General features: G+C 43.1%; 2 protein-coding genes across 5 annotated transcripts; both read right to left on the reverse strand.

The window, feature by feature from the left end:
- Positions 1 to 622: 622 nt before the first annotated feature.
- Positions 623 to 67,924, reverse strand: LOC111979921 (nipped-B-like protein B). 4 transcript variants are annotated; one of them, XM_024010609.2, is made up of 47 exons: positions 67,557 to 67,924; positions 61,621 to 61,770; positions 57,245 to 57,410; positions 57,023 to 57,123; positions 34,377 to 34,488; positions 34,098 to 34,252; positions 33,741 to 33,830; positions 33,201 to 33,346; positions 31,549 to 31,639; positions 30,860 to 31,384; positions 29,432 to 30,718; positions 28,894 to 29,022; positions 28,570 to 28,725; positions 25,221 to 25,292; positions 25,037 to 25,126; positions 24,727 to 24,827; positions 24,557 to 24,643; positions 24,212 to 24,443; positions 23,725 to 23,876; positions 23,554 to 23,634; positions 21,907 to 22,007; positions 17,864 to 17,993; positions 17,686 to 17,768; positions 17,409 to 17,541; positions 17,109 to 17,252; positions 16,913 to 16,999; positions 14,602 to 14,825; positions 14,397 to 14,499; positions 14,195 to 14,293; positions 13,941 to 14,087; positions 13,049 to 13,183; positions 12,826 to 12,924; positions 12,633 to 12,686; positions 12,221 to 12,329; positions 11,919 to 12,055; positions 11,406 to 11,546; positions 11,039 to 11,287; positions 10,823 to 10,913; positions 10,477 to 10,650; positions 8,450 to 8,640; positions 7,764 to 7,871; positions 7,425 to 7,625; positions 7,144 to 7,290; positions 6,554 to 6,918; positions 2,361 to 2,535; positions 1,906 to 2,121; positions 623 to 1,724 (listed from the first exon to the last, which is right to left on the reverse strand). In XM_024010609.2, exons 2-47 carry the CDS (start codon positions 61,682 to 61,684, stop codon positions 1,362 to 1,364), a joined length of 8,043 nt encoding a protein of 2,680 aa, XP_023866377.1. In that variant the 5' UTR covers positions 61,685 to 61,770; positions 67,557 to 67,924; the 3' UTR covers positions 623 to 1,361. The 4 variants fall into 4 exon arrangements, with proteins under 4 accessions (XP_023866377.1, XP_023866376.1, XP_023866379.1 ...); XM_024010608.2 differs by having other exon boundaries at positions 30,860 to 31,387; XM_024010611.2 differs by lacking the exon at positions 33,741 to 33,830.
- Positions 67,925 to 72,972: 5,048 nt separating this feature from the next.
- On the reverse strand, positions 72,973 to 95,496 carry LOC111980291 (excitatory amino acid transporter 1). The gene is made up of 10 exons (XM_024011012.2): positions 95,278 to 95,496; positions 94,120 to 94,259; positions 93,733 to 93,870; positions 85,788 to 85,992; positions 85,623 to 85,665; positions 77,031 to 77,302; positions 75,940 to 76,173; positions 75,471 to 75,665; positions 75,201 to 75,335; positions 72,973 to 74,410 (listed from the first exon to the last, which is right to left on the reverse strand). Exons 2-10 carry the CDS (start codon positions 94,256 to 94,258, stop codon positions 74,206 to 74,208), a joined length of 1,566 nt encoding a protein of 521 aa, XP_023866780.1. The 5' UTR covers position 94,259; positions 95,278 to 95,496; the 3' UTR covers positions 72,973 to 74,205.
- Positions 95,497 to 102,879: the final 7,383 nt, after the last annotated feature.

Consider the following 102,879-nt stretch of genomic DNA (forward strand, 5'->3'; position numbering starts at 1 on the left):
GTATCTCTGGTGCAGCTCATATGCCAAATGTTAGAAAGCCTCTCCTTTCCTGGTACTGAGTTAGTCCCAGGACCTTGTTTAAGCCTGAAACCAAATGGGCAGCTAGCCATATTGGCCTTTAGCATCTGACAGATGCAGCATAAACCGTTTATTTACGGAACAGTGGGGCTAGAGCCATATATTTACATTTTTCGGAATATTTTTTCCCGTGTGGATCCTTCATCAAGTTCATACAGTACATGGTTTTTATCTTAATCCAGTTCATGACAGAAACTGGCAGTGGCATACAGAAACAAGATACCAGAGGGATTCATCCCTGCATTTTGCAAGGCCCTCTCTGAAACGGAGTTGATGAGTCATGGATTTACAAATTTTCTGAGTTGCAGACACCTAGGTAATCAAACATGGTGCACAACTAAACCACCACATTCAACCTAAGACAAAATTGACCATATTGCAATTCTACTACTAGGGATTCAAAATACTGTCGCCTTTTACCATCATCTTGGACCTTCCACGTATTACATCTAAAAATAAAACAAAAATTACAAGTTGACAGGAGATACTGCATGGTGGCGCACCATCCCCATGAAAAAATAAAGTCAATTGCAAACGAGACAAGTAACAAAGAGAAGTAAAAAATATTTATTGCAATATTTGCTCCGCCAGAAGTGCTGGGGATCCCTTTTCTCTCTCGGGTGACCTTTGACCTAATACATCAAATTCTACATTTACAAAAAACTCCCCTGCATGTAGGCCACAGATACTGCACGCTTCGCTTTCAACAGAATAAATTATATCCAAGAGACTCCATTGTACAGCATGGGTAAACAAATAAAGGGAATAAAACATAAAAGAAAAGGTAAAGGTTTTAAAAGTAGCTTCCCTGGAAACTGAGCTAAGCTAAAGAAATCCAACCGGTGCTAGGTTAAACTCCAAGAACACTTTATTTAGAACATTAACAGACTAATTTCCAACATTCACTTTGTTTATTAATTTTTTTAAACAGAATTTGTCAGAGATAAACATTGTTTTTTTTGTGTGTTAAACTTTGATACAGTGGGAAAATCAAACAACCGAGTTGCTGTACAACAGCGAAGGAGCTTCCACGCAATGTTATCCAAACATTTCCTTCTTGTGTTTTTTCTGTTTAACTTAAACATATCCTGGATCCAGATTAAAATGTTCATCACAGACCAAAAGTTCACAATACCTGCTCTCCTCTCTCTCTGCTATCTCGTGCTTACATTTATGTTTTGCATGTCTGTAGTATATTTGTCTTTTCTGTATTAGAAAAACGTTGTATCCTCATAGTAGAGTTTGGCTGCAAAGAGTTTGTCTGAGAATAACCGTATAGTCGATTAGGAAGTTCCCTCCTTCGCTGAGTACAGTGACCGTAAAGTCTGCACCACTCTGTTCGTCAGCTTGTGTGCACTCGTCAAGGCGATTTTCTTGTAAATAATGTCAGACTCCTTGATAGTGTCCACCCAAGGCACCGTTTTGCGTCCGTCACGTTTCTTAGCCTCGCCCCAGACTCCAGAGTAGGAGCCAGCCATCCATTGCACTCTGTAGCCCGTGTTGGTCTTCTGGATGATGCGGGCGATCTGCGGCCGGTCCTTGTACTTGGGGCAGCAGAGGGCGATGACGTCCCTGGCGGCCAATGTCTCATTCATGTGACCTGAAGCCTCTGCAGAGTCGCCGTGCTTCCTCGACCGCCGCGATGACTGGGGAGAGAAACAGCAGCGTTACACCTCACATAGCATTCCTTTACTACAACATCCAACTAACTGGAGAGAGCACATAGGTTTAAGAAGCCAACATGGCAGTTATCAGTCTTCTAATAAATCCTTAACAGGGACAATAACAGCTGTATGACAGTGCAATAACAGGCTGCTTAGGGCTCACCACTGGGGTTTTCTCATCTCCGTCGCTCTCGTCGTCGTCCGTCTCTATAGGAGCCTGGTGGTGGTTCTTGTGGTCCTGGTGGTGGTTCTTGTGGTCCTGGTGGCTGGGCCCTCCCAGCAATGAAGTGATGGCTTTGTTTCTGGCGTTAGCGCTGGCTGACGCCTCACCTTCCTCATCCTCCTCATCAGGGTCCAAATGCTCCATCAGTAACTTGAACTGAGAGAGACCAGAATGTTAACCAGTCTGCTGTGCTCAGACATGGCTAGTTTAATTTACTGCACACCTTTAACAAAGTACAAAAAGGAACTCCATCTGGTTCAACTCTGTTTAAATTCAGTAAATTCAATAAGTAAATTGGAATTCCAATCCCTATTTTCCTTAACTCCATTACAGGACCCTAAACTAAACGACTCAAGACTTTAAAAAAAGGAAATGCGGTCAGAGTGAGCTCTTACATCTAGGTACTGTTTGACGATCCTCCTCTTGATGTCGTAGGTGAGTTCTACGTTGGCCAGGTCAGAGGTCAAGAAGTCCAGTGTCTGGTGAGGGCTGAAGTGCACGTGACCCTTCCTGTTCACCGCCTTCTCATATACCTTGGCCGATTCCGTCGGAGAGTACTTTTGGATTTTACTACAGTGGGCAGAGGAAGAAGTTGAGTTTAGGTTAATTCCTCATTACATTTACATTTTTACATTTTAGTCATTTAGCAGACGCTCTTATCCAGAGCGACTTACAGTAGAGTGCATACATTTTATTACATTTTTTACATACTGAGACAAGGATATCCCTACCGGCCAAGAGCAGACGCTCTTATCCAGAGCGACTTACAGTAGAGTGCATACATTTTATTACATTTTTTACATACTGAGACAAGGATATCCCTACCGGCCAAACCCTCCCTACCGGCCAAACCCTCCCTAACCCGGACGACGCTATGTCAATTGTGCGTCACCCCACGGATCTCCCGGTTGCGGCCGGCTGCGACAGAGCCTGGGCGCGAACCCAGCCCAGCCTGGGCGTGAACCCAGAGACTCTGGTGGCGCAGCTAGCACTGCGATGCAGTGCCCTAGACCACTGCGCCACCCGGGAGATATTAAAGTGGCATTAAAGTGGCAATATGTAACCTTTTGGGCAACCTGACCAAATTTACATAGAAATGTCAGTTATAGATCGATCATTCTAATTGAAAGCAAGTAAAGAGGCTGTAGACCTGCTCTGTGCTCGCTATTTTTATGCTTCCCGTTCTCAAGTTTTGTTTTTGCGTCTTTTACTTTCGATATTGTACATTAGCTTCAAAAAGATGAAACAACAATATTTTTGGTTATGGAAAAGTTATTTCAGAGCGGTTTAGATGGTACAATGATTCTCTACACTATACTAGCTTATTTTGTCACAAACTGAAATTAGGCAAACTAAACTCAGCAAAAAAAGAAACGTCCCTTTTTCAGGACCCTGTCTTTCAAAGATAATACGTAAAAATGTAAATAACTTCACAGATCTTCATTGTAAAGGGTTTAAACGCTGTTTCCCATGCTTGTTCAATGAACCATAAACAATTAATGAACATGCACCTGTGGAACGGTCGTTAAGACACTAACAGCTTACAGACGGTAGGCAATTAAGGTCACAGTTATGAAAACTTAGGACACTAAAGAGGCCTTTCTACTGACTCTGAAAAACACCAAAAGAAAGATGCCCAGGGTCCTTGCTCATCTGAGTGAACGTGCCTTAGGCATGCTGTAAAGGGGGCATGATGACTGCAGATGTGGCCAGGGCAAGAAATTGCAATATCCGTACTGTGACACGCCTAAGACAGCGCTACAGGGAAACAGGACTATTTTCACGTTCGGATGAAAAGCGTGCCCAGAGTAAACTGCCTGCTACTCAGGCCAGGAAAGCTAATATATGCATATTATTAGTAGATTTGTATAGAAAACACTCTGAAGTTTCTAAAACTGTTTGAATGATGTCTGTGAGTATAACAGAACTCATATGGCAGGCAAAAACCTGAGAAAAATCCAACCAGGAAGTGGGAAATCTGAGGTTTGCAGTTTTTCAACTCATTGCCTTTCCAAGATACAGTGTAAATGGGGTCATATTGCACTTCCTAAGGCTTCCACTAGATGTGAACAGTCGTTAGAACCTTGTTTCAGACTTCTACTGTAAAGGGGGAGTGAAAAAGAGCTGTTTGACTAAGGGGTCTGGCAGAAGGCCATGAGCTAAATCATGCGCGCGACCGTGAGAGCGAGCTCTGTTCCTTTACATTTCTAAAGACAAAGGAATTGTCCGGTTGAAACATTATTGAAGATTTATGATAAAAACATCCTAAAGATTAATTCTATACATCGTTTGACATGTTTCTACAAACTGTAATATAACTTTTTGGACTTTTCGTCTGAACATTCGCCTGGACTTGCCCGCGCCTCTTGAATTTGGATTTGTGAACTAAATGCGCGGACAAAAAGGCGGTATTTGGACATAAATGATGGACATTATCGAACAAAACAAACATTTATTGTGGAACTGGGATTCCTGGGAATGCATTCTGATGAAGATCATCAAAGGTAAGTGAATATTTATAACGCTATTTCTGACTTTTACTGACTCCACAACATGGCAGGTATCTGTATGGCTTGTTTTTGTGTCTGAGCACTGTACTCAAGATTATTGCATGGTGTGCTTTTTCCGTAAAGCTTTTTTGAAATCTGACACAGCGGTTACATTAAGGAGAAGTATATCTTTAATTCTGTGCATAACACTTGTATCTTTAATCAAAGTTTATGATGAGTATTTCTGTAAATTGATGTGGCTCTGCAAATTCGCAGGATATTTTCGAGGCACAACATTACTGAACATAACGCGCGATTTCTGGATATAAATATGAACTTTATCGAACAAAACATACATGTATTTTGTAACATGAAGTCCTATGAGTGCCARCTGATGAAGATCATCAAAGGTTAGTGATTCATTTTATCTCTATTTCTGCTTTTTGTGACTCCTCTCTTTGGCTGGAAAATGGCTGTATGTTTTTTTGTGACTCTGACCTAACATAATCATATGGTGTGCTTTCGCTGTAAAGCCTTTTTGAAATCAGACACGATGGGTAGATTAACTTCTTGACGCTTAATTTTTTTTTTTTTTTTATAACGTTCCCAACGTAAACAGACTATTTCTCAGGCCCAGATCGTAGAATATGCATATAATTTACAGATTAGGATAGAAAACACTCCAAAGTTTCCAAAACGGTCAAAATATTGTCTGTGAGTATAACAAAACTGATTCTGCAGGCAAAAACCTGAGGAAATCCAACCCGGAAGTGCCTTAAAAAAAATCCCTGTTCTGTTGCCTGCCCCTCCATTTAAAGGCGTATCAACCAGATTCCTTTTCCAATGGCTTCCTCAGGCTGTGACCAGGCTTTAGACATAGTTTCAGGCTTTTATTTTGAAAAATTAGCGAGATTTTTCAAAACAAGTCAGGTGTCCTTTGATTAGTTCCTGCGCGCGAGAGGGGTAGCTCGACATTTTCTTTCTCTCTTTTATTGAGTAGGTTATCGTCCGGTTGAAATATTATCGATTATGTATGTTAAAAACAACCTGAGGATTGATTATTTAAAAAAAAATTGACATGTTTCTACGAACATTACGGATACTTTTTGGAATTGGTCTGCCTTTCAGGAATGGAACGAGGCTGTGGTTTTCAGAACATAACGCGCAACCCAAATGGCGTTTTTTTGTTTGTTATAAAACTAATATTTATCGAACGAAAATAACATTTATTGTGTAACTGGGAGTCTCGTGAGTACAAACATCCGAAGATTATCAAAGGTAAGCAATTAATTTGATTGCTTTTCTGACTTTCGTGACCAAGCTAATTTAAGGCTAACTGTTCTAGCATTGACTGATACACTCACAAACGCTTGGATTGCTTTCGCTGTAAAGCATATTTTCAAAATCTGACACGATAGGTGGATTAACAACAACCTAAGCTGTGTTTTGGTATATTTCACTTGTGATTCCATGATTATAAATATTTTTAGGATTATTTTTTGAATTTGGCGCTCTGCAATTCAGTGGTTGTTTAGGAAATTGATCCCGGTAACGGGATCCGTAGTGCCAAGAAGTTTTTAAGCTTTAATTTGGTGTATTGCACTTGTTAATGTATTAAAGTTAAATATTTAAAAAATATATTTTTGAATTTCGCGCTCTGCCTTTTCAGCGGATGTTGTCGAGGGGTTACCCTAGCCTTGCAGCTGGTGGCTACACCAATTACTGACTGTTACTTTTGATTTTGACCCCCCCTTTGTTCAGGGACACATTATTCAATTTCTGTTAGTCACATGTCTGTGGTACTTGTTCAGTTTGCCTCAGTTGTTGAAACTTATGTTCATACAAATATTTACACATGTTAAGTTTGCTAAAAATAAACACAGCTGACGTTTCTTTTTTTGATGAGTTCATTAGAGTTTTAGCAACCAGGAAATGGCGGAGCGATTTCTGCATAGTGCAACTAACTGAGAAATTGTCATGGCAACATAAAAAGACAAGACATATCAGTATATTGTGATCTTCCTAGCTCTGTCTTTCATGTCCAGTGAGGCGGTAAGGTGAGATGTTATGTGGTTGTGTTCCTCCTGGCATTGACGTACCTGTCTGAGAAGCCGTAGAGGTTCTTGAGATGCTGCTTTAGAACCAATAGTAGTAGTATTCCCTGTGAGGCGTTGGCAAAGTCCAACAGGGGAATGGGGTTGTCAGGCAGACGCTGCATCACCTTGTCCAAGTCCTCCATTTCCAGGTCAGAGTCAGAGTCTGACTTAACAGGGGCCCGGGCCCGGTGTTTGGGCTTTTTGGGCCTGTGGACCACCTCGTTGTCCTCGTCACTACTGTTGGAGCTGATGCTGTGACGGTTATGTTCCTCCTCCGATGACGATGATGATGACGAGTTCTCCTCCTCTGACTGGTACTTCCTCTCTTTCGACTTCTTCTCCCGCTGCCGTGGCTCTTTGAGAAGGGACTGCAGAGATGACAAAGGAGTGAGTCAGTCATTCACAACCAAACAAAGGCTATCGTTAGGGATTGTTATAGGATATAAAACCCACGACAGCTTGTAAAAGTCTATAAAAGTCACATTATAGTTAGTGCTTTCACAAGCCTGTGCACTTGTGGCTACGTGAGTTCTTGTAAGTACTTATGGCAAGGCTGTTGACAGACACTACATAGTGACGTGTGTATCACCTACCTCCTTGAAGGACTGCAGCAGGTTGCTGCCGGACACAGACAGTGTGATGTCAATGTGGTGCATGATGAAGAGAGGCTCCTCCTGGATCTGGTAGGGGAAACAGGCTAGGTTGTCTGCCATGTACAGGAGCATATTGACCTCAATCTTCTGCAGGGGGAAAGTCACAATACCAAACATTACTTCACAAAACTGTTCATTTTGTCTATAAAAATAAGGATTGTATATGAATGTTTACTGCTATAATATTCTTAGTGTGTGTCTAGGGGGAAGGAGGAACTCACCGAGCTGTCATCAAACAAGTTGAGCAGTGAGATGAGGAAGGCTCGGCGGTGCTGCCGGTTGGATCGGACCATGGAGAAGAGGTGGGCGCAGAGGGCGGAGGTGGTCTCGTCCTGCCGGTAACCCCGGATCACCGTACCCTTAGCTGACCAGATAGCCTGCTGCACCTGGTAGGACATCTTCATCCCCGCCACGGCCTTCATCTGAACACACACACACACAACCAAACACGTTCTATACATCGATAACATACTGTACAATAGATGATCACATTACCAGCCTGTTGAGAGGCCAGTCTACTCTTCCTACCCTGAGACCAGTCTACAGACAGAAACACTCACATGGATGAAGCCGCTGTATTTCTTATCAATCTCCACCAGCTGCTGGTCTGCCTTATTCCTCATGGTGGGCTCTGGGTCCGTTCCCATGGCAATCAGGTAGGGCACACACTGAAACAAAACAGGATGTTGGGTCAACAGGGATTACAAAGCTGTGGAAACACGTGGTTGTATACTGGTACTTCACCCATAATAACACCTATTTATTCCAGTCCAAAATTAAGTAAAAACTCTGTGCACAGCATTATGTCCAGTTACACCTATTAAAGGTCCAATGCAACTGTTTTTTTTTTTTTTATTATTTAAAAAAAAATCTCAATATCAAATAATTTCTGAGGTAACAATTTAGTACCGTCCTGTCATGGTTTTCAATTCAAATGGTCAAAAATAAACAAAAATAGCTTCTTGGCAAAGAGTCATTTTTCAAGCAATAATTTAGCTAGGACTGTCTGGGAGTGGTCTGAGTAGACAGTTAAAACTAACTGTTATTGGCAGAGAGGTTTGGAACTCTTTCTTATTGGTCTATTAACTAATTTACCGCCTGGTGATGTGCACCAGAGGCAGCGGCCTAGACCGCTACACCACCCTAGGCCAGAGCCTTTTCTAATTCTTTAACTGACCAGAGTTTGTGCATGCCTTGTTTGAGAAGAGTAGCCCAGTGGTGTGTACTGTCTGAGGTGGAAGCGTACCTGTACAGGATGGATGAGGCCCTGGTTGAGTGTCAGGGCAATGACGTTGAGGGCAAAATGTCGTACGGTGGACTGTGTGTGGAAGAAGGCCTCCAGCACCTGCTTCAGGTACAGCTGCATGATGGAGCTGCTCATACCTGACGAGATGTCACCCATCTCCTTCAGGTCCTCCTGCTTCGACAGCTTCTTCCCTGTAGACGTACAAAGACAAGAGCCATTTAGGAAACTAGCCACTAGACAACAACATCATGGAGGCATGCCCTAACTAACACATCCAATATCCTTAGCTCCATTCTATCAACTTGAAGATATTGCTATGCTTGTGTGGACTTATTTTCAACCTGTATTGATATGAATGAATGAGCTAGGGCCACCAATACAAAAATGTATGCACTTCATTTTGTAAGTCATTTTGGAGTAAATAGCATATATACACTGCTCAAAAAAATAAAGGGAACACTTAAACAACACAATGTAACTCCAAGTCAATCACACTTCTATGAAATCAAACTGTCCACTTAGGAAGCAACACTGATTGACAATAAATTTCACATGCTGTTGTGCAAATGGAATAGACAAAAGGTGGAAATTATAGGCAATTAGCAAGACACCCCCAAAAAAGGAGTGATTCTGCAGGTGGTGACCACAGACCACTTCTCAGTTCCTATGCTTCCTGGCTGATGTTTTGGTCACTTTTGAATGCTGGCGGTGCTCTCACTCTAGTGGTAGCATGAGACGGAGTCTACAACCCACACAAGTGGCTCAGGTAGTGCAGTTCATCCAGGATGGCACATCAATGCGAGCTGTGGCAAAAAGGTTTGCTGTGTCTGTCAGCGTAGTGTCCAGAGCATGGAGGCGCTACCAGGAGACAGGCCAGTACATCAGGAGACGTGGAGGAGGCCGTAGGAGGGCAACAACCCAGCAGCAGGACCGCTACCTGTGCAAGGAGGTGCACTGCCAGAGCCCTGCAAAATGACCTCCAGCAGGCCACAAATGTGCATGTGTCAGCATATGGTCTCACAAGGGGTCTGAGGATCTCATCTCGGTACCTAATGGCAGTCAGGCTACCTCTGGCGAGCATATGGAGGGCTGTGCGGCCCCACAAAGAAATGCCACCCCACACCATGACTGACCCACCGCCAAACCGGTCATGCTGGAGGATGTTGCAGGCAGCAGAATATTCTCCACGGCGTCTCCAGACTCTGTCACGTCTGTCACATGTGCTCATGTGCTCAGTGTGAACCTGCTTTCATCTGTGAAGAGCACAGGGCGCCAGTGGCGAATTTGCCAATCTTGGTGTTCTCTGGCAAATGCCAAACGTCCTGCACGGTGCTGGGCTGTAAGCACAACCCCCACCTGTGGACGTCGGGCCCTCATACCACCCTCATGGAGTCTGTTTCTGACCGTTTGAGCAGACACATGCACATTTGTGGCCTGCTGGAGGTCATTTTGCAGGGCTCTGGCAGTGCACCTCCTTGCACAAAGGCGGAGGTAGCGGTCCTGCTGCTGGGTTGTTGCCCTCCTACGGCCTCCTCCACGTCTCCTGATGTACTGGCCTGTCTCCTGGTAGCGCCTCCATGCTCTGGACACTACGCTGACAGACACAGCAAACCTTTTTGCCACAGCTCGCATTGATGTGCCATCCTGGATGAACTGCACTACCTGAGCCACTTGTGTGGGTTGTAGACTCCGTCTCATGCTACCACTAGAGTGAGAGCACCGCCAGCATTCAAAAGTGACCAAAACATCAGCCAGGAAGCATAGGAACTGAGAAGTTGTCTGTGGTCACCACCTGCAGAATCACTCCTTTTTTTGCGGGTGTCTTGCTAATTGCCTATTTCCACCTTTTGTCTATTCCATTTGCACAACAGCATGTGAAATTTATTGTCAATCAGTGTTGCTTCCTAAGTGGACAGTTTGATTTCACAGAAGTGTGATTGACTTGGAGTTACATTGTGTTGTTTAAGTGTTCCCTTTATTTTTTTGAGCAGTGTATTATATTTAATGGACACAGAGGTGAGACTCACACTGTTGGTCGGCCTCCTGCATGCGCGAGTCTTCCTCCTGCAGGTATGTCTGCAGGTTCTTCAGCACCTGGATCTTTAGGTTGACAGAGCTCTTCCTGTCTGACAGGATGCCATTGTACAGACTCATCACATCCTGCATGAACATCAGCCCTGGGTACTGGATGAACTGGAAGCCTGGACAATGGAGAAAGGGGGATAGGGAGAAAGAGGAATATCAATAATGAGGAACCAGGGAAACAAGCCATTGGTGATGAATGACAGAAGTTTGAAAGGTGCTGCAATACCAATACAGAAGGGTCATTGTTAGAGCAACACATGGTCTGTGGTAGGGTGAGGTGAGCTTTACCTAGACCAATGATGGCCTTGGTCTGAACTTCCTCATCTTCATGCTTAGTGAAGTACAGCAAAAGCTCCATAACTTTTTCCTTTATCACAACCTACAACACACAAAGGGAAAAGCAACATCAAGTTCTTATTCCCGTCTTTCATAAAATGTTTTTTTTTTTTTTTTTAAACAGTTGGTCACAACAATGTTAAGAAAAATCTGTTTTCTTGGACCGACCTTTGTGGGGCCCTTGAATTCCTCCTCGTCAAAGTCAAAGTGGCGACAGAGTGCCCCCACAGTGAACAGCGAGCGCAGCAAGGCCGGTTTGTTAGCAGCCAGAACAGGGTTGTTGGAGTCCTCAGAGTGCTGGGTCTTCAGCTTGGTCAGGGCACCATAGTAACGGTTGAAACAAGCCCAAACAAACTTGTAGTTGCGAGTGACCCTGTTCACCACAGCTCCAAGACAGCTCACACAGTGTTGTACAACCTGAGAAACAAGATTACCGAATAACTAAAAACAGCATTTTAACACCTTTTATTTGTTCCTTCACGGTTATTTTAGTATTGAACCTGGGTACAAGCTGTAGCCTTTATAAGAGACATACCGTCATGCCGTATTTGATGATGAGCTTCATCAGGTCTTCCTCTATGGTGGTGAGGAAGGTCTCAGAGGGGTGCTCCATCAGAGGAATCACCAGCTCAAGGATCTTGGCCACGTTACAGATCACCATGAAGTCACTCTGGGTCTGGAAACACAAGAGAAATCCATATTGATAGGGTTTGGCCGGCGTAGGCCGTCATTGTAAAATAGTAATTTGTTCTTAACTGACTTGCCTAGTTAAATAAAGGTTAAAGAAATAAAATAAATTGATACAGCCAGAGAGATTTTTATGTTGTGAGTCACAGCTTGACCCCCGTTGGTCACGTTGTTGTATAAAACTTGTACTGACAATGATCAACCACTAGATGGCCCTAGAGCTCTATGTAAAAATCAAGTGGAATTTTTTTTCCTTGAACTTTTACACCTGGCACAATATTCAATTACTTATTTCAGAAAAAAATAACATCACAATAACTACAGTAAATTTCTACAAATTGAGGAGAGAAAGTGACCTTACGTTGCACTTGGTGGTGAGATAAGGCTGGATGGTCATGGCATGTTTGACCATCAGCTGGGATCGGATTTTACTGAACAGAAAGAGGGTGGTGATGCAGGACACCAGACGGTTGGAATTCACCCCCTTGTTCTCAATGTCTGAAACACAAACACAGATCCTTTCTTCAGACTCAACTGGACTTTCTCACAGTCCATGAGAGTTTATCATATCATAATCAACAGTACATTCATGTGTCAGTATAAATGGCAATTTGAAATCAAAACCGTGAGTACACCAAAGATAGCTGTGAGTGAGCTCCATACCAGTGAGAGACTCTTCATATTTTAGGATGTGTTCCACTAGATTGTCCACCAGCTGAACGCAGGCCTTTCTGGCTGGCTTATAGGCGGCATCTTCCTCGGTCTTCAGCAGCTAAACAGGGATAGAGTAGGGGGAGGTTGTGAGATGAGGCACACAACCATCACAAGTCTGTCTTGAACTCATTTGCAACAGCTCTCATTAGAGAAAACTGATAAACAAGTCACAGTACATACGTTTCAAGGATGGCCTGAAGTAAACAGCATTACTTCCTGTGCTTGATACTCTCCATAACCATAAATAGGCCTACATGTGATAATCAATAAACCTGAGCCAATGATAAAAAAGTTATGAACAAAACTCCAGGCCAACTATTACCATGTAATACACAGCACAGACACAATTCAAAATACTCACGTTTTGAAGCAGCTGCTCAAACCAGTCATAGCCTGTATCTTTGCATGCAGACACCTAGGAAAGATGGATGTCATCAGGTCAAGACATGTTGAACAGTCACGCCTAAAATACAGTAACACAGATCGATATGTACATTGGAAAGTTATTTGTCTGTTTGGTAGTTCTGTGCTCAGCTTTGAGCCCTGGAACTCACCACGTCTGTGATGTTGAGGATCTTGCGGGTCATGGCGTCTTTATCGTGATTGGGTGTAGGGGTGAACCAGAGTTTCTGGAAGGTCTCGTTCACAAGTTTCTGAAGAAGAATGTGGTGCAACATTTTGAAATATGCAAACAAAGACAGGTAACTTTCTGAAGCCCTGCGACGTATCCATTCACACATGAAACACAGACATTTAAAGATGCAGACAGATACATACCTTGATGCCCTCCTCGTCGTTGACCCTGCGGATCATCTTGACACACATCTCAGTGATCTTGTTGAAGGTGGGTTGCTCCAGACAGATGTCTCTAAGGATCTTAATCACCCTCTTCCTCACACTGATACCCGTATCCTGGAAAAAGAGGGGCAGAATTAATACATTTACATTTTAGTAATTTAGCAGGTCTTATCCATAGCGACTTACAGTAATGAGTGCATATATTTTATGTACTTTTTCATACTGATCCCCCATGGGAATCAAAACCACAACTGTGGCGTTGTCAGCGCCATGCTCTACCAACTGAGCCACACAGGACCCAGATGCTGATGCTAAGGCAACTTCCACCATATTTACAAAATGTCACTCCAGGGTTACTTACCCCTGCATTTTCTAAATTATATTACAAGCGATCATAATATATATTATCCAAAATAAGTTAAACATGAAATATATGTCATATTAACAAAATGACAAATCGGAGTAACTTGTTGGGTAGAGCAGAAATGATAGGTTCTCATCGGCACTTCATTTACGTTTGAGAAGCCTGCAGTTCTCCAGCAGAGCCATAGGTGGCAGTGTAGAGAAAAGGATATTACCTTAAGTGAACTTTTACACTTAGAATGAACCCTCAGCTAGAGGTGGCAAGCGTCATCGGCCCAGTTCCATTTCTCACTGCTCTGTGTGAGCTGATGCCTTCTCATCCTCCTACAGCCCACAGAAAGGGCTCTGAGCCATGTTATCCTATCTGACAGCTTGTTTGAGTATTGCTCAAAGAGTTGCACTTCACATCTGTGTTTAGGGTGAATGTCCCGCTGTGACTCGGTCTCTGTGTATAAAGATGTGCGTTACCCTGCTTGTTGAGGTGTGTATTATGGTGTGTGTTCGTTACCAGTATCCTCTCGATCAGCATGTCGTAGTACTGCTCTGTGAGCTGGGGTCTGCTCAACACAAAACGCCCCAGCAGCTCCACAGCAGCCTCGCGTACACTGGTGGAGTTGTCCATCAGACGACCATGGACCCCGCGCTGCATGTCCAACTGATGAGAGAAGGAGAGGATGAGGACTGAGGAAACACTTATGCACAGACAAAAAGGCTCTGAGCATATTTAGGTGCATCAGGTTTAGTGTTGGGTAGAGCACTCACCCTGGCCAGAATACTGGGGTCTACAGCCACCACCTCAGACAAACACTTCATGGCTTTAGTTCTGACAGCTATGGCACTCTCCCCCAGCACTCTCAGGATCTGTTGAAGAGGAGCGAGAGGGATTATTTACAAACCATACACACAGAGCACCAAATTAACACACATGAAGGAACTTAATCAAATCACTCTCGCATACTCTTACCTGTGTTAAATAAATATCGAAGCTCTGAGCGAATGGCCTCATAGAGGCCAAATATCTGACAATCAGGCAGGAGTCATCATAGTCCACAGTGTCAGAGTTCATCCTGTGGGGGAAGAGAGGAAGAGAAGAATGCATTTGAAAAAAAGACACAGGCAAACACTGAGGTTGAAGCACTGACAGTGGGACAGTGAGGGTTGAGTCCTACCTCAGTGTGCTGAACTGCGAGGGCGCGGTCTTGATAATGTTGCGGAGGTACTTCTTGCGTGCCTCGGCTCTCTGCATGATCTCTCCGGTGGTCTCGATGTCCTTGGCGTGGTGCTGGCCTTCAGAAGAGTCCTCGTCCCCTCGCTGGTTCTGAGACTTCATGGCCTTCTCCATCTCTGTCAAAGTGTCCCTGAACCACTGGGCGATGTAGAACTTCCTGGCAAACTGAAGGCAGCAGCAAAAATCAACAGTTACATCTCAAACCTGATATGTGAACAACGGCAATGGTGGAAAAAGTACCCAATTGTCATACTTGAGTAACAGTAAAGATACCTTAATAGAAAACAACTCAAGTAAAAGTTAGTCACCCAGTAAAATACTACTTGATTAAAAGTCTAAAAGTATTTGGTTTTAAATATACTTATCAAAAAGAAAACGTAATTGCTAAAATATACTTAGATATTAAAAGTAAAAGTGAAAGTATAAATAATTTAAAATTCCTAATATTTAAGCAAACCAGACGGCACAATTTTCACGTTTTTTTAAATTTAATTTACGGATAGCCAGGGGCATGATCCAACACTTGGACATCATTTACAAACAAAGCATGTGTGTTTAGTGAGTCTGCCAGATCAGAGGCAGTAGGGATGACCAGGGATCTCTTGATAAGTGTGTGAATGGACCCTTTTTCTGTACTTTTGGGTGTCAGAGTAGATGTATGGAATAAAAAGTACATTATTTTCTTTAAGAATGTAGTGAAGTAAAAGTAGTCAAAAATATAAATAGTAAATTACAGATACCCCAAAAAACTACTTAACTTCTTTATGATAGGGGGCAGCATTTTCACTTTTGGATGAATTGCGTGCCCATAGTGAACTGCCTCCTACTCTGTCCCAGATGCTAATATATGCATATCATTATCACTATTGGATATAAAACACTCTGAAGTTTCTAAAACTGTTTGAATGATGTCTGTGAGTAAATCAGAACTCATATGGCAGGCAAAACCCAGAGAAAAAATCCAAACAGGAAGTGAGAATTCTGAGACTGGTCAATGTTCAACTCATCGCCGATTAAATTCTCTGTAAGATATGGATCTGTTTGCACTTCCTACGCCTTCCACTAGATGTCAACAGTCTGTAGAACGTGGAATGAAGCTTATGCTGTGTTGTGGGGCCGGATGGGAGGGGAATGAGTCAGTGGTCTGGCAGATTGCCAGTTCCTGATCATGCGCATTCCTCATGATATCGCCTTGCGTTCCATAACTTCTACAGACATGAAGGAATGCTCCGGTTGGAACGTTATTGGATATATATGATAACAACATCCTGAAGATTGATTCTCTACTTAGTTTGACCAGTTTATTCGACCTGTTATATAACTTTTTGAAGTTTTCGTCCGAGTTTGCCTGCATTTGCGCGAGCGTTTGGACATGTGCACTAAACATGCATAAGTAATGGACATTATCGAACAAAACAACGATTTATTGTGGAACTAGGATTCCTGGGAGTGCATTCTGATGAAGATGATCAAAGGTAAGGGAATATTTATGATGTAATTTCGTATTTCTGTTGACTCCAACATGGCGGAGAAATGTTATGTTTGAGCGCCATCTCAGATTATTGCATGGTGTGCTTTTTACGTAAAGTTTTTTTGAAATCTGACACAGCGGTTGCATTAAGAACATGTGTATCTTTAATTATATGTAAAACATGTATCTTTCATCAAAGTTTATGATGAGTATTTCTGTTATTTGACGTGGCTCTCTGCAATTTCTCCGGATATTTTGGAGGCATTTCTGAACATGGCGCCAATGTAAACCGAGATTTGTGGATATAAATATGCACATTATCGAACAAAACATAAATGTATTGTGTAACATGATGTCCTATGAGTGTCATCTGATGAAGATCACCAAAGGTTAGTGATTCATTTTATCTCTATTTATGCTTTTTGTGACTACTATCTTTTGCTGGGAAAATGGCTTTGTTTTTCTGTGGCTATGTACTGAGCTAACATAATCGTTTGGTGTGCTTTCGCCGTAAATCCTTTATGAAATCAGACATGTTGGCTGGATTCACAACATGTGTAGCTTTAATTTGGTGTGATTTCATGAAAGATTGATTTTTATAGTAATATATTTGAATTTGGCGCACTACATTTTTTCTAGCTTTTGGCCAAGTGGGACGCTACCGTCCCACATATCCCAGAGAAGTTAAGTAGTACATTCAAGTATTTTTCCTTGGCTAAGTACTTTACACCACTGAATATAGTGTAGCTATAACTACAGTATGTTCAGAAAATACACTCACAACTAGAGATGGATCCGTCTCTGCGTTCTCATCCATGTAGTCCAACAGGGCCTTCTGCAGCTGCTGGGTCTCATCATTGCCTTGTGTCTAGGTTGATAACAAAACAGCAACAACATTGTGTTACCATTTTGCTGTGTATATCTTGAATGACAGTTGACTTTGAGGATTGTTATGGTCAGACTGAACGCCTAGCTACCTCTCTGAGGATGCGGTCGATGGAGCGCTGGTCCATCTTGCTGGTGACGCCGTCTTTGCGCAGGCGGGCAGCGACGGTGCCCAGGTAGTCTAGCGATGCCACCCTCAGAGCCATCTCTGTCTGCTTATTGCTAAACTGATGCACCTGGAACAGAGGATAGGGAGAAGAGTGTCATTCAGGCTGCTTTTTCTTTCCACAACAGCAAATAACCCCACTCACCAGAGGAGTCCCATGTGCTTTTATCAATAGCTCTACTGCTGACCAATAACTGATTAGTTTAGCTATGACGGATGGACTCACCAGTAGACGACCCAGCAGACTGAGGAGAAGCTCAGCAGCTGGCCACTCTGGTTTGTTCACCGTAGACAGCAGGTCCTGGACAAAATTTTCAAACAGTGGGCGATAGTCCTCCTCTCCCTGCTTACTGCCACACCTGAAACACAGACAGAGGAACACAGAGGCTTGGTCAAAGAGCTAACAGTATCATAAAGAGATATCTTACACCATTTTCTATTAACAGTTCTAATCTAGTTTGATTGTGAAAATCATGAAAGGCTGTTAAGAGAGATCATCTTACTTCTTTAGGAAGACGGACAGGAAGTTCTGAGCTGCTCGCATTGCCGTCTCATAAGAGTTTGTGATCAGGACATCTTGGTCCACCTGGGAAAAGAGCAAGCAATTGTGAATAAAAGTATTTGGTCAAGATGTCCATCAGATGATTCCTAGCCCAGTCGGCATGGCCATCCCTAACATACCTTCTTATCATACTCGTCGTGGCTGTCCCTGTTGTTCGGGAGGTGCACCACACATTGGATAAGCTGAAGCACCAGAGCTGTGACCATCTGGATGTACATGGGCTCCCCATCCTTATCACTGCTGTTCAGCCTAGGGACGCACATATAGACAAATACACATACAGACAACCTCAATTGCACTCCACACTGCACCCCCACCTAGATAAGAGGAATACCTATGTGAGAATGCTGTTCAGCTAAGCGTTCAACTCCATTGTCTCCTCTCAGCTCATCACCAAGTTTAGGACCCTAGGACTGAACACCTCCCTATGCAACCACACTGCACACTGCCCTAACCCATCTGGACAAGAGGAATACCTATGTGAGAATGCTGTTCATCGACTACAGCTCAGCATTTAACACCATAGTACCCTCCAAACTCGTCATCAAGCTCGAGACCCTGGGTCTCAACCCCGCCCTGTGCAACTGGGTACTGGACTTCCTGACGTGCCGCCCCCAGGTGGTGAGGGTAGGTAACAACATCTCCACCCCGCTGATCCTCAACACTGGGGCCCCACAAGGGTGCGTTCTGAGCCCTCTCCTGTACTCCCTGTTCACCCACGACTGCGTGGCCATGCACGCCTCCAACTCAATCATCAAGTTTGCAGACGACACTACAGTGGTAGGCTTGACTCCCAACAACGACGAGACGGCCTACAGGGAGGAGGTGAGGGCCCTCGGAGTGTGGTGTCAGGAAAATAACCTCACACTCAATGTCAACAAAACAAAGGAGATGATTGTGGACTTCAGGAAACAGCAGAGGGAGCAGCCCCCTATCCACATCGACGGAACAGTAGTGGAGAGGGTAGTAAGTTTTAAGTTCCTAGGTGTACACATCACGGACAAACTGAATTGGTCCACCCACCCAGACAGCATGGTGAAGAAGGCGCAGCAGCACCTCTTCAACCTCAGGAGGCTGAAGAAATTCGGCTTGTCACCAAAAGCACTCACAAACTTTTACAGATGCACAATCGAGAGCATCCTGTCGGGCTGTATCACCGCCTGGTACGGCAACTGCTCCGCCTCCACTAACCGTTAAGGCTCTCCAGGGTAGTGAGTTGCACATACGCATCATCAGGGCAAACAACCTGCCCTCCAGACACCTTCACACCCGATTGCCACAGAGGCCATAAGATCACAAGAACAACAACCACCGACCACTGCCTGTTACCCGCTATCATCAAGAAGGCCAAAGGTCAGTCAGGTGATCAAATGCAGGACAAGAGGCCGAAAAAGCTTCTATCTTCAACCATCAGACTGATTAACCAGTCACCACACACATTGAGCTGCTGCTCAACTTATACTGACTCATAATCTCAGTCACTTTAATAATGTAAAAATTATTATAAAATGTTCATCACTACATCTTTAATACATGCGATCTTATAAGTTACAAACTCATCATTACTCATCTCATAAGTACTATACTTGTACACGATTAAATCTACTGCATCTTGCTATTGCCGTTTTTTACATCACCTGTCATAATTTTTATTTGTACATATTCTTTTATTCTTTTGTGTGTATAAGGTAGTTGTGTAAATTGTAGTTAGATTACTCGTTGTTTCTTACTGCATTGTCGCTAGAACCAAGCATTTCGCTACACTCGCATTACAACTCTGCTAACATGTGTATGTGAAAATAAATTTGATTTACAGCTGATCTGGACTTCCTGATGGCGCCCCAGTGGTGGGAAGCCACGCTGTCTTCACACAGGGGCCCACATGGGTGAGTGCTTAGTCAATCAACGTATTTGTCAATGTGTTCCGAATACAACAGTGAAATGTACTATACACCCTCTATACCAACAATGCGGTTTAAGAGAGAGTTAAGAAAATAGTTTACTAAATAAACTAATAGTAAACATTAATGACATTTTAAAAAGTACCTAATAAATAACAATAATGAGCTATATTACGGGGTACCAGTGTCGAGTCAATGTGCGGGGTACAGTTAGTCGATGGGTGGGTGGGGTTTAATTTAAAAAAACATGTTGTAAGGTATCTTGGGAGCGGAATAATAAACCAGGGATAGCACCAGTGAAAACAAGTGGGGGGGATTCCATGCCAAAGGTCCGGTTTTGCTTCCCTTAGGCACTTTTTCCGAGCAACCATAACCTCTTCCTATAGGTTGAGAGTGTTGGTATCTTTAGCTGGCAGTTGATAATTGTTCAGCAGTCTTATGGTTTGGGGGTAGAAGCTGTTAAGGATCCTTTTGGACCTAGATTTGGCGCTCCGGTACTGCTTGCCATGCGATAGCAGAGAGAATAGTCTATGACTATGGTTGACTGGAGTCTTTGACAATCCTTTGGGCCTTCCTCTGACACCGCCTAGTATAGGTCCTGGATGGCAGGAAGCTTGGCCCCAGTGATGTACTGGGCCGTACGCACTACCCTCTGCAGCAACTTACGGTTGGAGGCCGAGCAGTTGCCATACCAGGCGGTGATGCAACCGGTCAGGATGCCCTCGATGGTGCAGCTATAGAACTTTTAGAGGATCTGGGGACCCATGCCAAATCTTTTCAGTCTCCTGAGGGGGAAAAGGAGTTGTCGTGCTCTCTTCACAACTTTCTTGGTGTGTTCGGAACATGATAGTTTGTTGGTGATGTGGACACAAAGGAACTTGAAACTCTCGACCCGCTCCACTACAGCACCGTCGTCCATGTGAATGGGGGCGTGTTCGGCCCTCCTTTTCCTGTCGTCCACATGGTGGCATAGTGGTGGCTGCATCATATTATGGGTGTGTTATCATTAAGTAGTGGGGAGTTTTTCAAAAAATAAATAAAAATAGAATGGAGCTAAGAACAGCTTTCCACACGACACTGGGAGATGAAGTCACTTTTCAGCAGGAAAATAACCTAAAACACGAGGCCAAATCTACATAGAAGTCGCTTACCAAGAAGACTGTGAATGTTCCAGAGTGGCCGAGTTACAGTTTTGACTTAAATCTACTTTAACATCTATGCCAAGACCTGAAAATGGCTGTCTAGCAATGATTAACAACCAATTTGACAGAGCTTGAAGAATTTTGAAAAGAATAATGGGCAAATGTTGCACAATCCAGGTGTGGAAAGCTATTAGAGACATACCCAGAAAAACTCACAGATGTAATTGCTGCCAAAGGTGCTTCTACAAAGTACTGTGTCAGGGGTGTGAATACTTATGTAAATGAGATATTTCTGTATTTCATTAATTTATTTTTTTCTTACCCCCTTTTCTCCCCAATTTTTGTGGTATCCAATCGCTAGTAATTACTATCTTGTCTCATCGCTACAACTCCCGTACGGGCTCGGGAGAGACGAAGGTCGAAAGCCTCCGAAGCACAACCCAACCAAGCCGCACTGCTTCTTAACACAACGCGCCTCCAACCCGGAAGCCAGCCGCACCAATGTGTCGGACGAAACACCGTGCACCCGTGGCCCTCTTGGTTAGCGCGCACTGCGCCCGGCCCGCCACAGGAGTCGCTGGAGCGCGATGAGACAAGGATATCCCTACCGGCCAAACCCTCCCTAACCCGGACGACGCTAGGCCAATTGTGCGTCGCCCCACGGACCTCCCGGTCGCGGCCGGCTGCGACAGAGCCTGGGCGCGAACCCAGAGGCTCTGGTGGCTAGGCTAGCGCTGCGATGCAGTGCCCTAGACCACTGCGCCACCCAGGAGGCCTGTATTTCATTTTCAATAAATTTGCACCAATTCTTTTTATTTCACTTTGTCATTATGGGGTATTGTGTGTAGATGAGTGAGACAAAGCGCGTTCTTGTTCTACCGTTCTACCGTTATTTTTAGTGCTACATCGATATTGATTACGGCATTGTTCGGTTTAGAGATAGCAAGAAAGGCATTTCACTCTCCTTGGGCAGGTGACATTAAAACCTGAAACTAGATAAACATTCTGAAAAGAACAAGAAAATGGTTTCATAACATTATTAGCATTTCTGAAATTCTCCTTGAGAACTACTGATTTGTGTGGTCTCTCGTGGCACATGTTCTCTGTCGGTGCAGTTACCTGAAGTTCCTGAGGCTGCGTTTGCTGGTGGGTAGTCTGGCCAGAGAGGTGAAGATCTCTTCCAGGATGAGTTGCCTGTGTTTTTCATAGCGAGAGAACACCTGAGGGGGGGCCCGAAGGAAAGGCTCATCATTAGAGTGACGCTGACATTGCAATACATACAGTCGTGGCCAAAAGTTTTGAGAATGACACAAATATAAATTTCCACAAAGTTTGCTGCTTCAGTGTCTTTAGATATTTTTGTCAGATGTTACTATGGAATACTGAAGTATAATTACAAGCATTTCATAAGTGTCAAAGGCTTTTATTGACAATTACATGAAGTTGATGCAAAGAGTCAATATTTTGCGAGTGACCCTTCTTTTTCAAGACCTCTGCATTCCCTGGTATGCGTGTCAATTAACTTCTGGCACATCCTGACTGATGAGCCCATTCTTGCATAATCAATGCGTTGGAGTTGTCAGAATTTGTGGGGTTTGTTTGTCACCCGCCTCTTGAGGATTGCCACACGTTCTCAATGGATTAAGTTCTGGGAGTTTCCTGGCCATGGACCAAAATATTGATTTTGTTCCCCGAGCACTTAGTTATCACGTTTGCCTTATGGCAAGGTGCTTCATCATGCTGGAAAAGGCATTGTCCGTCACCAAACTGTTCCTGGATGGTTGGGAGAACTTGCTCTCAGAGGATGTTTGTACCATTCTTTATTCATGGCTGTGTTCTTAGGCAAAATGTGAGTGAGCCACTCCCTTGGCTGAGAAAAGACCCCACACATGAATGGTCTCAGGATGCTTTACTGTTGGCATGAAACAGGACTGATGGTAGCGCTCACCTTGTCTCTCCGGACAAGCTTTTTTCCGGATGCCCAAACAATCAGAAAGGGAATTCATCAGAGAAAATTACTTTACCCCAGTCCTCAGCAGTCCAATCCTGTACCTTTTGCGAAATATTAGTCTGTCCCTGATTTTTTCCTGGAGAGAAGTGGCTTCTTTGCTGCCTCTTGACACCAGGCCATCCTCCAAAAGTCTCGCCTCACTGTGCGTGCAGATGCACTCACACCTGCCTGCTACCATTCCTGAGCAGCTCTGTACTGGTGGTGCCCGACCCGCAGCTGAATCAACTTAAAGAGACGGTCCTGGTGCTTGCTGGACTTTCTTGGGCCTCTGAAGCCTTCTTCACAACAATTGCACTGCTCTCCTTGAAGTTCTTGACGATCCGATAATGGTTGATTTAGGTGCAATCTTACTGGCAGCATATCCTTGCCTGTGAAGCCCTTTTTGTGCAAAGCAATGATGACGGCACGTGTTTCTTTGCAGGTAACCATGATTGACAGAAGGAAGAAAATGATTCCAAGCACCACCCTCCTTTTGAAGCTTCCAGTCTGTTATCGAACTCAATCAGCATGACAGAGTAATCTCCAGCCCTGTCCTCGTCAACATCACACCTGTGTAACGAGAGAATCCCGACATGATGTCAGCTGGTCCTTTTGTGCAGGCTGAAATGCAGTGGAAATGTTTTGGGGATTCAGTTCATTTGCATGGCAAAGAGGTACTTTGCAATTAATTGCAATTCATCTGATCACTCTTCATAACATTCTGGAGTATATGCAAAAAGGCAGAACTCCGTGGAAACCCTGGTTTGGATTCTTACCGCAGTCACTAGTTTGATGGCACACAGCTGTAGCTCACTGACACTCTCCACAAAGAATGGAGTGATGCCCATGGAGGAGACCTGAGGGAAGGAGAGAGAGATGAGTTATAAGGTAAGCAAGCAGGTCAGAAATCATGACCCCCAGGGATAGCACTAGGAGCGGAGTCTCACCTGCAGGATGGTGGTGTCAGTCAACAGCTGTATCTCCAGGAGCTCAGAGATGTTGCTGACGATGTCACACACCTTGTTGTAGAGCATGATGATCACCCTCTGCTTGTGTGTGGAGCTTTTAGCTCTCTTAGCCCTGGAGCTCAGCAAGCCACCTGGGTGAGAGAGGGGAGGAGAAGAGAGACAATGAATAAAAGTTCATTAAAAAAAGCAAAGCAGAGACCCTTTCCTCAGTTAGTCATGGCATGGATATGCATAACAGTGGCCCAGGTAGTTCCGAGTGGACCACACTGTCTTGTATGTACTTCACATGAACCGTCTTTCAAATGTTCTGGGTGCTCTGGTCTTGAACAAACCACCGTCAAACTCAAAGTTTAACAGAGTGTATGAAGACTGTGACTGGACATTTATGTAGCCAGTTCTCACCACATTATGTTATATGGGTTTGTTCCAATTGCTTTTGATAGTAAGGTGGGGTTAGGGTGCTGACCTCCGTGAGGGTCCACTCTGTAGACAGGGTCATACTGAGGGTAGAGGGTGTTTTGCAGGTGAAACTTGGTGTACTGCAGCACCCTCTCAATCACGTCCTCGATGTACACCGCCTTGGGCATGCGGGCCGACGTCATGATGTTGAGGGCAGTCAGACAGGCGTCAGCTGACTTTGTCACGCGCTCCATGATGAGGTCACGCCACAGTCGCTCCTCGTCTTCTGCGTCTGCGTCCTGTTGGAGAGAGAGAGAAGACGTTCAGACAAGTAGAACTTCTCTATGGAACATGTTTCTTAGGCCAGAAGACTAAATCTGGGTCTGGGAAACCATATGTGGGGACAACTTACATGGTTCATCAGTGTGGAGAGTTTGGACCCGTCCTGAATGTTTTTCTCCAGGATGTTCAGGACCTTCACCAACTTACCAGATGAAAGCTACGGATGAGACAGATGAGAAAAATATAACAGAATGCCAAAAAGATTGACATAAACCTGCATCCAGTGTTCCCCTTTCTTACCCTGAAGGTGATGCCCATGGCCTTGATCTTAGCAGATTCGCTGGCCAGTTCACTCAGCTGGTGTTTCCCCAGCAGAAGCTCCTGTGGGATCTCATCGTCATCTGTTGACGAGAGTTGTGGAGTTACAGTTGGCAGTTCTGTCACCGTCATTTATAACTGAGCATTACTATGGCTGATATCAAATTACATTTGAAAAGAAATCCAACAATCACAATGTTATCTTTCCCATTCTTGGTAGAAATGTCATTCAAACCTCTGAAGAAAATTGAAAATAAATAAATATGTAAAGTAGATCATGAATAATGCATACCCATAGCATTGAAGTCAATGTCCTCCAAGCTCTCCAGAATGTTGTCCACACTGGCTGAGAACCTCTTGAACGTGGAGGAGTCCATCAGTTCTGTTGAGTAAACAACACAGAGAAAGTGAATAACCTGCGCTTATGAGACCAAAGACATACAACAAAGACATTACTGAATTTAGAGTGAAATTACCTTCTGCTGTCAGCTTGGGCTCGTATGCCTTTCTTTTCTTCTGTTTCTCCTTCTTCTTCATCTTTCTGGCAACTGGACAGGATTGATACATGTTAGGACAATGACATTGGACAGCAACACTTATCTAGTGAAATATTACTACTACTCATCCTCAGCATTTTACCCTGTATCTAATGCACAGGTATATCATGCTGGTGTATGCTCTATTTAGTGCCTTCAGAAAGTATTGAGTTATTCCAAATGTTGCTGTGTTACAGCCTGAACTCAAAACGGATTAAATATATATTTTTTCTAACCAAATACCTTTTTGCAAATGTAGAGAAAAAATGAAATACAGAAATAACTAATTTACATAGGTATTAACACACCTGAGTCAATAATTGTTTTATTTATCCGTTATTTTACCAGGTAAGTTGACTGAGAACACGTTCTCATTTACAGCAACGACCTGGGGAATAGTTACAGGGGAGAGGAGGGGGATGAAAGAGCCAATTGTAAACTGGGGATTATTAGGTGACCGTGACGGTTTGAGGGCCAGATTGGGAATTTAGTCAGGACACCGGGGTTAACAACCCTACTCTTACGATAAGTGCCATGGGATCTTTAATGACCTCAGAGAGTCAGGACACCCGTTTAACGTCCCATCCGAAAGACGGCACCCTACACAGGGCAGTGTCCCCAGTCACTGCCCTGGGGCATTGGGATATTTTTTAGACCAGAGGAAAGAGTGCCTACTACTGGCCCTCCAACACCACTTCCAGCAGCATCTGGTCTCCCATCCAGGGACTGACCAGGACCAACCCTGCTTAGCTTCAGAAACAAGCCAGCAGTGGTATGCTGCTGGCAATGCATGTTAGAAGCACCTTTGGCAGTGATTACAGCTGTGAGTCTTTCTGGGTAAGTGTCTAAGAGCATTGCACACCTGGATTGTACAAGATTTGCACATTATTCTCTCCAAAATTCTACCAGCTCTGTCAAGTTGGTTGTTGATAATTGCTAGACAGCCATTTTCAAGTCTTGTCATAGATTTTCAAACCGATTTAAGTCAAAACTGTAACTAGGCCACTCAGGAACATTCAATGTTGTCGTGCTAAGCAACCATTGTATATTTGGCCTTGTGTTTTAGGTTATTGTCCTGCTGAAAGGAACATTTGTCTCCCAGTGTCTGTTGGAAAGCTGACTTAACCAGGTTTCCCTCTAGATTTTGCCTGTGCTCTATGTCGTTTCTTTTTATCACAAAAATAAAAACTCCCTAGTCCTTGGTGATGACAAGCATATCCATAACATAATGCAGCCACCACCATGCTTGAAAATATGAAGAGTGATACTTTGTGATGTTGTGTTGGATTTGCCACAAACATAACGCTTTGTTTTCAGGACATAAATGTAATTTATTTTCCACATTTTGCAGCTTTACTTTAGTGCCTTTTTTCAAACAGGATGCATGTTTTGGAATATTTTTATTCTGTATTACCTTACAGATAATTGTATATATGTGTGGGGTACAGAGATGAGGTAGGCATTCAAATCATGTTAAACACCATTATATCCTATGCAACTTATTGTGATGTGTTAAGCAACATTTTTACTCCTGAACTTATTTAGGCATTCCATCAATAACAAAGGGGTTGAATACATAATTGACTCAAGACATTTCAGCTTTCCATTTTTTATGAATTTGTAAAATATTCTTAAAAACAGAATTCTACTTTGACATGGGGTATTATGTGTAGGCCAGTGACACACAATCTCAACTCAATCCATTTTAAATTCAGGCTGTAACACAATTAAATTATAATACTTTAAGGCACTGTATGTATGTATTGCTACATTACAGCCTTATTCTAAAATGAATTAAATGAAATGTTTTCCTCACCAATCTACACACAATACCCCATAACGACAAAGCTATTATTTTGATATTTTTGGGGAAAATGTATATATAATCAAAAACAGAAATACATTATTTACATAAGTATTCAGACACTTTGCTATGAAACTCGAAATTGAACGCAGGTGCATCATGTTTTCATTGTTTTTAAAACTTGGGAGTCCACCTGCGATAAATTCAATTAATTGGACATGATTTGAAAAAGGCACACACCTGCCTATATAAGATCCCACAGTTGACAGTGCATGTCAGAGCAAGAACCAATGAATTGTCTGTAGAGCTCCAAGACACGATTGTGTCAAGGCACAAATCTGTGGAAAGGGACCAAAACATTTCTGCAGCATTGAAGGTCCCCAAGAACACAGTGGCCTCCATCATTCTTAAATGGAAAAAGTTTGGAACCATCAAGACTCTTGTTAGAGCTGGCCGCCGGGCCAAACTGAGCAATCGGGGGAGAAGGGCATTGGTCAGGGAGGGGACCAAGAACCCGATGATCACTCTGACAGAGCTCAAGAGTTCCCTCTGTGGAGATGGGAGACCTTCCAGAAGAACAACCATCTCTGCAGCACTCCACCAATCAGGCCTTTATGGTAGTGGCAATATGGAAGCCACTCCTCAGTAAAAGGCACAGCCCGCTTGGAGTTTGCCAAAAGGCACCTAAAGGACTCTCAGACCATGAGAAACAAGATTCTCTGGTCTGATGAAACTAACATTGAACTCTTTGGCCTGAATGCCAAGTGTCACGTCTGGAGAAAACCTGGCACCATTCCTATGGTGAAACATGGTGGTGGCAGCATTCCGGCTGTGGGGATATTTTTCAGCGGCAGGGTCGGGGAGACAAGTCAGGATCGAGGGAAAGACGAACGGAGCAAAGTACAGAAAGATCCTTGATGAACCTGCTCCAGAGCGCTCAGGACATCAGACTGGGGCGAAGGTTCACCTTCTAACGGGACATTGACCCTAAGCACACAGCCAACCTGACAGAGCTTGAGAGGATCTGCAGAGAAGAATCGGAAAAACTCCCCAAATACAGGTGTGCCAAACTCGAAGCTGTAATCTCTGCCAAAGGTGTTTCAACAAAGTACTGAGTAAAGGGTCTGATTACTTACGGAAATGTGAAATCAGTTTTTTTATATTATATAAATTTGCAAGAATGTCTAAACCTGTTTTTGCTTTGTCATTATGGGGTATTGTGTCTAGATTGAAGCGGGGGAAAAATCGATTTAATCAATTTCAGAAGAAGGCTGTAACGTAACAAAATGTGGAAAAAGTCAAGGGGTCTGAATACTTTCCGAATGCACTGTATATTTATATATATGAGTGAGTGAGTGAGTGAGTGAGTGAGTGAGTGAGTGAGTGAGTGAGTGAGTGAGTGAGTGAGTGAGTGAGAGAGTGAGAGAGAGAGATAACCATCGATGCTCATGATGGATGTTCAGTCAAAGACAGTGCCAGACTTACGGTCACTCATGCTGGGCGGTGGGGACTCATCGTATGAATCCTCTGGGCTGCGTTCACGGTGGCGGCTGCTGGACCCCCTGCGCCCTGAGCCTCTCCTCTCTCGCTCATCAGGCTCCCATGTCTTTTCCCGCTCCTTCTTGTGACGCTTCCGCGTAGCTGCAGGAAGAGAGAGAGAAGGAGCAACAAGTTAAAGGATGAAGCTTTGATCATAAACACCAGGGGGTTTTTTATCAACCATTAGCCCACCCCCAACTACTGGGATTGGAATGAACATCGTTTTGGATATGACTGTACAAAAAAAAAAGCAATATGTTTGGTACTTACACTCCGTCACAGAGTCGTCGTCGTCATCGTCATCATCTGAGTTGACCTCGGCGTACTTGGGCTTCTCCTTGATGGTGCTGCGCTTGCGTTTGTTCATCTTCACCCTCTCACACAGTGGCATGGTGGACTCTATCTCAGCAATCAGATGAGGCAGTTCTTTCAACACTGATTCATCAAGACCTCACAGAGCGAGGTCACCCAGTCATCCTTGTACGAAAGGGCTAATTACACTAACAATGACACATTTGTGCCACAACTAAAACCAATAGTGCCTTGTATTCAGGATCATTAGCAAGGCCTCATAACCATATCAAATAAACCCCACCATATATCGGAATCCTTTCAAGGAGAGTAAAATACAGAACGTTATTCTGTGCTGCTAGTGGATCAATGTGCAAAGTAATTAGAACTCTCAAAGTTCTCAAAGCAATAAGTCAAAAACACATGTCAACACAGGTTACCATAGTTAAACCGTAAGTTCACCTAAACAACAAGCTGACCCAGTCTGTCATGCAGACAGCAGGATGTCTCCTCTTACCTTTCTCAGAAATCCAATGAGAGGGTCTGCTCTTGGAGGACTTGGAGCTGCGTGCGCTTCTATCTTTCCTCTCCCTGATGATTTTCTGCACCTCGTCGATACTGAGTTTCTGCAGCACCACAACCGGTTTGGCTGCTGTCTTCATCTTCTCTACCAGCCCCAGTCGCTCCAGCTTGACCCGGGGCTCCTTCCAGCCCTCCACTACTGAACCCAGACCAGGCTTCCTTATCTCAGCTGCCAACACATGCCCATCCTTATCCCGCTTCACTTTGGGAATCACAAAGTTCTTAAAGCCTCCAGACTTTACGCCCCCCAGCAGGTAAGCAGGGAACTCCTGCTTGTTTTCAGCAGGTTGCTGCTTAGAGTCCTGTCGGTTCCTGCTGCCGTCCCCACTCCTCCTCTCCTCCCCGCTCCTCCTCTCCTCTTTATTGGGGGATTTGAGGTTGGGGCCTGGCCGGTCAGTCCTCTGGCGCCCACTGTGGTCCACCCCCCCTCGGCCTTCCTGCTTAACCCGCGGGCTCTCTGGCCTGGAGCGCTGCTCTGGAGATCGTCGGTCCCGTGGATCCCCTGCCTCTGTCCTGTGTTTCCTCTCCCTGTCCTTATCCCCCCGCTCCCTGTCTCTGTCCCGTCCATGTTTGGAGTCATGTTCCCCCCTGCTGGACTTGCTGGGGGTCTCTGGCCTGCGGATGCGGGATGGGTCACTGTCCCGGGACCTGTCCTCCCTGTGACCAGAGTCTGAGCGACCCTCGTGCCGTTGTCGTGGCTTGTCAGGCATCCTGGCATCAGGGCGGGCCTTGCTGTTGTCAGGTTTGCCATCGTGTCGATGTTTGGAAGAGTCTCGTCTGTTTTCGTGCTTGTGTTTGGGGGTCTCCGGTCGAACGTCGGGGCCCAGCTTCTTGGGGGTGTCGGCACGCTGCTTGATGACCTCTGGCCGTACGTCTGCAGTCTGTAGTGTGTCTCCTTCTGTCTTGGAGTTTAACCGCAGGACTCCAGTGGAGTCGGGGCCGTCCCCAGGACACAGGCGTTCCTCAGGCCAGCTCCTCAGGGCAGGGGTGTGGGTGCCTATGTTTACCTCTGGCTGCCCGTCAGCTCTACCTGCTTGCTGCAGGTCGATGCTGACCATTAGGGCAGGCCGGCTCGCACCATTACTGGCAGCACTAGCCTCCTGGGGTGCCAGCTTGCTGCCAGCATTGCCCCCTCCCACGCCAGGTTGAGTTGCCCCCGCTGTACCTCCAGCTCCAGGCTCTTGAGGATACGAGTCCTGCTTCCGCTTCTTCAGTGGCTTGTCTGCAGTGAGGAAACCATTGCTCAGAAAAGATCCTGACATATTACTTATTTTTATCAGCAAGTTATTTCTCCTATTTCTCAGCACACAAAAAAATATTTTTTAGGATAGATTTTTAAGTGCAACATTGAATGTAAACTCACCTTTATCCTGAACCTCTTTGGAGCAGCGCTCCCTTTCTATGAGCGTCTCCCGTTCTATCCTCTCGATCTCAGCAAGCGCGTCCATCTCAGCATCGTCGTAAACAGCTCCACTGATCACCCCTCCAGCCTGCTTAGTGTTCTGGAGCACAGGGACCTGTTGGTAGCCTGACTGCTCCCCCTGGCCTGGCCCTAACCTGTGGGCAGGGTCCTGCTGCGTCCGGGAGAACTGCAGGCTGTTGTAGGCCAGGTCAGTGTCCTGGTCCTCTGCCCCAGGTAGGAGCTCTCCGGACTGGTCCATTTCAGTGGACTTCACCCGGGACAGTTTGAGGGTCAGCTTGGTAGAGTCTTTAGAGGGAGAGCTGACGATATCGTACATAGCAGCTTTATCCAACTGCTCCTTCTCCTCTTTAGTTAGCTTCTTCTGCTTCTTCTTGCAGTCAGGAGAGTCCAGGAGGAGGTCGGGAGCGCTGTCACGGGGGGAAGCGTAAGGGTGTGGGGAGTGAAGGATGAGGCTAGGTCGTAACCCTGCTGAAACCAAAAAAATAAATACAAATACATTGTGTGTGATTTTTTACAAATATGAACACTGATCGATTCAGGCATGAACACTTGACAAAGAATAAGTAGATTGACTCATGATTTCCAGACCACAGTATGATTATGCATATTAGCGGTCTCGGTTGGTATACCTTTTGGGGTCCCTTCGCTGCTAGCAGGGGAACAAACAGACTGGGGCGAACGGAGTGGGAAGGAGGCATTTCTCATGGAAGGATCACTCTCCTGGGAAAAATATGAATCAGATATTCATTACCAGTCAAAAGTTTGGACACACCTACTCATTCAAGAGTTTTTCTTTATTTTGAATATGTTCAACATCGTAGAATAATGGTGAAGACATCAAAACTATTAAATAACACATGTGGAATGAAGTAGTAACCAAAAAAAGTGTTAAACAAATCAAAATATATTTTATTTCAAATTCTTTAAAGTAGCCACCCTTTGCCTTGACAGCTTTGCACACTCCTGGCCTTCTCTCAACCAGCTTCATGAGGTAGTCACCTGGAATGCATTTCAATTAACAGGTGTGCCTTGTTAATTTGTGGAATTTCTTTCCTTCTTAATTGCGTTTGAGCCAATCAGTTGTGGTGTGACAAGGTAGGGGTGGTATACAGAAGATAGCCCTATTTGGTTTAATACCAAGTCCATATTATGGCAAGAACAGCTCAAATAAGCAAAGAGAAACGACAGTCCATCATTACTTTAAGACATGAAGGTCAGTCAATCCGAAACATTTCAAGAACATTGACATTTTCTTCAAGTGCAGTCGCAAAAACCATCCGGCGCTATGATGAAACTGTCTCTCATGAGGACCGCCACAGGAATGGAAGACCCAGAGTTATCTCTGCTGCAGAGGACAAGTTCATTAGAGTTAACTGCACATCAGACTGCAGCCCAAATAAATGCTTCACAGAGTTCAAGTAACAGACACATCTCAACATCAACTGTACAGAGGAGACTGCGTGAATCAGGCCTTCATGGTCGAATTGCTGAAGAAAAAAAAAACACTACTAAAGGACACTAATAACAAGAGACTTGCTTGGGCCAAGAAACACGAGCAATGGACATGAGACCGGTGGAAATCTGTACTTTGGTCAGATGAGACAAAAGTCGAAACTTTTGGTTCTAAACGCCGTGTCTTCGTAAGACGCAGAGTAGGTGAACGGATGATCTCCACGTGTGGTTCCCACTGTGAAGCATGGCTGTTTAAAGGCTATTTGACCAAGAAGGAGCGTGATGGAGTGCTGCATCAGATGACCTGGCCTCCACAATCACCCGGCCTCAACCCAATTGAGATGGTTTGGGTTGGACCACAGAGTGAAGAAAAAGCAGCCAACAAGTGCTCAGCATATGTAGGAACTCCTTCAAGACTGCTGGAAAAGCATTCCTCATTTAGCTGGTTGAGAGAATGCCAAGAGTTTGTAAAGCTGTCATCAAGGCAAAGGGTGGCTACTTTGAAGAATCTCAAATATAAAATATATTTTGATTTGTTTAACACTTTTTTGGCTACTACATGATTCCATATGTGTTATTTCATAGTTTTGATGTCTTCACTATTATTCTACAATGTCGAAAATAGTAAAAATAAATAAGTAGGTGAGTCCAAACTTTTGACTGGTACGGTATATAACTAAAACAGCAAGGGTGGATACAACTCCACACAACAAATACATTCATGCAGTGTACCAGCAATGAGGATCCATGAGAGGAAATTATATTTAATGTCAAAATGGTATCTTTGCTCGGTATTTTCATCTTGGTATGAATCATTTCTCATGTTTACCTCATTCCCTAGTCTGTGGACTATGTTCATGTAGTCTTCGTTGGAGCCATGTCTGGCATTGTGATTGGCTGAGTTGCTTGAAATTTGCCCGGAGACCTTGTTGTCGTGGATGTTCCGCATGCCGCCAGGAACCATGGGGCTGGCAACTGAACAGACAACAAAATAAATCCCAGATACAATCAATCAATCTTTATTCAATTACCTTGCAGCTACGCAAAACCCATACTAAACACTGGTTCACCTGTTAATCATCTTATTCAACAGGTAGAATGAATGCAGATAAACAAGAAATATAACAACACCAAAGAAAGGAGACCTGAAAAATTATGCCTATCTACAGGAATCTTGCAGCGAGCAAGTGTACATCGCTAACCAACACTCCATCCTCTATTGTTATAAATACAGTTTGTAATTGGATAGACAGAGCATGGATATTTTGTGATGCAAATAATGCGTCACAGAGACACAAGCCGATGGGTCACAGCTTGATGGGGCCGGACTGTGGATGTTTGATATGATGTCCCCAGGGTTTTCCCATACCTAAGGTTGGGGTGGAGGGGTTCTGGTGGGGGGAGGCCTGCGGCTGCGTCTGCACCTCTAGGCAGGGCTGCACAGGCCTCTGGGGGCTTCCTGAATAAGAGGGTGCAAGTGAAAGGAGAGGGGAAGAATGAAGCTCAACGCCCACAGAACATCAACACAACACAGCAGGGTAAACTGTGTTGGTTTATAATGCATGGAGCACTTCTGTCCATATGTACAAATTCTACAGGGTCTTCAGCAAAGAATCAACATCATGACATGCATAATAGTTAGTTACAGTATGGTTATTTGAGAATTAGTTGGTAGGTTCCCCATCATGCATTATGCTCCTATACAAAAGCAGAAGTGCAGCCCCACCTTGCTGGATCTGTTGGTGCTGAGAGTAGCTAGGTGGGTGAGGGTACTGCTGCATGTAAGTAGCAGGGCTTTGGGGAGCATAGGGGCTGGGCACAGGGCTGTTCTGCTGGGGCGTGAACCTGGCATCCGACCCCATCTGTGGAGGGGCAAAGCGACTGTAGAGAAAGAGGATGAGAAGAACATGTCAATTCCAAGGGAATCTGAGAGAAGTATTGAATGAACTAGCAGAGGACTCACTGTAACATTACAGAAAATTGAACGAGCAATTTATTGTCAAACCTAGAAGGGCTGTGTGAGATAGTGGTTTGCTGGTAGTTTGTCGACGCCGGACTCCCATGCATGGAATTCTGGGACATCTTGTACTGCGGCATCATTGGCTGCTGCATTATATCTATCAGATGAAAATAAGAGATGTGGTTAAAGAGGAGTAGAGAAGACCAGTGCACAGCACCAATACTGCGGGGCAATTCCACGGTAACAGAGGGACACAGACTCAGATTCTTCACACAAAATGTATGTCAAATAAAAAACAATTATTGCAAAATTAAACACTCCGTGGGAGTCTAGCACAAACTGTCAATTGTTACCAAACTTTGCATTTGCACTGTTCAAGTAAATGTTTGTGGAAATTGTTAAAAGTAGTCCTTGTTGGGGCCGGGCGGTAAACCATATTTAATGCACGGACCGGTTTGGATTTTTACTTTACCTTACATAACGGTATTTCAATGTTTGGTTTGCTAAATGTAATAATTGAGTGATGAAACTCGAACAATGATGGCAATCATCCGTTCTTACCGCCAGTAAGAGACTGCTAACAGCGGAGAACTGTTAACTTTCCCAGCAAGAGCTTCTGGAGCGCATATTAGGTATTTTTTTTGCCATGAATCATGCTTGTGGGGCAGTGCAGGAGCCGAAATAGTGCACATGTACTTTTTTGCCGTGAAACTTGCCTTTGAGGCAATGTGGGTGCTAAAAAGAACCCTAGAAATCTGCACACTGCTACTTGTGGCGAAAGTAAGAACTGCCATTAAATGCATTGAAAATACATGGTCATAAACCAGGTTTCCATCCAACCATTTCATGCGGATGAATTACCGGACACATGAAAAAAGTCATGACTGGGCTGATGGAAACAGGATATGCCGGTACAATTTTATAAATGCCGACAGACAATTACTTTGTTTGACATGGTGGGATCTTTTTATGTCTGTAAAATTAATAATGTGAAAAATAGTGGTGGAAACGCCTTTCTGCAGAAAATATTTATAAAATAACCATAATATCGAAGTAAACTTGGTCCTTCCACTACAACTCGGTAAACCATGCAGTTTATTAGGCTACAGATGAAATAAGTTGTGATGAACTTCACAGGGTGGTGAAAGTGCACATGAGCTTGATGCTCCCTTCCAATAAATATCTTATTCTGGTGACATGATATTTGGCTGCCATTTGACAAATAAAAAAATTATTGCTCTTATCCATAATAATCTCATAATGCAGGTAGCCTACCCGCACTGTATGCGCGAATCGTTGGCTAGAGCGCATGTGCCAAGAACAGAGTGGGCATGTTTGCTATATAGTGCAACAGTTTGTGACAAAACAATCACTAGAGATTAAAATGCAATGGAAACCCATTTAACTTGTATTTTTCCAATCGGCACATATGAATTTAACCTCAACCGTTATTTTTATGTGCACTACGTCATCATGCACAGAAATTGCGCATATTGTTTTATGCAGATTTTAGAATATTCACATGGAAATCTATGGCTAATTGGATGGAAACCTAGTTATAGAGAAGAATAGTTATTCTGATAAATGAAGAAAAAAACATTGAAAAAAGGAATACATAAACAAAACAGGAAATTATAACAATTGAGTGCAGAAAACGCAGTAATTTATAAAAATGCTGAAAATTATTTTCGGTTGAAGTTTGATTGAACAGTATAAACAGAAGAGAATTAATCCCACTTAATACAAAATATATATGTTCCACCCTATGGTCATGTACTACTCATGAAGCATATTTATAACTTATATTATTCAAAAACACAAAATACATTAACATTTGACGAATATTGTGATATATTTTGGCCATATCGCCCAACCCCAGCCCTTGTGCTTAGAGTAGTATGGTTTGTTTAACTTTGCAATCATTGGTTTTTGTTTGACATATATTTTAAAGCAAAACATCTGACTATCAGCGTCACACCGCTAGCATGGAATTGCCCTAAGGAAACCTCCAGAACAAGACAGAGGGGTGTCCTATTTATATCAGTGGGCGATAGAAGACCTCACTCAAAACTATTAGGTAGGGATGTACATATTTCCTTTTCAAGACGATTTGATACGTACAGTTGAAGTCGGAAGTTTACATATACCTTAGCCAAATAGATTTAAACTCAGTTTTTCACAATTCCTGACATTTAATCCTAGTAAAAATTCCCTGTCTTGGGTCAGTTAGGATCACCACTTTATTTTAAGAATGTGAAATGTCAGAATAGTTGTAGAGAGAATGATATATTTCAGATTTTATTTCTTTCATCACATTCTCAGTGGGTCAGAAGTTTACATACACTCAATTAGTATTTGGTAGCATTGCCTTTAAATTGTTAACTTGGGTCAAACGTTTCAGGTAGCCTTCCACAAGCTTCCCACAATAAGTTGGGTGAATTTAGGACCATTCCTCCTGACAGAGCTGGTGTAACTGAGTCAGGTTTGTAGGCTACTTTGCTCCCACACGCTTTTTCAGTTATGCCCAAATATGTTCTATAGGATTAAGGTCAGGGCTTTGTGATGGCCACTCCAATACCTTGACTTTGTTGTCCTTAAGCCATTTTGCCACAACTTTGGAAGTATGCTTGGGGTCATTGTCCATTTGGAAGACACATTTGCGACCAAGCTTTAACTTCCTGACTGACGTCTTGAGATGTTGCTTCAATATATCCACATCATTTTCATCCCTCATGACGCCATCTATTTTGTGAAGTGCACCAGTCCCTCCTGGAGCAAAGCACTCCCACAACATGATGCTGCCACTCCTGTGCTTCACGGTTGGGATGGTGTTCTTCAGCTTGCAAGCCTCCCCCTTTTTCCTCCAAACATAACGATGGTCATTACGGCCAAACAGTTCTATTTTTGTTTCATCAGACCAGAGGACATTTCTCCAAAAAGTATGATCTTTGTCCCCATGTGCAGTTGCAAACTGTAGTCTGGCTTTTTTAATGGTGATTTTGGAGCAGTGGCTTCTTCCTTGCTGAGCGGCCTTTCAGGTTATGTCGATACAGGACTCGTTTTACTGTGGATATAGAGACTTTTGTACCGGTGCCTCCAGCATCTTCACAAGGTCCTTTGCTGTTGTTCTGGGATTGATTTGCACTTTTCGACCCAAAGTACGTTCATCTCTAGAAGACAGAATGCGTCTCCTTCCTGAGCGCTATGATGGCTGCGTGGTCCCATGGTGGTTATACTTGCATACTATTGTTTGTACAGATGAACGTGGTACCTTCAGGCGTTTGGAAATTGCTCCCAAGGATGAACCAGACTTGTGGAGGTCTACAAATTTTTCTCTGAGGTCTTGGCTGGTTTCTTTTGATTTTCCCATGATCTCAAGCAAAGAGGCACTGAGTTTGAAGGTGGGCCTTGAAATACATCCACAGGTACACCTCCAACTGACTCAAATTATGTCAATTAGCCTATCAGAAGCTTCTAAAGCCATAACATTGTTTTGTGGAATTTTCCAAGCTGTTTAAAGGCACAGACAACTTAGTGTATGTAAACTTCTGACCCACTGGAATTGTGATACAGTGAATTATAAGTGAAATAATCTGTCTGTAAACAATTGTTGGAAAAATTGCTTGTGTCATGCAGAAAGTAAATGTCCTAACCGACTTGCCAAAACTATAGTTTGTTAAAAAGAAATTTGTGGAGTGCTTGAAAAACGAGTTTTAATGACTCCAACCTAAGTGTATGTAAACTTCCGACTTCAACTGTATCTAAATACATTACATCCCGACTAACATGTTATTCCAGCAGCGACACTGCATGAGATCCTTTCTGATCCTCACTCAATTATCTGAGTGGTTTGTGCCCAAAGACTTCCAGTCTTTGCATTATATAAATGCTAGTTAGCATTGGCTCACGAAACAACCTCTAACTTCCTTCGTACGGGAGGCAGAGACATAAAAATGGTCTCCACGAGTTCATCCGGCTCTGGGGAAGTATACCTTGAAGAGTTCAGCGGAATGCAGGAGGTTATAGTAACATAACAGTTTACAGTGAGCTTGATTCATTGTTGAGTACAACTGCACAGCATCAGCTGCACAGCATCAGCAGCACAGCGTCAGGCCATAGTTTGTGAGACATTTCACTAGAGAAGATGCAAATGGCCTGGGTCATTCAGAAGGAAGAGATGACAAAGGAGCGGCACCAAGTCTGTCATCATCATAACACAATTACCTTGCCTAATCAAGGTCCTTAACCAAAAATCACACATACATAAAAAATAACCGTTAAGAAAAACAGATCATGACCGAGACAGTGATAAGCTATTTAAATTATCCCGATGATGACGAATGCAACAGAAGCTCGGGAACAGAGGTTATAAAACTAATATGCATGACTGTGGATGACAAACCATCTCAGACATGAGGTTCCAAGAACCAGTAATGCCTTCAGAGGATTCAGTCTGGCTCTGTATCCCAATCTCAGCACAGTACAGTACAGAGTGGATCCCTACCGGCACAGTGTTTTCCGTAAGTACATGGAGTAGCCATCCAAATCGAAAAAGTAGCCAGCCAGGGAGTTCCAAGCTGGGTAATTTGGGTGAATTATCCCTTTAACAATTTGGCCTGTCAATCAATCACTGTGGGTGGGATTGTCAGGGGAGGGGCAGGATGTCTGTGAGTCACAGAGTCAATAGGGTTTCAGATCTGTCAATCAATCACTGTGGGAGGGACTTTGAGGTTAGGCTGTAGATAAGTAATCTAGTCAGAAAAACTAGTAGTCTACTCTTTCGATTTACTGTATTGTGGCAAAAACGAAATCTAGTCCACTCTGTTTTATTATCACCTGAAACAATATATTTATCCTGTCTTGAATGAAAAGGTCATTTTTCGCAATCTCCCCCCAAAAATGTGATCTGACGAGAGACAGGGTCTCCTCCATCTTGCGTTACAAACACTACACCTATCCTGGAAGGATACTGACCTCATCCCGTCAGTAAAGGATGCCTGGTTGTTCTTTAAAAGTGCTTTCCTCACCATCTTAAATAAGCATGCCCCATTCAAATAATGTAGAACTAAGAACAGATATAGCCCTTTGTTCGCTCCAGAATTGACTGCCCTTGACCAGCACAAAAACATCCTGTGGCGTACTACATTAGCATCGAATAGCCCCCGCGATATGCAACTTTTCAGGGAAGTCAGGAGCCAATATACACAGTCAGTTAGGAAAGCTAAGGATAGCTTTTTGAAACAGAAATTTGCATCCTGGAGCATCAATTCCAAAAAGTTTTGGGACACCGTAAAATCCATGGAGAATAAGAGCACCTCCTCCCAAATGCCCACTGCACTGAGGCTAGGAAACACTGTCACCTCCGATAAAACCACAATAATTGAGAATTTCAATAAGCATTTTTCTATGGCTGGCCATGCTTTCCACCTGGCTACCCCTACTAGAGGTCGACCGATTATGATTTTTCAACGCCGATACCGATTATTGGAGGACAAAAAAAGACGATGCCAATTAATAATTAGTTACATTGCACAACCTTCAATGTTATGTCATAATTATGTAAAATTCTGGCAAATTAATTACGATCTTTGTTAGGAAGAAATGGTCATCACACAGTTCGCAACGAGCCAGATGGCCAAAACTGCCGCAAATACCCTGACAAGAATGCGCTTTTGTTAAATCATCACCCGTTTGGCGAAGTAGGCTGTGATTCGATGATAAATTAACAGGCTACGCATTGATTATATGCAATGCAGGACAAGCTAGTTAACTAGTAATACCATCAACCATGTGTAGTTAACTAGTGATCATGTTAAGATTGATTGTTTTTTATAAGTGTAATGCTATCAAGCAACTTACCGTGGCTCCTTGCTGCACTCGGGTAACAGGTGGTCAGCCTGCCACGCAGTCTCCTCGTGGATTGCAATGTAATTGGCCGTTATCGGCATCTAAAAATGCTGATTACCGATTGTTATGAAAACTTGAAATCGGCCCTAATTAATCGGTCGACCTCTAACCCCTACCAACAGCTCTGCAACCCCCGCAGCAACATGCCCAAGCCCCCCCCCCCGCTTCTCCTTCACCCAAATCCAGATAGCTGATGTTCTGAAAGAGCTGCAAAACCTGGATCCTTACAAATCAGCAGGGCTGGACAATCAGGACCCTCTCTTTCTAAAATTATCCGCCAAAATTGTTGCAACCCCTAATACTAGCCTGTTCAACCTCTCTTTCGTATCGTCTGAGATCCCTAAAGATTAGAACATTTCCGCGGTCATCACCCTCTTCAAAGGGGGAGACACTAGACCCAAACTGTTGTAGAACTATATCAAATCTAGTTTCCGAGCTGGTCACGGGTGCACCTCAGCCACGCTCAAAGTCCTAAACGATATTATAACCTCCATTGATAAAAGACAGTACTGTGCAGCCGTTTTCATTGACCAGGCCAAGGCTTTTGACTCTGTCAATCATTACATTCTTATCGGTAGACTCAATAGCCTTGGCTTCTCAAATGACAGCCTCGCCTGGTTCACCAACTACTTCTCAGATAGAGTTCAGTGTGTCAAACCGGAGGGCATGTTGTCCGGACCTCTGGCAGTCTCTATAGGGGTGCCACAGGGTTCAATTCTCGGGCCGGCTCTTTTCTCTGTATACATTAATGATGTCGCTCTTGCTGCTGGTGATTCTCTGATCCACCTCTGTGCAGACGACACCATTATGTATACATCTGGCCCTTCCTTGGACACTGCGTTAACAAATCTCCAAATGAGCTTCAATGCCATACCACACTCCTTCCATGGCCTCCAAGTGCTCTTAAATGCTAGTAAAACTGCCCGTACCCGCCAGCCCGACTAGCATCCCTACTTTGGACGGTTCTGACTTAGAATATGTGGACAACTACAAATACCTAGGTGTCTGGTTAGACTGTAAACTCTCCTTCCAGACTCACATTAAGCATCTCCAATCCAAAACTAAATCTAGAATCGGCTTCCTATTTCCACAACAAAGCCTGCTTCACTCATGCTGCCAAACATAGCCCCGTAAAACTGACCAACCAACCGATCCGTGACTTCGGCGATGTCATTTACAAAATAGCCTCCAACACTCTACTCAGCAAATTGGTTGTAGTCTATCATAGTGCCATCCGTGTTGTCACCAAAGCCCCATATACTACCCACCCCTGCATGCTCTTGTTGGCTGGCCCTCGCTACATATTTGTCACCAAACCCACTGGCTCCAGGTCATCTATAAGTCTTTGCTAGGTAAAGCTCCGCCATATCTCAGCTCACTGGTCACCATAGCAACACCAACCCGTAGCACGCGGTCCAGCAGGTACAGTTGAAGTCGAAAGTTTACATACACTTAGGTTGGAGTCATTCAAACTCGTTCTCCAACCACTCCACAAATTTCTTGTTAACAAACTATAGTTTTGGTAAGTCGATTAGGACATCTACCTTGTGCATGACACAAGCAATTTTTCCAACAATTGTTTACAGACAGATTATTTCACTTATAATTCACTGTATCACAATTCCAGTGGGTCAGAAGATTACATACGCTAAGTTGACTGTGCCTTTACACAGCTTGGAAAATTCCAGAAAATGATGTCATGGCTTTAGAAGCTTCTGATAAATGATGTCAATTAGCCTGAGTCAATTGGAGGTGTACCTGTGGATGTATTTCAAGGCCCACCTTCAAACTCAGTGCCTCTTTGCTTGACATCATGGGAAAATGAAAAGAAAATCAGCCAAGATTTGTTGACCTCCACAAGTCTGGTTCATCCTTGGGAGCAATTTCCAAACGCCTGAAGGTACCACATTCATCTGTACAAACAATAGCACGCAAGTATAAACACCATGGGGCCACGAAGCCGTTCATACCGCCTCAGGAAGGAGACGCTTTGGTCTCCTAGAGATGAACGTTCGTGTGCGAAAAGTGCAAATCAATCCAGAACAACAGCAAAGGAACCTTGTGAGATGCTGGAGGAAACGGTACAAAAGTATCTATATCCACAGTAGAACAAGTCCTATATCGACATAACCTGGAAGGCTGCTCAGTAAGGAAGAAGCCACTGCTCCAAACCGCCATAAAAAAGCCAGACTACAGTTTGCAACTGCACATGGGGACAAAGATGCATACTTTTTGGAGAAATGTCCTCTGGTCGATGAAACAAAAATAACTGTTAGTGCCACATAAATGACCTTGTGTATGATTGAGAGAAAAAGAGGATGAGTTTGCAAAGTAGTGTGTGAAAACATACCACAACGTGAAGCAAACGGGTAGTGGCAGCATCAGTGTTTGGAGTGCTTTGCTGTCGAAGAGGAGACATGTGTGCACTTCACAAATAGATGGCTTCATGAGGAAGGGAATTATGTGGATATATGAAGCAACATCTCAAGACATCAGTCAGGAAGTTAAAGCTTGGTCGCAAATGTGTCTTCAAATGACAATGACCCCAAGCATACTTCCAAAGAATTGTGGCCAAATGATTGGCTTCAACGACAACAAAAGTCAATATGGAGTGGCCATACACAAAAGCCCTGACCTCAATCCCATAGAACATTTGTGGGCAGCAGAACTAAAAAGCGTGTCGAGCAAGGAGGCCTACAAACCTGACTCAGTTACACCAGCTCTGTCAGGAGGAATGGGCCAAAATTCACCCAACTTATTGTGGGAAGCTTGTGGATGCTACCTGAAACGTTTGACCCAAGTTTAAACAATTTAATGGCAATGCTACCAAATACATAATTGAGTGTTTGTAAACTTTGACCCACTGGGAATGCGATGAAAGAAATAAAAGCTGAAATAAATCACCTCTCTCTACTATCATTCTGACATTTCACATTCTTAAATAAAGCGGTGATCCTAACTGACCTAAGACAGGGAGAATTTTAACTCGGATAAATGTCAGGAATTGTGAAGCTGAGTTTAAATGTATTTGGCTAGGTTATGTAAACTTCCGACTTCAACTGTATATTCACTGGTCATCCCCAAAGCCACACACCCCCCTTTGGCCGCATTCCTTCCAGTTCTCTGCTACCAACGACTGGAATGAATTGCAAAAATCACTTAAGCTGGAGACTTATATCTCCCTCACTAACTTTAAGCATCAGCCGTCAGAGCAAGCCTACCGATCACTGTACCTGTACATAGCCCGTCTGTAAATAGCACACCCAACTAACTCCACCCAATATTGTTATTTATTTTTTTGTTGTTCTTTTGCACCCCAGTATCTCTCCACTTGACATCATCATCTGCCACATCTATCACTCCAGTGTGTAATTGTTAAATTGACATTAATTGTCGCCACATAATGGCCTATTTAGCATGCGTTACCGACCCTCCTATCTTACTACATTTGCACACACTGTACATAGATCTTTTCTATTGTGTTATTGACTGTTACATTTGCTTATCCCATGTGTAACTCTGTGTTGTTTTTTGTCGCACTGCCGTGCTTTATCTTGGCCATGCGCAGTTGTAAATAAAAACTTGTTTAATCTTGCCGACCTGTTTAAATAAGGTGAAATAAAAAATAAATAATAAATAACACTTGTCCGTTCTGTAGCTGGCAAGCCTCTCTGTGAAAATGAGGTTTATCTTGCGTAATAGAAATGCGTCACGATGTGTACAGGGCATTAACGCACGTGAGAGATCAATGACAGCACTGCCGATTTTAGCTAAACTTGGTGTGAATGTGAGTCTTGCCATAGAGATCTAGCATTACAAAAGTACAGCGATGGCAAAATGTGGCCGTATACACAAGACATTGAAAATGCAAACTTTTGAAAGGTCACGCACTCCACACCCCGTTTACCTAAAGTCATGAAATTCAGTACATACAGATGATTCAGAAAGTATTCAGACCCCTTCCCACATTTTTATTCTAAAATGGATTTTAAAATTCTTCATAATGCAAATGGTATAAAAATAAAAAAACAGAAAATACCGTATTTCCATAAGTATTCAGACTCATAGCTATGAGACTCAAACTTGAGTTCAGGTGCATCTGGTTCCATTGATCATCCTTTGAACTTGGAGTCCACTGTGGTAAATTCAATTGATGAACGTGAATTTGGAAAGGCACACACCTGTTCTAATATAGAGTCCCATCAGTTCACTGTGCTTCTGAGCACGCAAACCAAAACACAATTACATTTAAATGTGAAAGTAGATCCTCCTAGTCCTCTCCCCCTTCTTTTCTTATTCTTCTGTTATTTCAGGTCAAAAAATATTTGAGAACAGACTGCAGCGAGAGGCATCTTGCCGCCTGCATGCAGCTCTCCATCAATGTGCCCCCCCCCCCCTCTCCCTCCGCCCCCTCAAAGGAGCTTCAACTTACCGGAGGGCGTTGGAAATCTTTTTCCAAAAGCCCAGAAGAATAAAGTGCTCTGACAAAGGCTGAAAACTATGTCAGAACTAGGTTTTTGTCAAAACCTGGAGAGATTTCCAACGCCCTCCTTTTGTGATAAACATAAATTAGTTGGCTCTAATTCAAATCAAATCAACTCATGCTCAGTCAAATTGTCCTCTGTTAATTTTGTCAAGATAAACTTTTATATTTCAGAAAGAAGGTCTCTGTTGTGTTTCTTTATATAGCTGCAGCACTCAACCTTAAATTGCATCCTGTATACTATAATAATTTTACCAATACGTTATTGAGCTAATTTATGGGAATGAAAATTATATTTCAGAGGGTTTCTTTTTTATTAAGTCACTAGAACCAATATTTTCAGTACTTATATATATTTTGTTTTGAGGGGGGACCTCCCCGACCCCCGCTAAGTTTCCCCACACAGCTAACACATTTTCCAGAGGAAACACTGGTTTGGAGGAAAGATGAACGGCGCAAAGCACAGAGAGATCCTTGATGAAAACCTGCTCCAGAGTGCTCAAGACCTCAGAATGGGGCGAAGGTTCACTTTCCAACAGGACAATGACCCTAAGCACACAGCCACGACAACACAGGAGTGACTTTGGGACAAGTCTCTGTATGTCCTTGAGTGGTCCAGCCAGAGCCAAGACTTGAACCCAATCGAACATCTTGGAGAGACCTGAAAATAGCTGTGCAGCGATGCTCCCCATCCAACCTGACAGAGCTTGAGAGGATCTGCAGAGAAGAATGGGAGAAACTCCCCAAATACAGGTGTGCCAAGCTTATAGCGTCATACCCAAGAAGATTCAAGGATTTAATCACTGCCAAATGTGCTTCAACAAAGTACTGAGTAAAGGGTCTGAATAATTATGTAAATGTGATATTTCGGTTTTCTTTTATTTAATACATTTGCTAAAATTTCTAAAAATGTGTTTTTGCTTTGCCATTATGGGGTATTGTGCGTAGATTGATGATGGAAAAAATGTTTTTAATCCATTTTAGAATAAGGCTGTAACGTAACAAAATGTGGAAAGGGTCAAGGGGTCTGAATACTTTCCGAATGCACTGTAGGTCCCTCTCCTCACAAGGAACACATTTGCATCTGGCACCCATCATTTAGAATTTTATGAAAAACACTTAAAAGGCTACACTTCTGGCACTGAATGACCGATCTGCATGAAACTTGATATGTGGCATCTATGGCCAAAGGTCTCGCACTCTGTCAACGCAATATTTTCTAAAACAATATGGCTGCTATTGACCAATAAACATTCACGTGGTCTAGCACATAAATCAGTCAAGGACATTTGTATTGTAACCAACCATTGGTACACAAGTTGCAAACACTGTCAAGACCCAACATATGCAAGAACAATCATTTCGTCCACATGGTGGCGATATAATGGTACATGTTTATATCTCTTGATCTGTTTAACTCAGAGTGATTACATTTGGCACACATACTCAGGGATGAGTGTAGCTAACCCACACAATATCTCAGACAACACTGGCTCGATTTTGACAACATTTGGGTAAACGATGAGTCTTGCCAAAGAGATCCTGCATTAAAAAAATTCCGCTAAATGGCCCAAGGGGGCGGGCTTCATAATTTGTGGGGCACAACATGTTTACTGTTGCCTTGTTAATTTATGAAGTGGAAAAAGTGTCTGGCTGACAATGAGTCTTATTGACAGCCGGCGCTTATAGAAAACACTGCTAGCACCAGCCTCAACTGTCTGTGCATACACAATTCCCCCCAACCACCAGTGCAGACAACACTATTCTCCCATAGCACCAGCAACAAGACACCAGTTTGTCACCAGATTCTCTCTAGCTCTCAGGACCGCTGGTATCGCTGTCTGAAATCGCTTCTTGCACTGTCCAATAGTGTTGGGCAATATTACAACAGAATCGTAAATCAACGATGCTCGAGTCATCGTCGATGGTGACGACATTGTGATGTGACAGATGATAGTTTAGCCTATTTGATCTTGACTGATACCGTGCAGTAAAGCTAGCACGTTAGGGCATCGCAGAGCCAGACGACATACCATATGGCCTATTTCTATTTGCCATAGCCTATTTCAATAAATATGTGGTAGGTAGACTATTAACATAATGCAAGAGAACAATGTAGATTGTAGACAGAGCGGAGAGCACCAAAGCTGAATGTCAGATAGGAGGACAAAAGTTTATGGTCAATTCCACGATAACGGAATTACGATTTGACTCCGTTTTTTTTCACTTTAAAATGTATGCCAAACAAAAAAGATTGATTTCAAAGTTCAACAAACCATACAACTCTATGCACAAGGACTACTTTAAACAATTTCCACAGACACATTTACAAAAACGAATTTAGTGGAAGAACTGTGCAGATGCAAACTTCGGTAACAGAATTACAGTAAAACCACATTTCCCAAAAACTCTTTAAATATCTGCTCCGAATTAGGGCAGGACGATATGTCCAAAATATCATATCATGGTATTTTTCAAACTGTTGACAGTATTTTATGTTTTTGATTAATAAAAGTTCTAAATTTGCTTTATGAGTAGTGCGTGACCCTAGGGTGGCAATACCTATATTCTAAATGATTTGAAATGGGTATTTCTCCATTCGGATTGTTTTATACTGTTCAATTCAACTTAAATAATTTCCTGCATTTCCATCAATTTCTGCATTTCCTGCACTCATTTGAGATAATTTCCACACTGCCATGATATGGGCAAAAATACTAGGCCTTATTTTAACCAAATATTGCGATTTAGATCAAAACACTTGGGTGAACTTTTGGAATCATGGAAATAGAATGTTTATTATAATTCTATAGTTAAAATAGAAATAATAGTGGGCACTTTGAATACAGTGTTGTTTGACATGACAACGAATGAAAATGCCATGGACAAGTTATTGTGACCGGGTAGGAACCAAAGTGATGTTCTAGGGGACCCTATAATCTTTGGCTACATTAAATATTTATTCATATAGCCAACATATTCATGCTTTGCCTTTCCTCTTTGATTTAGAAGATACTGTTGCACAAACAACATGCTGATTTAAGCCTCCACCAGTACTGGTATCAAAGGCTGTATTAGCTAGCTACGTTTGACTCAGTACTTTTAGCCAGCTAACTAGCGACTAGCATTAGTGGCTAACACGATTTGGCTTAACTTGCTAAGAAATTTCAAACTAGCTGTTTGCAGATGTGAGAAACACAAACTAATATTGTAATTATAGAACGCTTGTGGATTTATGTTAAGATCAAAGTGGAAACAACATCGTTGTCATCAACATTGTTGCATGTGCTGCATTGACCATGTAGACTGAACGAAAGTGTCTCGTAGTCAAGCAACAACAAATGCAATCCTTGATTGGGGTGGGACTAGGTCTGTGTGGAAAGCGGCATGGAGAGAGAGAAAGAGGGGAGGGATGACTCAAGTAGCGGAGTAAACTACAAAAATGGACGTTACACACGGCGTATCACATTTAACAAACCAAACAGTCAAATACTGTTATAGAAGGTAAAGTAAAAACTCAAACCGGTCCGTGCATAAATACCGGTATATGGTAAAATACTGTATACCGCCCAGCCCTACTCCGAATTAAGATTCAAAGATGTCTGCAGAAAGAATGGGGTCAGCTATGACATGACACCTTGAGGTAAAAAATATATTTTTGTTATTCAACTACAGTAAGTGAAGTGGATTTACACCCAGTAACGGAATAACAGTACATCATGGGTCTAAACACTAAACAGAAATGTAATAATTATACATATCAATGCTACTCATGTTCCACAAGTTTGGACATCAGAGCTCAATAGAGCAGCGATTCTCAACTGGTGGGTCGCAACCGAGGTCTTGAATGGATCGAGGGTGTCCGAGTAAAGAAATATATAAATATACATACATACATACAGTGGGGAGAACAAGTATTTGATACACTGCCGATTTTGCAGGTTTTCCTACTTACAAAGCATGTAGAGGTCTGTCATTTTTATCATAGGATACACTTCAACTGTGAGAGACGGAATCTAAAACAAAAATCCAGAAAATCACATTGTATGATTTTTAAGTAATTCATTTGCATTTTATTGCATGACATAAGTATTGATCACCTACCAACAGTAGAATTCCGGCTCTCACAGACCTGTTAGTTTTCTTTAAAGCCCTCCTGTTCTCCACTCATTACCTGTATTAACTGCACCTGTTTGAACTCGTTACCTGTATAAAAGACACCTGTCCACACACTCAATCAAACAGACTCCAACCTCTCCACAATGGCCAAGACCAAGAGCTGGTGTAGAGGACATCAAGGATAAAATTGTAGACCTGCACAAGGCTTGGATGGGCTACAGGACAATAGGCAAGCAGCTTGGTGAGAGCAACAACTGTTGGCGCAATTATTAGAAAATAGAAGAAAATAGAAGAAGTTCAAGATGATGGTCAATCACCCTCGGTCTGGGCTCCATGCAAGATCTCACCTCGTGGGGCATCAATGATCATGAGGAAGGTGAGGATCAGCCCAGAACTACACGGCAGGACCTGGTCAATGACCTGAAGAGAGCTGGGACCACAGTCTCAAAGAAACCATTAGTAACACACTACGCCGTCATGGATTAAAATCCTGCAGCGCACGCAAGGTCCCCCTGCTCAAGCAGGCGCATGTCCAGGCCCGTCTGAAGTTTGCCAATGACCATCTGGATGATCCAGAGGAGGAATGGGAGAGGTCATGTGGTCTGATGATTCAAAAATAGAGCTTTTTGGTCTAAACTCCACTTGCCGTGTTTGAGGAAGAAGAAGGATGAGTACAACCCCAAGAACACCATCCCAACCGTGAAGCATGGAGGTGGAAACATCATTCTTTGGGGATGCTTTTCTGCAAAGGGGACAGGACGACTGCACCGTATTGAGGGGAGGATGGATGGGCCATGTATTGCGAGATCTTAGCCAACAACCTCCTTCCCTCAGTAAGAGCATTGATGATGGGTCGTGGCTGGGTCTTCCAGCATGACAACGACCCGAAACACACAGCCAGGGCAACTAAGGAGTGGCTCCGTAAGAAGTATCTCACGGTCCTGGAGTGGCCTAGCCAGTCTCCAGACCTGAACCCAATAGAAATCTTTGGAGGAGCTGAAAGTCCATATTGCCCAGCGACAGCACCGAAACCTGAAGGATCTGAGAAGGTCTGTATGGAGGAGTGGGCCAAAATCCCTGCTGCAGTGTGTGCAAACCTGGTCAAGAACTACAGGAAACGTATGATCTCTGTAATTGCAAACAAAGGAATTCAGTACCAAATAGTAAGTTCTGCTTTTCTGATGTATCAAATACTTATGTCTTGCAATAAAATGCTAATTAATTACTTAAAAATCATACAATGTGATTTTCGGGATTTTTGTTTTAGATTCCGTCTCTCACAGTTGAAGTGTACCTATGATAAAAATTACAGACCTCTACATGCTTTGTAAGTAGGAAAACCTGCAAAATCGGCAGTGTATCAAATACTTGTTCTCCCCACTGTACATATATATATTTGATTTTTCATTTATTACAATGAATAAATTCTCCAGTCCGAACTTAAACAACTTATGGTAGAAAGTGTGTATAAATGATAATCAATTTAGATTTTCAAATCATTAAAAAACTTCAATCACAGTATTTTCAATATTGAGCTATTAGCAACGCTATTTTTGTGGTCTCAAACCAGTGAGCTTACTAACATTCTTCATCAAGAATATGGGCAAAATGTTATTATTGACAATGAAAGAGGTGGGAATGTTCCCTTGTCATTTAATTGCTACATTTACTATCAATATAGCATTAAAAATTGTTTTACAGATTGTATTTTCTGATAATTTTTCGTGAGGCAAAACAAGTTGAGAACCACTGCAGTAGAGTATAGTTCAGTAAAATATACTATACTCTACTGTATTGTATTGTACTCTACACACTGTACAGTACTGTGTTGTACTGTGCTCTACTATTCACTGTGCTATCCAAATATGTGAAACATAAGTCTATGATAGGTTCAGATTTGGTCCATTCCTGTCCGTCTGTGGACTGTAACATCAAGACCAGGGTGGACTGACCAAATTTAAACTACTTTTCAAAGTCTATGGACGTCCGGTTTCGGTCAGTGTTCAGTGGGTGAGGATACCGGTTAGAGTAAATGGAAAGAGAGGGGGCTCATGGGTAGGTGTCAGTCAGTAAGAGCTGGGAGAGGTGACATTAACTTGAAAGTGAGAGGCATAGAGAGAGCGGGGGAGGGGTTGTCCAGACTCAGACGGTTTTAACACACTTGGTTTGACCACCAGACAACAGAAAGAAAGAAAACAGTTATGAGCTGAACAAAACAGTATGCCAGCGGAAGGGAGGACAGTAGCAGATGACCCAACTGTGATTAGTGACTATTGTGATTTCCCATTGTAGCCAATTCAGTGGCAGTAATTCCTATAAAGATTGGTAACGGACTTCCAAGTTTGAATCACTTAATAATTCATCAACAAAATTTATATCAGTAATTGGTAGGTCTACCATTACTTGTTACTTCATTGTCCTCTATCCTCATCAGGGAGAGAAAATACCTTAAAGATATATGAATTTGGTCAGGTCGCCCAAAAAGTTACATATTGCAGCGTTAAACTTACAGATGGTAAACAATTTCTCCAAAACTAAATATGTGTTAAATATTAGTTGGCAGGGGTCTTTACGTCAACATCATTGTGTTTTGATGTATTTGTGATACCTTTTAATACATTTTCCGGTAGATGTTTTCTAAGACCCCTTTTCCATCTGTTTATCCAGAAATCAAAGCCTTTACTTAAACCTAATTTTTAAGATGGAAAATTGTTAAAAAATGCATCTATGCCTTCATTTTCCAAAATATACACTCTTAGCTTTCATTTGACATGCTCCTATTAACTTCACATGCTCATGGGTCCTTTTACATGGAAATACCCTATTTTTTCTCTCGCTCTCACCTCTCCAATGTCGGATGATGATGGGCCTTTTGCAGTGGACAGTCTGTTCTCCGGCTTGTTATTTTAAAAGCTTAATTTCCCTTTTTGTCCCAATCCCCATTTGATTTGAATTGGCCAAGGAATATAGCCTACTCTTTCATGTCTAGTAGACAGAGCAGAGAATTCCAACAAAGCAGCACAAAATGTTCAGTCAGAAAATATTGTTTATTTTTTACAGACACTCAACTATCTTGTGTCTAGCTGTTTAAAAACTTAGGCTGATAACCTATCCTCCTACCACAGGAGGTTGGTGGCACCTTAATTGGGGAGGACGGGCTTGTGGTAATGGCTGGAGCAGAATTGGTGGTATCCATGTGTTTGATGCCATTCCATTGTACTCCGTTCCGGCCATTATTATGAACCGTCCTCTCCTCAGCAACCTCCGACTAGGCCTATCATAAAAGCTTTAGGACAAATGAAAGTTATGAACATTAGCCTATTTCCCGAAAACTGTACTGTTGTCCTAAAGTTGCCACTTTCAAAAAGAACAATGACAAATCTATAGGCCTAAGGTATTTTCAATCACAACTTTATGAGAAGTAGAACAAACAATAGCACACAGTGTGGTCAAAGACGTGGTAACTTAGTTGTAGTCATAATGTGATTACCTTAATGTGAGAAAGACAAAGGAGCTGATCGTGGACTACAGGAAAAGGAGGGCCGAACAGGCCCCCACTAACATTGTCGGCGGTATAGTGGAGCGGGTCGAGAGTTTCAAGTTCCTTGGTGTCCACATCACCAACAAACTATCATGGTCCAAACACACCAAGAAAGTCATGAAGAGGGCACGACAACACCTTTTCCCTCTCAGGAGACTGAAAAGATTTGGCATGGGTCTCCAGATCCTCAAAAAGTTCTACAACTAAACCATCGCGAGCATCCTGACCGGTTGCATCACAGCCTGGTATGGCAACTGCTCGGGATCTGACCGTAAGGCGCTACAGAGGATAGTGCGTTCAGCCAAGCTTCCTGCCATCCAGGACCTATATACTAGGCGGTATCAGAGGAAGGCCCAAAAAATTGACAAAGACTCCAGTCACCCAAGTCATAGACTGTTCTCTCTGCTACCGCACGGCAAGCAGTACCGGAGCACCAAGTCTAGGTCCAAAAGGCTCCTTAACAGCTTCTACCACCAAGCCATAAGACTGCTGAACAGGTAATCAAATGGCCACCCGGACTATTTACCTTGACCCCCTTTGTTTTTACACTGCTGCTACTCGCTGTTTATTATCTCTGCATGTACAAATTACCTCGACTAACCTGTACTCCCGCATATTGACCCGGTACCCCCTGTATATAGCCTCGTTATTGTTATTTTATTGTGTTACTTTTATTATATTTTACTTAAGTGGTACAAGCATTTCGCTAGACCCGCAATAACATCAGCTAAATATGTGTATGTAACCAATAAAAGTTGATTTAGTAAATATTTTCTTAACTCTATTACTTGAACTGCATTGTTGGTTAAGGGCTTGTAAGTAAGCATTTCACGGTAAGATCTACACATGTTGTAATCAGCGCATGTAACAAATACAATTTGATTGGATTTGATATAACTACAAACATAGTTATGTTTTTTGGTTATTTATCAACTTATTTCCAGATATCTTTCCGGATATCTTCTGAACTAAACTACCCACAATGTGCTATTTCTCAACGTCATATGTTAGTTCATATGCTAGCTCGGTAACTAGCTCAAGCTGGCTAACGTTAGCACTCTCATGCTCTTCAGACTTTGAACCTGTTAGCACGGCAGGCTCTGGTGTCTTCTTGCCATGGGCTCAAAACGAAAGAAAATCATAGCTACTTGCTCTAATTGTGTATGTAGTACCTTGTCTGTTCTTTTTGTTTTGTCAACTTTGACATGTTCTCTGTGAAGTAGGCTATGCAAGTTTTGTAACATTTTCAACCTTGGCTTAGTGCTAGCGCACTAGATGACTGACATCAAATCTACTTTGGATTTTTCTCATTATAGTTATTTGATTTCCCTCACTAACTCTCCCTCGGCCCGGTGAAGCGCCAGCCTCCCCCTCGCTTTGGTAGCCAACTCAGCCTGCACTCTTTTAAATGTTTTTACCTTCGATTGGGCCCCAGACATCAATCTCTAAGTCTCTGCTCTCTCTTTGCTTTTGATCTGCCGTTTAGTTTGTGTTTGTTAGTTGTGTTCTATCTGGTCTTCAGTTGTTAGCAGGCTTGGTGGTTGGATAGGCTAATAGCTAGTTAGCTAAGTGGCTAACGTTACCTGGCTGGCTAGATAGCTATATGCACTTATCTTAGCCGGCTAACAATCTTTGATAACATTCTTTGATAACTGGTTAGATGACGTTATGTTTTTACAAAACACTAGTTTACTTTAATGTAGCTGTAAACTAGGTGTTGATAGCAACTGGCTGACTCATGCTGTGATAACTTAACGTTAGCAGGCTAGTAGGGCTAACGTTAGCAGGCTAGTTGGCTAGCAAACTTGCAAGTTGATTTGTTACAATAAATTCAAGTATTTGATGGTAACTTGGCTGAAAATTGGTTTAATTTGAAGTTATGCATTTGAAGTTATTGCTGTTGGAGTTTACGTTATAGGGAATAGGGTGGCTTGTCGGGTCCTCCATATTAAACCAGACCTCTGAAAAACATTTTCCAACATGTCTTCAGAATTCTGATCAGTTTTATGTCATAACTCGAAAAGTGAGGTGTAACTTTACATTGGGACTTTTGATTCATATACTAATGCAAATCCATACGTTACATTTGATTACATTTATGCTACCTACCCTTAAGGAGGATGAGGCAAATAAAGCCATTATTATCTAGATCTGAAGGTAGATATAAAACCTAACTCACTACTGTACTGTTGACTGTCACTTTGCTCCATCATGCCTAGGCTTTCAACAACATTATCTTTCATCATGATTCTTCCAGTTGTTGTAGTGATAGGGGTAAAAAATATTATATTGATACTAAAGGGGGAAAAGTATGTATATATATATATATATATATATATAATTTGTTTTACTTGGTAACATTAGCTAGTGCTAGTTGGCTGTAACTGCACTGAAACTCCAGTATTTTTCATCCTATAGATTTTTCTCCATCTTCTTTCTAAATAGTGAGCCAACATGTTTTCAGGACTTTCAATTCAATGATTGATCAAAACTAATTTTCTCATGCTCTCTCGTCTCTCTGCAGCAGACATATCGTTAGCAATGTTTGGAACATCAAATTACTATAAAACCGCAATACATATAAACTCAGCAAAAAAATAAACGTCCTTTCACTGTCAACTACGTTTATTTTCAGCAAACTTAACATGTGTAAATATCTGTATGAACAGAACAAGATTCAACAACTGAGACATAAACTGAACAAGTTCCACAGACATGTGACTAACAGAAATTGAGTGGTGTCCCTGAACAAAAGGGGGGTTCAAACTCAAAAGTAAGTCAGTATCTGGTGTGGCCACCAGCTGCATTAAGTACTGCAGTGCATCTCCTCCTCATGGACTGCACCAGATTTGCCAGTTCTTGCTGTGAGATGTTACCCCACACTTCCACCAAGGCACCTGCAAGTTCCCGGACATTTCTGGGGGGAATGGCCCTAGCCCTCACCCTCCGATCCAACAGGTCCCAGACGTCCAGGCTCTTCGCTGGCCATGGCAGAACACTGACATTCCTGTCTTGCAGGGAATTACTCACAGAATGAGCAGTATGGCATCGTCATGCTGGAGGGTCATGTCAGGATGAGCCTACAGGAAGGGTACCACATGAGGGAGGAGGATGTCTTCCCTGTAACGCACAGTGTTGAGATTGCCTGCAATGACAACAAGCTCAGTCCGATGATGCTGTGACACATCGCCCCAGACCATGATGGACCCTCCACCTCCAAATCGATCCCGCTCCAGAGTACAGGCCTCGGTGTAACGCTCATTCCTTCGACGATAAACGTGAATCCGACCATCACTCCTGGTGAGACAAAACCGTGACTCATCAGTGAGAGAACTTTTTGCCAGTCCTGTCTGGTCCAGCGACGGTGGGTTTATGTCCATAGGTGACGTTGTTGCCAGTGATGTCTGGTGAGGACCTGCCTTACAAACAGGCCTACAAGCCCTCAGTCCAGCCTCTCTCAGCCTATTGCGGACAGTCTGAGCACTGATGGACGGATTGTGCGTTGCTGGTGTAACTCGGGTAGTTGTTGTTGCCATCCTGTATCTGTCCCGCAGGTGTGATGTTCGGATGTACCGATCCTGCACAGGTGTTGTTACACGTGGTCTGCCACTGCGAGGGCGATCAGCTGTCCGTCCTGCCTCCCTGTCTTAGGCATCTCACTGTACGGATATGGCAATTTCTTGCCCTGGCCACATCTGCAGTCCTCATGCCTCCTTGCAGCATGCCTAAGGCACATTCATGCAAATGAGCAGGGACCCTGGGCATCTTTCTTTTGGTGTTTTTCAGTCAGTAGAGTAGAAAGGCCTCTTTAGTGTCCTAAGCTTTCATAACTGTGACCTTAATTGCCTACCGTCTGTAAACTGTTAGTGTCTTAACAACCGTTCCACAGGTGCATGTTCACTAATTGTTTATGGTTCATTGAACAAGCATGGGCAACAGTGTTTAAACCCTTTACAATGAAGATCTGTGAAGTTCTTTGGATTTTTACGAATTATCTTTGAAAGACAGGGTCCTGAAAAGGGGATGTTTCTTTTTTTGCTGAGTTTAGAATCGTGACAATTGCAATACATATCGGCACCTAAGTATCATGGCAAAATCGTATAGTGAGGTCCCTGGCCATTCCCAGCCCTAAATAGTAGCATCCGATTTCGTGCTATTAGCCCAATGGTGGTTTTAGCAGATGTTTCTTTTATATTTTATATACATTTTGGTTGGCCAATAAGGGGCCATACCACCGTATATCACAATGCTTTGTGAGTACATAATCACGATAGGTTAAAGGTTGACATCGTCCAACCCTACTGCCCAACAGTGCTATATATCACTAAGCAATTAAATGTCTATCAAGTATACTCAAGGCAATCAAGATGCCAACTAAATCCACCACAAACTCTTTTCAAGCTACAAGTACGGCGCAAACTCTAAAAATTATAGACAGCAAAGCTTGCCTTGCAACGCCTCAAGAAGCGGTTTTGACTCACAAAACACATTAGACCCAGAAAATGTTACTGAGGACAACAAATCAAGGCCCTAAGAGGCAGAGACACAGTCAGCGCTGTGTTAGGCCATACACTGTGCTCCAGTGCAGAGTCAGAGGCACTCTCTCCTTACCACCCTGAACCCAGTATTGGGCTAACTTACTTTTCTCCCTGAAGATGTTGGGGTTCCTAGACAGCACTGTCTGCAGCAGCACAGGCACGTCTCCCTCCGGGTCATCACTGCCCAGGTTATCCTTCAGCTCTCTGCAATGGAAGGGGGGAATCAACTAATGCAACTGTGGCTCATAATAAGAGACAACTGCTCACTCTTATCAGCGGTTGTGACCCCTAGCGTTGAAAGGTGTGCGGTGATGAGGGTACTCACATGTGCTCTGTGGAAACCTGGTTGAGGCTGTGAGCCAGCTGGGACACCAGGTTCTCATCCCGGCAGGCCAGCAGACAGTTGACCTCCTCCGCGATCCTCCCATTGAACAGCAGACTCTTAGTGGTGGTGGCGGGGAGAGGGGATGGCAGGGGCAGCTGGTTTAACACTGCAAAGAGGAAGAGCAGACCGGTTACGCATAATTCAGAGGCCGGAGCTGCGATGGTACAGCACCACATTGTGATATAGCTACGCAGCTTAGAGACCACCATCCACGTACAGCCCCCGAGCAATTGCTTGAGCTACACTGAGAATTCGAAAAGTATGAACGCCAATGGTCCAATATTCTAGAAAACTGCTGTGCGGACGCATAGATGTTTTGGACTCTGATATGCGCTTTAGCCTGATAGGTGTCTGGGTGACTAATAAAACACCTGAGATGGGAAAAATAGTGCATGGATGGATCAACATCCCAGCTACTCCCCGATATTGGTTACGCTAAAGTATTAGGTTAGGGGTAAATCCAACACTACACATCACTGCATAAACCATCCATATGTTTTAAGCATGAAAAATAGAGGAAATCCTGCTTCCGTCTGCTAAAGACCTTACACCTGGAGAGAAATGCACCTTTTGGCAAAACAATAACCTACAAGCAGGGGTTGCGTTAATGCAGAATTCTACGTTTTTCCATGCATGTTTTTTTATAAAAACACCTAAGAAATATATTGCTGCTTTTTGTAAACGCAGATCTAAAATGCTTCTTATTGTAATTTCTGCTCGGCATTATACTAATTTTGTGATTCAGTTGCACTTCACACGGATGAGAATTCACAAATGGGCATTTTATAGTTTTTTTCAGGGCGGTCAGCGTTTTGAAAATGCAGATTTCTGAACTCTAACGCGACCCCTGTAAAACTGAAATGCACTTCTTGGGATTGCTTAGCAGGTGGATAGGAAACATCAAAGAATAATTAAAAGAAAAGATGTTCTCACACACTGTACTTGCAAAGTCACTTGTTTATTTTGTGCCAATGTTTCAGCCTCATGGCTCTTTGTCAGAGATCATATTTGTATTCAAGCTACCTAAGCTATTGGATAACTAGCACAGAACGTTTGCCTGGAATTGTAGTCAAGAGAAATTGCCATCCAGACTTTGACACTTAGCCACGGTGTAATTTATTGCATTGAAAGTCCAGGGACTAAGACAACAAAATGTGCACAGGTGGATACTATCTATCGGCACTATACATCACATTACCCATGTCACTCTAAAGCAAAGGCTATTGAAAAGTACCATCAATAATAGTGTGTCCTAAATATCAAGACTGCAATATTCATGTAGAGAACATTCATGTTTTATTACAACAGGAAACAAAAGAGCAATAAAAACAAGCTAAATTCAATCTTGCCAACTTGGTAAATTAATTATCTAAATACCAAGAAATGAACTTTGCGGCTGGCAGCACTGACCATAAAGCAAGCAAAATGGTCCAGACTTTTTTTAGAGGATTGTATACATTTTAAGAACAGCTTTGTATACTATAACTTTGCAAACTAAACAGGGCGGTACAAGTAAAAAAAATGTCAGACAAAAAATATATATCTTTAGGTTGTTCGAATGGACAAGTAAAAAAAACACACAAAAAAACACAGAAAGCCAAGCCGCGCGTCCACATATTGATATTTTGTGACAGTAAGGGAGTTATTTTCCCAGTTCTAGCTTATTTTTGGTCTGCAAACAGAGTTCGTACGATCATGAAAACCCCAGAAAAGTTGTGAATCTGCGTACGTGCCCAGGCCTAGGAGAGAGAGAGATATTGTAGAAACAGGTAGCCTAGCCTATTAAACAATGATAGACAGACTAACTACAATAGATAGCCAACGCAAAACATATCATGTAGCATGACTAGTTTTCTTGGTAGGCCTATTTAACAATTATTCTTTATTTAACTAGGCAAGTCAGTTAAGAACAAATTCTTGTTTACAATGACAGCCTACCGTTTAGCATCTATTAATGTCATTGTCATGTCAGATGTCCTAAAAAAACGTTTTGTGAATTGAAGAATGGATGCGTTAATTAACCACTGATAAAAACATTTGTAAAACCTCCTCTCAAATGCTCAATATTGGTAGATGAGAAAAATCTGACTGTTGGAAAACTGGGATTCCCCTCTATTCATCATTGGCCATGTAATTCTGACAACATTATAAATATTCCTAGAATGGTCGAATTGACTCCCATGCTGTCAATAGATCTCCCCTGAAACCTGACTATGTTAAGCCTCATAAGGTTGTAGATAAATATGTCTTAGTTACCTTTGAAGTAGTGTAAGCCATGCTATACAATAAGGGCCGAGATGTGGTATATGGCCAATATACCACAGCTAAGAGCTGTTCTTAGGCATGACGCAACGCTGAGAGTCTGGACACAGCCCTTAGCCATGGTATATTGGCCATATGTCACAAACCCCAGAGGAGTCTTATTGCTATGATAAACTGGATACGAACGTAATTAGAGCAGTAAAAATAAATATTTTGTCATGCCCGTGGTATAGTCTGATACCACGGCCAATGTACTTTGCCAGTGTACCATCAAAGCTTGCAGCTGGTCTAAATGTCAGTAGACGCAGTCCTGAAAAATAGCCTGGCCCTGCTAACATCTTTTCACTTGCTTTCCAGGTACCCGTAAGTATCGCCTTTGTTAAAAATGTAGCTGCATTGCATTTGGAAAATATTCAGACCCGTTCCCCTTTTCCAAATGTTGTTACGTTGCAGCCTTATTCTAAAATTGATTAAATATTTTTTTCCCCTCATCAATCTACACAAAATAACCCATAATGACAAAGCGAAAACAGGTTTAGAAATGTTTGCAAATATGAGATTCGAAATTGAGAACAGGTACATCCTGTTTCCATTGATCATCTGCGAGATGTTTCTACAACTTCATTGATGTCCAATTCAATTGATTGGACATCATTTGGAGAGGCACACACCGGTCTATAAGGTCCCACAGTTGACAGTGCATGTCATTGTAAAAACCAAGCCATGAGGTTGAAGGAATTGTCCGTAGAGCTCCAAGACAGGATTGTCGAGGCACAGATCTGAGAAAGGGTACCAAAAAATGTCTGCAGCATTGAAGATCCCCAAGAATACAGTGGCCTCCATCATTCTTAAATGGAAAAAGTTTGGAACCACCAAGACTCTTCCTAGAGCTGGCCACCTGGCCAAACTGAGCAATCGGGGGAGAAGGGCCTTGGTCAGGGAGGTGACCAACAACCCGGTGGTCACTTTGACAGAGCTCCAGAGTTCCTCTGTGGAGATGGGAGAACCTTCCAGAAGGACCACCATCTTTGCAGCACTCCACCAATCAGGCCTTTATGGTAGAGTGGCAAGACGGAAGTCACTCCTCAGTAAAAGGCACATGACACCCCGCTTGGAGTTTGCCAAAAGGCACCTCAAGGACTCTCAGACCATGAGAAACAAGATTCTCTAGTCTGATGAAACCAAGATTGAATTCTTTGTCCTGAATGCCAAGCGTCACGTCTGGAGGAAACCTGGCACCATCCCTACAGTGAAGTATGGTGGTGGCAGCATCATGCTGTGGGGAAGTTTTTCAGCGGCAGGGACTGGGAGACTGACTAGTCAAGGTCGAGGGGAAAGATGAACGGAGCAAAGTACAGAGAGATCCTTGATGAAAACCTGCTCCAGAGTGCTCCCAACCTCAGACTGGGGCGAAGGTTCACTTTCCAACAGGAAAACAACCCTGAGCACACAGCCAAGATAACACAGGAGTGACTTTGGGACAAGTCTCTGTATGTCCTTGAGTGGCCCAGCCAGAGCACGGACTTGAACCCAATCAAACATCTCTGGAGTGACCTGAAAATAGCTGTGCAGCGACACTCCCCATCCAACTTGACAGAGCTTGAGAGGATCTGCAAAAAATAATGGGAGAAACTCCCCAAATACAGCATGTAGCGTCAAACACAAAAAGACTCAAGGCTGTAATCACTACCAAAGGTGCTTCAACAAAGTACTGAGTAAAGGGTCTGAATACTTATGTGATATTTCAGTTTATTTTCTATACATTTGCAAAGATTTCTGAAGACCTGTTTTTGCTTTGTCATTATGGGGTATTGTGTGTAGATTGATGAGGGGGGGGAAAACATGTAATCCATTTCAGGATAAGGCTGTAACGTAACAAAATGTGGAAGTCTGAATTCTTTCCGAATGCACTGTACCTTTCATAATATACCGAACAAAAATAAACACAACATGCAACAATTTCCAAGATTTTACTGAGTTCATATAAGGAAATCAGTTAACTTTCCAGATGCACTGTGTATCAGTTAATGTGTGAGTGGCAGTGTAATACTTACAGTCAGTAAGGCTAGCGATCCCAGCAAGAGTAGTGATGGGAACATGAGGCATATCCCCATTCATGCTGAAGATAGGGGTGTGGGGGTCGTGTCGATGCACAGGTTGCTCAATGTCGTCGCCCTCCAACTGTTCCTCACATCTCCCGACCGCTGCAGAACAGAGAGGACTTCATTAGAACAGCCAGCGGCAATGCCTTATTCACAATATGACACAACGCTCCTCAATATGCAACTGTCCTCAGAGGTGATAGATCATGTTAAAGGGATAGTTAGCATTGGCACACTAAACTACCTCTTAACTTCCTTCATACTGCACACAGATACATATAAATGGTATCCACGAGTTTGTCTGACTCTGTGGAAGTAGCTCAAGGACTTCATTGCTAAAATCCAGAACTACCCCTTTAAACCAAAGCCTTGGCAAAAACAGAATCAAGGGTGAGCAAGAATCATCAAGAATCATCAGTAGACAGAGATGAACTAATGGGTTTACATTAATTAGACACTATAATTCAGCCAGGGCTGAGGGGATTTCAGAGAGTAGAGTAGTGAAACTTAGTAAAAAAAGGCTACTTGTTGTACACATGGGGAAAGTGGTCGATGAATGGCAGAACAAACACACTATTAGTACAACACTTTTGCAGACATGCATGTGCATAGTACTGGTGGTACTTGCCCTGAAAAGTTTCAGTGGTGTCATCAAAGCAACCCATTCAAAATACAGTCAGCTTCTTTCCTACTAATAATGCAATGACTTTCGGACAGTTCCGAATTTATAAGCTAAATTTAACTGAAGCATGCAGATGTATGTTTTTTTCATCAGGACTGAACTGCAGTGCATTTAAAGAATTTTCCCTAACCTTTTGCATTTGGACGGAACCTCATTATCTTTCACTACTATTTTCTTTGGAGCCACTTTCAGAGAAGACAACCAGAGGAGTAATTATCCCACTATAGCATGATCAACACGAGATTGACAGTAGAGATAAGGATCGGCAACACATAGCAATAGGCCTAGATGACATGACATGGTACAGCTCCGTTATCAGTGGTTACTGGGGTAGTTCCTTGACAATCCTAGAAAGTGTGCCCCCATGCGTGCTTAAATGAAAACTGCCACCCCTTTCTGGACCCAAATGCTTATGGTCACTCTGGGGCTGTGCTGGTTGGGTAAGAGGGTGGGCGAGCAAGCAGCACAAAGGATTATCTGGTTGAAAGAAAGAAGGCAATTCCTCTGGAGCAGCAGGGTCTTCTTGAAAACACTTGCCTTGAATTGCTCCCTAACTGTGCATTTGCAGGTAACTACTATAGCTATAGTTGTACTATTACTTTAATGTGTTTCTTTCTGGTCAATAACCATCATTCAAGCAGTAACATTCAGGCATTGCCATTGTACTTTGATAGATATGTTAATACAAGTACATTTCCAATGAATATAGCAGACCTGCAGCTTGTATGTGTAGGCTAAAATGTGTTGGTCAATGACAATCCAACACAGTAAACTAATTCAGTCATATGGGATAGCCACGACATTTTCCACAGATAATGGGCCATTTAGCTTAGTCATGCAAGAAGCTAATGTACTAGCTGAATTCAATAACATTGAAAAAGTAGCTACACTGGCTATTTAACTAGCAAAGGCAAGTCAAACTAGTCCTCTTCCCTGTAAATACGTGGCAGCGTAACAGACGGGTGAACGTTGCCATCATTTGCATACGCTACTTAATAAACATGGTTAATAATGAGGTTGTTAATTTAGCTAACATGTGCATGCAACCTTTATTAGCCAACTAGCACTAGCTACAGAACTATTTGGTATTTCTTTCATGCCTAGCATGAGATAGTGGCTCAATCCCAATAGCCCCCTTTAGCATGAGCCTGCGAGTCGTAGTGGTATTCCAATTCAACTTTCAGCGAGGTGTGCCTTTTCAGCCCACTAGTTGGTCCTCCAAGCGAAGCGAATCGAGATGCAGGCTTTCTATTGAGCGATTCCCAAAACTCCATTGAACTCTGCGACCCAACCCTGGAGAGTTGCTGGGTCGTTCCATTTAATTTCAGCATGCAATGACACCAACCATCTCAGATTGTTCTGAAATTATTTCTGTTAGAAACAGATAAGATAAGCATTCCGGAAGCATTACCAAACTTGTTTTAAACAATGAGCAATACATGAGGAATCCAAAGATGTGGTCAAAAGTCATCCACGGACCCCCCACTGCAACAACGAGTATCTGGTCACTAAATGGTGCAGTTCTTGCTATTAGGTGATTTTAACCCCCCCGGGTTGGTTGTTTTTGTGGCACAAATCCAATTCAAGTCAATGGTACCCAGGTTAGCATTTCTGCAATTCATTGCATTCCACAATCAATTTTCAGATACTTTAAGATGATTTGGACATGAAGAGTGACCATTTTAATATAGACTTGCATTTGATTTGTGACACAAATGCTAAAAAGTTAGCACTTGAAACAGTGGCCAGGTAAACTAAACTAAAGTATGGGTTGCTGTCATACCAGAGGGGTATCCTACAAAGCAAGCTAGATCTACTCCGGGTTTTCTAAAGCTAACCAGCTTCAGTTAGCTTCACATTCCAGCTCAGGCTTCAACCGTACTACGATGGTGGATATATGCCTGTAACTGTGCGTGCATGTGGCACATGGCTTGTCGAACGCCGAACTCTTCATTGAGACAATGGTGAAACATCAATGGGCGAGTCAGTGTCACATTTGAATTTTTTCCAAAATCAAAAAGAAAGAAAAGTTATTTTGAAAATTCAGCAGGCTATATGGTGTGAAATAGGCTTTTAGAAGTGCCGTCTTCATTTTATTACTTATCATTAATTCCAACTTTGGTGTGCTTATCAATGCACAACCACCTTTTCCCCCACTCCTATCGATAAAATAATTGTATTACGTCATACAAAAGTGTTACTGTGCGAAGGTTAAAATGCATTGTCATTACAAAATTTGTAATGTGATATATTTTAACATTACAATTTTTGAACACACAAAAAAAACACTTGATTAATTAAATATTTATTCAGTTTTACTCCTCAAATTAACAGGATGATGACACAAGCGGGATCTGATTTCATTGGTCCTCAACTCGTGGCTCAGTCATTTAATTCAGGGTAAGTGGAGTTAGCATGCCCCGGAGCAGGTTAGTTCTGATGGATTCGTTACTAGAGTGAAATGCTTACTTACAAGCCCTTAACCAACAATGCGGTTAAGAAAAATAAGTGTTAAGCAAAAAATAAAAGTAAATTTCCATTTCTTGCTATTTAAAAAGATTGTCAAGGAACTACCCCAGTAACCACTGATAACGGAGCTGTACCATGTCATGTCATCTAGGCCTATTGCTATGTGTTGCCGATCCTTATCTCTACTGTCAATCTCACCAACTAACATTAGCCAGCTAGTTATACATTTAGCTTGCTATATGGGCATTTGCCATTTGTATGAACTGTAATTCGCGTTGATTAATGCTTTAGGGACTCCTGCGCAAACCAGCCTGTAATCTTGTGAAAACCAGTGGATGTAAAGAATCTAGCTAAAGCATTGAACTTTACTGCAAATTTAATAAACCATTTTGTAAGCTTGCCTTACAAAAATGTAAAATCTGACGTGTCATTGTTCTTTATTGTAGTAGTAACGTTAGATTGAAGTTATTTTTCATGCAATTACAGCTGAAGTAACGAAGCTAGTTAACTCAACATTAATTGCCAAGATTTTGCAGAAAATGACTGAGTGAAGGAAATTTGACCGTTACATGTCAAACTGCTATTATGGAAAGGAGCGTTAGGTAGCCTAAAGGTTAGAGAGGCGTGCCAGCAATTGGAGGTTTGCCTGTTCAAATCCCGGGTCCAACTGGAAGAATTGGGTAGGAAGTGAGCTGGTAACCAGAGGGTAGCTGGTATCAAATCCAAGACACCATTGTCAGCTGTTGTGCCCTTGAGCAAGGCACTTAACCCCCCACAAGAACAAGTGCCCAGTGTGGCCGTCCCCCGCACCACTACAAAAAAAAACTGTATATGTATGCATGTGTGCCTTTCCAAGGGGTTGTGTTAAAAGCAGAAGTAACATTTTGGTTGGACCTTGTGTGACCAATTGACCAATAAAGTGTCCTTAATCTTAAATCCTGCTGCTTCAGTACTATTCCACATTGAACTACAGCGAGAGCATGGGTACATTACGGGCACATTGTTGTTTTGCAGTTCTCATATGTTAAGTACGTATTTTCTGCATGAGAAATATAAATTAAGCTATTACTGCCGCCAGTACAGGCATTGTGAAAAACACAAGGCTTCTCGTCAATGAACTGCGTGGTAGGCTATCCTTCGGTGGCTTCTGCTGTTGGTGAGTGATGTCCCATGCCATAGGGTTATTTATCTCTCCCTACCACTAGTTGCTCTATTTAAGGGACACTCCCCTAACAAGGGGCACTCAAACGAGGGGGAGGGCTAAGGGGGGTATTGGGATTGATCCAGTGAGGGCCTTCTAAGCACAATTTGCTAGCCAGGAGGCTAACCATTGTTAGCAACTGAGACTCACTCCTTGAGTAACATTAGCTAGGTACATAGTTATAGTTAGCTCATCTAGCTATACCTGGATGACATGATCAATACGACATGCCTTTGATCACCCAGATGGATGAGAACAGTTTGACGGCAAGCAGGATTCATGATTACGGATTCTTGATTTTACTCTCTGCTGCTCGGGTTGACAACATAGCAGCACATCTGTCTCTCTCCCTCTCTGGCAACACAGTAACGTTAATCAATCGGATACAGTAGCCAGTAGGTTACTAATTGCACAGCCCAAAACCAATTAGAGTCCAACGTATTTCAGCAACTTTCTTATCATCTACTATCATCAAACTTAGTGTTTTACAAGAACCCAGTGTTGCACATCCCTTTTCCTGAAGATCGTTCAAGATTTGCAAGCAACGTACCTATATGTATATACTTTATCAAGTTAGATTAATATCTACATTGATATGTTGCTAATTTCCCTGGAAACAAATGAATCAACTTTGTTTGAAGTAACCAATCCAGTGCAGAGGGAATGGCTATATGTATATTTAACATGTCATCAACTAGACAAGACATGTTAAATATCTGTGGTGAATGTGATGATTCAATTTGATAAATTGTAATTAGATAACTTGGTAAATAAAGCTGCATCTATAATTGTATAAGTGAACGTAAATTATGCTGAATGTGTACAATTTGGTAGCCTCTAAACTGAAAAGGAAGCTTGCCCAGCTTGTTAGGCAAACGTTTTAACCAGTTTAGTTGCCATCGTTGCAAAAATCTCCTAGCACTAGCTAGTGTGTAGCATTAGTCATTAGATAACTAGCTAAAGCCTATTTCTCAGCACATCTAGCTCCACCATAAACGTCAGAAAACATTAAACTAATGACAAAATCGTGTAGTTGCATTTGTTAGTTTTGTCTAAATAGCGAACAACTAGCTCGTTAGGTTACGCACCTAGCTAGCTATAATATTCCAAACCTCGCTAGATAGCTAACAAAAGTTAGCTGTGGCTAGCTAACGTTAGCTAACTACCGAGACTACAACCGAAACCATGCTTGCGTTGACTCGCCCACATAGTCGTTCCTTAGCCACGGTAAGGCCATCCCTTTTGGTTTGTTATCATGATTGTTCGTGCAGATAAGGATTTTATTTTCACCGTCTCAATGGCCTACGTCGGCCTATTAGCTTGCTAACTGAACCTCGGACTTGCCTGAGGAAGCGTAACCCCGACCCGACGCCTATGAGCGGATACAAGGCAATAAGCAAAATAAAGGGAGAAATGACCTATCCGTGCATTCCATAGCATCTAACCAGGTTCACTGAATATTAGCAACACCCGTGTAGCCGATAGGAATTGTTTTGTGATGGTGCTCCTAAATCTATCTTGTACAATCATATTTACCTCTGGATGTGTTGATAAAAAGAAATGGTTGCAAAGTGGTTCGAACCGTGTCTCTAGCTCCCTCTCCGTTCTATCGCTCTAACAGCTCCTCCGAGTACCAGTAATAATATAACAACAATAATCCGGGTCGGGAGGGTTCGTTCGTCTTCCTTCTCACTGCAAACATCTATGCTTAAAGGGGGCAAACGTTCCCATAACCGGTACTTGCACCGGTTTCTCCCCAACCCCAGCAGAAAGTGAGTGCAAATTCCGACTGTTTTCGGAAAACAATCCAATGTGAAAAACAGGAACGCTATTGACGCGGTGATAAAAGGGATCCACAGACTATCCCCCTTCTCTCGCAGAACAAAATGCCGACCGGAAGAACTGCTGCAGGAATAACTCCCTCCACCGGCGCCAAACCAACTAGCAGCAGCAACCATAGCCAGTAACAGTTACTTCCGCCGCTTTCTGCATTGCTACCCTTTGCTAGAATTTCTACTGTACACTGATAACATCCACACAACTACAGTAAATGTTTTGGAGAGGTCGAGGTCACCCGTGAGTATGCAACGAGTAAAACCAATGTAAGTAGTTGTTGCTAGTTAATAAAATAAGATAACTAACGTTAGCATAATGATAATTCCAATACATACATCGTTTCCAAAGTAGTCATGTGAAAACGTATGTACACCCTTTGGAAAGTATTTATATATATATATATATATATATTATTTTTATTTTTTTTACATATTTGGACACATGGATATTTTAGCAAAATTTCAACCACATTCATTGATAAAGGTAACCCAATTTAACAAATCACACAAAAAAATGTTACTTTGAAAATGTTATGCAATTAAAATAAACAAAAATGCAATTTCCTTATGCAGAAAAAAATGTGTACACCCCTACCTTTTACCATCACCTAAAATGGCTAAAACCAGGATCAGGTGCACCAAAACAGGTGCAAATGATTATGAAATCATTGGAGAGTATCTTGGGAAGGTCCAGCCTTCCATAAAGATTATAAACTTGGTCTGGTTTGGTCTTAACCATATGGGTGTGTGGTAACATGTCATGCAAAGATCAAAAGACCTCAGAGGCTCTCAGAAGAAAGATTATTGATGCCCGTGAGGGGTTACAAATCCATTTCAAAGCAATTCAAAGTACATTGTTCCACTGTCCCGACGGATCATCTACAAATGAAGAAAATTCCAGACCACCAATCTACCTAGGACAGGTCATTCTACCAGATTCAGCCCAAGAGCTGACCGAAAGATGCTCATAGAAGTCTCTAAGAACCCCAAGGTAACATCAAGGGATCTACAGACCTCTCGTGCCACAATCAATATCGAAGTACATGAGTCAACTGTCAGAAAGAGACTGCACAAAGTTGGCCTACATGGGCGGTCAGGAAGGAAGAAAAATAATATCAAGACAAGACCAAAACTGCTGGAACAATGTGCTCTGGACAGATGAGTCAAAGGTGGAGTTGTTTGGCTGCAATGCCAGACACCATCTTTGGCGAAAACAAAACACTGCCTTTGAACAGAAGTACTATAAAGCATGGAGGCGGTGGCATTATGGTTTGGGGCTGCTTTGCTGTCTGAGGGCCTGGCGAACTTACCATCATTTAGTCAGCCATGAATTCCATATTGTATCAGAGAATTCTTGAGGAGAATGTGAGGCCATCTGTCAAAAAGCTAAAGCTGAACCGAACATGGATCTTGCAACGGGACAATGATCCAAAACACACAAGCTAAGCTACAACAGAATGGCTCAAACAATAAGCAATGGAGGGTTATAGAATGGCTGAGTCAAAGCCAAGATCTCAATCCTGTCCAAATGTTGTGGGGGGACTTGAAGCGGGCCGTGCATGCAAGAAATCCCTCGAACTTGACACAGTCGAGGCAGTACTGTAAAGAAGACTGGGGAAAAATCTCGATATAAGAGACTGATAGACAGTTAAACTTAATGTAGACATTTCTTGTTTCTGCCAAAGGGGGCAACACCATCTATTGAAGCTAGGGGTGTATTTATTTTCCCCGCACTATGGAATTGCATTTCTGTTGATTTTTGATGAATAAATGATTGAAAAGTATAATCTTTCAGTTTAATTTGTTAAATTAGGTTACCTTTATCTGTCAATAGTGTTGAAGTTAAGATTACATATCCATTTGTCCAAATATTTACAAAAAAATTACTTTCTAGGGGGGTGTACTTACTTTTTCACATGACTGTACATGCATAGTAGTTGTGTATTCTATTATTTACTCTACAAGAACATTTGGAATTTGGACTGGCATGAAATAAACAACCATCAACAGGCACTCTCTCTCACACACACTTTACAAAACAGTTACTTTATGGAGGTTCTTAGAAATAAAGATATGATGACCACCATGATAGCAAAGAATTCCAGATATGTTGGTGTTAACTCCTGTCGCATGCACCCACAAGCACACGCTTTCACACTTGACTTTTGATTGACAGGTAATGTTAGTTTAAGTCAGACCTAACATTGCATTCTGCCTATGATAAAGAATCAACCATACCTGAGTTAATCAAAGATGTAATCAGCATAACACTAATAGAAAAGGAGTAATATGTATATAAACTCTGGATTTCTGATGCTATGTGTTGGCCATTGAGAGGCTTTGAAGCCACCGGTCATCCATATTTGCACTCCCCAGTAGGAGTAGTCCTCCATAGGAATGAATGGAATTTTACAGTATTTCAATTAAATGTTTAAAGGACAAAATTGCATGTGTTTAAGTATGTGTTGTAGAGGGGACAGTGACATTAGTAATCTCTAAAAATTATACTTTTAGGAATTCTAAGTTAAGGAAAAAGTTATATATTTTGTAATTTTAAATGTTAATGTTTAGCTCACATAATATAATTTTAAAGTATGCATTAAGGTATCTGTAATGTAATACATGTGGCAAAAACAAATTTAGATATTAATATACTGAACAAAAAAATAAACACAACATGTAAAGTGTTGGTCCCTTGTTTCATAAAAGATTCCAGAAATGTACCATATGCACAAAAAGCTTATTTCTCTCCAATTTTGTACACAAATTTGTTAACATCTCTGTTAGTGAGCATTTCTCCTTTGCCAAGATAATCCATCCACCTAACAGGTGTGACATGAAGAAGCTGATTAAACAGCATGATCATTACACAGGTGCCCCTTGTGCTGGGGACAATAAAGGCAACTCTAAAATGTGCAGTTTTGTCACACAACACAATGCCACAGATGTCTCAAGTTCTTAGGGAGCATGCAATTGGCATGCTGAACATAGGAATGTCCACCAGAGCTGTTGCAAGAGAATTGAATGTTAATTTCTCTACCATAAGTCACTTCCAACATCGTTTTAGAGAATTAGGCAGTACGTCCAACCGGCCTCACAACCACAGACCTTGTGTAACCACGCCAGCCCAGGACCCCCACATCTGGCTTCTTCACCTGCGGGATCGTCTGAGACCAGTCACCTGGACAGCTGATGAACTGAGGAGTATTTCTGCCTGTAATAAAGCCCTTTTGTGGGGGAAAAACTCATTCTGATTGGCTGGGCCTGGCTCCCCAGTAGGTGGGCCTGGCTCCCAAGTAGGTGGGCCTGGCTCCCAAGTGGGCAGGCCTATGCCCTCCCAGGTCCACCCATGACTGCGCCACTGCCCAGTCATGTGAAATCCATAGATTAGTGGCTAATGAATATATTTCAATTGACTGAATTCCTTATATGAACTGTAACTCAGTAAAATCGTTGAAATTGTTGCATGTTGTGTTTATATTTTTGTTCAGTATAAATGCATTTTTATAGCTTCCAAAATATTTTTTACAACGGTGGGGAGTGCCAAGGTGGAGGCACGGTGTCGTCAACACAGCGCCCCAATGGTCATCTAGTGTATATATAAATAATTGTGCCAGGTCATAAATGTAGCCCAAACAACATTACGACAGCTCTCGGTCTCCCTCTTGTGGAAGGACTTGAAAGTGCGCGAACTGACGTCATTGACCGAACAGGTCTGAGTTCAGAAAATCTATAAACAGTAGAAAAACACACTTTTTTTCTGTCTTACCTTTTTTGTGTTTCTTCCTCTTGCTTGGCATCCCATCAACATGGATGCTCCTGTGTATACAAGTAATTCGCGAGCTGGCAAGTCGAGGTAGCTAGCAAACTAAATTTCCCCTCAGTTTGTAAAGTACGTTACCGTGTGGTAACCGCTGAGCGCTAACGTTAGCTAGCAAGCAGAGAACGGGCTTTTCTTTTTAACACCATCTAACAAATTGACATTGTAAATACCATCTGAGAGCAAGTAATTTACACCCCAAAATATTTGCAAGCAGATAGCTAGGTAGCTTGCCAATGTTTGTTTGTTTTCCTCACGATAACGTCTCACAGGATGCTAAAAAACAGAAATATATTAATTCTATTTCGCGCGCTAGGATCGTCAAGTCACATGACATCACTTTCCCAGACTACCTAAGTTTCAAGTGTAGGGTCGGTCAGTGAAGAGTTAAAAATAAAACGGCAACGGCGCATGGTAAATATGGATGTTTCATGTAAGTATGGATGGTTTTACCTGATTTTAGCTTCTGCAGGTGCTTGTCAACTAGAGTATCAACCAGAGTTGGGTCAACATTTTAATAAAATACTGTTGATAAAGCCCACATGCCGGTAGATACTGTATCTTTATCAGCTCACATATAGTGCTGCTCAAGTCTTACCACAAGATGGCAGCAAATGTCCACAAACGATTTAATTGCAAACTGCTGTTCCCAGAACAGCTTGATAGTGAGAATAGAGGGGACTACTGTAGCTTCTTTCTCTTCCAAACGTAATATTTAACTAGGAAGTCACATTTAGATAAATAATCAACTTTTTCTCTAACATCCATCAAAGATCTTCGCACATAAGTACACGATTGTAGATTATTCAGTGTATGAAATCATTACATTACTATACATAAGATATTACATTTGCCTTTTAAAGCCACAGTCTATACGTTTCCAGTAATTTCAACTAAGTAAATATACCCCTTGATTTAGAAGAATGTGACTCGTAGCTCATACTATAATGAGATGAATAGTACAACTGTCTTTATTACCTTATAATAACTAGATAATAAAATAAAGACCTAGGCATATTGCTTCATTGTTATGGTTGTGTTGTCATATGAGACAACAGAGTGTGTCTTTAAGGCACATTTTGAGATATTTGTTAAATTGGGTTACCTTTATCACATTTTGTCCTATTGCACATGTATTACTTTTCATTGTGTGCTGTGTAGGGTAATACCTACTCTATTATAATTGCCATAACACATGTTATGTAACAGTTTATTACTGTATGTGTGTCATGGAATACAAATCACCAAAATCAAACATTGCTTCCTTTTTACATTTTATTCAAAATGTTATTCACCAAAGACAAATCTACCAGTCCATTTATTTCCTTTTCACCACAAATGTTGCCTTTACAGAAAGTGAACCATAATATCTCAAAACTTAAAGAAAAAAAGAAAGAAAATAACATATTTTCTAAATCCATTTGAGTTAGTTCACACATACTGTAATTATCACAAACTATGTTCCTTGATTTCACTAACCAAGGCATTGGAGTGGCATTTCGGCCCTGAAAACAAATATCTTTCTGCATTGAGATTAAAGAAGACATATTCACGTAAACAACTATCCATATTATATAGTTCATTTACACATATATCGACATACAATCACTCTACAAAGCCTTAAAAATATTAAACACCTGCTATGTTAAAATAATGATGTACTAAATAGTGAAGGATATTTCAAAGACTCATTTGTCTTAGGGCTGGCTACAAAATAGGGAATATATAGTGATAACAATTGTTGGATACATATATAGTGATGACGATTGTTGGATACATCTCGTTTTAACCATATTGTCAGCATCACAGCACCACCTTCAAGAATTTGATCAATCAAAATAAAATAAAAATACAATTGAAGTTGTCATATGCAACAGGAATATTGACAGCATGATAAAAGTTAATCAAATTTAAAAAAAAATACACACCACTTGAGGATTGTTATTTAAATTACTGCTTATTTAACCCATGATAGGAAGTTGGTTGTTTTTCACCAGAAACAGCTCATAGGGCCTCATTTCATTAGTTGTAGCAAATAAAATGTAATTGTATTTGTATTTATTGGCAGCAGCTTCTCTTCCTGGGGTCCACCAAAATTAAGGTAGTTATATACAAATGTGTTTTCTGTTGCTTTTTTTGAAGAATGAAGCTTGCCCAGTCATTCAAACATAGGTTGTCCTTTCATAATTTTACAAAATTCCTTTTGGACATCAACACCCATATCACTTTCCTCATTACTTATACCATTATACCATATACATATTCTAGGCCATGACTTAACTCAACACAAAAATACCCAGACAAACCATAAAACAGGTGGCCTATCTATCTCGTAGAGAGGCGGCAGATGTAAGCAATTTGATTGGGCAACTTTATGAATGACAAAATAACAAAGGAAAGGAAATATGGTAGAGTGACAATAACTGGACAAATATGACAGATTGAAAACAAGAATGAACCAAAACATTACGTGTTTGTGTGTGCGTGTGCTTGTGCGTGCGTGTGCTTGTGTGCACTATTGAGCGTTGATCTACATCTTGCTTTCAGTTTTCGGACGTTTGGCGTTTTCGTGGTCGTTTTCCTGAGAGATGAGCTGGTATGGTTTTTTCCTCTCCTCCAGCACAATGTTCCCCATCTCCACATCCTTGGCCTGTAGCTCCTGTCGAGATAGGAATTCCACAATGCCAGCCCCAATGGAGTCACCCAAGACGTTGGTTGTGGTACGCAGCCGGTCACTACAATCCAGGAATAACGTAAGAAGAAAAAGCTTAACCAGGGTGAAGGAGTCATATACAGTGGGAGGAGAGACAGAGGTCGAGAGGGGTGGCGGGACATACAGTTTTTAAAAGAAAACCCTAGCCTATGTCCGCTGGGACGTTTGGTCATGTTATATTGAACAGGTAAAAACATTTACCTATTTCCTGCTTTTTATTAAAGGTAAACTAACGTTTTTAGATTACTCATAGTCAAAAGAATGCAGAGGGGAAATAGTCCACAGCATTATCAGCAGAGACAATTCCAATCTACTGTTAAAGAGTAGTCAGAACACTCCCTATAGGCTATCTCATATTCTAATCACTGTGAGAAACATCCATGTTTTCATTAAATGAAGCTTTGACTCTGTCTGCACATTCCATCCCTCCTAGTTTATGGAGAGTGGGATTTTTTCTCACTACCCAATTAGCTGTGTAATTTCTGGGAAGGGAATTCTAATTGAAATCATTAATTTGGGCAACCTAATTATGTTTCTATGTTAAAACTTTTAAAAAATGCAATTCCAAAAAGTGGAGCAAGACCCGAGGGATAGTACAAGTGTGTCACTAGGGTTGTAGTTGATAAAAAAGGATGTTCGACCTTTAAAATGAAAGATAAATGGTTTGCGTTTCAGTTCCAGTCATTATACAATTTGTATACTATAGACAATAAGTAGTGTGTGTATATTTGCACCATAATAGCTTTATCATTATTCAAATATAATTTATCTATTCTCATGTCTCAATCTGAAAATGGGAAAAAATTACTCACAGGAACCAATCAACTGCAATGATGAGGGTGATGTCATCAGTGGGAAGTCCGACAGAGGTCAACACAATCACCATGGTGACCAGTCCAGCCTGTGGTATCCCAGCAGCTCCAATACTTGCTGCAGTGGCTGTGATGCTATTTTATAGCACAAAATGATATATTTTAAACTCTTATCTTGATAAATCATGTAATGTAGTTGTAAACATATCAACATCTTTTGATTCTGTAAACATAAACTTTAGCTTATTAACCTTAGATACTAATTCTTACCTGATTGTAATGATCTGACCTAAGTTCATGTCCATGTTGTTAACCTGAGCTATGAAGATAGCTGCCAGAGCCTCGTAAAGTGCTGTTCCATCCATGTTAATGGTTGCGCCGACCGGCAACACAAACCGCGTGATGCGCTTATCCACCTTGTTGTTCACCTCCAGACACTTGAAGGTAATGGGAAGGGTTGCTGAGCTGAGATAGAGACGGAGAGAGAAACAGATGGTGTTTGAGTGGTTGTTGTTTTAGTTTTTTTGTATTAGATCTATTCATCATATTCTCCAGGGGTAAGCTTTAGTAACACTACTAACGAGGATGGTGATGTCTTATAGGTACAATCTGATCAAGAACACTCCTGGCCCTACTATAATAGGCTTTGATTTGACATGAGTCAGGGCCAAGTCAGGCAAGGCCACAGTGTGGGGTAGTCCGAGCAGGCCAGGGAGGAGATTAATGTAAGGGGACCAACCTGGAGGAGGTTCCCAGGGCTGTGATGAGGGCCTCCACCAGCCCCATGATGAAGATGAAGGGGTTCAGCCGTGTGACGGCGAAGTACAGGCCGGGGAGGATGATGAAAGCATGGATGGACAGGCCTATGATCACCGTGATGGTGTACATGGCCAGCTGACCACCCATCTCAGTGATGTCATCCATCTCCACGATCTTCCCTGATATGAGGAACATGATGCCGATTGGTGCATACCTGTAGAGCAGAGGACGGAGAAGAGGTTATGCTGGGGAAGGATATGGTCACAAAGTTAAAAGGGATTTATTTTTTTGTGTAATACTGTAGGCCTGAAAAAGTAAAATTTTTAGTCTCTCACGGACAGACATTTGAGAAATCATCAGTGCATTCTGAGAGTGCAAAGCACAGGCTATGAAATTACCTTTATTCATAAACAAAACTTGGTTTAAATCTGTCAAATATCTGACTGGGAATATTTTGGATTTAATTGAGTGAACATGTCACTGGTCTTGGTTACAAAGCCTTGTAATTCATCTGTGGAATCATTTAGCATCAGGAAGCTACATGCCCCGAGACGGTTCTATGTTGGCCAATTATGAGATTGTGGTCCTGCAATTATCTCAGTAACCCTAAAGACCTATATCAGATCATGCCTGTCTATAGTTACCAGATAATTCATAGCAATACCTCAGGCAAGAGGCTAAATAAAGCCATTTGATTGAATTGAGAGGGAGAGATACACATAGTAACTCCCAAATCTGCAGGCACTCTATAGGTAGACTTAGCATTTCAAAGCATAGATGTGGAGATTTCTCTGTGCCTGATCTAATCATGAACCACGTGCAATGCAGGGGGTTCACATAAACACACACACACACACTCACCTAATGAATGATTATTGGACCATCATCATAACACACACACACACACACACACAACATCACACACACACACACACACACACACACACACACACACACACACACACACACACACACACACACACACACACACACACACACACACACACACACACACACACACACACACACACACCATCCTTATAAACACCTATACACACACCAACTACTCACCACATGATAATTGCTACCAGTCTCATGATAGCCTCATTGAGGCTGTCGAAGAAATCCCTGAGGGGCTGGCCCTGCTCCTTCATGTTGCCGATGATGAGGCCAAAGCACATGGAGAAGACCACCAGCCCCAGGGCGTTGACTCCGTTCACCGTGCCCGGGATAGGGATCACCTCCTCCCGGGTAATCTGCTCAGTCAGGTTGGTCAGGTTGAAGACCGAGTCGTTCACTGTCACCGTTACATGGACAATTCGCTTCCCGTATTTGGTTTTGAACTGGAGGGAAAGAGCCGGTTACGTGAGTGATGGGTTATCATTGTCTTGTTAAAGTGATGATAGCATGTCATTTCCTTTAGTGAAAGTGTTACTGAAATAGTATTTTTTAAGTAATGTTACTGAATATTAACTCAGCCTCTTCATTTTGGCCTGTGCTCCAGTCTTCAAGTGGGATTTTGATGTGCATCTACTGAACATAGATAAGGTATCTAGGGAAGATTGTCAGACTTGTGCCCTTTCGATAGACTAGAGAGCAAAAACTAAAGGCACCTGCTCCACTCATCGCAGCCTTGTGAATTAAACAATGGGCCTCCTCTGTATGGCTGGAGCAGTATTCTGTAAGGTTCAGCTGGATCTATGATGACCCTGTATGGGGAGAGGGTCCAGACCACCAAGTGTTGAGCTCCCCATGGACATGGTCCTCCCCAAAAGCCATGGAAGAAAGGTTTAGAATGACAGGAAATGAGCTCAGACCTTGCCCGGGGCCCTGCGAAACTGCGGTACGCCACGGACCCCACAATGCTACTGTTGCAACCCTGCCAATGCTTCATTGCAGTTCAAACCCCACTGTGTCCATCAACTATACCACAACAACTCCAAAACATTCAGATGAATAATGGAAGTGGGTTCTTTCTTATCTCCTGCTGGTGATCATTTTTTATTTACACATGGCAGCAGAAGTCCAGGCTGTATCACAACCGGCCGTGATTGGGAGTCCCATAGGGCGGCGCACAATTGGCCCAGCGTCGCCCGGGTTAGGGTTTGGCCGGGATAGGCCGTCATTGTAAATAAGAATTTGTTCTTAACTGACTTGCCTAGTTAAATAAAGGTTAAATAAAATAAATAAAAAATGTCAGATTTTGTCATTTGTTCCTAGTGGTCCGAATTTTTCTTCCAGTGTAAATAAAAGTCCCCCTCAGTTTTGGGTTTTTATGTCTCTTATGTAATGATTTATCTCTGCTCAGAAATTCCAAAACCAGCAAGCTTCCTCTGAAAATGTCAATAATGTATCCATTCACAAAAAGTATTTCGCAAAACGTATCCTTTTTCATTACCATCATTATTTCAATAGAACCATTTCCTGTGGCAAACTTTTACTGAGGGAAAATCTGCTTATTGAATGAGGAAGGCTGTTTTACTTTATACGTTTCAGACTGTCAGTACAGTTGAAAGTGTGGATTATAACTCTCGTGCTCCACGCAGGTCAGGTAATAATAAAAACAGTCACGCTGTTGATGTGACAGATTGAGAAGACGTGCCCGCAGTTCATAACAAACCATACGTCAGACCACGCACGGTCTCTTATTTCTTCTCGCAAGTTATTTTAGCCATATTGCTCAAATTGACTGCTTCGCTGCTCCCATTTTTCAAATTGCATTTTCCCATGTCCCGCTAAGGCAGGGGTTCCCAAACTTTTTTTGGACCACGACCCCATTTTGATATCTGAAAATTCTTACGAGCCAAACCATGTGAAAAAAATGATTTAATTAACAGCAAATGTTTACTTTTTTATTTGGGGTTTTGGCAGAATTGAAAAACATTCTAACAGTATTTCTGATTGGCTTCTCAACTCACCATCACATACTTTTAATGTGGGGCTATGAGAGTCAATTCCAAATTAGTCTGACATAATGTCTCTTATCTCACCACCACTAATAAAATGGGTGTGCTTGATGCATGTCACGTCAGAGATTCTCAAAGTCATGGGGTGTGGTCGACAGTGCGCACCTCATCTCTGCTGTCACATCCAACCTGGATCTATATTTGGTTTTAATGCAGACGATAGCACTGAATCCAGCTTCACACAGATGCTGGTGAAGGGTAGCATGAGGTTTATAGTGCTTTCAAAACAACTGGGAACTCTGGAAAAATACGAGCTCAAATCATGGCTTCAGTGATCTTCATGTCGGAAAGAAACGATTTTTCAAAACAATTTTTCCCAGTCGGCGCTTGTTTTTTTCAGAGTTCCCAGTTGTCTTGAATGCACTGAAGTCTGAGATTTCCGAGTTCCCACTTACAAGTTCTCAGTTGTTTTGAATGTGGCATTAATGCTTAGAGGGAGATGGCAGGGTATTCCCTTTGAGTCAGGAACAAAACCTCCTCCGTAGTGACCCGTGAATGCATTCGGTCACATGACCGCTCGATTAGCTGTTAGATTTCACTTACCGGTATGTCAACTGAGCCAGGATCACAGTCAAACAGATTGGGAAGTAGGTCCCAAAGTGCTCTTCCAAGCATTGGAGGTGAGCAGTCATCACTCATGTTGGACACTTACAGATGCTGTTTTCTGTCAGTAACATGCACAGGCGAGGGAAGGGGGCATGGCTTTTGGAAGACTCTCTCCAATAAGAATTCTTTCCTCTGAATGCACTGATTCGGTCACTCATCGGTAGAATGTTTTAAAAAATAATGTTTTTTAGTACTTTCCAATTCCAGTGAGTCTTGTTCCATCACTGCAACTCCCATATAGACTAGGGAGAGGCAAAGGTCGAGAGCCATGCATCCTCCAAAACACAACCCGCACTGCTTGCTTACCCCGGAAGCCAGCCACACCAATGTGTCGGAGGAAATACCGTACAGCTGGCGAGCAAAGTCAGCATGCATGCGCACAGCCTGCCACAAGGAGTCACTAGAGCGCAATGGGACAAGGACATCCCGGCCGGCCAAACCCTCCCCTAACCTGTCCGGGCCTCTGGCATTCTCTATGGGGGTGCCACAGGGTTCAATTCTTGGGCCGACTCTCTTCTCTGTGTACATCAATGATGTCGCTCTTGCTGCTGGTGAGTCTCTGATCCACCTCTACGCAGACGACACCATTCTGTATACTTCTGGCCCTTCTTTGGACACTGTGTTAACAATCCTCCAGACGAGCTTCAATGCCATACAACTCTCCTTCCGTGGCCTCCAACTGCTCTTAAATACAAGTAAAACTAAATGCATGCTCTTCAACCGATCGCTGCCTGCACCTGCCCGCCCGTCCAGCATCACTACTCTGGACGGTTCTGACTTAGAATATGTGGACAACTACAAATACCTAGGTGTCTGGTTAGACTGTAAACTCTCCTTCCAGACTCACATCAAACATCTCCAATCCAAAGTTAAATCTAGAATTGGCTTCCTATTTCGRAACAAYGCATCCTTCACTCATGCTGCCAAACATACCCTCGTAAAACTGACCATCCTACCGATCCTCGACTTCGGCGATGTCATTTACAAAATAGCCTCCAARACCCTACTCAATAAATTGGATGCAGTCTATCACAGTGCCATCCGTTTTGTCACCAAAGCCCCAWATACTACCCACCACTGCGACCTGTACGCTCTCGTTGGCTGGCCCTCGCTTCATACTCGTCGCCAAACCCACTGGCTCCAGGTCATCTACAAGACCCTGCTAGGTAAAGTCCCCCCTTATCTCAGCTCGATATACCAGCAGGTATATCTCTCTGGTCACCCCCAAAGCCAATTCCTCCTTTGGCCGCCTCTCCTTCCAGTTCTCTGCTGCCAATGACTGGAACAAACTACAAAAATCTCTGAAACTGGAAATACTTATCTCCCTCACTAGCTTTAAGCACCAGCTGTCAGAGCAGCTCACAGCACTAACAGAGCAGCTCACAGCACTAGCAGCACTAACAACTACCTCTTCCCCTACTGTATTTATTTAGCTCCTTTGCACCCCATTATTTCTATTTCTACTTCGCACATTCTTCCACTGCAAATCTACCTTTCCAGTGTTTTACTTGCTATATTGTATTTACTTCGCCACCATGGCCTTTTTTGCCTTTACCTCCCTTCTCACCTCATTTGCTCACATTGTATATAGACTTATTTTTCCTGTATTATTGACTGTATGTGTAACTCTGTGTTGTTGTATGTGTCGAACTGCTTTGCTTTATCTTGGCCAGGTCGCAATTGTAAATGAGAACTTGTTCTCAACTTGCCTACCTGGTTAAATAAAGGTGAAGTAAATAAATAAATAAAACCTGAACGACGCTGGGCCGATCACGTGCCGCCTCATGGGTCTCCTGGTCGCGGCCAGCTGCAACACAGCCTAGGATCGAACCCGGGTCTGTAGTGACGCCTTTAGCACTGCCTTAGACTGCTGCGCCATTCGGGAGGCCACCCATAGAATGTTTTTGTATTTCCCCTGCATGCTTGTGTTCAGTTCGTTCAGTTTCCCAAATATGTCTGTTACATAGTCAGGGAGACACATTTTCCTTTCATTACACAGAAAGTCAACTAAGTCAGTTTCTTTTACATACATTGTGAATGACAACAGTACCTCTGCCAATGAGATTTTTTTTTCTAACACTCGATTACCACCAAGCCTCAGTATGAAATAGAACATTGTCATGCCTCCACATAGTTTTGCGAACAGGCGTGCGCGCAGTGGATGTGGTTTGATATAGTTTACAATCGAAGTTACCTGCTGCAGTATATCTCCGAGTTCTGTGCTCAGCTCTTTTGTCGCCAATTGCTCTCGGTGTATCGTGCAATGCGTGTATATAACAGAGGGAGACACAAGCCTGCCAGCCATAGATGGAGCCCCATCTGTGCAAAGCCCACCATTCGATTCCATGGAATGTGTTTTTTGTCAATATAGCCACACAGCACAATGAACATCCCCTGTACCATTTCAGGTAGCCTAGTGGTTAGATTGTTGGGCCAGTAACCAGAAGGTTGCTGGATCAAATCCCAAGCTGACAAGGTAAAAATCTGTTGTCTTGAGCAAGGCAGTTAAACCACTGTTCCCCGGGCGCCGTGGATGTCAAGGCATCCACATAAGGCAGCCTCCTGCACCTCTCTGATTCAGAGGGGTTGGGTTAAATGCAAAAGACACATTTCAGTTGAATACATTCAGTTGGACAATTGACAAGGTATCCCCCTTTCCTTCATGCTCGGGAATTGTGAGACAGAACAATATGTCCTTGTGAATAGCATCCCCTGAAATGTATAGTGAACAAAAGTCAATGCATGGACATCTTTCCCCTCACAGTTAATGTCCATTTGGAGAGTATAAGCTGGGGAGTTGAGTCTTTCAATCAGTTTCCTCTTGATTGCTAACAATAGCAAAAACTGTTCGTTTAACAGTGTTATCTCACAAAGGTATTGATTTGAGTCTCGGTGCCTCTGGCTCCCCACACATTGTTTTTTCACCATATCAATTGTGGCTAGTAATATCAAAGTCTCTGCAATAGTGTGTGCTTTCATAGCGTAGCGGGCCTAGTCTTTCACTGTGGGAATGATTCAAATGCAACGGTCAACTGTGGCCTTTTCCCATGATCTAAGGGCGTTCTCTGGTTGAATTTGAACTTTTAGATTAGAATAATTTTCATTTAGATTTTTAAGGTTAATCACATTACAATGATTTTGAGATACAAAGACAATATTATAATATACCTGCAAAACACCAGTCTCAATGTCAACAGTGAAGAGGTGACTCCAGGATGCTGGCCTTCGAGGCAGAGTTGCAAAGAAAAAGCCAATCCCAGACTTGCCAATAAAAAGAAAAGATTAAGATGGGCAAAACACAGACACTGGACAGAGGAACTCTGCCTAGAAGACAAGCATCCCTGAGTCGCCTCTTCACTGTTGATGTTAAGACTGGTGTTTCACGGGCACTATTTAATGAAGCTGCCAGTTGATGACTTGTGAGGCATCTGTTTCTCAAACTAGACACTAATGTACTTGTCCTCTTGCTCAGTTGTGCACCGGGGCCTCCCACTCCTCTTTCTATTTTGGTTAGAGCCAGTTTGCGCAGTTCTGTGAAGGGAGTAGTACACAGAGTTGTACGGGATCTTCAGGTTCTTGGCAATTTCTCGCATGGAATAGCTTTCATTTCTCAGAACAAGAATAGATAGTTCTTTGTCTCTGGCCATTTTGAGCCTGTAATCGAACCCACAAATGCTGATGCTCCAGATACTCAACTAGTCTAAAGAAGGCCAGTTTTATTGCTTCTTTAATCAGAACAACAGTTTTCAGCTGTGATAACATAATTGCAAAAGGGTTTTCTAATGATCAATTAGCCTTTTAAAATGATAAACTTGGATTAGCTAACACAACGTGCCATTGGAACACAGGAGTGATGGTTGCTGATAATGGGCCTCTGTATGCCTATGTAGATATTCCATAAAAAATCATCAATTTCCAGCTACAATAGTCATTTACAACATGAACAATGTCTACACTGTATTTCTGTACAATTTAATGTTATTTTAATGGACAAAAAATTTGCTTTTCTTTCAAAAACAAGGACATTTTTAAGTGACCCCAAACTTTTGAACGGTAGTGTGTGTGTGTATGTATGTGTCTATATATATATATATATATATATAGACAAATAAAAAAATGGATTTTGGACATTCTCCCGCAAACCCATTTTCATATCAGGCGACTCTTCGCTTGGGAACCGCTGCAGTAGGGTAAGCTAAACTCTGTGTGAGTTGTGTGTACTGACAGTCTGTCATCAACAGCCTGTGACCTGTGGGTCGAAGCGCGAAATTCGCCCTCCAAGGCTGTGTGACAGCTCTCTCCTACCTATCTCTTTTATATCGGTGGATATTGGGCTTCCTTGTCTTGTGCTAACTTTAATAGCTTACCAGCTAGTGTGTATGTTGGCCACCGTACTCCGGTGCTAACCTTGTCAAGATATCCTCCACTGCCATGCTTGTTATCGAGACCACGGGGCACTAGTCATCCTTCGTCTGTTTAAATCTCAAAACGGGTCCCTTTCCCTAGATAACCACGTCTCATAGCGTGCACGCCGTCTAGGAAGATTGTTAGCCTAGCGAGCTATACGAAGTGAGATTCGAACTGCCTCCCCCAGGCATCCCTCTCCTCTGGTATTACTAGGACACTACAAGCTAGCTAGCTAACCAACTCAACCTACTGTAGCTGCCACTGTGTGTCCTCAGCTAGCTAACCAACTCAACCTAGCTGCCACTGTGTGTCGTCAGCTAGCTAAACACTCAACCTAGCTGCCACTGTGTGTCGTCAGCTTGACTTACCAAACGACAGCCGTTCGTGAGTGTTTTTCATAAATTATGCCTACATTTAAACATGGTATCTCTCCTGCTCCAGCCCTACGGTCATAGCTTGGCTCACAATAAATGATTTTGAGGTTGCTGTACAACTCTTGCCAGATTATTGTAGCCCTCTACCTTTACTGTGTATTGTGGTATTAATAAGTATATTTGCATGAGAATATATATTTAGATTTTTTTTCTTCACATTCTTAGCTGAGAGACTACCACATCACCATTGCTGGGCATGCATGGCTGCTCCTCATTTGGAGTTGAACTACAAGTGGAAGATGGCCATGACCTGTTCCCCGCCTGCCTAGGCATTGGCCACCTGCGAGATGCACTCTCTGACCCCTGCATTAACTGCACCATCATGCCTGTGAAGGTGAGGGAAGCGCAGCTAGCCAGAGTTGAGGGCCTGGTTTTCACAGATAATTTGAGTCTCTGTGCCTCTGCCTCCTCACACATCGTTTTTTCACCATATCAATTGTGGCTAGTAATATCAAAGTCTCTGCAATAGTGTGTGGTTTCATAGCGTTGTTCGCCAGGACCCACCCAGGGCCACCAAGAGAGGGAAAGCCCACAAAACTCTATATGCAAGCCTCGGAGCACTACAGGAAGTCAGACCAGCTGTTCCTGTGTCAAACGGCCTTGCATTGTCCAAGCAGAGGCTTTCACACTGGGTTGTGGATGTCATCGGTCAGGCCTATAATGGTGTAGGGCTCCCTGTTCCAGAGCATGTGATATGTCACTCTACCAGAAGTGTCACCACATCCTGTGCTCCGCTAAAAGGCGTCCCCATGAGTGAGATATGTGCAGCTGTTACCTGGTCGTCACCCTGCACGTTCTTAAGATTTTACAAGGTCAACGTCTCATCCTGCCACACCATGGGACCTGCCATTCTCCCAGTGACATTGTCGCATTAATCAGAGGTTAATAGTGCTATAACTGTACTGACGTTCTGAAAGGTATGAAGTAGAACAGAAGTTACGATTGTAACTATGGTTCTACGAATACATGTAAGACCGTCAGTACTTTCCTGTCACTCTGAATCTTTGGGCAAGAAGATTTTCTGAGACAGTGCGTGGTCTGATGTACGGTTTTATATGAACTGCGGGGGCACGTCCTACCACGCTGTCACATCACCAACGTGACTTTGTTGTTGTTATAACTCGACCTGTGGGGAGTGCGAGGGATATCATCCACAATTTAAACCGTACTGACGGTCTTCAAGGAATTCGTAGAACCATAGTTAAATTTGTAGCATCCGTTTGTAGTGACAAAGTCATTAAATGCTTTACCTGCTGTGTGCAGGCCTGGACCATGTTTGGTGGAAACATGTTTCTGAAATGAAAGAGCATGATCATCACAATGAATGAACACAGGGGTACAATGGCACAAAAACAGTTCATATTTCCTCCACTTAACCCCTGACCCTCCTCCTACTCTAGTATGCAGCTAGCTACCTGATGAGATCCAGGAAGGCGTCGGCAGGGCTGATGTCCTCTATCTTCGACTGTTTCATGAACTCATCCTTAGATCCTTTCCCAGGGTGGATAATGAGCACCACGATGATGCCTATGATGACAGCGATAATGGTGGTGGTCATGTAATACACCACAGCGCGCATACCCATCTTTCCTGAAGCCTTACTGTCCAGTGCTGCCATGCCTGGTTGGGAGAGACAGGGGAGATGTTGTTTAGAAGAACAGTATTATCCCATTGTGCAACATTTCTAACATTTCTTCATAGCAGTGGCATGAAAACACTTGAAATAGCAATTGCCTGTAGCCATATTAGCCTGCATTCTGGATAGCTCCTGAAGCTATGCTGATGTGTTGGATGGTGTTGGAGCCAGAGAGACAGAAGGGTGAGTCCTTGCTCTGGTCAAGGAAAGGCAGAGGCAGAGACAGGAACACTGTGAGAACTGAGGGGCCACAGAATTGTTGAGAAGTGTCTATGCCATAACAGGCAATTGTTGGCTGGTATTGGAACAGCAGGGTTCTCAGATATCTCATCATCAGACAATGGGTGAAAATGAGGTTGAACTCAGTGAACTGGGGCTATCAGGTGTAACATCAAGAGACCAGTGGCGACCCGTCATTCTGTTTTGAGCCCCATATTTTTAGCAAATAAATTATAAAATATATTTTCTTTTTGGGGGGGCTTGCCTGTTTTGCATGTTATTTTGGCATTAATACGTGTCACATATCAGTTCGCAAACAATGTCAAAAAAAATATATATGATTGAGTTAATAAAGATGCATACAAACATGGTCTCGTTTTTGTTTTCTTGAGTAAGGCAGCTCCAAAATGCAGGTGTTTCAGCCTAGCTCAGTGCTTTCTGTGGTGGTGAGGCAAGCCAGCAGAAAATACGGAGCCCTGCTCCGTGATTGGGTCAGTGTTCTGTCACTCATGGGGACACTACATCACCGCCAAGTCTAAGGGTAGACCTCGAAAATTCTAGCCATTTGGGTGTTGCCATAGAGTTACATTAGAAGTGCCCATCCAAGAAGGCTCAAGGTCATTGGCCACAGATATAATTACGTCAAATCACGTTATACAGTTGAAGTCAGAAGTTTACATACACCTCAGCCAAATACAATTAAAGTCAGTTTTTCACAATTCCTGACATTTAATCCAAGTAAAAATTCCCTGTCTTAGGACAGTTAGGATCACCACTTTATTTTAAGAATGTGAAATGTCATAATAATAGTAGAGAGTGATTTAATTCAGCTTTTATTTATTTTCTTCACATTCCCAGTGGGTCAGAAGTTTACATACACTCAATTAGTATTTGGTAGCAATGCCTTTAAATTGTTTAACATGGGTCAAACGTTTCGGGTAGCCTTCCACAAGCTTCCCACAATAAGTTGGGGGAATTTTGGCCCATTCCTCCTGACAGAGCTGGTGTATCTGAGTCAGGTTTGTAGGCCTCCTTGCTCGCACACGCTTTTTCAGGTCTGCCCACAAATTTTTTATAGGATTGAGGTCAGGGCTTTGTGATGGCTACTCCAATACCTAGACTTTGTTGTCCTTAAGCCATTGGCAACAACTTTGGAAGTATGCTTGGGGTCATTGTCCATTTGGAAAACCCATTTGCGACCAAGCTTTAACTTCCTGACTGATGTCTTGAGATGTTGCTTCAATATATCCACATCATTTTACTTCCTCATGATGCCATCTATTTTGTGAAGTGCACCAGTCCCTCCTGCAGCAAAGCACCCCCACAACATGATGCTGCAACCCCCGTGCTTCACGGTTGGGATGGTGTTCTTCTGCTTGCAAGCCTCCCCCTTTTTCCTCCAAACAACGATGGTCATTATGACCAAACAGTTATATGTTTGTTTCATCAGACCAGAGGACATTTCTCCAAAAAGTACGATCTTTGTCCCCATGTGCAATTGCAAACCGTAGTCTGGATTTTTTATGGTGGTTTTGGAGCAGTGGCTTCTTCCTTGCTGAGCGGCCTTTTAGGTTATGTCGATATAGGACTCATTTTACTGTGGATATAGATACTTTTGTACCTGTTTCCTCCAGCATCTTCACAAGGTCCTTTGCTGTTGTTCTGGGATTGATTTGCACTTTTCGCACCAAAGAACGTTCATCTCTAGGAGACAGAACGCCTCTCCTTCCTGAGCGGTATGACGGCTGCGTGGTCCCATGGTGTTTCTACTTTTGTACTATTGTTTGTACAGATGAACATGGTACCTTCAGGCATTTGGAAATTGCTCCCAAGGATGAACCAGACTTGTGGAGGTCTACAACTTTTTTTCTGAGGTCTTGGCTGATTTCTTTTGATTTTCCCATGATGTCAAGCAAAGAGGCACTGAGTTTGAAGGTATGCCTTGAAAAACATCCACAGGTACACCACCAATGATGTCAATTAGCCTATCAGAAGCTTCTAAAGCCATGACAATATTTTCTGGAATTTTCCAAGCTGTTTAAAGGCACGGTCAACTTAGTGTATGTAAACTTCTGACCCACTGGAATTGTGATACAGTGAATTATAAGTGAAATAATCTGTCTGTAAACAATTGTTGGAAAAATTACTTGTGTCATGCACAAAGTAGATGTCCTAACCAACTTGCGAAAACTATAGTTTGTTAACAAGAAATTTGTGGAGTGGTTGAAAAACGAGTTTTAATGACTCCAACCTAAGTGGATGTAAACTTATGACTTCAACTGTATGTACAGTAGCTTTGATTGGACCGATCATGTCAACATCATACTTTCAAAATCCTAGCTAGCATTCATCATGAATCAAGTCAACAATCTACTGGCAAATCCTTTTTAATCCTTGTCATATGAAGAGAAATAATGAAGAGATTATAGATCAAATATATCGGTGCTCATTGTCCATTGGACATAAACATTACACAACAAGTTGGAAATCGCAAATTCAACAATGAGTGGTTTGGAAGGAATCAGTGACAGGGGCTGTGTGGTCCAAAATCTGCGGTTAAGGGGCTCTTTTCCAAGTTTAAAATGATAAACATTCAATATAGGCCATGCTGCCAATGAAGCTGTCACGTCTGCTCCCGCTCTTCCCGCTGCCCTGTATCACGCACTCCTTCTATCCATTACACACACCTGCCTTCCCTCGTCACGCACATCAGCGATATTGGACTCCCCTGGACTCACTCATCACCTGTTATTACCTCCCCTATATTTGTCAGTTCCCCAGCTCTGTTCCCCGCTTCTGCATTGATTGTCTTTTGTTTGTGTTACTCGTTTGCTGACGCTGTTCCTGTCTCGTTCCATGTCCGTTCTACATTAAATGTTTAACTCCCCGTACCTGCTTCGTCTCTCCAGCGTCATCCCATGTGACAGAATGCAGCAGCCATCACACAAAGCATCGGGGAGTACTGGCGTTCCGGTTGGTATGGTGGCATCGGCTCTGGGTCGCCACCGATGGAACTGGGGGCTTCCATGCCCTAGCTGGCTCGAGAGGTTTCCTTGCCCCGGTTGGCTTGGATGGTGCCCATCCCACGTTGGGCCTCAGCCGGATCGTCAGTTCTTGTTCGCCCAGCCGGTCCAGGAGTTTTTTGTTGTTGTTTGTTTTTTGTTTTGTTGGTGACATCGGGGTGGATTCCACCGCCGATGGAACCGGAGGTGCTTAAGCAAGCCCGTCGGGCTTTCACGCCCTGGCTGGCTCGAGAGGTTTCCTTGCCCCGGTTGGCTCGGCGGCTTCCCATCCCACGTCACTCTCCATCGGATCATCGGGCTCCCTCGCTGCAGCAGGATCGAAAGGCGTCTTGCCTCAGTTGGATTGTCTGGCTTCCATGCCTCAGCCGGCTCGCCAGGCTCTCACGCTCCTGCCGGTTCGTTGGGCTCCCACGCCCCCAACCGGCTTGCCCAGCGCCCATGTCTCGGCCGGTTAGCCCAGGTGGGACGCCGGGTGGCGCCCCAAGAGGGAGGGTACTGTCACGTCTGCTCCCGCTCTTCCCTACCTGGCGCTTGAGGGTGCCAGGCTGCCCTGCATCACGCACTCCTTCCATCCATTACGCACACCTGCCTTCCCTCGTCACGCGCATCAGCGATATTGGACTCACCTGGACTCACTCATCACCTGTTATTACCTCCCCTATATTTGTCAGTTCCCCAGCTCTGTTCCCCGCTTCTGCATTGATTGTCTTTTGTTTGTGTTACTCGTTTGCTGACGCTGTTCCTGTCTCGTTCCATGTCAGTTCTACATTAAATTTTTAACTCCCCGTACCTGCTTCGTCTCTCCAGCGTCATCCCATGTGACAGAAGCATGATTTGTGCCGCGCTCAAAACAACTTATCTCGGAACTGCGGAAACGTGACTTCAGTGAGTTCAAGACAACTAGGAAGTCGGGAATAAACAAGCTCCGACTGGGGAAAAAAACATTTTAAACGGTCATCCAACTCGGAATTGTAAATCTGGCCTCTTTCTAGAGCTACGACCTGAAGATCAATGACGTCATCAAGATTCAACCTTGTTTTTTTTCTGAGTTCCCAGTTGTTTTGAAAGCACCATAAATCCAGAGAATGCCAGACTTTGATGACAAAATTTGCCCACGAAGGACCACCGTGCCACCTTCCTGTTCAAGTTAACACAGCACAACAAGGTGAGTCCAAAAATGTATTGTATGATGCTGCATAAATGATGTAATATGCCAGGGAGATATGTTTACTGTAGCTAAGAAAGTAATTCAAAATCAAATCAAAATGTATTTGTCACATGTGACGAATACATGTGTAAACCTCACAGTGAAATGCTTACTTACAAGCCCTTAACCAACAATGCATTTTTAAGAAGAAGAAATAAAAGTACCAAATAATAAAAGGGCAGCAGTAAAATAACAATAGCGAGGCTATATACAGGGGGTATCGGTACAGAGTCAATGTGTGGGGGCACTGGTTAGTCGAGGTAATTGAGGTAATATGTACATATATAGAGTTAAAGTGACTATGCATAGATAATAAACAGAGAGTAGCAGCAGCGTAAAAGAGGGGGGGGACAATGCAAATAGTCTGGGTAGCTATTTGATTAGACTAAGGGTATGTTGTGTAGTAAGATGTTAGTAACCCATGTGCCTCACCCTAATAATTTGGTCTATTTACCCCTCTTAATTTTGCCTACTGTTCTGACATGGTGGTGCACATGTAGCCTATATAGCCTGTTTTAGAGAAATGTCATCATTGAATATTGTAAGAGATTTCATTGTCTGCTTATATGCCCCCTTTATTTATCCTACGGTTCTGACTTAGTGTACAGGGAGAACACTGTAAGAACGACCCATGTTCTGAATTCTGTCACTGTACATTTCAAAAGTGCTAAACAAATAGTTATATCGACTACGTCCGTCCTAGCTCGCTCGTTAATGTCTTAATCGAAATGACGGATTGCGTCTTATCCTCTTGTCGTCCACTTATGCCATAGTTTGTACATCTCATTTGTCATTAGAAACCAAATTTGTTTAAGCAAGTTAGCCATATCAGCTATGTTTTTTTTTAAAGGCAGTAAATGAAGTTGAGTGAACTGTTTCGCTGCCAGACAAGGCTCCGCTGATAGCCAGGTGTAGCAGTGGTGTCACGTCCTGACAATAGTGAGCCTTTTTATTCTCTATTTTGGTTAGGTCGGGGTGTGACTAGGGGGGGTGTTCTAGTCTAGTGTGTGTATTTCTTTGTTGGCCTGGTATGGTTCCCAATCAGAGGCAGCTGTTTAGCGTTGTCTCTGATTGGGGATCATATTTAGGTAGCCATTTCCCCACTGGTTTTTGTGGGATCTTGTTTGTGTGTAGTTGCCTGTGAGCACTGCATTTGCTGCACGTTTCGTTTTCTGTTTATTGTTTTTGTCCGTTTCACAAATAAAGATGTGGAACCCAGATCACGCTGCACGTTGGTCCGAGTATGCTTCCAGTTCGTACAACGAGCGTAACAAGTGGTAAGATGTTGGGACTGCTGTTGGCACAGCTTTATGTAGGCCCTAACAGTTTGTGGGCACTGTTTGTCACCGTTATAGTGCAATTCATGTATTGTTTAGTGTTGTGTAGTGGTTTTGCTGGCATGCATCCCACTTTTTTATTAATTTTGCCAGACCAAGATGTACATGCTGAAATCACCACTGCAAGAGACTAATAGATGACCTCAGTGTGAACTAGTCTACTGCCCTGGCAGTCACTCTCCTCCTCTTTCTCAGAGATTATTTATCATCTCTCATTATTGTAGACCAGAGATTATCTGACCTGCTGGAGGATGCAGCCTAATACAAAGAGTCAACAGGTGTGCAGATTAATAGGCTGCCTGACAGTCATCTGACAGAAATCAGAAATCAGGCTAGTAGCAAAACATACAGGTGAGCAAAAGTATTGACGTTCTCCATCTGAAATTAGATAATGATTATGGTTTGCTTCTCCCTACTGACATCTCTCAATCTTACAAAAAGGCCAAGGGTAAGAGGCAAACAATGAGCCATTATAGAGAAAGACCTCTTCCTGAAAAAGCGTTGCAATAAAGTTTGCTTTGGATTTTCCAAGGTGTCAGGGGCCGTTCTGGTGTGTTATACCAATTCAGTGTGCTGATGGAGTAAGCGTTTTTTGTGTAAGCGAGATGTCTGTGCTTTAATCCTGTTAGGGGCACTGCCATTAGACTAAACCTCCTCACCCTCCATTTAACCCTCGTTCAACTCTCAATCTCCTTCATCCCGCCTCCCTCTCCCACAATCACCCCTCTGCTGACCTGTGCCTCTGCTCCTTTCTGTGTCTCTCTCTGTTCTGTGCCTCTCTTTATTTCTCTCTCTTTCACCATCTCTCCCTGTTTCTCCCTTTCTCTTTTTCTGTCTTTTCCCTCCATCCTCAAACTTGTCCACTTGCCATGCGCCCATAACGACTTTGCATCTCCACATTGCCATGGAAACTGCAAACAAGCCTGTGTGACCACTTTCACGGGACTAAAGAAATGACTTATGTGGGTTCTTTTCAGGGGTTACTACAAAGATGAAGGATGAAACAAAAATTGATCCCACACATCTCATTTTCTGCCGTTCACGCCACAGTTCTACTGTTTTTTTAGTGTTTAAAATGTGATCAGAGAAAGTATTCTTAGTAAACATTCACTGCTTCTTTCAAGCCAGTGTGAACATTCACAAATTAGGTTAGTTTGAAAAGAAAATTAAATACAGTACAGATCAGCTCAATCTTACTTTGAGAAATGACTAGAGCTTGCTGCTGTAGGTCTAGTTTCAAGGTCACAGTAAATCCCTCAGCATTAGCATAGTGATGTCATTTATACTACACATCATACCAAGCTAGGTCATATGGATCCTAACCTTGTTGAGGACTCAGGAAGATACTAGATGCTGTAGTTACATGTCTGCTTGTGTACCTGGGCAGTGGACCTCTTTTCTAGGCCGTAACCTCTTATCCCACCACCCTCCAAACCACTTACTGTATTTTGGTGCTGGGGGTCATGGAATGCCACAAAACAATACAGCTGTGTAGAAAGTGGCGGAGTGGCACATTGTGTGCTTTTATCCGTGTGAAGTGAAGCAGGAGGAAGAGGTTCAAGGGGGTACCCATCCCAAAGCTACCCTCTCAGACCCACAGGCAGTGGGTGTCTTTTCTACTGAAGCTAACCCTACTCCCTCCATCCCTCCTCCCTCATTCTCTACACCACATTTTAATAGAAAAGGAGTACAATGAAGTGGCTGTCTCCATGCCAGAGCCTAGAGACCAACGGGAATCTGGAGAAAAATACATTTCACACGGATCAAGCACAAGTTACAGTACCTGTGCTTATGCCTCAAGCCCCTTTGGCATTCTCCCTTTTCCTTTGGGCCTCCACACCTGTCTTTCAAACACCACTAAATCCACCCCTCATCTGCATGGTCAAAACATCTAAACTTGCCTCTGGTGGAGGGCATCCGTGTAGTGACTTGGTGTACCTGTGATTAGACTGGATACTAGCAGGGGAAGCACCAGCATCTGCAGCATCCTCATCAGCAGCTCTCCGGGGAAAGAGAAGTACTTCACCTCTCGGTAGGTCATTTTATAGGGACGCAGTGCAAAGCCTAGGATTATACCTGGAGAATCAGAAGGGCTGATTAGTGGGCTTGAAACTGCATGTAGAACAGAGGACACTGAGAGGCTCTGTCTCTCAATCACCTCTAGAATGAGGTTTGTAGGTGAGTCTCCCTATTGGATTTTGGATTGCAATAGAAGAGCATGGGTTTCAAAGTGTGTGAGTGTGTGTGCGTGTGTGTGAGTATGTAGGCCTGTTTGTGTGTATTGTGTATGTAGGCCTGTCCGTGGTGGGGGGGGGGTTCACTCACCTACAACGACGGCAGCTACAGTAAAGAGCACGAAGGCGTGCTTCTTGAAGAAGGCCTGGACATCTTCTTTAGAGATGTCCTCCACTTTCCTTTTGGCCTTCATGGTCCTTATGTGGATGCCCTCCCGGATCCGCTGCATCCTAGTGTGGAAATCCGAAGCCGGGAGAGTTTCCTCATTACTGGTCATGACTGCAGATGGGACTAGGGGTGTCTCACACACCTCTTAGACACCCAGAGAACCTGAACCAATGGGTCGGACTGGACCTTACCTTAGTGATAGCTACTTGAGATAGATGAAATGACACATGACAATACACATTTGGTTGAAATGGCACGACGTTCACATTGACATTGCAATGCAGTTGATAAGAGAAAAAATGTGTTTTTCTTATCGCAAATCTTGACCATATGGTGTGTAGTCAAAATAACAATGTACATAAATTGATATTTTCATGATAAAATAGTCACAGAACCTTGAGAAGAGAGCAAGTCATTTTAGTGTAACAAAAAAGCCAGCATTTTTTCCCATTATGAATCCATGACAAGCATCGAAGACCCTGCAGGAAGCATGGAACCATAATACACCATGGCAAATCATTAGTCTATCCTGGAAGATTATAAATACAAACACTTGAGTAGAAAAAACTCATGCACACCAGAATAATGGAATAACAAAAACAATATTTTTGTGCTTTCTTTAAAAAAATAATTACTCTTAGAGGAAATGTGTTTGTGCCCTCATACATTAAAGATTTGCCCCGTCATGCATTAAAGAAACTTAACAGAAAGCACCGTACAGCTCTGTATGTTCTCATTTGAAAGGCACAATTTGTCAATCAGTTGTTTGATTGAAAATGCCAGTTGGCAACCCTCTGAACAAACTGCAAATTTATATACAAAGATTTTGTTTGCATTTCAATGAATGTAAATGATGTGGACATGTTACTATGGATAGTGTAAAATGTAATGAAAATCGGAACAAAGGATGAGACCTTTCATGCGTGGCCACATCAACAGTATGTACCCCTGGCATACAGATACAACAACACAAGGGCCACACAGACCTGGCCATTTCCTTGGACAACACCACCAACAACTTTCTCTGAAGCAGTTGTTAGGAATTTCAAGAAAAAGTGAAAAGCAAAACAAAACGCTGACCTTCACCAGTGTAGATGTTCCTTCTTTAGACAAACTCCTATTCCTGATGATGCTCAGGGTTATCCTCAGCCTGAGGACAGGTCAGGCAGGCAGGCAGGGAGCAGCAGTGGAGGAGGTCAGCAGTGGGTCCGTCAAGAAGGCAGAGAAGGGAGGATAGAGACTGGGAGATGGAGTGAGAGAGACGGGCACACAGAGAATGGTAGATATGCGTATATGTTCTCTTAAGACGACTGAAGCAATCCCTCATACTCCCATTCTCTGAAGAGGGAGGAGACTTTACAACTCAGAGAGAGAGAGGGGGAGGAGGAGGCAGTGAGGGGAGATGATAGCCCTTCCTATTTATTGTTTTTCTATTAATTTTACACTGTTTCAGTTGACACACTCTCTCTATGATTTGGGGGATGTTATGTACCTAACTCATTCCAATGAGACTGCCCTCAGTGATGCTCAGAAAGCAGAAGTGAGTAAGAGTGGACAGTAGGCTATTCTTTATACACTCTTAAAGTAAAAAAGGTGCTATCTAGAACTCAAAAGGGTTGAGGGTCCTTCGGCTGTTCCCATAAGAGAACCCTTTGAAGAACCCTTTTTGGTGTTTTATCTGGAACCCTTTGATGAACCCCAAAAGTGTTTTATCTGGAACCAAAAAGGGTTTTACCTGGAACAAAAATGGTTCTCCTATTGGGATGGCCGAAGAACCCTTTTGGAACCCTTTTTCTAGAAGTGTAGACAAGATGCAAGTTGACCAATTTTTGTAGAACATTCTCAGTTGCTTACTCATGCAAACTGCTGCATTTTACTCAGAACGCATATCTTTCATCTCCACTTACCTCTCACTACTCCTCTTCTCCCTCTCCCCTGCTCTCCTCCTCCCACCTATCGTTTCCTTTCCCATCTTCCCTCCTCCCCATCCTCTCCTCCATCCTCTTCCCCTCTCTGCTGGGCTATTCATCCCTCACTGGAGTGCTTCAGATAAAGCCTGTGGCCCCGTAGGCGAGCTCTGCTCCAGCCCAAGGGGGTAGGGCTCTCTCCCTCTGCTTCAGTGTAACCTCAGCCCAAGGTGGTAGGACTCTCTCCCTCTGCTTCAGTGTAACTACCCAAGGTGGTAGGACTCTCTTCCTCTGCTTCAGTGTAACCTCAGCCCAATGTGGTAATGGCTCTCTCCCTCTGCTTCAGTGTAACCTCAGCCCAATGGGGTGAGCTCTCCCCCCTTGCTTCAGTGTAACCTCAGCCCAATGTGGTAGGACTCTCTCTTTCTGCTTCAGTGTAACCTCAGCCAATGTGGTAGGCTCTCTCCCTCTGCTTCAGTGTAACCTCAGCCCAATGGGTAGAGCTCTCCCCCCTGCTTCAGTGTAACTCAGCCCAATGTGGTAGGACTCTCTCTCCTCTGCTTCAGTGTAACCTCAGCCCAAGGTGGTGGGCTCTCTCCCTCTGCTTCAGTTTAACCTCAGCCCAATGTGATAGGACTGTCTCCCTCCTGCTTCAGTGTAACCTCAGCCCAATGTGATAGGGCTGTTTCCCTCCTGCTTCAGTGTAACCTCAGCCCAAGGTGGTAGGATTCTCTCCCCCGCTTCAGTGTAACCTCAGCCCAAGGTGGTAGGATTCTCTCCCCCTGCTTCAGTGTAACCTCAGCCCAAGGTGGTAGGATCACCACTTTTTTTAATTTGCCAGACCAAGATGTAATGCTGAAATCACCACTGCAAGAGACTAATAGATGACCTCAGTGTGACTAGTCTACTGCCCTGGCAGTACACCTCCTCCTCTTTCTCAGAGATTATTTATCATCTCTCATTATTGTAACCAGAGATTATCTGACCTGCTGGAGGATGCAGCTAATACAAAGAGTCAACAGGTGTGCAGATTAATAGGCTGCCTGACAGTCATCTGACAGAAATCAGAAATCAGGCTAGTAGCAAAACATACAGGTAGCAAAAGTATTGACGTTCTCCATCTGAAATTAGATAATGATTATGGTTTGCTTCTCCTACTGACATCTCTAATCTTACAAAAAGGCCAAGGGTAAGAGGCAAACAATGAGCCATTATAGAGAAAGACCTCTCCTGAAAAAGCGTTGCAATAAGTTTGCTTTGGATTTTCCAAGGTGTAGGGGCCGTTCTGGTGTGTTATACCAATTCAGTGTGCTGATGGAGTAAGCGTTTTTTGTGTTAGCGATGTGTCTGTGCTTTAATCCTGTAGGGGCACTGCATTAGACTAAACCTCCTCACCCTCCTTTAACCCCTCGTTCAACTCTCAATCCCTCATCCCGCCTCCCTCTCCACAATCACCCTCTGCTGACTTGGCCTCTGCTCCTTTCTGTGTCTCTCTCTGTTTTGTGCCTCTCTTTATTTCTCTCTCTTTCACTCTCCCTGTTTCTCCCTTTCTTTTTCTGTCTTTTCCTCCATCCTCAAACTTGTCCACTTGCCATGCGCCCATAATGACTTTGCATCTCCACATTGCCATGGAAACTGCAAACAAAGCCTGGTGGACACTTTCACGGGACTAAAGAATGACTTATGTGGGTTCTTTTCAGGGGTTTACTAAAAGATGAAGGATGAAACAAAAATTGATCCCACACATCTCATTTCTGCCGTTCAGCGCCACACGTTCTACTGTTTTAGTGTTAAATGTGATCAGAGAAAGTATTCTTAGTAAACATTCACTGCTTCTTTCAAGCCAGTGTGAACTTCCAAAATTAGGTTAGTTTGAAAAGAAATAAATACAGTACGATCAGCTCAATCTTACTTTGAGAAATGATAGAGTTTGCTGCTGTAGGTCTAGTTTCAAGGTCACAGTAAATCCCTCAGACTTAGCATAGTGATGTCATTTATACTACACATCATACCAAGCTAGGTTATGGATCCTAACCTTGTTGAGGACTCAGGAAGATACTAGATGTGTAGTTACATGTCTGCTTGTGTACCTGGGCAGTGGACCATCTTTTCTAGCCGTACCTCTTATCACCACCCTCCAAACCACTTACTGTATTTGGTGCTGGGGTCATGAATGCACAAAAATACAGCTGTGTAGAAAGTGGCGGAGTGGCACATTGTGTGCTTTTATCCGTGTGAAGTGAAGCAGGAGGAAGAGGTTCAAGGGGTACCCATCCAAAGCTACCCTTCAGACCCACAGGCAGTGGGTGTCTTTTCTACTGAAGCTAACCCTACTCCTCCATCCTCCTCCCTCATTCTCTACACCACATTTTAATAGAAAAGGAGTACAATGAAGTGGCTGTCTCCATGCAGAGCCTAGAGACCAACGGGAATCTGGAGAAAAATACATTTACACGGATCAAGCACAAGTTACAGTACCTGTGCTTCATGCTCAAGCCCTTTGGCATTCTCCCTTTTCCTTTGGGCCTCCACACTGTCTTTCAAAACACCACTAAATCCACCCCTCATCTGCATGGTCAAACATCTAAACTGCCTCTGGTGGAGGGCATCCGTGTAGCGACTGGTGTACCTGTGATTAGACTGGATACTAGCAGGGGAAGCACCAGCATCTGCACATCCTCATCAGCAGCTCTCCGGGGAAAGAGAAGTATTCACCTCTCGGTAGGTCATTTTATAGGACGCAGTGCAAAGCCTAGGATTATACCTGGAGAATCAGAAGGGCTGATTAGTGGGCTTGAAACTGCATGTAGAACAGAGGACACTGAGAGGCTCTGTCTCTCAATCACTCAGATGAGGTTGTAGGTGAGTCCCCTATTGGATTTTGGATTGCAATAGAAGAGCATGGGTTACAGTGTGTGAGTGGTGTGTGCGTGTGTGTGAGTATGTAGGCCTGTTTGTGTGTATGTGTATGTAGGCCTGTCCGTGGTGGGGGGGGGTTTCACTCACCTACAACGACGGCAGCTAACAGTAAGAGCACGAAGGCGTGCTTCTTGAAGAAGGCCTGGACATCTTCTTTAGAGATGTCCTCCACTTTCCTTTTGGCTCATGGTCCTTAGTGGATCCTCCCCGCGGATCCGCTGCATCCTAGTGTGGAAATCCGAAGCGGGAGAGTTTCCTCTACTAGGTCATGACTGCAGTGGGACTAGGGTGTCTCACACACTCTTAGACACCACAGAACTGAACAATGGGTCGGACTGGACCTTACTTAGTGATACTACTTGAGATAGATGAAATGACACATGACAATACACATTTGGTTGAAATGGCACGACGTTCACATTGACATTGAATGCAGTTGATAAGAGAAAATGTGTTTTTCTTATCGCAAACTTGACCATATGGTGTGTAGTCAAAATAAATGTACATAAATTGATATTTTCATGATAAAATAGTCACAGAACCTTGAGAAGAAGTCATTTTAGTGTAACAAAAAAGCCAGCATTTTTTCCCATTATGAATCCATGACAAGCATCGAAGACCTGAGGAAGCATGGAACCATAAATACACCATGGCAAATCATTAGTCTATCCTGGAAGATTATAAATACAAACACTTGAGTAGAAAAAATCATGCACACCAGAATAATGGAATAACAAAACAATATTTTTGTGCTTTCTTTAAAAAATATTCTAACTTAGAGGAAATGTGTTTGTGCCCTCAACATTAAAGATTTGCCCCGTCATGCATTAAAGAAACTTAACAAAGCACCGTACAGCTCTGTATGTTCTCATTTGAAAGGCACAATTTGTCAATCAGTTGTTTGATTGAAAATGCCAGTTGGCAACCCTCTGAAAAACTGCAAATTTATATACAAAGATTTTGTTTGCATTTCAATGAATGAATGATGGGACATGTTACATGGATAGTGTAAAATGTAATGAAATCGGAACAAAGGATGAGACTTTCATGCGTGGCACATCAACAGTATGTACCGGCATTACAGAACAACAACACAAGGGCCACACAGACTGGCCATTTCCTTGGACACACCACCAACAACTTTCTCTGAAGCAGTTGTTAGGAATTTAAGAAAAAGTGAAAAGCAAAACAAAACGCTGACTTCACAGTGTAGATGTTCCTTCTTTAGACAAACTCCTATTCCTGATGATGCTAGGGTTATCCTCAGCTGAGGACAGGTCAGGCAGGCAGGCAGGGAGCAGCAGTGGAGGAGGTCAGCAGTGGTGTCCGTCAGAAGGCAGAGAAGGAGGATAGAGACTGGAGATGGAGTGAGAGAGACGGGCACAAGAGAATGGTAGATATGTATGTTCTCTTAAGACGACTGAAGCAATCCCTCATACTCCCATTCTCTGAAGAGGGAGGAGACTTTACAACTCAGAGAGAGAGAGGGGGAGGAGGAGGCAGTGAGGGGAGATGATAGCCTTCCTATTTATTGTTTTTCTATTATTTACACTGTTTCAGTTGACACACTTCTCTATGATTTGGGGGATGTTATGTACCTAACATATTCCATAGAGACTGCCCAGTGATGCTCAGAAAGCAGAAGTGAGTAGAGTGGACAGTAGGCTATTCTTTATACACTCTTAAAGTAAAAAGGTGCATCTAGAACTCAAAAGGGTTGAGGTCTTCGGCTGTTCCATAAGAGAACCTTTGAAGAACCCTTTTTGGTGTTTTATCTGGAACCTTTGATGAACCCAAAAGTGTTTTTATCTGGAACCAAAAAGGTTTTACCTGGAACAAAAATGGTTCTCCTATTGGGATGGCCGAAGAACCCTTTTGGAACCCTTTTCTAGAAGTGTAGCAAGATGCAAGTTGCCATTTTTTTGTAGACATTCTCAGTTGCTTACTCATGCAAACTGCTGCATTTTACTCAGAACGCATATCTTTCATCTCCACTTACCTCTCACTACTCTCTTCCCTCTCCCCTGCTCTCCTCCTCCACTATCGTTTCCTTTCCATCTTCCTCCCCTCTCTCCTCCATCCTCTTCCCCTCTCTGCTGGGCTATTCATCCTCACTGGAGGCGCTTCAGATAAGCCTGTGGCCCCGTAGGCGAGCTCTGCTCCAGCCCAAGGGGGTAGGGTCCTCCCTCTCTGCTTCAGTGTAACCTCAGCCCAAAGGTGGTAGGACTCTCTCCCTCTGCTTCAGTTGTAACTACCAAGGTGGTAGGACTCTCTTCCTCTGCTTCAGTGTAACTCAGCCAATGTGGTATGGCTCTTCTCCCTGCTTCAGTGTAACCTCAGCCCAATGGGTAGAGCTCTCCCCCTTGCTTCAGTGTACCTCAGCCCAATGTGGTAGGACTCTCTCTTTCTGCTTCAGTGTAACCTCAGCCAATGTGGTATGGCTCTCTCCCTCTGCTTCAGTGTAACCTCAGCCCAATGGGGTAGAGCTCTCCCCCCTGCTTCAGTGTAACTCAGCCAATGTGGTAGGACTCTCTCTCTCTGCTTCAGTGTAACCTCAGCCAAGGTGGTGGGGCTCTCTCCCTCTGCTTCAGTTTAACCTCAGCCCAATGTGATAGGACTGTCTCCTCTGCTTCAGTGTAACCTCAGCCCAATGTGATAGGGCTGTTTCCCTCTGCTTCAGTGTAACCTCAGCCCAGGTGGTAGGATTCTCTCCCTGCTTCAGTGTAACCTCAGCCCAAGGTGGTAGGATTCTCTCCCCTGCTTCAGTGTAACCTCAGCCCAGGGTGGTAGGGCTCTCTCCCCCTCTTCAGTGTAACCTCAGCCAATGTGATAGGGCTCCCTCTCTGCTTCAGTGTAACTCACCAAGGTGGTAGGGCTCTCTCGCCCTGCTTCAGTGTCCTCAGCCAATGTGATAGGCTGTTTCCCTCTGCTTCAGTGTACCTCAGCCCAAGGTGGTAGGATTCTCTCCTGCTTCAGTGTAACTCAGCCAATTGTAGGGCTCTCTCCTCTGCTTCAGTGTAACCTCAGCCCAATGTGATAGGGCTCTCCTCCCTCTGCTTCGTGTAACCTCAGCCCAAGGTGGTAGGGCTCTCTCCCCCTGCTTCAGTGTAACCTCAGCCCAATGTGGTAGGATTCTCTCCCCTGCTTCAGTGAACTCAGCCCAAGGTAGGGATTCTCTCCCCCTGCTTCAGTGTAACCTCAGCCAGGTGGTAGGGCTCTTCCCCCTGCTTCGTGTAACTCAGCCCAATGTGATGGGCTCTCTCCCTCTGCTTCAGTGTAACTCACCGCAAGGTGGTAGGTTCTCGCTGTTCAGTGTAACCTCAGCCAAGTGGGTAGGCTCTTCTCTCTGCTTCAGTGTAACCTCAGCCCAAGGGTGGTGAGGCCTCTCTCCCTTGCTTCAGTGTAAACCTCGCAAAGGTGAGGTCTCCTGAGTGTACCTAGAGGTGGAGGGCTTCTCCGCCTGCATAATCAGTGTACACTCAGCCCAAGTGTGGTAGGCTCTCTTCCTCGTTCTGTAACTCAGCCCAATGGTGTGAGCGTCTCTCCTGCGTTCAGTGTAACTCAGCCAAGGATGGTGAGGCTCTCTCCTCTCTTTCAGTGAACCTCACCAAGGTGGTAGGGCTTCTCTCACCCTCTTCAGTGTACTCAGCAGGTGGTAGGATTCTCTCCCCCTGTGTTTCAAGTGTAACTCAGCCAGGTAGGCTCATCATGTACTAAGGATAAGGGCTCCTCTCCTCTGCTTCAGTTGTAACTCAGCCAAGGTGGTAGGGCTCTCCTGCGCCTGCTTCAGTGTACCTCAGCCCAATGTGGTAGCGTCTCTCTCTTGCTTCAGTGTAACTCACCCAAGTGGTGAGAG

This window comes from Salvelinus sp. IW2-2015, linkage group LG20 (assembly GCF_002910315.2).
Source record: "Salvelinus sp. IW2-2015 linkage group LG20, ASM291031v2, whole genome shotgun sequence".
In the NCBI taxonomy this organism is placed as follows: domain Eukaryota; kingdom Metazoa; phylum Chordata; class Actinopteri; order Salmoniformes; family Salmonidae; genus Salvelinus; species Salvelinus sp. IW2-2015.

What these genes read in the sequence shown, in the direction of transcription:
- LOC111979921 (XM_024010608.2), bottom strand. Translation starts at nt 61,684, where the DNA reads ATGAATGGGGATATGCCTCATGTTCCCATCACTACTCTTGCTGGGATC. An exon ending in CTGTCCGTCTTCCTAAAGAA is followed by an intron (nt 17,542 to 17,685) that starts GTAAGATGATCT and finishes TCTGTGTTTCAG; the next exon opens with GTGTGGCAGTAAGCAGGGAG. An exon ending in GTCTGCTGGGTCGTCTACTG is followed by an intron (nt 17,253 to 17,408) that starts GTGAGTCCATCC and finishes CCTCTGTTCCAG; the next exon opens with GTGCATCAGTTTAGCAATAA.
- LOC111980291 (XM_024011012.2), bottom strand. Translation starts at nt 94,258, where the DNA reads ATGCAGCGGATCCGGGAGGGCATCCACATAAGGACCATGAAGGCCAAA. An exon ending in TCCAGGCCTGCACACAGCAG is followed by an intron (nt 77,303 to 85,622) that starts GTAAAGCATTTA and finishes CTTTCCCTCCAG; the next exon opens with TTCAAAACCAAATACGGGAA. An exon ending in ATTGCAGTTGATTGGTTCCT is followed by an intron (nt 74,411 to 75,200) that starts GTGAGTAATTTT and finishes CCTGGATTGTAG; the next exon opens with TGACCGGCTGCGTACCACAA.